The sequence below is a fragment of the Schistocerca piceifrons genome, chromosome 1, assembly GCF_021461385.2.
Source record: "Schistocerca piceifrons isolate TAMUIC-IGC-003096 chromosome 1, iqSchPice1.1, whole genome shotgun sequence".
Classification (NCBI taxonomy): Eukaryota; Metazoa; Arthropoda; class Insecta; order Orthoptera; family Acrididae; genus Schistocerca; species Schistocerca piceifrons.
The window spans coordinates 334168591-334285701 of record NC_060138.1 but is presented as its reverse complement, the minus strand read 5'-3'; the positions used below and the strand labels follow the sequence as shown (position 1 = coordinate 334285701).

The following is a 117111-nucleotide window of genomic DNA, read 5'->3' as shown; positions in this document are numbered from 1 at the left end:
CAGATCATGATGATGGTTGTTGTTGCAAATTGAATATTTTCAGTATTGTTGGAGCTGATATTTTTTAGAACTATTTTTTGTGATAGTTGAAATTTCCATCTTATGTGGCAGCCATCAGATTTGTCTAATTGTATTTTGTGCATTTGTACCAGCAAATGAATTTTATTAAATCTTTTAGAAAAGAAATTGAGACTATGTTCAGTATTTGCAGCAATGAGCATGTACATAAATTTAATAAGGCAACAGTGCAGATTTTTTGCATTCTGCACAATTGGTTTTTAGGTCAATGTACAATAATGGTAAGTGATACATGTATTTAGAGACAACTGAAGACTGAGGTATACATTCAGTAGTGCATGTAAAATGAACATCTTCCATGATTGTGCAGGTTCATGCACACGTGGACTACATACACCCCCCCCCCCCCCCACACACACACACACACACACACACACACACACACACACACACACTCACTCACTCTGCCAGAGTGCCCCCTCTACCACTGTACTTTTGTAGGATCACTTCTTTTGAGGAAAGATGGGAGCAACAGTGTGTCCTGTTGACCTTGTGTCACTGGAATAATTTATGTTCAAAATGATGTTGAATAAACATCTTAATGCATTTTGCACCCAAGTTTCAAAATAATAATGCGTAGAATGATAACCGGTATTTCAGAACTCCTTTGAATTGCTGCATCAAACAGTACATTGAAGAGAAGTATGGAGTATGAGTAGTTGGACATCTATCCCTCTCACCTATTCCTCTTACTCCCATGTGTTGTGGTCTTCACTCTGAAGGCAGGTTTGACATAGCTCTGTATCCCATAGAAGCCGCTCCATCTCTGCACGACTTCTGTTACGCCGGACGAAAAAACACTCGTTCGTGCTGTGGTGCGTTCTTAGATTTACTTCTAGAGGAGGCTGAGTGGATACAACATGCACAAAATATTAGAGCACTTTATTATAACTGTAACAAGATAAAATACTTAACTTTGTAATAATCCATGTCCTCAGAACAGTATGTGTGTATTTGTTACTGTCATTGTACACTAACATATCCCTTGCCACAATACGGAATAATAGTCTCTTCTCTCTATTTATAACTGACTGTAAACTCTGCTATATTGTTCTGTCCAAGATCTTAGTAAGTGATAACTAGGAAGAAAATGTCCATGGCCCAAAATAAGTTTAGATTCTCAACACGAAAATCTTATGAATTCTTTTGCTTCAGCCGATGCTTCGGAGAAGATCACTTTGATTTTCAATTAAGTGGGACACAGTGTTTTTGTGATATAAGACTATAAGGTGTTGAACAGGTATAATATGAAGCAAAATTTACAACTGCTTCTTGATAAATTAGTCATCAGTTTGATAATTGAAGAAAGGAAATCCAAACTTACTAAGATAAGACAAGAGAGAGAAAGAAGCAAATATTCATGTAGTTACGTAAGCCATTTCTTGAAATCATTACTATTCTTGATAATGCATAATGTGGTTTTGTCTTCCTCTTTAAGAAAGAAATACGTGTAGTGCATAATGGTGCTGCAATGAAACTGTGCTATCACACAGCACTCAAAATAACAGTAGTAGTGTGTCCTTTCAATAATGGAGCATTTTTGAAGTAATGATTTGTGACTGCCACAGCAGTCTTATGTCCAGTGGAAATTTCTCTTTTTGAAATAATTCCACTTTCAATTAGAGCAGTTTGGATACATACTGAATAAATAGTGAATGGTGGCTGCCGTGAGGTATGACGGAAATGCGAAATGCTTTGTTGACAACTGATTTTAAGTGATCGATGACTGAACTGCTATGATTTTTGTAGCCCTGAAATTAATCTCATGCCCTAATGTAATCACAACCTTGTGATGTACAGTGTACCCGAGAAACAAGCAGCCTCAACCTATGCCAGAACTATTAATCACACACACTTTGTTCACAGTAATTCAAACCAACCTCTACAGGCAAACTCAAGACAGAAAAATTTCCGTTTCAACACTAAGAGCAATCTATAACGTCCAGCTTTCACGTTCTTCACATTCACTGTCCGATCTGACACGTTACAGCTGAAAGAGCAGTCCTGATTGACACATGGTTACAGGTTATAGCAACACAGACAAGGTGTGTAGAAATAAAGCTTACTGTTTAAAAGTAACAAAACTGTTTTTTTTGTGTGTGTGTGTGTGTGTGTGTGTGTGTGTGTGTGTGTGTGTGTGTACATAATTGCACCAACTGCTAGCTAATTGCACCAACTGCTAGCTGCAGGCAGTTGCATTTTCCTAAAGTGGGGATATCACACATTTGAGTTGCTGGAACTTCCCAAAGTGATTGAGCAACTGGAAGCAATAAGCTCCATAACACTATCTTAAAAAGACCTTCATTATTCCAAGTTTCATCAGTCACTCACTTCATATTGATCACAACAGTCCTCCAGTCCATTTATGTGATATTTTCCAGGCCCTAAATAGTTCCTTTCTCAATTTCACTCACAGTAAACTTTACTTCCACAAGCATCATGTCCTTCCATTTGAGCCCAAATAAGTTCAGAATGCTAAAGTGGCAGTGATAAGGTAGTAGTCTTATGACTGTTCTTATTTATAAGCTACCTTGTCAATCATGTATGTCAGGAATTGTGGCTTATAAAATGAAGAAAATTTTAATATTTCTACTTTTTTCAGTGTATTATCCGAAGTAATTTCATGTTGTCAAAACCAATGAGTAATGTCTTCCTTCAGAGACAGCATGGTTGGAGCCTTATCCTTTACAAATGGATGGTATGTTGAGAATAATTACTGAAGAAATTTCTGAACTTCGTAAAGTATTTTTGGACCAACTTACAAAGTTTTTGTTCTACGTTTCTTCATGGTATTTTCTACTTTTCTTAAATTTGAAAAGTAGTTGAGTCAGGAAAAAGCTATGGTAGGTACCAGCATGCAAAAGAATAATTCTACCTCCTTTACCATTGGAAATGCCATACCTTCTCCTTTGTCATCAGTCAAATGTTTTGTAACAGTTTGAAGAGCGTTCACCCATGTTTTGTTGATCCATCTGGTGTCTTTGAAATTAATGACTTCTACTTCACACAAAAATCTGCATCACAAAGCAGTTACATCTGTTTGTTCCATCAACATTTTATGGCCTGAAATATTTCTGTATTTAAAATCAAGGCTCTGCAGAACCAATCAAAATCATGATTTGCTGCCTTCAAAAAGTTTGGCCTTGCACAATGTCATATGAAGCTTACCTGATGTAGGCTGATCTCTGTGATAATTGAATATGTGATGCTGAATTGCGTCTTGCACAAAAGGAAATTGTCTTGGACAAAATAATTAAGATTTCTTAAGTGTTTCTGAATACTTCTCTTCTTGCCCAGCATATAAAGGCAAGATGGTCCTGCTTCACTTTCACCATTCCTGTATTTCTATGTCCCAACGTGAAGTATGGTCAGTTCACTAACCTTACCAGTGGCTGCAGTATGCACAAGTAGATAGAAAACCATCAAGAAAGATCCCCCTTTTCTTGCCTCCCTCTCAAAATATTCCTGCATGTTGCACTTGACTTGTGGTGATAGTCCTTCAAACACAATTCCTTGTATGGCTTTCATTCTTGATGTTGTGGATCACAAATGCTACATCTACTCCCTTTCTCATTTCATGAGACACGATAACCATACCAAAAAACAACAAGTACAATGATGGTGATGAAAGCCGCACTTTCACACAAAGTACTAATCAAACAATGGAAGTGAACTGACCATTTGTTGTGGCAAGTTTGCAATGGCAAATAGTTAGGTGTGACGTTGAGCACTCTCATCAGAGGAAACAAGCTCCAACAAATGAAGTGTTGGCGAGCAAGTAATTTTAATAATGTTTAAGATTGTATGGGTTGAGGAATCAGCAGTTTACATCTTTTCTTGAAGAATGTGACTGGGAATTTCGATGTGCTTCTTTCTTTGAAGTACGCTGGTTAAGTAGAGTTGTTGTTTTCGAAAGGATTTTCAACATGCATAAAGACATTAAGGAAAGTCAATAAGGATTTGAGGACTCTGCTGAGTTTTAGATATTGCATTTGTAACTGCACTGACCAAGCGCATACAACAGTAATTTTCTCTGAAAACAAAGCAGTGTCAAATATTTCAATAATTAATAGAAATTTACAGTGCAAATATTTACTAATGACAAAGCAACTTTCAGAAAATTTTTGTGTACTTTCCAGACATTCGACTAATTATAAGTAGCAAAAATCTGGAAATGAAGGCACTGAACATTTTGACACAATTGTTCCTGTGCTACAGGCTCTGACAGAGAAGTTCGACAATGAATTTAATGACTTGTATTACTTTGCATTTGTTGTTAACATTTTTGCAACTGATTTTTCAGTGGACACAGGATTGGTGTCTCCCGAAATTCTGTTGGAGCTCAATGACTTCCTAATTGTGCTTAGATGGAGGCATACAACACGAGAAAATTTGGGAATCTTCTACGAGAATATTCTTTGTGAACAGTTCCCGCACTTGTTTAAAATGGCTGCTTAAGTCTTCTGTTGTAGTTCAGAAGCTTTTTCTGTGATAATAGTCAAAGTGCACACATTCACTGCGATGGACCTGCCCATGAACTGCCAAGCGGACAGCCCTTGTGCCTAGCCCCATTATAGATCATCTCTCTTTTTATTACTTGTGCAGTTGCAGTTATCTCTTAAGACTTTAGAAAAACCAATATATTGGAAAACATTTGCCTTACAGCTTCACATCGGGAAGACAGGCAGAATTGTGTAGTTTTGGTTAAGAAGTATTGTAAATTTCTTTTTATTCAACAATTCAGAGTTTAAGTGACTGAAAGACAAATTTATCCTAAGAACATTTATCACTAAAACTTGGAGATTGATGATGCAATACTCCTAGAACAATTTGGCAAAGCCTTGAAAGACCTTAGCTACAACATATAACATGGGACAGATAATGACCGTGCAGAATTATTAAAATCTGTGAAAGAACCAGCCATGACAACTTTTGCAGCTTGAAGGCAACATATGAAACTTTTTAAATAATCTCAATCTTTTGGTCAGGTGATTACAGGGTTATAAATACAAAATCAAATAGGGGTAATGCAGGAGTAGGTTTAATAATGAATAGGAATGCAGGTAAGCTACTACAAACAGCATAGTGAATGCATTATTGTGGCCAAGATAGATACGAAGCCCACACCTACTACAGTAGTACAAGTTTATATGCCAACTAGCTCTGCAGATGATGAAGAAATTGAAGAAATGTATGATGAAATAAAAGAAATTATTCAGATTGTGAAGGGAGACGAAAATTTAATAGTCATGGGTGACTGGAATTCGAGTGTAGGAAAAGGGAGAGAAGGAAACTTAGTAGGTGAATATGGATTGGGGCTAAGAAATGAAAGAGGAAGCCGCCTGGTAGAATTTTGCACAGAGCACAACATAATCATAGCTAACACTTGGTTTAAGAATCATGAAAGAAGGTTGTATACATGGAAGAACCCTGGAGATATTAAAAGGTATCAGATAGATTATATAATGGTACGACAGAGCTTTAGGAACCAGGTTTTAAATTGTAAGACATTTCCAGGGGCAGATGTGGACTCTGACCACAATCTATTGGTTATGACCTGTAGATTAAAACTGAAGAAACTGCAAAAAAGTGGGAATTTAAGGAGATGGGACCTGGATAAACTGAAAGAACCAGAGGTTGTACAGAGTTTCAGGGAGAGCATAAGGGAACAATTGACAGGGTGGGGGAAAGAAATACGGTAGAAGAAGAATGGGTAGCTCTGAGGGATGAAGTAGTGAAGGCAGCAGACGATCAAGTAGGTAAAAAGACGAGGGCTAATAGAAATCCTTGGGTAACAGAAGAAATATTGAATTTAATTGATGAAAGGAGAAAATATAAAAATGCAGTAAATGAAGCAGGCAAAAAGGAATACAAACGTCTCAGAAATGAGATCGACAGGAAGTGCAAAATGGCTAAGCAGGGATGGCTAGAGGACAAATGTAAGGATGTAGAGGCTTGTCTCACTAGGGGCAAGATAGACACTGCCTACAGGAAAATTAAAGAGACCTTTGGAGAGAAGAGAACCACTTGTATGAATATCAAGAGCTCAGATGGCAACCCAGTTCTAAGAAAAGAAGGGAAGGCAGAAAGGTGGAAGGAGTATATAGAGGGTTTATACAATGGTGATGTACTCGAGGACAATATTATGGAAATGGAAGAGGATGTAGATGAAGATGAAATAGGAGATAAGATACTGCGTGAAGAGTTTGACAGAGCACTGAAAGACCTGAGTCGAAACAAGGCCCCGGGAGTAGACAACATTCCATTAGAACTACTGATGGCCTTGGGAGAGCCAGTCATGACAAAACTCTACCATCTGGTGAGCAAGATGTATGAGACAGGCGAAATACCCACAGACTTCAAGAAGAATATAATAATTCCAATCCCAAAGAAAGCAGGTGTTGACAGATGTGAAAATTACCAAACTATCAGTTTAATAAGTCACAGCTGCAAAATACTAACGCGAATTCTTTACAGACGAATGGAAAAACTGGTAGAAGCGGACCTCGGGGAAGATCAGTTTGGATTCCGTAGAAATGTTGGAACACGTGAGGCAATACTAACCTTACAACTTATCTTAGAAGAAAGATTAAGAAAAGGCAAACCTACGTTCCTAGCATTTGTAGACTTAGAGAAAGCTTTTGACAATGTTAACTGGAATACTCTCTTTCAAATTCTGAAGGTGGCAGGGGTAAAATACAGGGAGCGAAAGGCTATTTACAATTTGTACAGAAACCAGATGGCAGTTATAAGAGTCGAGGGGCATGAAAGGGAAGCAGTGGTTGGGAAAGTAGTGAGACACAGGGTTGTAGCCTCTCCCCGATGTTACTCAATCTGTATATTGAGCAAGCAGTAAAGGAAACAAAAGAAAAATTCGGAGTAGGTATTAAAATTCATGGAGAAGAAGTAAAAACTTTGAGGTTCGCCGATGACATTGTAATTCTGTCAGAGACAGCAAAGGACTTGGAAGAGCAGTTGAACGGAATGGACAGTGTCTTGAAAGGAGGATATAAAATGAACATCAACAAAAGCAAAACGAGGATAATGGAATGTAGTCAAATTAAATCGGGTGATGCTGAGGGGATTAGATTAGGAAATGAGACACTTAAAGTGGTAAAGGAGTTTTGCTATTTAGGGAGAAAATAACTGATGATGGTCGAAGTAGAGAGGATATAAAATGTAGACTGGCAATGGCAAGGAAATCGTTTCTGAAGAAGAGAAATTTGTTAACATCGAGTATAGATTTAAGTGTCAGGAAGTCGATTCTGAAAGTATTTGTTTGGAGTGTAGCCATGTATGGAAGTGAAACATGGACGATAACCAGATTGGACAAGAAGAGAATAGAAGCTTTCGAAATGTGGTGCTACAGAAGAATGCTGAAGATAAGGTGGGTAGATCATGTAACTAATGAGGAGGTATTGAATAGGATTGGGGAGAAGAGAAGTTTGTGGCACAACTTGACTAGAAGAAGGGATCGGTTGGTAGGACATGCTTTGAGGCATCAAGGGATCACAAATTTAGCATTGGAGGGCAGCATGGAGGGTAAAAATCGTAGAGGGAGACCAAGAGATCAATACACTAAGCAGTTTCAGAAGGATGTAGGTTGCAGTAGGTACTGGGAGATGAAGAAGCGTGCACAGGATAGAGTAGCATGGAGAACTGCATCAAACCACTCTCAGGACTGAAGACCACAACAACAACAACAACAGATTTAGATAGAGCTTATGACAATATTGACTAGAATACAGACAATATTAGAAAAGAATAAGTTGCTACTCACCATATAGTGATGTTGAGTTGCAACAGGCACAACACAAGACTACTAAACACACAAGCTTTTGCCCAGAAGGCCTTGTTTTGTAATAAACAACATACTCTCACACATTCACGCAAACACAACTCACACAAACATGACTACGGTCTGTAGCTGTCGAGGCCAGATTGCGAGCATCTGCAGCGCAAGATGGGAGATGCAATCTGAGTAGTGGGGGTGAGGAGGAATCTAGGTGGGGGAAGAACAACAGGCTAGGGGTGGTAAAGTGCTGCTTGTGGGAGCATACAGTAATGAAGTGGAGAGAGGGTAGGGCAGCTAGGTGTAGTTTGCAAGGTTAGACGGAGAGTGGAGAATGGTCGGAGAAAGGGAGAAGTGGAATAGAAGTCGGTGTAGTGCTGCAGTGGGAACAAGGAGGGGATGGATGGAGGACAATGACTAATGAAGACTGAGGCCAGGAAGTTTATAATAACATAAGATATATTGCAGGGAGAGCTCCCACCTGCACAATTCAGAGAAGCTTGTGGTGGTAGGAAGGATCTGATGGCACAGGCTGTGAAGCAGTCACTAAAATAAAGTACATGGTGTTGAGCAGCATGCTCAGCAACTGGGAGGTTGAGCTGTTTCTTGGCTACAGTTTGTTGGCAGCTGTTCATGTGGACAACAGCTTGTTAGTTGTCATCCCCATATAGAATGAAGCACAGTGATTTGAGTTCAGCTTGTAGACCACATGAATGTTTTCACAGGTAGCCACCCCTTTGATGGGATAGGTGATGCTTGCGACCAGACTGGAGTAAGTGGTTGTGGGAGGATGTATGAGATAGGTCTTGCATCAATGTCCATTACAGGGATATGGATCACGAGGGATTGGGACCAGGTGTTGTGCGGGGATGGATGAGGATGTTGTGTAGGTCTAGTGGACAGCGGAATACTACTGCGGGAGGGGTGAGGAGGATAATGGGTAGGACATTTCTGATTCCTGAGCGTGACAGGAGGTATTCTAAACACTGGTGGGGAATGTGATTCAGTTGCTCTTGTCCTGGATGGTACTTCATGTGGGAATGATGCTCTGTGGCTGGACTGTGGGACTTTGTGAGATGGTGAGTGACTGGAGAGATAAGGAATGGAATCTGTCGGGCATTGGAAAAGTTAGTGTCAAGTAGCAGCTAGGCCATGGGCATTAGGGATGATGTTGTAAAGGGAGCTGGCATCAGTAGTGAAGAGCAGGGTTGTGTGCAAAAGGAACAGGAACTGTGGAGAGTTAGTGGAGTAAGTGGTTGGTATCTTTTATTTAGGAGGGTAGGTTGCACCTGTAGTGACAAGAAGTCCCTCTCGAAACAAACCAGGGATCTCACTGAGGCCTTCACAGATAGCAATTACTCTCCCAACCTTGTACAGAAACAGATCACCCTTGGCTTTTCTCTCCAGTCACCCACCAGCTCCTGAAGTCCCCCTGTCTGGCCACAGAGGAGTGTTCCCTTCACAACTTGGTATCACATAGGACCAGAGCAACTGAATCATATTCTCTGCCACGGTTTTGACTGCCTCTCGTAGTGCCTGGAAATGAGGAATGCCCTATCCACTACCCTCCTCATCCCTCTCACAACAGTATTCTATAGCCCACCAAATTACACAATACCCTTGTCCATCCCTACACAACCTCTACTCCCAACCCCTTGCCTCGTGACTCATATCCCTGCAATAGACATAGATGCGAAGTCTATCCCATACTGCACTCCAGTCCTGTCACAGGCATCTCTTATCCGATACGATCAGAGACAGGGCTACCTGTAAAACAAGACATGTTACCTGCAAGCTAAGCTCCAACAACTGTGCTACATGGGCATGACAACCAACCAACTGTTCACATGAATGGCCACCAACAAACTGCACCCAAGAAACAGCCGAAGCACCCAGTTGCTGAGCACACTGCCCACACCATGTTCAGTTTAATGACTTCTTCTCAGTCTGTGTCATCAGATCCTTCCTACCAACATAAGCATTTCTGAACTGTGTAGGTGGGAACTCTCCCTGCAATGTATTGTACATTCCCATAATTCTCCTGGCCTCAGTCTGTCATCATCCTTTGCCTACCTACACCCTTCTCTGTTCCCTCTCCAGCACTACACAGCCTTCTATTCCATTTCTCCCCATCCCTCGCCCTCCGTCTAACCTCACAACTGCACCTATCTGCCCTACTCTCCACCTCATTGCTGAGTGCTCTCACACACAGCACTTTACCATCTACCATTCCTACCCAACTACCCCTGCCCAGCTTCCTCCTCAGCCCCACCATCCAGATTGCTTTCCCATCATGGGCTGTTGCTCACATTGTGGCCTTGGCCGCCACTGACTGTAGTAATATTTGTGAGAGCTACCTTTTTGTGAATATGTGTATATTCTGGCCAAAAGCTTAAATGTTTAGTAGTCTTTTTTTTTACCTGTCTGTGACTCATCTCCTTTCTGGTAAGTAGCAATCCATCCTTGTCTGGTATTGTCCATATTCCATCCTGTATTTCCCATTGTTTGCCTAAAATATATTCTGAAGAAAGTAATGCAGTGAGTAAAAGAACCCAAAGAGAAATTTGGAAAAGCTATTAGTTCAGGGAGAATAAATAAAAGCTGTAAGTTTTGAAAATGACGTTATAATTGTGCCAGAGGCAACATAGGAAGATTGCTTGAGCAGAATGTATAGCATCTTCAAAAGAAGTTACAAGATTAACATCAATAGAACAGGGCTAATGGAGCACAGGTGAATTGGGTCTGGCCATTTGAGCAGTAAAATGACAACAGCAGAAGTAAAGATGGTATTAAATGGAAACGGAGAATAGGAAGAAAACCTTCCCATTAAAAGATAAATATTTTAACATCAAATATGATTTTAGGTGTGAGGAAGTCGAGAATGTGCAAATGGCTGTAGGCTGCAGTAATTAAGCTTTTACAAAAGTACTTACCCAAGTTAGGCTGGTGGAAAGAGCTGCATGAAACCAGTCTATTAGCTCCTGTCTGAAACTACTACCTTAAAACTTGATGGCATTGGTCATTGACATTGTTACTTGCAGTACTGTAATGCTCCTTGTGAATTTTTTAGAAATACCACTAATTATTAGAAAGCAAAAACAGTAATGAATACAGTGTTACAGCATCAATGTTCCACATTTACCATCAGCTGAAAAACTAAGAGCTTTTATATTCTAAACAGTGAATTGTGAAGGGCACCAAAAGGTATGTACACATCAGACAGTCCTTTCAAAACCACACTAAAATTTTTTGCCCTACGTAAGAATCACATGATGTTAGTTGCAGTTCACTGTTTTCCTTACATTTGGGAAGGATTGTTAAGTGTAGAAGCTGCAGAAACGGTTGTGTACATCCATAAATTGTGTAATGTCAGTCCCAATTGTGGAAGCAGGTGATAGGATGAGGGGGCAAGCATTAATGAAGTGACCAATTCTAAGAATTGTCACTTATGTTCAGTGGCATAGACAACCACAGTATCAAATACTTCAGGACCATGTAAATTGTTTCTGAATATTCTTTCAGTCTTACACAAGTTCATATTTAAATTTGTTATATTTACCTTAAAATCAGATGATATCTAGCAAGTGTTTGTTACCTTTTTGTTCAGCTTATTGTTACGTTGTGAAATTACATTTAATTTTACACTTGTCAGAATTGTGGATGGTATGTTTCTTCGTAGCTTTTTACAATCATTTGAACACACATTAAAGATCCGTTGTTCCTTCATTTGCATAAAATGCAGTAGTCCTCTCTACAAGAGGAAAATTTGCTCAGTTTTCTTAGTAACTTGTGACTTGCTACTGGAAATATACTTAGGCTGATTCAATTACAATGGCTTTTCCACTGACATATTTACTACATTGTGATGAAACTTCAACGGACACTATTTGTAAAATCATGTAATTCTATTAACATTGTCCATTAAGTTGGTAACCACCTCTTTTTATAAAAAATGGATTTGCTAACCATAGCATAGGAATTATTACTTCGCATTGTTACTGAAACTCAAAAGTGCATGAGCCAGGGCTATGTAGCAAAAGATTACAAATACTTATAACAGTGTAGGAAAAGATTGATTGTTACTTACCATAATGAAGACCGTTAAGTCGCAGATAGGCACAACTGAGGCACTTAACAAAGCTTTGAGCTCTGGCAGCTTGGATCAGAATTCCAGCATTGGGTAGTTTTTAGTGTGTGTGTGTGTGTGTGTGTGTGTGTGTGTGTGTGTGTGTGTGTTTATTTTGTTGCTGAAGGCTGTGACCGAAAGTGTTGCATAATTGCCTTTTAATTGTGCCCGTGTACAACTTAGCATGTCTTCTTTACAGTAAGCAGCAGTCTGCCTTTTCCTACGTTGTTGATGTTCTTACCTGGAGTTTCCATTACTTGTTATTACGAATACTTTGAATTCACAATTTTTGTACAAGGTAGGAGCAGTATGTATGTCCATACAATAACCAGCAAGATATGCAACCAACTAGACAATGTTGCCAACAGTAGAATCTGCACTCTACAAACTTTTCGTAAGGTACTATGATACATTCTGTTTATAACTTCACACAAATACAGAGCAACAGTTGGGAGCTACAATGGTTTACAGAAAAAATACTACTATTACAAATAAATTCCTTTGTTGTTCAGTGTAGTAGCTCTTATCTGCAATCACATTTCAAGTGCTTAGAAAGTTTTAGGAGTGATATCAACATGAATTTATTGCTATTCACTGTTGAATTTAAATTCAAACCCTACGCATTATTCAGAGACTTGCCAGCTAACAATGTGTATCAACATCATGTGGAATGCTCTCATAACTGAAGTTGCAGTGGGAGTAAATATAAAACGTACATTCGTATGAAAGATCATGTCCGACACTTGGAATTTCGTGAGTAGTTCACTCAGTAGTATGTAATCTAGGGCGAAGTGCATTAATTGTCTAAAATGCAGACGCAGAGTGCAGAACAGTTTTGAGGTCTATTGCATTCAGATTGCATGATAACCTTAGCAATCCAGTGGTTGCTGTTTATATGGTTACAGATCTGATTGCTGTTGACTACATTTTTGGTGCTTGAGAAATTTTGGAAATGTGTCCCTGCAGACCTTGGAGACCAAGTAGATACTGAAGCAAGTAATCAGTAACATTGGCATGCAAACCACCAAAGTGACATCAAATAAAAAGATTTGCGGCTGGTTGTGACCCATAAAACAGTTATTCAAATTATATAATAGCATTGAAAGAATCATGGAATTTTGTGTGTATGATTAGTTCAGTAGAATTATGAAATGTTAAATGTACTAGTCCTGCAAATAATTACATGGAAAATTGAATAAATAGTATGTACAGAAACTAGCTGATACATTTAACACTTTCACTGCCACAAGACTTGGCAGGATCTCACACCACACACCATGTGCCTGCTGGCAGCCACAAGCTCCACTCTTTTTAAGACAATATATTTTTTGGATAGAATGTTTGTAATAAAAGCACTCTCATGGGGCTTGTTAAGAAAACTCATAATGTGCATGAATGTGACCTGTAGATGCAATCTTGGGTGGATGGAGATATTATTAGTTTAGCTGCAGTTGCAGATACAGTTCTTGTTGAAGATTTCTTGCTGTTCTGTGCACTAATTATTCTTTTTTGATTGAGCTGATGCTTATGTACAGGAAATAAGGTGCACTAGTTTGTTCAACTTTTTACCAACCAAGTTTTTGTTACTAATTATTTCAAAATTTTTATGCTCCACATTGATTTAAAAATGGACTGCAAATTCAAGTTTGTTTATGAACAGTGAGATTTGCTTTATCTACTATATGAGCATTAATGCTTTAACTCTAATGGAGTCAGTATTTTCAACAAGGGGACATCACAAGATTGGAAATGTCAAAACACAACTGTTTTTGCTGTAAATTACTATTTTGGAAAAATCAGATTTTTATTTAAATGATCCAGGATTATTGTAGGTGCCTTTGAGGACACAACTGATGGCAACAGCAGTGGTGATAAGGATTGAGTAGGTAATTGTAATAAGGTGAGTGTGGTCCTTGCACTTCAGCTATCACGGTGGAACGTACATCAGTGGTATCCATTTGAAATAGATTGTATTTACAGATCAAGAAAAGTAACGAAATATTGTTTTAACCTATTGATAAGAATACTTTGAAAATAAAGTTTTCAACATATTTTTTGATGAAGTAATCAATTTGAATGTGATGGAGACCATTAGGTTGCTGCACTGTTTTTAGATGACATGTGTAAATGTGCGAGGATGAAGTGTAGGAAAGAAACAAGGCATGAGGAAATTCTTAGGTTTCCTGATACCATTATATGCATGTGGCTGACAATGTATCCAACAGCAGGAGATTATCTGACAAATGGCCTGCTCAAGAGTAAGAACTTGCTTAAATAATGACTAGAAGTTGCTTTCGCTTACTCTTCCGTATCATTCAATTCATAGCAAATAAATCAGCTAAAGAAGGTGATCAAGCCAGGAAAATATATTTCTCAAAGAAAAAATTATACAGAATACATATGAGGGGAAACTTTTCCTATAGATAAAACTGTGGTACCATCAAGAGGATGGCTCTTGTTTTTATGGTGTATTACAGGTGAAAGGCATAAATATGGCCTTAAGATTTTCAAATTATATAACAGTATTGGATAGACTGTAAACACAGTGCCTTAAAACAGTATACATGAACATTATTTCTAAAAACTTGGCAGAGACTTATTATGTTGGAGCTTAGGAATAATTTGTTTAATACTGAACAGATGTTACATATAACTATTACACATCCATTCCTCTTGTAAAACAGTTCTTTGGAAAGAAGACAAATCTGGTGGAGACACTGAAAAAAAAAACACGGGAAAATAATGTAAAAAAAAAGGTGAAGTGGTAAGTAGTGTGTCATCTTATGGCACTGTGATTTAAAATTTGAGGGACAAAAGGGAAGCGTTCTTTCAGTCAATAAAACACATTTGACTATGGTTCCACCAAGCAAAGACGTACCTAGAAATGAAAAACAAAGCATAGACATTTCATATTAGTTTTTTCTCACCCTTTCAAAAACATTCATTGACACCACAAAGTTGACTCTGAATTCATCTTGAACACTTATTTTGTAAATGCATCAATCTTATGTCGGAAACTAAATGGAACACTGTCTGGAAGCATCGTTAATTTTTTTTTATTGATTGTTGACCTATGAGGGACGTGTATTAAACAAGAATGGAATAAAATAACTTTATTTGGTGATTTCATTTCGCAATCTGAATTAGTGTGGCCTGTAGTGAATACCATTTGTTGTCTGTCAGTAGCAAAAGTGTGATAGTTGACACAAAATCTATTTCTGTGACATGAGTGTGTTCTGCATCACAAGGTGTTAAAATTAGATATTTAAATAAAGCCATTTGTTTCACTAAAAATCTTCCAGGAAGCAATGTAGAGTAGTTACTATGCAAAGCAGTAGCAGTTGTATGCGTAATTTCATGAAATGTTTCTTCCAAGCAGAGAGCAATTTTTTTTGTAAATTTGCATCAGACTACTTCCCCATACCTTTCTGAGGCTGAACTACAGGGACATTATCAACCTCACTTGATGCATCAGTCAAAAGCAGTTCAGAAATTGAGTCAAATTTCTGACTGCAAATCCAGCAAAATAGTGTTATTAACTGCTGTAAGCCAGTAAAAAGTTCAAAATCAACATAACATTCAGCTACACTTAATCATGTACTGAATTTTATGGTATGGGGCAAGAGGACAGAATGGCTTCTGGAGCTATGTAATAAAGTTCAATTCCATATAGTGGTTCAACAAGAAAAGTTGAGAAATAGTCGACAGTTTATAACTGCAAAGGTGGAAAATTCTCCTCTGTCAATGAACGAATAACAATACGTCAATTTTTCCAGCCATTAGAGCCTTACATCTCATCCAATCTCTCCCATAATTTCTTTGAAATATTGCAGTGGATAGTTTCCGCAGTGTTCATTCCATAACGATGCTATGTCATGTTCATTTCCAGAGAAAAAGCATGATTTTTTAGCTTAGTGAAAGGCATGTTACAATCCAATATGTTCCAGATATTAATAAATCCATGCTTTACTATGTTACAATTGATGTGCTATGGATTCAAGGCCTGCATGTTAAAAGAGAAACTACTGAATTACATAGTCTGTAATGTGTGTGGCTAAAGGCCGAACCATAATTTATGTTTCGTATGTGGTACAAGAAGGGAGAGTGTGATGAACTAAAATCCTGAAATCTGAAATGTAATTTCATGTGTCTGTGACAGCAATAAGTGATAATTTTATGTTTTATGAATTGCAAAACATTGTGAGGAAAAAACTATTCAGAATCCCCATTCAAAACTAAAATAACAATTGTCGTTTTCAGTGTTAAGCCATGAATTCATCATGGGAAGGAATAACAGTCACCATGTTAATGATTTAATTTCCATGGACTACATTAAAGCTTCAGTTAATATGATAATAGGAGAGAATTTGCAAAAAGTAACAGGAAAAAAAGAATGTTTTGAGATGTAATCAGACAAGAGACTGTGGTGACAGGAAGGGCATCCAGCCATCTTCCACCATTAACATTGCTGAACAATCATGTTCAATAATTATCCTGAGTGGATTGCTTGTTCCCACCTCTCACCATGTGATGGTGAGTCCAACATTGTTAAACGTGATCTTGTGGTGGTCCAGGTGTTATGGCATGACAAGGTGTAATGTTACATGGTTACACACTACCTCCAAATCTGTAAGCAGTGAATTGGCCAATGTCACTGCGGCACTGTACTCCTTCAAGTGTGTCTTCTCGTGGATGCATTCAGCTGTGATGTCATTTTTATGGATGACAATGCATGACCACATCAAATAGTGCAGGTGGAGCAACTCTTCGTAAGTGAGTGAGAGTATTAAGCAAATGGACTGGCCTGCCCACTCTCCCAACTTAAAAATTCCATCGAGTACAAGTTGTATGTGGTGGGGATACATTCTGCAGCACATCTACATGCACCAACCACTATCCAATAGTAGTTAACTGTGGTTGTGGAGGAATGGAATGCCTTACCACAAGAACTCGTTACCAACGTTGTGGGCAGTGTGGAAGCACATTGCAGAGCATGCATTGCCATCTGTGGTGGTCACACAAACCATTAAGAACCATGTCCAGTGTTTTGTAATGTCTGGAGGGAGGAGGCATCATAAATCAAGGTGACTACAGTGTAATTATGGTTTTTAAATCAATGTGTCATTTCTATTCATCTCACAGTGCATTTGTTTCCATTACCTTCTGTTCTGTACTGTACCAGTTCTTTCTATGCGTGATTTAAGTTTCATTGAGCTATGTTACTGGGTAGTAACATCATGAGAAAGTTACTTCTATCGTTAAGTTTTGGTCATCAGTATGAGCTGTGATTTTCCTTGACCATTATTAACAAGCAAGGAATTTTGGAGCCCCTTGTGGGCTCAGAACTGGCAGAAACTTGAAATTGGCAGGAGTGAATTTTTTTGGTAAGTCTAAGTGTGTGCTGAAAGGTAGGCTGATGAAGAATCTTAAATCCACTGAGGGATGTGTTGAAGCTGCATGCTAGATTCTTATAACTGAATACTTCTGTCGACCATCTGACTCTCCTCCAGATGCAGCTGAATGCTTAATAGCAAACCTCAGCTCACTACTACATACGTTCCCCACTCATCCTGTCATCATTGGAGGAGACTAATCCCCTGACAGTTAGGACAGAGACAATTTTGCAAGTGGTGGACTTGACAAGACATCCTGCAAAACAATAGTAAATGCCTTTTCTGAAAACCATCTACAATGCGTAGTTCGGTAGCTGGCTCTGCTGTGGCCGCTGGTGCCCTTCTGGCAGTCTGTATGTTAAAATCAGCTCTGTGATTGCTGGAGATTTCTCAGCAAGGAATATAATGAAACCTTATGATTACTTCAATAAGAGCATAAGGAAAATGAAAAAATGCATGATGAATTATTGTACATGAGTTTTCTTTGTACTGATCAATATTTGTGAATGCAAAAGGGAGAACAATTACAGTTGGAATACAGTGACTACTACTGTTGTGCGCATCATAGTGCTATGCAGTGTTTACGTCCAGATTTAATGCCAGATGTTGGTACATGTTTGTGGAGAAAAATCAATAAATATCAGGTGAAACCAATAATACCTGCTGAATGAGCTCTGTGTGTCTTTCTTTAGTACTTTATAGAGGCCACAGAAAGAGATTACCTTTTACTAATAAACTGTGGTGATTTGCAAGACAAGCATCCTATGTAAAGGAACACACAAATGCAAGCTTGTCAAACTAATTAGATCAACATCATGAACGAAACAGCCAACATAAGCAACAGTGAAGGGAAATATGAGAATGAATCGGAATGAACCTGTGCAGAGTAATAAGTGAGACAAATTGAATTTGTATTGTAGGTGACTTCAAGGAAAAACTCCCACCTTAATAGCCGGGGTTGCCTACTTGCCTGTGATACTGTTCGACTTAGAGGTACACAGTTGAAATCTTCGTGGTGGAAGAAATTTTCAGTGCCAGTACCTGGCCAGCACATGAAAGACAGATGGTGGTGAAAAGTTCCTGTTCAGTAGATTAAGATAGTGTGCCTGGCTCAAATTTCAAACCTTTCCTCAGTGTCTCATTAAAATAGGGCATGTGAATCTGAACTGGATCTGATTGTAATCAATATAAAAGAACAGCCCAGCACATTTGCAAGTAGTGCTTGCACAGAGACCATTTCATGTATTATTGTGGCAAATCGGGCACTGGCTAATAACCTTATATTCTGGGAGATTAAACTACACATGACTACTGGCGATCAGTGTCATAATCTTCGGTATCAGAATAGTAAATTAAAACACTAGGAATAATTAATGTTGAGTACTGAACAGAGCAAATTGTAATGCACTTATTGTCAAAATAGCTTCAATATCTAAAGATATAATCATGCACGTGCTCTTACCAAGCTCCTTCAGTGGTTGCAGGCAGATGATATCAAGGATTCGGGGCTATTCCTAATACAGCCTGGAATAGAGAAGTGACAGAGTTGCGCAAAAAGTCTGTAATGCAAGGAGGAGTGACCAGTGCTCACTAGGGTGGGACAAAATAGATAGCAAACTAAAAACATTGGTGTCCAAAACTTAAGGGCAAAATTAACTTTCACATGATGCGTCAGTTCCAAGTAACATAAGTCGATCAAACGTGGACCATACATGAGAAGAACTGCTGCAGTATAGTACAGAAGGTGAGATGACAAAATATGAAACTTTTATTCAAAGATAATAATTACATTTGAGTCACCGTGATTCATAATGGTCCTCAGGATATTACAAAATGTATACTATGGTTCTTAATAGCGTATATGATCACAGACAACAATGCATGCAACATGTTTCCATGTTGGCCACAACTTTGGTAAGGAGTTGTTGTGGTAGGGCGTTCCATTCTTCCACTAGTGTGGTTGTCATCTGCTGGACATGTTGCAATATGTCTCCCCAGTGCATCTCATATGTGATTGTTATGAAATGGAGAGGCCAGTCCATTAGGCGAATATCTTCTCATTCCAAGACCTCCATCATCTGCACTGTTTGATGAGGTCGTGCATTGTCATCCATAAAAATTAAGCCAGGACCGAATGCACCCCTGAGGAGATGCACATGGGGAAGGAGCACAGTATCACAATAACGCTGACCGGCAAGTGTACCATGTTCAAAGATTTGTAGGTCAAGTATGTCCATGCAACAGCATGCCTCTCCACACCAGAACACCTGCACCACCAAAATGATCATGTTCAGCAAGACTCTGGAAGTACTCTTATATGCGACAGGTGGGAAGATGTAATGAATGCAGGAACATTTTTGAACACAATCGTTTTAGTATGAGGAGACATAATGTTGCATGGGTGTACTGACCTCTAAGTCTGAACACATTATACTCACAGTTCAGAGGTGAATCCAGTCCTGACTTTAATTTTATGGATGACGAAGTGTGACCGCATTGGACAGTGCAAGTGGAAGAGCTCTTGGAACGAGATGATGTTCCACGAATGTGTTGGCCTGCCTGTTCACCAGCTTAAATGTCATCAAGCACGTGTGAGATGCTTTGGGGAGATGTACTATAGCATTTCCACATGCACCAGCTACCATCCACAGTTAGCAACCGCACTGGTGGAGGAATGGATTGCCCTAATACAAGAACTGCTTACCAACATTGTGGCCAACATTGGGGCACATTGCAGAGCTTGGCATCCATTGTGATCGCACATCCTATTAAGAACCATTTCCTGCCTTTTGTCAAGTGGACCATCATGAATCGCAGTGACGTCAGTGTATTTATTGTCTTTGAATAAAAGTGTCTCATTGAGGATTTTTTCAGTTACCTTCTGTGCTATGCTATAGCAGTTCTTTCTATGTATAGTCCAAGTTTGATCGAGCCATGTTCCTTGGTAGTAACATGATGTGAAAGTTACTTTCGTCCTCAAGTTTTGCACACCAACATACGTATCGACATCTTAAACAAATGTATATAGACAAAATCCGGGACACTAAGGAATACTAGGAGCGCTTTCTGAATGAAACTAGACTTGTGGAGTCACCCAGGTAAGCTTCTTACTGACAAAATTAAGGCTCCGACCATCCTGTCCAAGCACCGAGCGAGGTGGCGCAGAGGTTAGACACTGGACTCGCATTCGGGAGGACGACGGTTCAATCCAGCGTCCGGCCATCCTGATTTAGGTTTTCCGTGATTTCCCCAAATCGCTCCAGGCAAATGCCGGGATGGTTCCTTTCAAAGGGCACGGCCGACTTCCTTTCCCGTCCTTCCCTAATCCGATGAGACCGATGACCTCGCTGTCTGGTCTCCTTCCCCGACACAACCAACCATCCTGTCCACCTTCTGCAAGATCGATGGAACATTAACAAATGGCTGGAGGAACAATGCTGAATACTTACTAAACATTCTTTTGCCAGATAACCCCGCAAGTGAAGAATAACTGTCAGTCGGTACTCTGTGACTAGGTGAGTTTGGAGTATATTAACAACTATGTCCTACTCCTGCTAAATGAGGCATTGAGACAGAGACTCGGAAATCTGCATGTGCAGTGCGTAAAGAAAGGCCTTGATAAAGCTCCTGCAAAGCCGAAGAGCTGTAGAACTATGTGTTTAATAAAGACGAGGGTCATTCAAAAATTAAAGAGACAAATTGGTCTGGGGAAAAAACTGTTAGTAGGGCAAGTTTGGCACTTTTATGGCTTTATGTTGGCATCACTTGGATGAGCCCTGATCAGCTGATGCATCAACATTGTTATATATATATATATATATATATATATATATATATATATATATATATATATATATATATATATATATATATAACCGCGAAAATACATTTCAAGATGGCGAGTCCACGTGAAACGTCCACATTAGTTGAACAACGTTCTGTTATTCGTTTTTTACTTGCTGAAGGTGAGAAACCAGTGCATATATACTGTATAATGTCTAAAGTTTATAGTGAAGGTTGTATGAATCATGCAAATTTTTACAAGTTGGTAGAGCAGTTCAAAAATGGTCGCGACTCAGTAACTGATGAACATCGTCCTGGCCAACCAGTTGCAGTTTCAACTCTCTCACTTGAAAGTTGAATTGATGAGATTATTCGTGCCGACCACCATGTGATGATAGTTGGTAAGGTTCAAGTTAGTTCTGGTACAGTTCATAACATTATCTGTAACAAGCTGAAGTACCACAAAACATGTGCAAGATGGGTCCCAAAAGAGCTAAAGGAACGTTATGAAAGAGAAGGTGAGCACTTCCTCAACAAAATTTTAACTTGCGATGAAACTTGGATAAACTATTATGAGCTGTAATCAAAAAGACAAAGCATGGAGTGGAAGCACAACAGCTGTCAAGAGAAGATTCAGAACCCAAACATCAGCAGGAAAAGTTATGTTGACGGTGTTTTGGGATGCTGAAGGTACAATTTTTTGTGATTATCTCGAAGAGCAGCGTACAATAAATTTGCTTTTAAACAAGGGAAGCCAGCCATGAGAGAGAGACGTCGTGGATCTCAGAGGAGAGGTGAAATTCTCAAGTAAGACAACACACATTTCCCTATTGCTCAACTTAACCCGTGACACCATCGGCAAAATGGACTGGGAAGTACTGCTTCATTCCTGTTACAGTCCTCATTTAGCACCTAGTGATTTCCATTTGTTTGGTGCACTGAAGGAGGCATTACATGGGAAGAGATTGCAGGACAACGTGGATGTGAAAAAGCTTGTGGAAAATTGGTTCAAACATCAAGATAAAGAGTTCTTTGCAGACGAAATAAAAAAAGTTTGTAGCCCGTCGGAACAAGTGCATAAACGTTCAAGGGGATTATGTTGAAAAGTAGAAACAGTATTGTTTTGTAAAAATAAACGCTTTTTTCTCCAGACCAATTTGTCTCTTTAATTATTGAATGACCCTCGTACATTAGCAGAAGTTCAGGAGCAGCTACTGTCTTCAAAACCACAGAGTGATCCAGCGTTTCAGCACATCTCAGGCTTCCTCAAAGGTAAATGGATAGATGATGCCATTAGCCAGGCACTCCATATTATAGACAGAGCAGACTATAAATATTGTGCTGCAGTTATAATCGACATTGCAGGCACATTCAATTCTATGGTGTCTTGCAGTGTTGAATAGCCTAAGAAGTCTTTGGTTTCCCAAATGCCTTTATTAAAGTTTTGAGGGCTGCTGTAAGAGTCGCACAGTCGAGTGGCTTGCTGAATAGCACAAATTAATAAAAAAGATTACTAGGCATTGTCCTGCTGCAATTTCCCAAATCCGGCGGAATGCACAATGAATATGAATAGATGCAGGTGATCAGACAGGATGCTTACATACGTGTCACCTGTCAGAGTCATACGTAGATGTATCAACTGTACACGCCCCATATCATTACAGAGCCTCCACCAGCTTGAACAATCTCCTGCTGACATGCAGGGTCCATGGATTCGTGTGGTTGTCTCCATACCCGTACACGTCCATCTGCTAGAGACAATTTGAAACAATACTCATCCGATCAGCAACTTGTTTCCAGTCATCAACAGTCCAATGTCGGTATTGAAGGGCCCAGGCGCGGTGTAAAGCTTTTTGCTGTGCAGCCATCAAGGGTACACGAGTGGGCCTTCGGCTCCAAAAGCCCATATCGATGATGTTTCATTGAATGTTTCACACGCTGACATTTGTTGATGGCGCAGCACTGAAATTTGCAGCAATTTGCGGAAGGGTTGCACTTCTGTCGCGATGAACGGCTCTCTTCAGTCGCTGTTGGTCCCGTTCTTGCAGGATATTTTCCCGGCCGCAGCGATGTCGCAGATTTGATGTTTCACCGGATTCCTGATATTCATGGTACACTCTTGAAATGGTCGTACGGGAAAATTCCCACTTCATCGCTACCTCGGAGATGCTGTGTCTCGTTGCTCGTGCACCAACTATAACACTACGTTCAAACTCACTTGATAACCTATCATTGTAGCAGCAGTAACCCATCCAACAACTGCGCCAGACGCTTGTTGTCTTATATAGGCGTTGCGACCGCAACGCCGTATTCTGCCTGTTTACATGCCTATACTAGTTTCTATGGCGCTTCGGTGTATGTACTTATCACAATTTTACATTGTGTAAATTAGTATCTTAATACTGAATCAACAGAGATAAGGGAAAATGTATAATATTATTTAGAGGATTTTCAATATACCTAATGTATTGTACGATCTGTTCTAGATACACATTAAGAAATAATAAAAGTAAATGGTACACCTGATGGCGACCTGTCTGTCCATCGAGTGGGGACGCTATGCTCGGCGGCCCAGTTAAGTGTTATCCGGGAGGAGTAAGCTGTATGTCGGCACGTTAAACAAGACTGTGACACAAGGCACAAAGGAAAATCGGAATTCGAGCGCAGGTCTCTTGCTTACTAGGCAGATGCGTTTACCAGTATGCCATTCAGACACAGTGGTCACCACAACCGCACAGACCATCCCAGCATGCATCCATATTCTCAACTTGTACCACACACTGCTGCTGATATAAATTAATACCCACAGACAGCTAATGTCTTTAATTTCTGTGTGTCTTGATTCATTGTGGAAGATCAGACACCATATATATGGATGGCTCTAAGCACTATGGGACTCTACATCTGGAGTCATCAGTCCCCTAGACTTAGAACTACTTAAACCTAACTAACCTAAGGACATCACATACTTCTATGCCCAAGGCAGGATTCGAACCAGCGACCATAGCAGCAGTGCGGCTCCGTACTGAAGCGCCTAGAACCGCTCGGCCACAGCGGCCGGCCTATGTTGGAAATACAAATCATACATAAAATTAACTGTCTTACTGAAAATTATCTACACTATAGGGAAACAGATGAGAAATGAAGCACTGTAGGTGGACATTTTGGATACGTCTTTCAAAATAGCGAAGCTTGCTGTAGTTGGAGTCACAAATGAAGGCGGTCGAGTTTAGTCGTGTTCTGCGCATCTACGTCACGCATTCTCTGACAGCCAATGAGAGTTCATGAGTGTTCTTAGTACCCTGCTCTGAATGCCGTAGCCAATGTGAGCATTAAACGTGATCGTAGCGAATTGTTTAGTGAATTTTTATTCCATTTGTTGTGAGTTATCATCGGTGATGGTGTTGGTGATACATTCCGCATAAACAAGGGAGAGACAAAATTTGCAAGATATACGCATTCTTCAAGCGGAAAGCAAGCGCATGCGCGTACCGCAGCCTTCGCTTGGAATCGTCAACCATGCAATCCTCGTCTGTACCTCGACATGCGCGAACTGCCATCGTTCGTTGATCCTTACTATAGTGGCAGTGTTGCCCTCTCAATTTCTACCATGCGCCTACACAACATTTGAAATGTAGCTACATCAGATTGAAAGCCCCTACAGAAGCGGAAGACTTAATAATAAAGAAGTAAAAATAAATGCTAGCATTGATGGCCTAACAGTTGTTACAGAGCAAACTCAAATACCTACAACAGTATCGCTCGGAAAAACACTTTGTAATAAATAAATAAATAAATAAAGAATAAGTGAAATGTACACTACCGTCATACCATAGTCTTTTGAATATTCACATCGTTATGATGCGTCCATTACACTTGGATCTGTCATTAATACCATTTACAGTGCTCTTCTTCTTGCCACACTCCTCGAAGTTATTTATTTAGTTTTCTTTCTCTGTAACTTCTTTTAAGTTTCCCCTCATTACCTTTTCTTCCTTGCTGTTGAAGCCATAGCCAATAGACATGAAGATCATATAGAAAAACCTATCAAACCTTGTTGTGGAGCTGAAGCGTCTAAACTGCCCTATACTAACTGTTTATGCAATTTCATCGTATTTCATACTGTTTGGGTTGCAACAACTTCGTTCAGAATTTAGCTGCTACTTTCAGTTACGCTAAATGAGACTGCTTTAGGAACTGCTTGTTTTGACCCATTAATCGTGGTCGTCTTCACGATGCCCGACCATAGTTATTTTTCCTTTATCCGCTACAGAGACACTAAAGCGGCAATGGCGATTTATAATTTTTTTCGACATATAAAGCACTTATGTGTGAGAGACCCGCTGTCCCATGACCTTTCACATTGTACAGCAGAAAAGCCGACGATACCGCCGACAGTACAGTTCTCACCTGTGCTGGTTGCTGCAGGCCGCGGACCTTACGCTCCCCTTTGCTTTGGGGCAAGAGAAAGTGACCAGATTTTACTTATATACTGTACGAGTGACATATCTTAATTTTGATTGACAAAATTAATTTTGGAGTTGTAACTTTTAATGTATTACGCTATAGATGTTTCACTTCTCTCTCACTGATCAGTAAATGTGATTTGTTAAAATAAGATATCATGGATGAATGACTTTGTGAGGAAGGTTGACTGTGTCTGAAAATACAGAGGGTGGGACGGGGGGAGGGGGAGGCGTTTAAAATATTCGCCCGGGGCGGCAAAATCCCTGGAGCCGGCCTTGCACCTGGTTTCATCCTCTCTTTTCTCTCAGTATCATAAAACACAAACATGGCATCAAGCATAAACATTACAGTCACGTAGACTCAACAGATACACTTAAAATACAGCTGTCAGACATAGCGATGAAAGGGGACATTGGACACGGGAGAAATAAAACCCTTTCCGATTAGACAGCTGAACGTATCTCTTGTGGTCTCCGGGGTCGGGGATTTTCCCTGCCTCGAGATGACTGGGTGTTTGTGTTGTCCTCATCATTTCATCATCATTCATGAAAGTCGCGAGACTGGACTGAGCAAAGGTTGAGACTTTGTTCGGGCGCTAATAACCGTGCAGTTGAGCGCCCCACAAACCAAACGTCATCATCATCATCATCTTGTGGTCTCCACGTCAATAGTGCTTTCTTTATAGTGCATCTGGTACACGTGTTCAGTTGTTTCATGAGATCCGCAAGATTTCATAAAAAAGGACGTTTTCCGCACAGAAACAGGTCGTGAACTACTTGCCATTACAAGCAGTTTTCTCAAAGCAACGTACACTACACATAAAAAAATTCGTTAAATTCTAGTAAGAGACAGCATTTCTTATCATCAGTGCCGGCATTTACATTTTATTCGGATTCATCTTGCACTCGCCCACTTGAGGGACAACGTGCCAATTTCCACCTGCAAAATGGAACTTGAGTAAATGAAAGTTGTCCTGCAGGTCTCGTTTATTATAAAACTAATTAGTTTTCCGTCTCGTGAAACAGCATTCTATTGCGCTCCCCATTCGCCAGTGTTCTGTACTCTTGGCTGCGCTGAGATGCGATAATTTTAACTCCTACCTCTCTGACAATTGTAGAAGATGAAGTGCCTTAATAACGGCGTCGCTTCTTAGACTAAATTTCATTTTATATAAAATTACTGGCATACTTCCTGACATTTGCTGAAAAAGTGAGTTCACAGTTTATGTCTTCAGATCTTCGCTTACATCTTATTTGTTGCAACGTCGATTAGTACTAGGCCTATGTTATTTATTATCAGCGTAACAGGCTAATTTTAATCCATTTGTGGCAGTTTTCGGAATTTTAATTCCGAGAAGCTAAATAACAAAATTTTCCGGTACCGACGAATATAAAAAAGAACTCTTATCACCAAATGTTGAAAGTAATTTTGATCATGAACGTGTTACGATTGTCACAAGCGCACTACCTTGAGCGGAAAATTGAACCGGCGCTTTTATTTTGTGCAGTAAGGGGGTTTCGCAGTTGTATAGAAATATTTCAGTTGCAGTATTTGTTCTAATGGCAGACAATGCTGTACTTATCATCTTTAACCTAAGGTGGCTGCTAAATTAATCTCTGGTATCGATAGCTACTAATTTTTGGCGACTGCCAGTTTCCAGTACATATTAAAACAACTGACTGACACAAGACGCTATGGCGCGATCAAACGTCATAGCCCGCTGTAGGTAACCATTTCAAACAAATTTCTGGTCAAAATTTTAAGTTGATGTGAATATCAAGACTATGCGGTTTCTTCGGCTCTTCGGTGACGCCCGCCATGCGGGTGCTTCTCTTACAAAGTAAGTTGTGTGTAGAAGTATATTTATGATACTAAAGCAGTCAACGGAATTTCCAGAGCCCGCTTTAAGCGCCATATGAAACTTTTACTCTATATGGGCCTCATTACAAAAACGAAGTGCTTTGTAATGCTGTAATATAGCGTGGCACAGTGAACTGCAACCAGCTGCTTCTTCAGTGCTTATCTGATTCATCTTAAGCGGTTCGATCTAGATTCCATTACAGTTACATGTACCAACTGTAAAGTCACAGAGTGTTCAGAGGGGTCCGTCACACCATTGTATGGACTGGGAAGGACTTATAAAATTCTCCTCCTGCAACTTCCCTTGCGTTCAAAAATTGTAGTAGTGAAGCTATAAGTGTTAACTCAGATCGCTTGGTGATAACTGAGCTTCTTATATTTCTAGAATAAAATTTCATTGTGTTCTTTCTTCTCGTCCATGTGTGTCCCCAAGTAGTCAGCTTTATGACTCACTGGTGCATGGCCGGCCGGGGTGGCCGAGCGGTTCTCGGCGCTTCAGTCTGGAACCGAGCGACCGCTACGGTCGCAGGTTCGAATCCTACCTCGGGCATGGATGTGTGTGATGTCTTTAGGTTAGTTAGGTTTAAGTAGTTCTAAGTTCTAGGGGACTGATGACCTCCGAAGTTAAGTCCCATAGTGCTCAGAGCCATTTTTTTTCACTGGTGCATTAATTTTGCATTGATACAGCCTTCTTCTCTTTGCTCTGAGCACATGTATTGTTCATCCTGGGTGTTAATGATGCATTCTGTGGTTCCAAAATATGTTTCTGTAATTAATTTCACTGCGTGTATTCTTATTTTTCCTTCCTTTTTAATACAAATTGTCCTTTTTCAATACAGGCAACTCGTTACAACCATTCTTTTATAGAATTTCCCAATTTTGTTCCGAGGTTCCCACTTGAAAAATTGAAATTTTCAGCCTGCAGTCAATATCCCGTAGCTTAAATTTTTTAATTGATGAACTTTTTCAACAGCATTTATTACTACAGTTTCCTTGCATAGTATCTCAGAATCTTATGATTAACATGGCTTTGGTTTTTAGATAGCCTTTAGAAATTTAGAATTTATGTGTTAGAATAAAGTTATGCAACTCTTAACACCCTCGTTGTAAAATTACTTCCTTGTATGAGGTAGCAAACTGATCATCGGTAAACATAAAAACCCCCACCAAGTGAACAATAATTCAAGTTAATGTGTCAGGTCCATGAGACCGGAGACATACCCTCAGACATTCGGGAGATTCTCATACTATTCCTAAGTTAGAAAGAGAATATAACTACAACCAGCTTGACAGGTCATGTATTCAAGTTACTGATCGGAATTATACAGGGTGGAGAAAAATAAGCTGATAGTAAGATTAGAGCAGTGTAGCCTGCATTTAACCGAGCAAATTTTTCCGCAGAACTATAAGTCTCAAATAGAACCTTATGGAACTGTCAGACAAACAGCGATGAGCACATGGAAGTGTGTACATTTAAGCTAACTTTCCCCAAATAACATTTGCTATAGTAAAGAACACTTTTCAAATTAAAGTATCTGAAGACAAATGGTTTAGCTGAACAGTCTAAGCCAGGCAAACATTAAATCCTCTCCATAGCTGATTGTGTTGGATGCTAGTTCCCTGTGATGATTACTAGGTAAAACTTTACTGTTAAATCAGCTGTGGTACAATTACCATAATGCCATTAATTAATTAAGCTGCAGCCGTACTGCAGAAACACCTCTGTAACAAGATAGTCGACACGTGGTACTGTAAGGTGCAAAATCTTGTATCTGTCTCTCTGTCTGTCTCTATCTTATTCTGTCTATACATAATACATTAAAGTCTCGTATTACACTTTCTTTCTTTATGTTCGGGCTAATTTCAGGAACTACTGTAGGGATTTCGATCCGGTTTTGACTGACAGATCGACTGATTCACATGGAAGGTTTGTGCGTACAGTTTATAAAGATTTCGTGCAAATTGGCTGAACTATGATGAATTAAGTCCTCCACTGCTGTGAAAACTATGCCATTGCCACCTACCGATACGCTGCTGCAACTCCAGGGAGCAGAGAAGCTTGACCGGATATTCATCTCGGGTCTGGAGGTCTATCGGTAAAGTGTGTGCCTGGAAGCCGAAATGTCTTGGGATGGAAATCCAAGCTAACCACGGATTTTTCAATAATCTTTTTACCTAGCATTCACCACTCAGTGACGTGGATGTTTGCCAGAAACGAAACGTGGTTCAGATTCCACGTTAAACTGTACGTCTCTTTTGTCCACTTGGATAGCTGATTAGGGGTACACAAGTTGCCGACGTGGCGTCCAATACAAATACTTGCTCCAGGTCATGTAGTCACACGAAATTATCATTATCACAATCTATACATATATTCTCCTTCCATACAAGTTATAATTGAATGTCTCCCATCGCCTTTTCGTGCCTGTCTGTTAAGGCTAATCTCAGGAGCTACTGTAGGTACTTTGATTTCATGTTGGACTGGAAAGCTCTCAGGAGGCAAAATGTCAGTTGTTCTCTGCTTAACTGGCTTTGGAGCAACATATGGCGCCAATGACGGAGCTGCGAGCTACCGCACGTCCTAACTGTGACTGGCATCTAATGGCCGCCGCTCACAGACTTACACGTATGCCCCGAAAAAATGACTTTTATCACAAAGTGGTAAACCAGGTGCCTCACTCTTCATCCAGCCTTCTTCACCAAACATAATCGCGCTTATTTCACACATCGTTTTCCAAATCCTTTTACCTCGTCTCTGTTTATAATTAAACCTTCATACTCAGCACCGTCCTCTCACTGCCACTGTCTATTATGTCTCTCTCTCACTGTCTGCTTTTTCTGCAATTGATTTACAGTATATGCAATGGCCACTGCCTCCTCTCTCACTAACACTGTCGCCATTTGCCGTTCTTTCTCACTGCCACTGTCTCACCATGGCAGCTAAAAAATGCACGTTTCCCTATACCTACGTGTTAAAGTTCGCCGGTCTGGATCCAGACCCCCCCTCCCCCACCTCCACCAAGCTTATGTATGGTCTCCTCTCATCTCTCTTTTTCGTTTCCATTGTCTCCTCTCTCTTTTCTCCCACTGCTTCTATATCCATCCATTACTCTTTCTCTTTTACTGCCACTGTCTCTCACTGAGCATCAATATCTCCTCTATTTGGCTCTGCATACCACTGTCTTTATCCATCTCTTTCTCTTGCGATGTCACTTTTTCTCTCCCACCGTTTCCTCTCTCTTTCTCTCGCACTCTGTGCGGCTGGTCCCGGCGGAGGTTCGAGTCCTCCCTAGGGCATGGGTGTCTGTGTTCGTCCTTAGGATAATTTAGGTTAAGTAGTGTGTAAGCTTAGGGACTGATGACCTTAGCAGTTAAGTCCCATAAGATTTCACATACATTTGAACCTTTTTTTTTTTTTCTCTTGCGCTGGCGCCCTCTCTCTTCCACCAAAAAGCGCGAATACGTTCGCATTCCAAAAATTTTGGTGAGGAAGGAGGAATGAGGACTGAGACAGATGGTTCCCCATCTATCTGTCAGAGTCTTTAATGTGGAACGACAGGGTGACGGACGAAAAAAATTGCTCAAATTCAGGATTTTTTTCCCCGTACTGGAAAATAGTGGACAAATGGGGTTTGCTGCAATGAATAAAACATACAATGAAGTTTTTATTGGCATTTGTTATTGAAAAATATTAATATCTTCACTGTGTAATTGGGATTTTCCCGAGGCAGCTCTGAAAGGAGGTAGACCTACGTCTGTCACTGGAACTCCGGTTGTGGTTATCTGAAACATGAAATTATAGTTCATCGTAGGGATTTGCAAAAAAAAAGTTTTTGGTGAAATTATAAATATTTGAAAAATGGTCGTTTTTGGACCCCTCTTTTTGGCCGAAAAAGTACTAAGTATGAAATAAAAATATCGGCTACGATGAACTGAAGAGAATTCAGTTTGCTTTAAGGGAGACCAGAAATCATTAAAATGGGATGAAAATCGTAGCGTGGGCGACGACAACCATGCCGGAAAACAGGGTTTTGAGAAAAACGCGTTTAATGTTTGACGAGTATTTATCGTATAAATTAAAGGGACAAAGCTTGAAACTTGCGGGATAACATGGATGCCTGGTCCGTAATAACTATCTCCCCGCTAGTGGATGGCAGCTTTCTCCTACTTTGATCTGATGAACCCTCATTTTCGTCCTCAAAGCTCTTTTCGTCGCTGGGCGCATAGCCGCTGGCGTCTCTGTCTTCACGGAATCGGCGCATTTCATCGCCGATTTCGATTTCAAATGTATTTGCCACGTGCGTTAATACATTGTGGCCTACACTGCATTAACGCATACACATATGGCCAAATTTGAAGCAATGTTGATAATTTAGCTTCGACTGGTTGTTATTTTTGGAGCGTATTTCCAAATGAGACTATTGAAATTTACGTTGACGTTTTGAGTAAAACCGCCCAAACAGCGTCCAGCAGATCAGGTTTACTCAAATCGGTATAAATTGGAATGATAGCATCGATAACGATTTGCGTCAATGGCGTTTTGTGTTTATGACTTTCCAATTCACCGTTTGCTTCAGCGCGCTGCTAAGTGCACCAGGGTTGCTCACCAGCAGGACAGAAGTGATGCCGAAGATTATCATCCGATGAACTTTTCTTAAATAATGTGGCCCAAACGGTATTATACATATTCTCAGCAGAGTCGATGTTATCACAAATAGCTTTGTCATAATACATTGACTGAGCGTCTACCAGCGGTCCAACATGAGAAAAGTGAAAGTCTGGTGTGTGTTCGAGACATTGGTAAACATTTGCACCATTAGGACCAGCCCTTAACAGCTCACGGACGCAATAAAGGGAGCGTGAGTGCGGAACAAATACTCTAACGGCGAGGCGTGCTCTGCACGCTCGGCTTCAATCTCTCACTGAAACGTTACTTTTAGGAGATCTCGCGTAATATTTTGGGGAATAATTCTTCAATGTATATACATTCGAATTACGTAATAAAAAAAATTTCGCGTTTTTTCGACCGTCACCCTGTTATTCCCCCTTAAGGAGGACGTACAGTAGAGTGTGCTGCTTCTATAAAACGAATTCTATAGGTCAGTAAAGTTTTGGCAGTTTATTTATATACTTCGACAGATTTATATACTTTGACTCACGTAAACAACAAATAAGTACGCTTATTTCAAGGTTAACACAGTATCGTTTGCTTTACATTTTTCTGGATACTTTGCTCATCGATAGCAATTCAACGAAAACGCGCGGATTGTGACTTTTATCTTAAAAGAGTAAAAATGTTATTAGAAGTGTTTTACTGCAGTGCAGTCTTTCCAGTTTTATGTAAGTTTTGGCAGTCATTTTAAGTTTTTTTAATCGTGTTAAGACCTTTTGAGCCCATTTTTTTTGTGACTGCAGTATCGTTTTGGACATATTTGTATAGACGTGAAGTGTCCATTACACAGAGACAGTGCATCATAAAGTTTTATTGGTGAAAAAATGTTGACTAAAAACATCGTTTGGTGACTTCAAAATCCTTGCTACGACCGTAGATCTCTCGCCATGTGTTCACTACACCAGTTAAAACTACACACATCAGGCCGGACATTACATGTATATCCTACGTGAACAAGTACGGTAACTTTGAACCTGTGGATCTCGGCAACGGATAATAATATCGAAAATAGTTTCGAAGTTCTCCGAGAACATTATCTTAAGAACATAAGGTAAAAATTTCGACGATCTGCCATGAGTAGAAATTATAGAAGTGGTCATCCCTACAACTCATACTTTTCATAACCAAAAATCGAAGTTTTTCGGGATTTTATAAGGAACTGCCCATGAACAAATGGTGCTTTTGTAAGCCGCCTAAGGTCCACACTTAATGCAAAAGAACTAACCGATTTGCTCAATTTACCTGGGCTGGAGAATGTGTGTATTGTTTAAATTTTGGCCCTGTACTGTAGGACGGCTACGGTAGGCTCGTTCTTCCGATAGGTATACAAATGGTCACCAGGCTAAGGGCTATCAAAAACACTTGACCCCGCATCTCTGTGATGAATAGAAGACGAGGTATGACCCCGTGGAGAGTCACATTTGCGCGCGCGGCTTTTTGGAACATACTCGTAACTTGCAGTGTCGTGCCAAAACGACAGATGGCAGTGCCTTTGATGCCCGGCTCGCTTTTTTAGGTGGGTAAGTCGTATGGAAATGGTGATATTCCGTTATCTAAGGTTTCTTCTCTGAATTTTAATCATAACTACGCAGTGGGCCGTAAACGAAATTACCGCTACGCCAGACGAATTGTCCGGCCATAGATAAGTATAGATCCGTGCGAAGCCAGAGCGGATGGCTAGTTATTAATAATGAAAGCGGAACGCCACATATTGTAATTGTTGCTAACGTCCTGAGAGCATGAGTGAGATTGGCGCGCCCTCTTGAAAATTCCTGGCATTTTGTGGATGAGTGTCACGGTCAGCGATACTAATCCCAACTACGGTTATTTGGAACATTTTACTCAATTCTATCTCCTTTACTCTACTCTATCATTACTATGAGAAAAAGAGATTTTATTTTGTTTATCGTACGATGAAAAAAAAATACATTTGTACAACATTTGAGGGCAAATGTGTACAATCACAAGCACGTAAAATCTTACATCTCCAGATCTAGTTCCCTGTGCATTTGATCACTTCATCCGACGCGTGGCGAACATTCATTATCGTTCCTGTGTACGCTTAAAGAGGACAGTCAGTAACTACGTGGTGGACTGACTGTAAGGAAGCACCACAGTTACAATTTGCAGAACTAGCCTATTCCCACTTGTGCATTAGGTAACATCTGCATTGTCCGGTTCGAATCCGGTTCATGATCCTCCAGTGACGTCTGCTGATATTCAACTCCGCATCGTTGACTACAGATGACTGCTCGCACTGGATCTTCTATGAACGACTGTCGCCGAAAGAGGACCCACCAAGAATGTTTGCTGTGCGCCACGACGGTTTTCGTGCTTCTGCTTGTGCAGTATCTCGGTGAATAGGTTGCTGAAGATTCTTATGTATGTTTTTCCTGACCTGCAGGGGAGCTTCAGATTTTCTTAGAGCTGGAAGTGGGATATTGCTGACAACGGGAAGCCACTGGGGTTTTGTACTCCGAATTCCACGTCTGTCTTCTTAGTGCTACCGCTATTGGTCCAGGTCGAATAGCAGTATTCAGCAACAGAGTATATTAGGGCTAAGGCTATGATTGTTCTTAAAACATGAGCATTAGCTGCCCATGAGGAACCAGAGAGAGAGAGAGAGAGAGAGAGAGAGAGAGAGAGAGAGAGAAGGCCTTCAAATGAAGTTACAGCATGGCTAAACAAGAAAAAGTATTCTGTTCGTATATTCGTATATGCCACTCGTACAAAGTGTTTGATTAACCAGACTCAAGGAATGAAAATTAATGTGAGCTGTATAGCAAATGTGGCCGAGCGGTTCTAGGCGCGCTTCAGTCTGGAACCGCGTGACCGCTACGACCGAAGGTTCGAATCCTGCCTCGGGCATGGATGTGTGTGATGTCCTTAGATTAGTTAGGTTTAGGCAGTTTAAGTCTAGGGGACTAATGACCTCAGATGTTAAGTCCCATAGTGCTCAGAGCCATTTAAACCATTTGTATAGCAAATAACAATGTTCTTTGTAAAGCAACATGATAAGTGTTAGTCTCTTGTAAAAGAAGCCTCTGTTGTTAGAGATCGAGTAACTACTTTATTTGAAAGCTACCACTGTATTCTTGTTAATATTTTGTTACTAGTAGGAAATAAACGCTATCATTTCATATAACTGACGGAGCAGCAGTTTTTTTCCCGGTAATTTACAGAGTACATTTAGCTGGCGTTAAGTACAGTAACAGTTTATTGTTAATACGGTATACAGCTTCGCTTTTGACTCGTTCTTCATCTGTAGAAGTCGTTCTTGATGCGATCCACTGAACATAATGAATGATTGAATGACGGGCAGGAAAATAAAATCACTGTTCTTTTCAATGAGCCATCTGCAGTTAAAACGACATCAAGACCATTAATCAGAAGTACATTCCTCTATCGGCTTAATTCGAAAGACTTCTAGTAAACATTGTATTGCGTCGGAAGACGTTGTGTAGTCATCGCACTGCGTCACAAACAACCTGCCGTTGCAGTCGGCCATTTCAGTACATTAGGAACCACAGCGCCGTTCATAATCGTTACTATTATTAATTTCGTATTTTTATGGAATCTGGTGACGCTGTATAATGAAGGTGGAGTTGCACCGCTCATTCCCCGCTACAATGTGTATGCTGCATGAGCTTCCTTTTTCTGCTTTCCACAGCCTCCGTAGAATCAACCAAAAAGACTTGGCTGAATTAAATGACGAAAGCGATATCGTAGTGACGTTACTGCAACTCAAAGTACATCGTCAGTTCCCGTGGTTTCAAAAAAGGCTTGATAGATGTGTCTATTGTCAATGTGAAATAGAGTCGTTCTGAATCGGATTATCAGCAGTTGAAGACATACGATTAGTGTCGAATTTTCAGCACACACGAATCCATATGGCCGACTGATCGTGCAACTCCTCAGCTCGATCATGCAGCAACTACAGTATCTCAGAAATAGATACAATAACGGAGTAAAACTTTAAAAGAGCAAGGTGTCTGCTAATACTAAATACACGTGATCACACCTTCATCCTGCCACCGTTCTGGAACACTTTACGGAAAGAAAATCACCACACCCGTCTGCTGCATCAACAGACAGAGAAATACCGCTTCTCGTGGGGCCCTCAATACGTACATGTCCTGGTCTCCACAAGAACTGCTCTTGACCGTTTAAAGATTTCCTTTCTAGAGGTCGTCTGCAGCGTTTGGCCTTGACGTCCCGGCACGCGACAGACTTATACATGAACGCCGCGAATGGAAGGACAACTGCTTGCGCTCTCGGGTGAACTGCGCTGCAATCTCGGAGCGTGTGGTCACAGCAGTGACGGTGCCGTAAGGGAAACCACAAGAATCGCGACCGATGTGTGAACACCATACATCGCAGTAGCTACGCATTACAATCTGCTCCAGGGTCTCTTGTGATGAGTGAGCACTGTGGCTCCACTTCATGCCATTCCTGAGTGGCACTCTCAACGCAGTTACACGGCATAAAAATGTACGTGTCCACGTAGGTCGTCACAACAAAGAGTATCTACCAGATGTGAATACTACACTGCCATTAAAAGTTCTCGAACTGGTCACCGACTGCATTCATTTGGGACTTACTGAATAGACGTTTGCTCCTCTGTCGCACTTCGATCATTGCGCCGTGCTGCCTGTCTCTTATCTTGCCTCTGAAAGTAGAAAGCGGCCGTTACACTTTTGGATTCTCACATCTTTAAATGCGAAAATTTTAGGTAAGACTTTACCGTGACTGTTATTGGCATCGAATGAAACAACACGTTTACTGTGACGAGTCACTGTTTATTTATCTCAGCAACGCGTTTCGAAGATTTAAACCTGCACCATCAAGTAAATTGACGTTTATTGCTATGACATATGTGTGCATTGTGCTACGATGTTTGGAGGAACTTGCATCATCAGGTAAATTGACATTTATTGCTATGACATATGTGTACATTGTGCTACGATGTTTGGAGGAACCTGCACTTCAAAAATGGTTCAAATGGCTCTGGGCACTATGAGACTTAACTTCTGAGGTGATCAGTCCCCTAGAATATAGAACTACTTAAACCTAAATAACCTAAGGACATCACGCACATCCATGCTCGAGGCAGGATTCGAACCTGCGACCGTAGCCACACTGGCCGGCGAACTTGCACTGTCTAGTGGAGAAAAAAACACTATTTCAGAACATGGTTTCTTTTTTACTAAAAGCTAAACGTATAAATGTATATCTGACGGTAAAAATAAAGCAAGTAAAATAGAATACCTCCTGTGGTCACACGTTCCTTTCACAATGTTGTGATGTGTTACGACAGTGAAAGGCACTGTGACGACTGGAGGTATTCTGTTTTACTTACTTTAATTTCACCTTTAGATACACGTTTAGTTTTTAGTCAAAAGGCCCAAAACCATGTTCTGAAATAGTGTTTTGTTTCTCCACTAGACAGTGCCACAAGTTCTTCCAAAAATCATAACGCAACACACATATGTCATACTAACAAATGTAAATCCATCTGATGACGGAGGTTTAAACCTTAGAGCGTCGCGGATGTAAATATACAGTGACTGGTAACAGTACCTGTAAATTTGTTGTCTGATTCTATTCTCACATATTCCAATGTGATAATGTTAATGCGATATCCCTCCCGCTTCTCCGTCGCTGTGATGTGTGGTACTGTCCTATATCTGCATCTGTACTCCCTGAGCCACCATGTGGAGTATGGCAGAGGGTACTTACTGTACCAGTGTTATTCCCGCCTCCCTTTTCCTAATGCACTTGCTGGTGGTACGGGGGAAGAAAGCTGTCGGCACACCTCTGAAGAGACCGAATTTATTTAACTTTAGCGTCGAGATCATTATGTGAGACGTATGTTGGAATTAATAGTAAGTTTCTTAACTCGTTTTGAAACTTGGGCTCTAGAAATATTGTGTCTTCGCAATGCGCAACGCCACTCTTCTACCGTTCCCCCGTGTAGTTTGTTGTGTGTATCTGTGTTACTCTCATGCCGATTAAACAAACGAGTAACAACTCGTGGAGCTCTTCTCCGTATCTTTTATATTTCTTCAGTTAAATCAGCTTGGCAAGTGTCTCATAATGACAAAAAGTGCACAAGAATAGGTTGAATGACTGTTTAATAAGCGATCCCTTCCGTGCATGACTCCAACATCTGTTTCCCCACGGCTAATTTATGTGGCCTACATCTGTATCAGTACTCCGCAAGTCAACTGACGGTCTGTGGCGGAGGGTACTTTTTGTAACACTAATTGATCCCCCCTTCTCTGTTGCATTCGCGAATGGCGCTTGAGTAGAATGGTTTCGGTAACCCTTTGTAGTAGCTCTAATTTCTCGAATTTCTCCGTTTGATCATTCCGCGAGGCGTATTTTGAAGGAAGTAATATATTGTCCCACTCTTTCTGGAGAGTACTCTCTCAAGACTTCGGTAATAATCCTCTTTCTGATGCACACCGCTTCTCTTGTTAGACTCTGCTGCTGGAGTTTGTTGAGCTTCTCTGCAACTCTCTCGCGACAACTAAACGATCCCGTGAAGAAAGGCGCCGCTCTTCGTTGGATCCTCTCTGTCTCTTCCATAAGTATTACCTGGTAAGAGTCCCATATTGATGAAAATGTTCAAGTATCGGTCGAACAAGCGCCCTGTAAACCACTTCTTTAGTGGTTCTTCCCGTATATCTCAGTCTGGCATCTGCTTCTCCTGCTATTTATTTTATGCGGTCACTCCGCTTAAGGTCGCTCCGGATGCATACTCCTAGATATTTTAAGGTAGTTACCGTTTTCAGCAATTTATCATTAATAGTGTAATTGTACAATAGTGGATTTCTTTGCTATGTTTGCGCAGTAGGTCAGCCGCTGGACCATTCTTCAATCATCTGTAGGTCCTGCAAACTGTTACTATCTTCCGGTGTTACCATCTTCCTATAGGCAACCGCATGATCTGCGAACAGCTTTAAAGAGCTTCCGAGACATTCTTATAGATCTTTTATAAACAGTGTAAACAGTAAAGGTCCTGTCACACTTTCTTGGGGTTCTTCCGAAATTACATTTACATTTGTCGATTTTGTTCCGTAAGAGCGACGTGTTGAGTTCTATGTGTAAGCTAATCTTGAATCCAGTGGCAGATCTGGTCCGATACCCGGTAGCTCGTATGTTTTCCGCCAAACTACAGTGCGAGACAGTGTCAAATGCCTGCTAAAGTCGAGGAACACGGCATCAACCTGAACACCGATATCTACAGCTCTTTGGGTCTCATGGACGAACACAGCGAGCTGAGTTTCGCAACTTCTTTCCAACGTACATCGCTCCCTGATTGATAAGTGGGTATACGAATGTGCCTGTCAACCACTGTATATCGTTTATACTTTGGAAATGTGCCACGACAACAGTTATGAACAAGTAGGATTCATCTCAGTTCCCATAAATTAGTAGTAATTAGGGAAAATTTTAAACAGTTGGCATGTAAATGCCGTCGCTACAATAAAACTGTCCTCATGAGTCATCATTCCACAGCAGACACAGCGGGGCGGCAGCTTCTGTGGGAGTGAAAGAAAACTGCCGTGATACAAAACTTTGTCTAATGTCTTCAAAGCATTATTTACTGCACCAACAATGTTGGAGAGTCGTTGGCCATTTGACCCATTTCAAACTCGGGTAAAATATGCCAACAGGATAAAAGTTCTTCCTTCTAATGATCGTAAATGATAACAAAAAATTCTAATCCCTATGACGAATACCAGTGACCAATATTTGCTGTGATACACTCCAAGAAATAGATGATGATTTTGGTGCCGTGGGGCGCTCAACGGCGTGGTTATCAGCGCCCGTCAGATTCCCAATCTTTCCACTGTCTAGTCTCGCCATTTCCCCGAATGACGACGCAATGGTGAGACAACACAAACACTCAGTCTCCGGTCGGGATGAATCCCGGCTAGGAATCGAACCAGGGACCCTGTGGTCTAGAGGCAGCAACGCTAGACTACGAGCTGGAAAGAGTGATGCCATTGAGAACTATGTGCAGAAGTCTCTGCTGTGGCGATCTGCACTCGGCGCAACAAAATATTTGCTTAAATGTCACCGCGGTCTGCACATGAGTGTGCGTTCATACTGGGAACGTCCACATGTTCATGACGTAGGAAACAAAAGGATAGTGGGTCTCCTAGCTTTGACTCTGATGGGTATTGGAATCTAATCGATCTTGATGCCACCATAACACATTTCGCGTTTCTATCTTCTTTAGTTAACTCTTGAACGGTATTTGCGAAGGACACTCCCCCAAACTCATGGCGGTCAATATGAAAGTCGAGTAGAGCAAACAAAAATTTCATTGGACTGTGTTCAGTTATTAACAGAGGTTTTGGTGGTAACGTAATTTCTCGTGTGTGTGTGTTTCAATGGCACCAAGAGAGTTTTGAAGAACAAAAGGAGGCCGAAGACTGCAACCAGCCCTGTCTACTTCCGATGGTAGAAAAAATACACACACAAACAAAAAATATCTGGAAAAACATATGCGTTGACGTTAAACGGTACTATTACTAAAAGAACCACATATGCTGCAAAGTACCGCGAAACGTAAGTATTTTAGTGTGACCTAGAATACTGCCCTGGGAGAACCCACATCGACACAAATTAAAAGAAATAATGAGTAAGTCCCATTTTCCGAAATCAAAGTTGTAACGCTGATAAAATGCGTGCCTCAGAATCAAATGATTAATCAGGAAACAGAAAGAATATTATGGCTTAAGTCCCATCGACGACGCGTTTATTAGAGGCTGTGCACAATTCGGGATTAGGGAAGGAAGGGAAAGGAAATAGGCCATATCCTTTGCAAGGAATTGTTCCTGCATTTGCCGTAAGAGATTTACTTAAACGACAGAAATCTGAATCTGGATGATTGGACGGGTATTTGAATCACTGTCCTCTCAAGTGCAAGTCCAATGTCTTAACCACAGCACCATCTTGTTTGACGGTTAATCAGAAGTACTACATTGTCATTCTAATAAATTTAAGAAAACAAGAAAGAGAAGATAAACACCGAATTTGTGGTCGAAGAAATAAAGAAACATAGATGAGGACAATGCTCTTCTTTTTTGTGGGTAAGTGCATTGCAGCACTCAAGCATCGTCCTTATCCACCAAATGTCGGACCATGCGACTTAAGCCTTTCCAGAAAGTTTGGCACAGAGTCGAAGCTGCATGGAACAGCATACCCGTACCCATCACCCAAGCTCAGTTCGACTCGATGTCCAGTTGGACTGAGTCATTGTTGCTGACAGAGGTCTCAGCACTGTGTATTAACTTTTACAACCTGTAAACATCATATGACCTATAAATTTAGTAGAGTAACTAAAATTTCGGTACTTGCTACTCCTCCTGGAGGTGCAATTTTAATGGCCTGCGGTTTAGATAACCCAATCGCTATTTCCCGTAGATATTGTCATCCTCCAAACTGCATTGGACTGTGCGAAAATAGGTGTGGCATGTTCGTTACATTTGTTTAGATGATATACCTTGGTGTTTAGCTATGGGGTTTCAGTCCATAACAAGTTTTTATAGCTGTCACACTTGATGCCTCTGACAGTCCACCTGATAGTCTTACTGTTGCTCGGATCTCTGTGCGAAGGTGGTGACGGAATGGTTAAGCCATCGGACTTGCAAGTAAGGACGACCGGGGTTCATATTGCAGTCCGACCTACCAGATTTATGTTTTACATGGTTTTCTTAAATCGTTTAAGGCAACTGCCAGTGGTGGTAAGTAGTAGTAAGTTCCTATGGGACCAAACTGCTGAGGTCATAGACCCCTAAGACCTCACGGTTACCCCGCGCGGCTTAAAGGCAACTGCCGTGGAGGTTCCTGCCAAAAGGACTCTACCGATTTCCTTCGCTATTCTTGACTAACAGAAGCATAGTTTCCATCTTTCAAGACATCCTCATTAATTAATCTTCCTTCCTTTTTACGGATCATCGTACATTATTATTGCCTCGCCTATAACAGTGTTAACTGAGAAACACACATTAGCGCTTTCTCTCAAGCTTAAACGTTGTTTTGCTGATTTCTAAGATCCCTTAACATAGAGATGTGACAGTATATTTGATTTCTTTTTGTGGGATCAAGGAAACTTACGTCGTCGACGTTTTATGTTTGTTTACGTAATGTCATAAACTGCTCAAAACAAGTTTTTGCACCACTACACATGCACGAACGTTTGTGGGCTTCGATCAGGCGTGAAATGGAACGGAGGAATAAGCCTTAAGGAAAAAAAAACAAAAAAAACTAACTTTACTGCAAAATAAAAGCAAGACAGTGACCAGAATGAAATCAGCCTGATAGAAAGTGTACATCTTTCCGCACCTGTGAAATCGGAAAGTATTGCTGCCTAACATTTAATACCGTGTTACTCCAGTCCGTGCAGTATAATATGTTCCCATCCTCTTCGCCTGACCTATTCTTCGAAAGCGAGCTCGCAGAACTCATTCACTGTGTGAGCTAAGTTTCTAAAACGACGCCCTGCAAGTCTAAACTGGTCCCAAGCATGCTCAGTCCAGTTCATACGAGCAGATACTACTGCCTTTTGAAAGAAGGGCTCGTCACCGAAATGTTGCTGTAAGGCTGAAAAATAGATTGGACAATCCTGTACAAGTGTTACACAGTGCACAAACTAGCCTCGATAACGATGAGAGGTGTGATACATTGATATGTAACACCAGCCCGAAATATGACAGTCACCTTCCAGCTGAAGGCGTGGGACTTCGTCCCTAAGACATGCAGTGATATCTGACTGCCTCCACATTCTTCTACCACAATTATCGAGCGTCAGACTAATTGTACACTTGACAGTGACGAGGACCAAAACGCCATTGATCCACTTTCCCCTCCTGCCATTGCCTTGTCCACCTTCTTCAGACGCAACGGTGCTGTAATAGTGTCGTCGTTCCTAGCGAAAGCATAGAGGTCAAATCAGTCGCGTGGAGACGGTTGTGTACTGTCCGCGTCGGCACAGCACTTCCAGTTGCCTGCAAACAGGCAAAGCGCTGTTGTTTACATTCTCGTCGTGGTACCTGCGAACAGGCGCGGACCCAGAGTTCAGTTCTATGGCAGGCCACAATGTTTTCCCGATTTAGGGTGATTTTGTAAATACACTGGTGTCCAAAATTAAAGAAACAAACGGAAATTTTGTAAGGTTGCATTTATTTTGCCACAAAACGGTGTAAACAGTAATAGTAAACTCGAAACACTGTGAAGAATACACAATGTAAACAACTGCGATATACATAAAAATGTTCTTCGTTTTTTTCCAACTTAAAGGATTTGCACACACATTCTGACAACTGGTTAATTTGCTCAGTATGGAGTGGACCACCTCTGGCAGCAATACAGGCCTGACAACGACGGGGCATGCGATGAATGATGTAATCAATTTCCAATTTCTTGTTGAGGCAATAAAGCCAATTCTTCCTAGAGGTGCGCTCGCAAGTCTTGGAGAGTGATTGGTGGATGTCGAAGTGATGCAACCCGTCTTCCTAGTGCACCTTAGACAACCCTTCCGTTTCCAAGAAAACATCAACCGCTCTTGTCATGTGAGGTCGATCATTGTCGTCCACCTCGCAATAACCGCACATGAGATCCCAAGATCTCGTCACGATAGCTGACTGCAGTAAACCTTGTCGATTCACCCATATAATTTCATGAAGTAGTGTTCATGTGGTCAACATAATCCCTGCCCATAGCATTGGGGTCCTCCTCGATATCGGTCTCTTTCCATAATGTTTGGATCGCGAAATCATGTTCCGCGTTCCCTCCAGGTGTGAATGCGTCGAGAATCACAGTCGGGACTCATCTGTGAAGAGAACATTGTCCCACTGTTCGACTACCCAAGTGGCATGTTGACGACTCTATTCTAGACGTTCCCTTCTGTGAAGATGCATCAGAGTTACACATATAGCAGGTCTCCGACAATAAAGGAAACTCTGCCGAAGCCCTCTGGACAAAGTTTGTTTCGATACAACACGTCAGATGCCAGATGGCGTGCAGTGCTAAGACGGTACCATCGTTCCCTTACATCCAAATAACGGTCCTCTCTTTCTGATATCACATGTGTTCGGCCCTGCCCTGGTCTTTGGGGTACTGTTTCGGTCTCTATAAATTGTTGCGACATCCGAGAAACAACAGAACGATTCACATCAAGTCATCGAGAGTCATCAGTTTGCGACTTCCTGCTTCCACTCTTCTTAAGACCCTCCACTGCGGGAAGTCTGGTAGACGTCTTCTTTGTGCCATACTGCACCGTCGGCGACTGTATACACAGTGATTGTGGATGTGGAACTACCCGGCAAACAGTATCCCATTCGGTAGGTGGCCCAACGTCATCGTTGACGTGGTTGTCCGCTGACCTGAATACCATTTTGCGTGCAGAAGACGACCGTACGAACATCTGTTAACAGTCTGTATGATTACACGGTGAATTAGACACAAGACGGGGAAACAGTGGTTCGTTGCTTTAATTTTGGACATCAGTGTACGTTTCATCTTCGGCATCTCTGTTGCAGCGAGGAGGAGGAAGGAGTATGTGAAAGTCGCCTATAACCCCTCCAGAGTTTCCTTTGTTATTCAGTATATAAGCTACTTCCACTGCTGATTATTTGTGTCTCCAGTGATTGTCCCTCCTACCCCCTCAAAAATATTGAAATTCCTCACTTACCTAAGATTTTAATAAAAACAACAATAAATATACAGGGTGTTACAAAAAGGTACGGCCAAGCTTTCAGGAAACATTCCTCATACACAAAGAAAGAAAACGCTTACTTTCCATGTTACAGCTCATTTTATTACTTCTCTTCAAATCACATTAATCATGGAATGGAAACACACAGCAAAGGACGTACCAGCGTGACGTCAAACACTTTGTTACAGGAAATGTTCAAAATGTCCTCCGTTAGCGAGGATACATGCATCCACCCTCAGTCGCATAGAATCCCTGATGCTCTGATGCAGCCCTGGAGCCACAATACGAGCACGAAGAGTCTCTACATTTGGTACCGGGGTTGCGTAGACAAGAGCTTTCAAATGCCCCCATAAATGAAAGTCAAGACGGTTGAGGTCAGGAGAGCGTGGAGGCCATGGAATTGGTCCGCCTCTACCAATCCATCGGTCACCGAATCTGTTGTTGAGAAGCGTACAAACACTTCGACTGAAATGTACCGATCAGTTGCTTCGAACGTCTTCCTGTCGGGACACCTTCGTTCTAGAAATCTGTACCGATGCAAACGTACCGCGCCACGGCTGTTGCCCCGTGCTAATCCATACATCAAACGGGCATCTGCCAAATCCGCATTTGTAAACATTGCATTGACTGCAAAACCACGTTCGTGATGAACACTAACCTGTTGATGCTGCGTACTGATGTACTGTAGAGCAATGAGTCGCATGTCAACACAAGCACCGAAGTCAACATTACCTTCCTTCAATTGGGCTAACTGGCGGTGAATCGAGGAAGTACAGTACATACTGACGAAACTAAAATGAGCTCTAACATGGAAATTAAGCGTTTCCGGACACATGTCCAATTAACATCTTTTCTTTATTTGTGTGTGAGGAATGTTTCCTGAAAGTTTGGCCGTACCTTTTTTGTAACACCCTGTATAAATATCATAATGTAACAATAATAATAAAAAATTAATAATGTGTTTACACCAGTGCGTAGTCCATCGCTGTGGCATGACTTCAAAGACATCTTAGTTCAGAGAAATACTCTCTAAGGCAGAAAAAAAACCATGCTCAACGAAGGAATTATCTGAATGCGACGAAAATCACGTGTATAGACAAACAAATCATTACGACTGAGTAACTGACAAACAAATGATTGCAACTGGGTGATTTATTCAAGAGGATGAGCTTCAGAGATTGAGCAAGTCACCAACCCTTTGGTCCATCTCTGACGCTTATGCAAGCAGTTATTGGGCTTGGCATAGATTCAAAATGGTTCAAATGGCTCTGAGCACTATGGGACTCAACATCTGTAGTCATAAGTCCCCTAGAACTTAGAACTACTTAAACCTAACTAACCTAAGGACATCACACACATCCATGCCCGAGGCAGGATTCGAACCTGCGACCGTAGCGGTCACGCGCTTCCAGACTGAAGCGCCTTTAACCGCACGGGCACACCGGCCGGCGCTTGGCATTGATTTTCAGAGTTGTTGCATGTCCTCGTGATGGGCTTCTGTTAAATTCTGTCGAGTTGGCGTGTTAGATCTTGAAACCTCGAACTGATTTGAGGGCCCTGCCCATAATGCTCCAGTTGAAGAGAGATACGGCGACCTTGCTAGCCGAGGTAGAGTTCAGTAAGCACGGAGACCAGCAGAAGAAATTCTCGCCGTGTGAGGGCGGGCATTATCTTGCAGGATGGCTTACCCTGAAGGGCAACAAAATGGAGCGTAGAGTATCGTACAGCTGTGCTGTAAGGGTGTAGCGAATAACAACCAAAGGTGTCCTGCTATGAAATGAGGATAACAAGACCATCATTCCTAACTGTTGTGCCGTATGGAGGGCGACAGTCAGGTCGGTATCCCACCACTGTGCGGGGCGTCTCCAGATACGACTTCGCTGGTCATCGGGACTCATTTCGTAGCTGTCCGCCCCGATAGCTGAATGGTCAGCGTTACGGACTGCCGTCCTAAGGGGCCCGGGTTCGATTCCCGGCTGGGTCGGGGATTTTCTCCGCTCAGGGACTGGGTGTTGTGTTGCCTTCATCATCATTTCATCCCCATCCGGCGCGCAGATCGCCCAATGTGGCGTCGAATGTAATAAGACCTGCACCAGGGCTGCGGGACCTGCCCCGTAAGGCCAATGACGCCAAACGCTCATTTCCATTTCGAAGCTTGAATTCTACTTCAGTCAATAAGATTCCAACCCTAGGACGTGTCTGGAGAGGCCATTGATAACGGTGGGATACCAACCTGAGCGTCGCCTACCATGCAGCCCATCGACCAGGAGTGATGCTCTGGATACCATTTCTTTTCATAGCAGGACTCCTTTGGTTGTCATCCGCGGCACCCTTCCAGCACGGCGTTACGTCGACGATATTCTACGCCTCATTTTGTTGGCCTTCGTGGCAAGCCGTCCTGGGTGTACATTTCGGCAAGATATGCCTGCCCGCACTTGATGAGAGTTTTCATGGCTGGCAAATTCTACCTTGGCCAGCCACGTCGCCGACTCTCTCCTAAATTGAGAACGTTTGGATCATTATGGCAGGGCCCTCCAACCATATGGGGATTTTAACGATCTGATGGGCCATTTGGACATAATTTGGCACAATATTCCTCAGGAGGACATCCATCACGCTATCGATGAATGGCAAGCCAACTACCTGTTTAAATTAGTGCCAGAGGTGGACCAATGCGTTATTGATTTGTTAAATTTGTGATACTCTTTCTCCTGACATCTTCTGATTTCCGTCCCACTCGTACAATTCCTTCGTTGTGCATGGTTTTTTGTCTTTTGAAAATTTGAAAAATATTTCTGGCATGCAGTGATTTAAGAACCTTAACAGCAACAAAATTTCACAACTTTGTTGATGTAATAATTTACACAGTATGAGCACCCAGTGTGCACTGAACGGTGTTAATATTTCTCTTACGATCATGAATTTGACAGTTATGCTGGCTACAGGTGTTTAAGCGTTTAATTTTGGGAATGCTGTTTGTTTCTGTCGTTTTGGCCTACCTATGTTGAATCTGTCTGATTTTTTCTCATTGAAATTTCTCCCCTTTTCTGTTCTGCTTTACTCGACTTGCTTGAACTAGTAACATGTCAGATTTGTCGCTGGCAGCAAGTATAATGTTAACTTGCTGCTCAAAGCCCGTCCACAGGGGCTAGCTCTCATGCTAGTAAGCAAGAAGTACAATTACTTCCATTTTAAAGATCTTTAAGTTTCACGCTAAAGGGTCATTCCATGTGAAGGTCTAGGGCTCCCTGCTCGACCATCTTTAATTTTTCTGAAATTTAGTATGTACAGTACCACATGTCTCAAACGAACTTTGGTTAAGTTTTAGATTCTCAAGTGGAATTCTTGTTGAGATACAGCCGTTTGTTGGACCACATACCTGACCACGTTCAGTACAGTATCTCTCTTGCTATTTTTTTTAACATGAAACTTAGCTAGCTTGCACAACTTTTTGCACTCTGTTAAGTGATAATAATAATTACTATTTCTGTAAGCATCATAAATAGATAAACTGTATCACAGTTGGCCTAAAAATTGCTCAAAATCGGCAAGTTTTCCGCTATTGAGACATTAGTTTCTAGTGTTTCGCGGTCAGCGTGAATCCACTGTTTGAATTCAATTAATTCCTCTACATCCCAGTCCTGGAATATTTCTCCTAATTAAATTTTAACTGCATCTGCTTTGACGGCGATGCCGTACAGAGTCTTTGGCACTCAGATCACACACTGCCTTTCCTGTTAGCATTTTGTACTCATCCTTAACATTAGCACTTTGCAGCATGAACTTAACATTCTGAAGTATTGTTCACACACAGACAGAATGCTTGCCTGAAGCACCAACAGTTACGCACCATTTTAGCCTGAGAGCGCAGGATTTCGAGAAACTAACTCCATCACTATATTTATTGTGACAAGCCAGTAAAGTTCTGTAAGATTAAACAGCAGGAACTGCTTCTGTTTTTGTAGTTTAATATCACCAAGCCGAACTGAAACACAGCCTTTGTTGCCAGGACCTGCTGTATTCATTGTCTTCTTAGGAATTGTTGAACTTGTCAGTGACTTCCTTTGACAATCGTTTGCCAATCTTTGCACAGGGAAATGCACCAAAATACCTTTTTCTGCCGTAACTTTCCAGGCTCATTTGACCCTTCGTTCAGAAGTGCCAAACTTTTGCCTTCATTGACTAACTTTTTGGGGCTATAGTCAGTAACTGAACTTCCGTTAATCTATTGGATATTTCAGTTTTTGCTTTCATTTCTTTCAAAATGTCAATGTAATCATTACTCAGACTGCATTTAGCAGAGTGATTAGATTGTACAATGTCTTCTGTCATTCCAGAGACAGACTTTATTTCTTCTGCTATTTTATTTTGCACGCATTCAATGTTTTGTCTCAATTAGCCAGCTTTGTCTCTGCTGCTTATTCTTCGAATTTTCGATGGAGAAGTGCCAAAAACCGTCAAGCTTTCATTCAAAGTGTCTGAGGCATTGGGGTCAAAATCGTCATGAAGCTGATGTGGCCTCAGCCATTGAAATGTTTTTGCTTTGCAGCTGATGCAAATGTTCTGACGTGGCTTTAAATTGCTACTGGTCACTTTATTCATTTCCTCGGACATGACTAAAGTGACTTTTAACAAACCACATTTGACAATGGAATTCTGCTTTTTAAACGGATTGCAACATGACTTTTGGCTGATTTCGTATTTGTGGAGGTACTTTCCTTGGTGACGCAAGCAGATCTGGTCTGGTCATGTTCTGATCGTCAAATAATAAGAATTTTTTCATTTTCTGATAAGCTGCTAACGGAATTGAGCCCTATTTTGTTCGAATAAAATATGCCGTGGTGACAATTTGACGACAATTTGCGCCCAACAGTGCATTTGGCTATAGGATAATCATTATCAATTGATTCACTGACGTACAGTTCGAATCAAGTTAATTAGCAAAATAATAGTAATGCGAATCTGAAGACATGTATACTAGGTTGCACTCGACTATGTTCCCAAAACGATGTAGACCACCACCTCAAAATGCAACAGATACAACAACAGACTTTATGGAACACTCGAGATCAAAATAACAGGTATCTGTAAACAAACATGGCGGCACGGCGCCAAGAAATCTGATACTGCGCGTGCGCGACTTCTGCAAATTGTCCAGCTGTAGCCCTCTTTTTTTTGCACTGTTGCCAGCGTTAGTCAATCTAATCAAATTTTCTAGGATGTTCAAAACATGCTCTTTCTAATGAGAGTGGTTTTAAAAAGTTTCTAAAAGGTACTTTTGAGCGAAATGGGATTGAAAATACCCTATTTTTTAGCGTTTTTGGAAAAATCGTCAACTTTACACTAAATTTGTAAAGTAACAGAAAGAGCTAGCAACATAAAATTATAAATTTTAAAAGAATAACATGTAGACATACTATACATCAAATTTAACATCTGTTACTTAATTATTTAAGGAGCTATGTAACTTTTAATTTTTTTAGAGTGCCAGTTTTTTAAGCCGACTTTGACACACCTTATCTGCAGAAGTAGTATTTATTAGGGGCCTATCACCATTAAATATAGTGTAAAAGTTGTACAAGCAAGCTAAGATTCATGTTTTAAAAATAAATACCAAGAGAGATTTTAGATGTCAAAGTTGGTGAAATCTCAGTTCCGTACTGTACATGGTCATTGTATGAGAGGCGAACAACCGGCTGTATCTAAAATGGCTGTATTCTCCACTGGAGAATCTAAAACTTAAAGTTCGTTTGAGGCTTGTGGTACTCTACATATAAAATTTAAAATTTCAGCAAAATCCAAGGTGGTCGAGGGAGGGGGGGGGGGGGGAGGAGGGGGAGCGCACTTCCAAAAAATTGGACCACTTGACGTGGAATGTCCCTTAAGCATTCTCTTGAAGTCGACTAAAACGTCTGGGAATTGAGAAATGTAAAAATTTAAATGGTTTTGTTTATAACTGAAGTTGTTGCCACAGTTGTACAAAATTTTTGTTGTTGAAGTCTTAACAACTAAGTTTCGGGGTCTCAGCCCCGTCTTCAGGTGCAACTAAAATCATTACAAAGTGTGCTTGTCCTAGTCAAGTTAAAAGGCAGCACATCTGCTGTACATAGCTGCCATATATCTGCTGCCTTTCAACTTAACCATGACATGTACTCTTTGTACTGATTTTAGTTGCATCTGAAGATGGAGATGAGACCCCGATACGTCGGTAATAACATTATGTAGCTGTAGTGGAAGTTTCAGTTATGAGCAAAGGACTTAACAGCTGTGGATGTCCCACTACCAGAAATTTATGAATGGTTTTGGTAAATTGTCTGTGGAGGGGATCATGACCTCCGTGAGCCTCCGTTGGATCCGCGCCTGCCTACGAGCCATAATTTTCAGGTAGCAGTCATTTGGTGGTATCGTTGATAGTGGGCGAACGCTACAAGGTAGACCTTCAATGTCGCTGTCATGTCGTCCAATTCGATGGCTAATTTTCCGTTTTGCCAGCCCTACTTGCCGCAAAGTGATAATGTGTTCACAATCTAAACTTGAAGTGATCCTTCATGGCTTGCTGGCAGACTGAACAGTGTACACTAGCCGCACGTACCGCTCACGATTGGAGACACAGGGCAGTTAGTCACTTGTCAGTTGCACTGAGAACGCAGGCTTACTTTAACCTCCACTACACAGCAGTGCGTAGCCGGCCGTTGTGACCGAGCGGTTCTAGGCGCTTCAGTCCGGAACCGCGCTGCTGCTACGGTCACAGGTTCAAATCCTGCCTCGGGCATGGATGTGTGATGTCTTTAGGTTAGTTAGGTTTAAGTAGTTCTAAGTCTAGGGGACTGACCACCTCAGATGTTAAGTCCCATAGTGCTTAGAGCAATTTTTGAACAGCTGTGCGTAATCGCTTTCTACGCTCAGAAGAGTACTAAGAGAGAGTTTTCGATAAACACACACACACACACACACACACACACAGTCAAACACACAAGCTCTGTCAGTCATGAGTGTGGTGAAAAAGTTTTTCTTGGGCAGTTTCTGTTTATCTACATCTACATGATTAATCTGCAATTCACATTTAAGTGCTTGGCAGAGGGTTTAAAAATGGTTCAAATGGCTCTGAGCACTATGCGACTTAACTTCTGAGGTCATTAGTCGCCTAGAACTTAGAACTAACTAAACCTAACCAACCTAAGGACATCACACACATCCATGCCCGAGGCAGGATTCGAACCTGCGACCGGAGCGGTCGCTCGGCTCCAGACTGTAGCGCCTAGAACCGCACGGCCACTCCAGGTGGCTGCAGAGGGTTCATCGAACCACAATCATACTATCTCTCTACCATTCCACTCCCGAACAGCGCGCGGGAAAAACGAACACCTAAACCTTTCTGTTCGAGCTCTGCTTTCTCTTATTTTATTTTGATGATCATTCCTACCTATGTAGGTTGGGCTCAACAAAATATTTTCGCATTCGGAAGAGAAAGTTGGTGACTGAAATTTCGTAAATAGATCTCGCCGCGACGAAAAAGTCTTTGCTTTAATGACTTCCATCCCAACTTGCGTATCATATCTGCCACACTTTCTCCCCTATTACGTGATAATACAAAACGAGCTGCCCTTTCGATGTCCTCCGTCAATCCCATTTGGTAAGGATCCCACACCGCGCAGCAATATTCTAACAGAGGACGAACGAGTGTAGTGTAAGCTGTCTCTTTAGTGGACTTGTTGCATGTTCTAAGTGTCCTGCCAATGAAACGCAACCTTTGGCTCGCCTTCCCCGCAATATTATCTATGTGGTCTTTCCAACTGAAGTTGTTGGTAATTTTAACACCCAGGTACTTAGTTGAGTTGACAGCCTTGAGAATTGTACTATTTATCGAGTAATCGAATTCCAACGGATTTGTTTTGGAACTCATGTGTGTCACCTCACACTTTTCGTTATTTAGCGTCACCTGCCACCTGCCACACCATACAGCAATCATTTCTAAATTGCTTTGCAACTGATACTGGTCTTCGGATGACCTTACTACATAATTTTTAGTGTTATCATTATTTGCATGATTGACGGGTATCAGTGTGGGTTGTCAGCGAATGTAAAAAACGTGACTAGTTGTAAGGAAAGCGAGGAGTATGAGGTACGAAGAATGACGGGAGCGGTGGGGCAGCCGGCAGCAGCGGCGCCTCGCGTCCGAGACGAGTGAGGAGGACGACGAAGGGAGCAATCGCGGCAGGAGCGCCGGCTCCATCCGGGATGCGGGCGGCCGCATCGCCGAGGTTGGCGCCGCCCGCGAGAACGTCTACTTCCGCAAGATGGTCAGTATCCGCACACGCCTACGTTACGAGACGGACGGTAATCTGCATCACATTTTCTTATTTAAGATTTTATATCACAGTTATAAGCTTACCGGAATAAATATTAGTCACTCCCTGGAAACGGCATACTGGCCGAATTGGAATGCTGTAGATGGTGTAGGCCTCGTACCAGGTGGTCACATTACCCTGCACTGCGGACGGAAGTCCTGGCACTGAAGTTGTTCGTACCGGGCGGTTATAAGTGCAGCAACTTACGGAGGTCCAGCGTGCGCAGTAATTATCACGTGGCAGCGAAACTTGGTAGGTACGCTAACGCGTTAATGCGGAACAGGTTTAAGCTGGAAAAAAGCTACTTCCAGTTGCAAATCTGGCGATATACAGTATCTCGTTGACGTCTCTGACACTCATACTGAACCAATGGTGTAAGCGGTGATTAATAATAAAATCAACATTATCCCTTTCCCGCTTGTTTGATCTTTTCTGCTCATGTCTCGTAACTGTCAATTACATGTGGAATCATTTCAACATGTCTTTCTTGCATTCACCGGCCTCGGTGGCCGAGTGGTTTTAGTCGCTTTAGTCCGGAACCGCGCGACTGCTACGGTCGCTGGTTCGAATCCTGCTTCGGGCATGGATGTGTGTGATGTCCTTAGGTTAGTTAGGTTTAAGTAGTTCTAAGTCTAGGGGACTGATGGTCTCGGATGTTAAGTCCCATAGTGCTCAGAGCCATTTGAAACAGTTTTTCTTGCATTCACAGCGCCAAAATGAGCAGAAAAGATCAAACAAGCGGGAAAGGTCATCAGTCCCCTAGAACTTAGAACTACTTAAACCTAACTAACCTAAGGACATCATACACATCCTTGCCCGAAGCAGGCTTCGAATCTGCGACCGTAGCAGTCGCGCGGTTCCGGACTGAAGCGCCTAGAACCGCTCGGCCACTTTGGCCGGCGCCAAATTAGCACCTGGTGGCCAAAACTGGAACTATTTTTTTTCAGCATTAGTCGGTTCAACATCAAGACGTTCGAATACTTACGAAGTTTCGATGCCTGACGATAATTATAACCCACACTGGACCTCTGTGATACTGCACTTCAATTATAAACATCGAATATGTGCCATTCTGTTTTACAGAATCAGCACAATAAGATGGGTCAATGTGGAGTCGCAAAATAATGGCTAAAAGGAGTTATCATGTTTGGACATACCCACAACCACACCATGAGGGAAGTTGCCCATTTATTGGTATTTCATCGCTGTCTAACTTATCTACAAATAATAGTGCACCACTCGTTGCATTTAACATGGCGCCAGAAAAGTGGTTGTAAAAAGGTCCTAACTGATACGGACTGCATAGGTCACACCTCTCGACAAACAAAATCCAGACACAAAGGAATTAAAGACATTAGCTGCCAGTGGGCATTGATTTAAATCATTGGAGGAAGTTGACAATTTGTGCTCGACTGAGGTTCAAACCCGGATCTTCTGATTACTAGGCAGATATGCTGACCACTGTGCCATCTGGACAAAGTGGTCATCGCAGCTCCACGGACTATCCTAACACGCCTCCCGTCAGATCCAAATACTCAACTTATCCGCACACCACTGATGTAGTAATCCCTTGCACATCATGCGCATTACTCGTGGCTTTTTGCCGATTCCTTTAGGTATCTGCACTGAAGAAATCATTGGCCGTCGTTGCCTTAATTACGTACGTGGTGTCTTGTTCTTTTGGACATGTCGGAAAGGACTTACATCAATTTTGGTCCTGCAGCCACTATGAATCAAGACATACAGAGATTAAAGCATTAGTTGCAAGTGGGCTTTGATTTATATCAATGGGGAAAGTTTGAAATTTGTGCTGGACTGGGATTTGAACCCAGGCCTCCTGCTGACTAGGTAAATATGCTAACCACTACACCATCTGGACAGAGGGGTTATCACAACTTCAAGGACTACTACCCCAGGCAAATTAGTAAGAAAATCAGCAAATGGGGGAAAATGTACAAGGTTTTGAAACTTCGGGAAAATACTCATATGGAATGTAGTAATAAGAAACAGAATAGTTCCCTTTCGTAGGGTGGGCGCGTCCCCATTTTATCTCCCCCGGAAATCATTTCGTACCATATTTTAAATTTATACGCAAAAGGCTCATTTTTCGAACACAGCTCTTATTAGTTAATATATTCCTCGCAAAATTGTACACGAAAAAGATCTTGTGCATCTTTTTATTGATACGGGTAGTATTTGAGGTATAAGAATTGGAATAGGACTCTGTTAACGTAATGGTTTGTAGTCTTTATTACTTAGCAAAGTATATAAATGAAAAGCGTAATTAGGTGTATGGAAATAATGAATAGCCTCTATATTCTACTTGATGGTATTTCTTTTTCGATCAGTATTGTTGAAAACAGGAGTAAGTGCCAACAATGAAAACGTCAAGTTCCTCTTCCCATTCCCTCAGCGCTCCCCTATCTCTATTGTCGCTGCCGTTTCTTCCTATCCAGGAGTCCAGTTCAGCTGAGTTAACGTTGTGAACTGTCAAAGTAGCGCCAGAGAGTTCTGTTTTTGTGATACTAGTCATCACTTTGTGGTGATATTAAGTGCTTCTTGGTCTCATTTTTTTGCCCCAACTGAGAAAACAATGATGCTGGATTGTACTACCGGTTTTACCTGTGGTAAGTCTGTTTCGGAAGGAGAGAGATCAATAGGGCTTGGAAACTCTGATATGCGTCAACAAGGAACGGAAGGATGGGGCTCATAATCTTTTACAGAACGCTGGACTGGTTTAAGTATGTCTATGTGAAGGAACGTAATAGAAGGAAACTAACTAATCAGAATGTTGCACAAGTAGATGATACAAATTTGAGATCCTCTCCCTCTTATCCATTCAATTTCAAAAAATAGTGTTTCATATGTGCAAAAGATTTGACATAAAGGTGGAAACAAAAACACCATGCCACAAACGCCGTGGAATGTTTGGAAGTTCGCTCTTTAATTTAACTGTGAAGCATACGCTGCTTGAGAAAGCAGAGAAAGCTTAATTAGTGTCGAGCTCCTCCTCTGTTCGAAAACGAGACCGCCCTCAAAATGTCAATTTTGATGCCGCTTTTCAAGAATTACGCAAATTTATAGATAGTTCAGAGGAGTGTCTATTTTCACTGCTCGATTTGCTGCAGAAACTTAATGAATGTCTTCCAGGAAAGGAGACAATGACTATAAAAACTCTAATAACAAACTGACTGTTGCTGAAGGAGCGTTCGAACAATACTCACTCTCTCGCCAAAATTTGGTTCTCTGAAGCTTAAGCGAACCATCATGGTTAGGACAATGTGCATGTCACCTGTTAGGCTTGAAAAAAATATAACTGAAGTAGATACAACGCATTTCTTTCAGTGAATGCTGCGCACGTTTCATTGACCTGATGATTTAAAGGATTGCTTCATGTACAAATTATCGAGGTTACCAATATCTCAGTTTGACAGCAGTGGATTGATGAGGAAGACAAAAAAGTCGTCGCTGTAGCTTCTTTTCAATCAAATACCTAAATGAATATTGACAATAATGAATCGAAGTTCTTTGTTCTAGAGGGAGTGTTTCTTATCCACCACGTCGTGTGGCTTGAGAATGGAACTTTTGGTGACATTTATAAAACCTTAATAGCCTATATTCAGAGACATTATAAAGATGACGTTGCCGTTGTATTTTACGATTATTCAGAAAGTTCTCTAAACATAAAAACTATTGAACGCCAAAGGCGAGGGATGAGGCGGACCTCACGAGAAATTTTCTTTAATGAAGGGACGTTATGTGTTGAATCACAGTCCGCCTTTCTTAGTAACGTCAGCAATAAGGAAATGTTTATTTCACAGCTTGTGCAAAAACTAGGCAGTTTTGGTATTGAAACCAGGATTGAGAATGACGATGCACATGAAATTGTTGCAAAAGCAATTAATGCCTCAAGATTTTACGAGCAAGTGATTATAATGGGTCAAAATGTAGATCTTCTTGTGCTACTTATCGCTCTTGCTCCAGACGACACAGACATAAACCTGACGAAGGAAGGTAACGGTAGCGTCATGAATACAAGAATTCAATACTGTTTCTTCATGCAGTAAGTGGTTGCGACAGCACTTCAGCCTTGTTTGGGAAAGGAAACCTGCAAGCTTTCCAAATATTCAACCAGTATCCCCACCTTCATAATATTCCACGGATATTCAACGATCCTGCTTCCTCTCCTGATATTACTGCAAAAGCAGAAGAGGAATTTATACTTTCTCTACACAAAAACATTAGAGAGTCCTGATGACGACAACTGAAATCCCATTCGATTTAAACGTTTTAATGTTCTTGTGGGTCAGGCAAACAATGCTCTCATACTCTCTCGTTTGCCTCCCACTACTGGTGCAGGACGCCTCCACTCTTACCGAGTTTACGTAGAAGTCCAGCTATGACTGGGGAACAACTTTCATCCCAGAAACTGGGGCTGGAGGGAATCAAACTCATCCCTCTGCCCGATTCACATGAAACGACTGCTCCAGAGAAAATAATGCTACTGATTTCATGCGGCTTCACTCAAGGCCGCGGAAGAATGCGCGGATGTGTGAAGGCTGACCTACATTGCACAACAATGTGCAAAACTGTCGTGGCCAAAGCTGCACTTATGTGCCTAGCAGTGATGTGGCAGAAGACATGGCTCATGATTTTATGTAAAAAAAATATTTACAAGAATATATTTGTTTGATAGATATTGTGATATTTTCAATGTCTACAAAAAAAGAAATGGCTCTGAGCACTATAGGACTTAACATCTGAGGTCATCAGTCCCCTAGACTTACGAGGGCAGTTAAATAAGTAATGCAACACATTTTTTTTCTGAAACAGGAGTTGTTTTATTCAGCATTGAAATACACCAGGTTATTCCCCAATCTTTTAGCTACACAATACTGTTTTTCAACGTAATCTCCATTCAATGCTACGGCCTTACGCCACCTTGAAATGAGGGCCTGTATGCCTGCACGGTACCATTCCACTGGTCGATGTCGGAGCCAACGTCGTACTGCATCAATAACTTCTTCATCATCCGCGTAGTGCGTCCCACGGATTGCGTCCTTCATTGGGCCAAACATATGGAAATCCGACGGTGCGAGATCGGGGCTGTAGGGTGCATGAGGAAGAACAGTCCACTGAAGTTTTGTGAGCTCCTCTCGGGTGCGAAGACTTGTGTGAGGTCTTGCGTTGTCATGAAGAAGGAGAAGTTCGTTCTGATTTTTGTGCCTACGAACACGCTGAAGTCGTTTCTTCAATTTCTGAAGAGTAGCACAATACACTTCAGAGTTGATCGTTTGACCATGGGGAAGGACATCGAACAGAATAACCCCTTCGCTCCGCCATTGCAGGAGTCACAGCTGTGCACGGCCGGCCCGCACGCGGGAGATCAGACAGTCTTGCTTGACCTTGCGGCGATGATGACACACGCTTTGCCCAACGACTCACCGTGCTTTTGTCCACTGCCAGATCACCGTAGACATTCTGCAAGCGCCTATGAATATCTGAGATGCCCTGGTTTTCCGCCAAAAGAAACTCGATCACTGCCCATTGTTTGCAACGCACATCCGTTACAGACGCCATTTTAACAGCTCCGTACAGCGCTGCCACCTGTCGGAAGTCAATGAAACTATACGAGACGAAGCGGGAATGTTTGAAAATATTCCACAAGAAATTTCCGGTTTTTTCAACCAAAATTGGCCGAGAAAAAAAATGTGTTGCATTACTTATTGAACTGCCCTCGTAGAACTACTTAAACCTAATCAACCTAAGGACATCACACACATCTATGCCCGAGGCAGGATTCGAACCTGCGACCGTAGCGGTCGCGCGGTTCCAGACTGAAGCACCTAGAGCCGCTCGGCCACACCGGCCGGCCATTGTCTACATGCTGTACATGTATTGTAGATATATTACAACAAAAGTAATTGTCGATTAGCTTTACAGTAATTCTTAATTTTCATGAAATTTGATTTTCATTCCAATAATTTAAGTTGCATAAATCGAAAGTAAAAGACTAAAAAGCAAAATTGTCCCATATATAAAACTCTTTTTTAAAAGAAATTTCACTTTTTTACCTTCAAATTTTAGCACTCATAAACTAATTACCTTGCTTAAACATGCATTTGACCTTGTCTGAGTAGAATTATACCAGAAGTATTTTCTGTCAGACAGATAACTTCGTTAAATGAAACGTTTTTCGTAAAGTTTGAAAAAAGGAAAATTAATTACATTAAGGGGTGGGGGAGGGAGAAGCTCTCCCTATAGGCAAGGGAACTTTTCTGTTTTATACTTCTATATTGCCTATGAGTGAGTACTATCCAAAAATTTCAAAACTTTATAAATTTTTTCCCCCATTTTTCCTAATTCACCTGGACTTTACCTTAGCACGCCTCCCATCGGACCAAAATTCTCAATTTGTCCACACACTACTAGTGTAGAGCCTTTTCGCCATTATCTTCATTATTTGCGGCATTTTGCCGATTCCCGTAAGAGTTCGAACTTGGTGTGCAGCTGCAGTGAAGGGATCATTGGCTGTCCTATCCTTAATTATACATGTGGTGTCTGTTCTTTTAGACATGTCTGACCTGCATGCTAGGTTCGGAGTCTCTGTGCGAGCCGGGGGAACGATTGGGACGAAGAAGTGTATCTCCGTTTACCTGGCAGTTGACCTGAAGGGGAGATTCATATCGCACCAAGGATTTCCGGCCAGAAGTCAACATCTGTGGCCGGTCCCTGCATTAGGAGGAGGCGAGAGAACGTCAACAGTGGCGTGCCTCGTTGGTACAGGAATTTGTGCCGTTGGATAAGGGGCTCTTTCAAGCAAAAGGAACAAGGACAATGATTGCGTTTCGGCTGGGCCAAATAATGTTTTCAGAGGACACTGCTGGGCTAGATAATGTTTCTCGAGGACACCCTCCAGACGCAGAAAACAGGAAAGCAGCTTCCATCAAAAGTATACAGTCTTGGAGCACTAGCTGGAAAACGATTTTATACAGATAACATATTTCTATATACAGGAAATGTATTCGCACTTGCGAATATGGACAACCATCGGATGTATAATGGGATGATGACAACGAAAATTTGTGTCTGACTGGGACTCGAATCCAGATTTCCCGCTTATCGCGGTCAGTCGCCTTATCATTAAGCTATACGAGACCCAAACCTCCATAAATCGTCGACAACTTGCCTAGAGCCTGTACTCCTACATTCATTAGTACACTACTGGCCATTAAAATTGCTACACCAAGAAGAAATGCAGATGATAAACGGGTATTCATTGGACAAATATATTATACTAGAACTGACATGAGATTACATTTTCACACAATTTGGGTGCATAGATCCTGAGAACAACCACCTCTTGCCGTAATAACGGCCTTGATACGCCTGGGAATCGGGTCAAACAGAGCTTGGATGGCGTGTACAGGTACAGCTGCCCATGCAGCTTCAACACGATACTACAGTTCATCAAGAGTAGTGACTGGCGTATTGTGACGAGCCAGTTTCTCGGCCACCATTGACTAGTCGTTTTCAGTTGCTGAGAGATCTGGAGAATGTGCTGGGCAGGGTAGCAGTCGAACATTTTCTGCATCCAGAAAGGCCCGTATAGGAGCTGCAACATACGGTCATGCATTATCCTGCTGAAATGTAGGGTTTCGCAGGGATCGAATGAAGGGTAGAGCCATGGGCTGTAACACATCTGAAATGTAACGTCCACTGTTCAAAGTGCCATCAATGCGAACAAGAGGTGACCGAGACGTGTAACCAATGGCACACCTTACCATCACGCCTGGAGATACGCCAGTATGGCGATGACGAATACACGCTTCCAATGTGCGTTCACCGCGGTGACGCCAAACACGGATGCGACCATCATGATGCTGCAAACAGAACCTAGATTCATCCGAAAAAATGACGTTTTGCCATTCGTGCACCCAGGTTCGTCGTTGAGTACACCATCGCAGGCACTCCTGTCTGTGATGCAGCATCAAGGGTAACCGCAATCATGGTCTCCGATCTAATAGTCCATGCTACTGCAAACGTCGTCGAACTGTTCGTGCAGATGGTTGTTGTCTTGCAAACGTCCCCATCTGTTGACTCAGGGATCGAGACGTGGCTGCACGATCCGTTACAGCCATGCGGATAAGGTGCCTGTCATCTCGACTGCTAGGGATACGAGGCCGTTGGGATCCAGCACGGCGTTCCGTATTACCCTCCTGAACCCACCGATTCGATATTCTGCTAACAGCCATTGGATCTCAACCAACGCGAGCAGCAATGTCGCGATACGATAAACCGCAATCGCGATAGGCTACAATCCGACCTTTATCAAAGTCGGAAACGTGATGGTACGCATTTCTGCTCCTTACACGAGGCATCACAACAACGTTTCACCAGGCAACGCCGGTCAACTGCTGTTTTGTGTATGAGAAATCGGTTGGAAACTTTCCTCATATCAGCACGTTGTAGGTGTCGCCACCGGCGCCAACCTTGCGTTTCGGCTGGGCCAAATAATGTTTTCAGAGGACACTGCTGAGAGATCTGGAGAATGTGCTGGGCAGGGTAGCAGTCGAACATTTTCTGCATCCAGAAAGGCCCGTATAGGAGCTGCAACATACGATCATGCATTATCCTGCTGAAATGTAGGGTTTCGCAGGGATCGAATGAGGGGTAGAGCCATGGGCTGTAACACATCTGAAATGTAACGTCTACTGTTCAAAGTGCCATCAATGCGAACAAGAGGTGACCCAGACGTGTAACCAATGGCACACCTTACCATCACGCCTGGAGATACGCCAGTATGGCGATGACGAATACACGCTTCCAACGTGCGTTCACCGCGGTGACGCCAAACACGGATGCGACCATCATGATGCTGCAAACAGAACCTAGATTCATCCGAAAAAATGACGTTTTGCCATTCGTGCACCCAGGTTCGTCGTTGAGTACACCATCGCAGGCACTCCTGTCTGTGATGCAGCGTCAAGGGTAACCGCAATCATGGTCTCCGAGCTAATAGTCCATGGTGCTGCAAACGTCGTCGAACTGTTCGTGCAGATGGTTGTTGTCCTGCAAACGTCCCCATCTGTTGACTCAGGGATCGAGACGTGGCTGCACGATCCGTTACAGCCATGCAGATAAGGTGTCTGTCATCTCGACTGCTAGGGATACGAGGCCGTTGGGATCCAGCACGGCGTTCCGTGTTACCCTCCTGAACCCACCGATTCAATATTCTGCTAACAGCCATTGGATCTTCCTGTCGGTTAAGTTTCGTGCCTGTAGCACGTCATCTTCGTGGTGTAGCAATTTTAATGGCCAGTAGTGTATATCGCCATACAGGGGAGACGTTTTAATTGAAAGTCGCTTGCCCGGTGTCGGTGGATAAATGCACACAGCAAAAAAGTTGCCTGGGATAGATTGAAAAGGGCTGTTTATAGACGACGTGAGCTCCAACCGCTCTTAGGGATCTACACCAAATCGCCGTTGAGGAATGGGATAATCTGGACCAACGTGCCTCGATGAACTTGTGGATAGTATGCCACGATGAATACAGGCATGCATCAATGCAAGAGGATGTGCTACTCGGTATTAGAGGTACCGCTGTGTACAGCCGTCCGGACCACCACCTCTGAAGGTTTCGCTGTATGGTGGCACAACATGCAATGTGTGGTTTTCATGAGCAATAAAAAGGGCGGAAATGATGTTTATGTTGATCTCTATTCCAATTTCTGTACAGTTTCTGGAACTCTCGGAACCGAGGTGATGCAAAACTTTTTTTGATATGTGTAGGAGTATAAAGGCGGGCGAGACCCGAAATAGTGTGCCTAGGGCACACACTTTTAGGAAATTTCTTCTGTTCCCTAAGCTGAAAATGTACTTAATCATCAGTTTGGACTTCCTCAGTGACTACAATACACTATTAGACTTGGGATGCGCCGAAGTCATTTGGCAAAAAAGAAATAATGGTAAGCTTCGTTTTTAGGTACAAGCCATTCGTGTACACATACTGGCGAGCTGTTTGAAACTGTGTATGAACAGAGGAGACTGGAAAAGAAGGAATGCAGACTGGGAAAGCTAAGATGAAGAGGATTCAGTATACGAAGAAGAATCGATAAAAAGGGAAACTGATTACACTATCAACGAATGGCTAGAATAGATTACGGACATCAGCAGAGAAGGTTGAGAAGAGTTGAGGGAAATACTAGCCGATAATCAAGAGGTATTTTTACCAAAGACTGGGACAATCAACAGTTTTCAGTACACTTTCGGCGTGAAGGACCGCAACAAGTTCTTTGTACCTCCCTACGCATTCCCACCCGCATACAGAACGAATTTGAACCAAGAAATAGAACATATGTTGCAAGATGGTGTCATCGAACATTCGGTATCAATTTATAACAGCCCTCTGCGAGTCGCTGAAAAGAAGGAGGGTCTATTAAATTCAAGGCAGATTGGTACTATCATCACGTGGGAGACAGATAGAAGAACTACAAAGATTTCACAGGGTGAAAGTCTTCTCATAGATCATGTGAGATTAAGTTTTTGTCAGATAGCACTGCACCCTTCTTACTGCTGATACGCTGTGTTTATAGTTTTCGGTTTATGCTATCAGTTTTAACGACTACGTTTCGGTCTAAATATATCTTAGACTCGAGTTATTCGCAGGCTAAACGAATTTCTTGACGAACCAGTGAAGCAAGACATTACATGTTATATCGACGACTTTTTGAATGCCAAAGAAACAGGGAGTGATCACAACAGAGCCCTAAAGGTGTCGTTCACTTCTCTAAGGAACCGTTGTGTAACCGTCTGTTTAGAGAAATCCCGTTTAGCACACAGAGGCAGTGTTTTTACGACATATTGTGTCAGCGGAAGGAGTAACACCGAACCCGGAAAAGGTAGAGCTATCGTATAGTTTCCGACGCCTTACACCGGAAAGAATTCAAGAAGATACCTCAAGGTCATAATTTTTTAAAAAAAAAAATTTATCGGAATGGAGACGCTAACAACTCCAAGGCTCTGTGGATTAACGTGGTAGAAGACACAGTGTGTGTGGGTTGCAAATGCAGAGAGCGAATTTCAGGCACTGTAAAATTCACTGGTACTCATACTTCCCAAATTATCTGCTGATTTCTGCATGACAACTGACCGCTCGAAGACAGGGATTGGAGTCATGATATTCCAGCAGTTGAGGAAGATGGAGAGACCATGAAGAAGATAATAGCATCTGCTAGTCATGTGCTTTCAAAACGCATAATAATTTAGTGAGTGACTGAACTCGAGGCTTTAGTTATTGTTTGGGGTTTTAAGAAGTTGTGCGACTTCCTCTTCAGACACAAAACGAGAGTGTATGGTAACCACCGAGCGCTAGCGTGTCTGCTGACAACCAAGTTAACCCACAATAGAATGATATCGTGGGTTCTTTATCCGCAAGAATTCGACTTCACAATCACATACGTGCCTGGCAACAAACATAATAGCCAGTGCACTGTCTCGTTCACCGGTGGGTCTGAAGAAAGAGATAGCCAAGAATATTCAATGTCTTCAGCTCATTGTCTTCAATTTGAAGGCAGTCACTTCAGTTAATCTGAGAAATGTGGCCTTCGAGAATTACATTATCATGTCATTAAAGGAGATAATAAAGAACATGACAAGGGTCCAGCACTTAAATGGCTAAAGGAGAAGTCATAATCAAACTATTTTATTTCGTTAGAAAGGGGGACCTATTCCACCATAGGGTGTTCTTGGCTCACTGTGGGCCCTTTGCATTCCGGAAGAACCAATAAACAAAGTGATATTGTATACCTACCTCAGCTACGAGCATTTTCGGATGAAGAAGTGTTTTCAGAAATGGAAAACCTTACGCAATTTCAGTAACATGGAGCAGAGGATAAATAAATTCCTTTCCGTTTGCAAGGCATGCCAAAAGGCGAAACCAAGTACTCAGACGAAGCAGAGACTGCGCTATCTAACTGTGCCCAATAAACTGCGATACTTAGCAGAAGCAGTCTTAATGGGAGCACTGTCCGCAATACAGCATGGCTTTTGGCGCATATTAGTTGTCGTGGAGCTCACGTTCAAATTTGTGACTCTCACTCCATTACATAGAGTTACTTACTTACTGTATCGAATGCACTCTGCAAGAACTTTTTAGTACAAGTAGAACGAATTGATAGAATTATCTCAGAAAATGGAGCACAGTTTAAATCAGAATGATACACAGACATCCTATGAAGACACAGGATGCAGAATTCTAATGTCACAGCATACCACCCGATTTCGAACCTTAGGTGGAACAGAAGGTCCTTGTCAGATCATTTCGACTGCAAAACAAACAGAAGGGATTGTGTCAGAAGTTTTCCTTGTATACAAAAGCCCACTAAGGATTAGACGTATTGCACATGCAAAAATGTACAAGTTAGAAATCACAAAGTCAAAGCAGTCAGCCGGTGTGCACTACATCTGCCACATAAAGCCTTTCACAGACAGACGAAAATGATAAAAATACAAGAATCAGCAAGACAGAAAAGACAAGGAAAGATGCCAGAAAAGGATTACTGTCATACTGTGTATGGCCGTACAGATAACAAAGTCAATGCATGTTGTACAAACATGACAGGAGCATGTACAGAGGAACACCATACAACGAGAAAGAGAGAGAACTGATATCAATCTTTGTCGTAGCCCGATGTGGTAGTACAAAAAAGATTGTGATATGGTCTATTCGAAATAAATTTGTAAGTGGTAAGGTGCACAGTCAATTCACTGAGTTCATGCGGACAGACGGTATATGTTTTACAGAGGAGAGGTGTGTAGCTGGAAGAGATACGTTATATATCAAGTGTTTGCCTCATGTCGGATGGCTGTTGCGAGGAATGAGATATCGGTACTGGTCGTCAATTGTCGTTTCGTATTTTTTAGTTGTTATAGCTGTCTAGCCATCAGTTGATTGTTTGGGGTTATGCGCTCTTTTATTTTGTCGGCGCCAACCAGCGTTATAGACGATGATTTTAAGTGTATTGATGTCTTTGCTAGTGATGCGAGTGGATGCGAATGTGTTTAGTTCTGTGAATTTGTTGTCGTTTGACGTCAGAGAACGTCCATAAGAGTTATGTGTTCTTTGTAAACATTTTTTGTGGTTTTTATAGCAGCATGAGTGTTACGTGTTTGGCTGCAACAAGATTGATTGTTGTGTGAAGGATGACATGGGCGAGTGATGACTGTGGGAATAAGAGTTGCCGCGCGGGATTAGCCGAGCGGTCTCAGGCACTGCAGTCATGGAATGTGCGGCTGATCCCGGCGGAGGTTCGAGTCCTCCCTCGGGCATGGGTGTGTGTGTTTGTCCTTAGGATAATTTAGGTTAAGTAGTGTGTAATCTTAGGGACTGATGACCTTATCAGTTAAGTCCCATAAGATTTCACACACACATTTGAACATTTTTTTGAATAAAGAGTCTTGCTGCAGAATTCTGAGATGCTCACCAGTCTTCAACAATCCAGTGTCCAATAATAGCATGTAATGAGATACGGGATATAATGGTTACTAAATGCTTTTTGTTAGTGTATGCAGGAGAGATAAAACACGATGAATAAGGGAAGGTCGAAGGTACTGAGATCGATGAAGGTATTATAACAATGAAGGAATTGTAAGGGATATCAAACCTACATAGGTGTGTAATTAATGTGAAACTGAAAATAACATCATGAGAATCTCAGCTCGGCGTTGCACACAGTAATTTAATGAGAGATAAAAATTAGATATATAAAAAATTGCTGTAGGATCTAGTTAGTGTTGTGAGATTTTGTCCTGAGGAGTACAGAGCAGATACTAAAGACAACGAAACAGATGGTTGGAATGGAAGGTAATCAAAAACGAAATATGTTAGGGTGGTGTCATCCGACAGTAGGGACCACAATCTAATCCAGAATATTGGTAATTTACTCAAAATGGTTCAAATGGCTCTAAGCACTAAGAGACTTAACATCTGAGGTCATCAGTCCCCTAGACTTAGAACTACTTAAACCTAACCAACCTAAGGACATCACACACATCCATGCCCGAGGCAGGATTCGAACCTGCGACTGTAGCAGCAGCGCGGTTCCGGACTGAAGCGCCTAGAACTGCTCGGCCACATCGGCCGGCTGGTAGTTTATTAATCATGATGTTTTATAGTTAACTAGGTTTACTATGCATGCAAATTAACTCATCATATTATACTTCAGTTATGACATGATGGAAATGGGAACATACTAACACATTCAATACTTGGGCTGTTAACCCATTCTTCTCTCATGATAGCTTCATAAGACGAAAGACATAGGTCATCTGCTATAATTAGCCACTCACAATAAATGAGAATAAATATATAAAACAATGATTAAACTGTATAGTACATCAGCCATAATTAAATGTCATCAGATTTGTTTGCATTTTCATTCACACTTGAGGACACTTGACATTTATAGTCATTATATTTTTGTGTACTATTAGTGTCACTCCATATTTATGAGAGTATGTATTTTAGATTGTAGAAAGTCGTGTACTGAGTCTGGTCTTTAAGTACAGCGCAGAACCACACAAATTCGAGGAGTAGTGTCACAAGAGCAACCTGTGTGTGCTGCCAGCCTGACATAACGGGAGCACCGAGTGCCAGGGGCACTGTCACAGCGGGTGAATGCTAGCCACTGAGAGAGATATTGTCACAGCCAGCTTGACTGTCACCCCCACTATAGACTGTTCCAAAGAAGACAAAGAGGAGGTGCACCAGCTGCCCACTGCATTGATTACATCTGGCAGATGCGACACGCATGCTATGAGTGACGACCAGATAGCTGCATCAAACTAATCCGTGTGCCAGCCATCTGTTCATTGTGCCTCAGTGAACCTCCACTACACTGATGCGACAGAAGTGAATTCCAGTGCTCGTGTGACGTTCCAGACGAGAGTAAAACTCAAAGATGAGGTTCATTTCATGTAAATCTTTATATTGATGTCAGTTTCTTGTTGAGTATTTATTATCACACATTTTTGTTATGTTATGTTATTTGATCTAGCACATATTGTCAGTGCATTTTATGATTAAGAATTAGCAATCACACAGAATATTTATTTCTGTGTCTGTCATTGCCACACTTATCTAAAACTCACACCATGTTTCCACAGATGTAATAATTTAGTACGTACGAACACTTGATCATCTTAGATTCTGCATTTCACTCAACATTCAGTTAGCTGCTTAAGTGATCTGAAAGCATGGCTTTATGAAGAATCAGTTTTCCATTGTGTCGATCACATCTTACAGTGATGATATTTATAACACATAATCAGTATTCTCATGTTCTGCTTGATAGTCTGAAAGTACTCTTAAATATTATAAACACTGTTAGGTATAGCGTGTGAGTGGATCTTCAGTCGCAATTATATTCAGCGTGTAATACTAAAAATCAGGCACAATAAAAGATTCAAAGTGTATAACATAATATTGACCCTCACCTGAGAGGAAAGTTTGTTCTTTATATTGTTCAGCTGGTATTCTAGTCCTCATTTGCCATTGTATATTCCATAGTTTCTAAGAATCTGTATTCAGCATCGAGTCCTGTAATAAAGTAAGCTTAGGTTAGTTCCTTGGGGGTGTTTGAAATTGTGTGTGTGTGTGTGTGTGTGTGTGTGTGTGTGTGTGTGTGTGTGTGTGCTTGGCACAATATTGATGGTTAGTTGGTTTGGTGGAAGAGACCATTAGGGAAGGAAGTCGGCCGTGCCCTTTCAAAGGAACCATCCTGGCATTTACTTGAAGCGATTTCGGGAAATCACGGAAAACCTAAATCAAGATGGCCGGACGCGGGTTTGAACCGTCGTCCTCCCGAATGTTAGTCTAATGACAATACTGATGGTCAATAATAAGGCTTGTCATTTGAGCATTTATCCAGTTTCAGATAGTAAGTGGATTGTAAAATTTTTATTGTTGCTACCCCTCAGCATAACTTAAGAGGGTCACTTACTGTACAAAATTTTCATAGACAGAAGGATGTTATGAAATGTGGCAAGCAATTTGGCATTCCTTTTCCATTCAGTTCGAGGTTGATTGGGTAATTAACGGGAGATAATGGTGCAGATGCCATGAACAATGTATTTGTTTAAAGTGTATTGAATGACAATGACTGGACATGTTGTAATCTTTCTGTATTCATTTCCATTCATTTAACATGGTGCTGGGATGACTGGTTTTCTGCATGATTTTTGTGTGTGGGGAAAATCACAGCCTCTTGGGTTTGAGACACGTTGCACAGAAACTGCTTCGAAAGAGCCGATCCTTTGCCATCAGGGGAATGTGGAGCCTCGTCTGTCTGCAGCGAAGTCAAGACACCATGAACGAGCCAGTAGTTTGCTGGCGATTATTTATTTACAAGCTAGACCACGCCCAGTGGTGGAAATGTGTTGGTAAATCAGTCAGTGACACCATGGAGATGGAGCTGTGGAGGCCGTTTTTTAGAAGTGAGAAGGCGTTTTGTTGTGTTATTTGCATTGTACCATGACGCATTGCCTTGGGGGGATTTTGTGTGCTGGAAGGATCCATGCTATTGGGGCGTAACGTATACATTTCTCGCTACTGGTGGGCACGCAGCGTTGATGGGAAGTGATAGCAGGGCATGGAATTAGTGAAAATTAGTGGAGTAAGTGATTACATGCACAGGAGAACAGACTGGAAGAGACATGGAGCTGTGCACATCTTGTGCATATTAGCTGTGTACATTGGAGATGGAGATCAATGCGCGTCCTGGGAGATGAGCAGGATCCGGAGTTGCCACTGCCGCGCGGGATTAGCCGAGCGGTCTCATGGCGCTGCAGTCATGGACTGTGCGGCTGGTCCCGGCGGAGGTTCGAGTCCTCCCTCGGGCATGGGTGTGTGTGTTTGTCCTTAGGATAATTTAGGTTAAGTAGTGTGTAAGCTTAGGGACTGATGACCTAAGCAGTTAAGTCCCATAAGATTTCACACATATTTGAACATTTTTTTGAGTTGCGGCAGCAGCAACGCGCCCTCTGCTGCTCTACGGCAGAGTCATACGTACAGCAGTTGGATTAACCATGGTCGTCGGTGATTAATAATGATGAGCATAAGTAGCAGCATCAGTATGATAGGGCATCTCTTGGTCCGAACTTACAGACGTCTGTATAATCGCCGGCCGAAGTGTCCGTGCAGTTCTAGGCGCTGCAGTCTGGAACCGCGAGACCGCTACGGTCGCAGGTTCGAATCCTGCCTCGGGCATGGATGTGTGTGATGTCCTTAGGTTAGTTAGGTTTAACTAGTTCTAAGTCCTAGGGGACTAATAACCTCAGAAGTTGAGTCCCATAGTGCTCAGAGCCATTTTTTCTGTACAATCGCTTGTCTCAGATCCACCCTTACAGTACTGAGTGTTCGAGTTCTTGATTAACCAGCAGGTTTACAGTCACTGTTTTCATTTGGGATGAAGGAACTTTGAAATACATGTTCAGATAGAAACGTCCATTACGAGAGCTTACCCTTATCGTTCAGTCAAGTAACTTCGGAACCGATAGAAATCCACTAATTAGAATGTACATGGTAGAGTTTTAAGCCATTTCACGATATTTCACAATCTGTTTGTTATGAATATGTTTATTGGATAAACGAATGTGTTAATTGAAAAATTGTTTCTGTTAGTCAGCTTCTTTTCATATTCAGATGGTCTGGGGCCTTAAAAATCGAACTACCGATTTGTGCATATTAAAATGTATAGCTTAGACCTCAAAGACGTGAACAGCTCACAATTAGTTTTCTGGGTGTGGGTAATTTCTGGCACGCAAGTAGTTTCACAGTGTATGCTTACCGTACTGATTTGCTTACGACAAATAGTCGCCCAGCAGAACGACACGGTATTATACCAAGAGCTAGTCCATGATACGACTACCAGTATCACAGTTTGTGTAATCGGTTTCCAAGTTAGACATACATCACATAGTAGAGTATCGAGGTATGGTATTGTGCCCCCCCCCCCCCCAATTACCGAATAATTCATTAAAAGTACGGTCTTCCACAACATGTGCACTACCAACAAAAAAAATGTAAGACTTATGAATCGGAATTTTAGGAACCAGGACCAGAAATGATATGATCAACAACATCTAAGCTAGCATAGCACCCCAGTAGACAAAACTGCAGAATGCTCTCGGGACTACAATTATACGAAAACTTTACTATGTAATAGTTTAAGCCTGCTCGACACACATTACCTGCTTTATACTGCATATATCTGGCAGCAAAACAGCCAGACCCTCTAGAAATACATAGTTATTTTTCGCATTCTCATATTTACAGTCACTTAAATTTTTTCATATTATTGCCAAAGGCTAAAGAGGAATTATATCCCCTACTAGCTTGCTTACAATGAACAGACAGTCATCCAACCCAGAGATAGTGTACAGCAGAACTGTCAGCGTCACTGCTTGGTAACTCATTTAATGTATTTCCAGCTTAAACAATTAAAACTATAGACTTGTAGAACATAAATTTATAGCCACTTATCAGGCCTGATTACCTGGAGTGTATGCGCAGCCACATAACCCAACACTATTTACTTAAATACTCAGGAAGATGCCGGTTAAGACTCCACGTCAGTCTACCTTATCGTTTCTTAAAAGAGTTGACAAACATTGGAATGTGTCTTAGCATGGAAATATGACGAACCAATGATTACTATACACTAATTTCCAGGATTCTGGAAGGCATGACGTCACCATCTGCATGGTTTACCAAATTATGCAATAAACCGCAGAAAACCGTTCGAGTAGCAATTTTAATTTTGTTTATTATTTGATGACTGGTTTCGAGCCTACGCTCATTATCATTCCACTTAAACACAGCTTGCAAATTAGTGCAAGGCTGAACCTCATTCACCTACCTGTGTGTCCTGCCACCCCCCTGGAGATAAGCGAGTACGATAATTAGGCTGCTCTGTGGCTGGAATCTTGAGGATCGGCGACCTGGTGCCAGTAGAACATACGGCGGCGCCTCTGGTTTGCTCCAAAATCGTGATTCAGACACTAAGACTGCCTCGGTTTGCCTAGCGTAGGGCACGAAGAGACCGGTCAACCGGAAATAACACAATTTAAGTCTGATACTAACTTCGTAAACGAAATTGTGGTGTACGCCAAACGAGCAGCCTTTTACCCGATTTCTTGAAAACATTGTGGCATTTCTCAGCCGTCACATTAGCACTTGTATAGATTCAGCCCCTCCACCTACGATTTCGTGAGAGTTTGGGTCCTCAGCAGGTGGAAGGGGCTTAGTCGGGGAGTCAGGAATGGAGGATCGAGTGGCGCAGACGCTGACCAAGAGAGACGGAAGCTGCTGGCCATATGTGGCTGCACTCTGCTGGCTTGGAGCGCAGGCGAGTTTTCGAAATGCACGGTAACGCTATCCATAATCTGAGTATTCGCTTATCACATGTTTGAATGTGCAGTCTAAGCTGGTGACTTAACTCCAACTGGAATTTATTTTCGTTAATCTTGCATCAGCGAGTTGTGCAGATAAGGACATACTGGCGCTTTTACTTCTACACAGTCTTCCTCCCATTAGGATCCTCCCACAGTGTTCATACTGCGCAGTTTGTTAAACTAATTCGAAGGTTAATTGATTTATTTCTTTCATTGTTAAAGTTTGTTTAGTATTTACTGAATTTAAGATAGGTTCAAATTACTCTAAGCACTGTGGTACTTAAAATCTGAGGTCATGAGTCCCCTAGACTTAGAACTACTTAAACCTAATTAACCTAAAGACAACACACACACCCATGCCCGAGGCAGGATTCGAACCTGCGACCGTAACGGTCGCGCGGTTCCGGGCTGAAGCGCCTAGAACCTCTCGGCCACATCGGTCGGTCCCTTTGCTTTCTTCCACGTGACATTCCATTAGACACTTTTCAGTTCGCTATTTCCTATCATACTCGGTGGCTTTTTTCATTCTTAACTGTTCATATACTTTAGTACAGGGTCGTCATATTGCAGTCCGCATGCAGCACCAATCAAGTATTCATACGGCCTGCGGTTCTCAGCATATTTTATAGTAATATGCATTTAGCAACCAAGAGCTGGATACTTGCAGAGACAGTAACATTTTAAGAGGTGTTTAATTTTAATTGACGTTGGTGAATTCGGCCGCGAGGTTACTTAAGGTTGGCCGCTGACCCCGTGGCAGAGGAATAACGCGGCCACCGCGGGGTTAGAGGACGTGAGAACGGGGGATGTGTCATTGTTTGTCTTCAAGCACTGACAACTCACGAGCATGCACAACTCGTACGGATCAGCTGCCACGGTATAAATTTTAACACGGAAATAACAGGTTTCGTGAATTTACAGAGACGGTTATCTTTATACGCGGTACTTATTTGTAGCAAGGAATATGAAATTAAATTAAGGCTGTTGTAATAGAATGTAATGAGTAGAACCAAACTGACATTCAAAGCATGTGATGAACATTTGTGATCGTGGTTCATATTCAAGGACGTGGCCGAAGGGGGGCGGGGGAGGGGGTCCAAGGGATCCGGACTCTCCCTATCACTTAAATGAAATTACACAGGACCCAGGGACCCAGTTGTCGTCTAACGAAACTGGAAGATAAATGGGGCGATCAGGAAGTTACCCTGTTAAGGCGTTGCTGCACCGTATATGCAAAGTAACGCGACTCCGATGCGGTGGTATAAGCACCGACATGTAGGCAAGGGATTAGTCTGGTATTCGTGTCTTGCCGACGTGCGTGCGGTATATGCGGGAACGTGAACTATAGCGACGTTACTGCCAAATGCGCCTAACCAGGACCAGCGAGCTGTTGTTCTTTTCTTGGCTGCTGAAGAACAGAGACCGGTAGACAACCATCGGAGAATGAAAAATATGTGTAGGGCAGCATGTCTGTCAAAAAACACCGTTGTGGAATAGTGCGATAAGGGGTGCTACTGCTTCGTAACAACGCAAGTTTCCATATTGCAAATATAACAGAAAAGTTACGCGAACTCAAGTGGGGGATACTTGAGCACCCGTCCGTAAGTCCTCATCTCTCCCCATGCGATTATCACACCTTCGGTCCTTTAAAAAAGCCTTGAAGTGTCGATGATTCCTGTCAGACGAGGATTTCCTGCAGGCAGTCGTAGACTTCTTCACGTAGCAGGACGCGGTATTTTACCAAATGTGTATCTCCAGCCTGGTGCGTCGGTACAATGATTGCCTCAATGCCCACGGCGATTATACTTGAGTGGCATACCGATTCTGGACTGTACGTCCGTAGAACGGAAACTTCTTGTTCACGCCTTATATTCTGATTTTCAATCCTACGACGAAAAAGGGATACGCACTATCGATAGGCAACGTTACTATCGATAGTTTTAAACTATTGATATGTCGATAGCACTATCGGCTTTCGCCTGTCCCTACTTTAGTCAAGACCAACTATTTTACGTTGTTGCCCTTACTTAAGTTAAGCTTTTGTTTTGTTAAGCGGTTCAGTTCTCACTTGCAGTTTAGTGTGATGTCAGTGTTGCAGTTTATCATTTTTGTGCGGTGTCTTGTTCTCACAGTTTCTAATAACGGGTAAGTTTGTAACAAGAAAGAAGAAAACTGATTTTGATTCGTCCACTAGCGTCATGAAAGTTAAAAATAAAGGGCGTACCGAAAATCCCGTTAGAAACTTCTAGGACTTGGTTCAAATGGTTCAAGTGGCTCTGAGCACTATGGGACTTAACTTCTGAGGTCATCAATCCCCTAGAACTTAGAACTACTTAAACCTAACTAACCTAAGGTTCAAATGGCTCTGAGCACTATGCGACTTAACTTCTGAGGTCATCAGTCGCCTAGACCTTAGAACCAATTAAACCTAACTAACCTAAGGACATGACACACAGCCATGCCGGAGGCAGGATTCGAACCTGCGACCGGAGCGGTCGCTCGGTTCCAGACTGTAGCGCCTAGAACCGCACGGCCACTCCGGCTGGCCTAACTAACCTAAGGACATCACACACATCTATGCCCGAGGCAGGATTCGAACCTGCGACCGTAGCGGTCGCGCGGTTCCACATTGTAGCGCCTAGAACCGCTCAGCCACCTCGGCCGGCTCTAGGACTTGTAGAGAAGATTGAATAAATAATTTTTGAATAGGAAACCAAGTCCGTTCTGCGACGGTTTCATTTCAGATGTGAAACGCGTCCGCGTCTGCTACACTAGAAATTGAAGACACCAGGTGGGATTTACCAGAACAAGCCACGCTTCTTAGCTACAATGTGTGTAACAACGTTGGTGGTTGCCACATCGAGTCGCTGTTGTTGTGCGCCAGTACTGTTCTGTACGTACAGTTTGATGGACTCTTTTTTGTTCTGGACTAATGTAAACAAGTAATACTAAGCTATTAATAGAAACGCAATGTTCTCAAGTGATAAATGGATGTTTCGTTATGTTTCCTCCCGAACTGTTACCTAATAATTGTACTGCGTCACACCTAATTCATTTCCTCAAGCAGAAGTGTATGAGTTAAACATTTGAACTGAAACAGTCGAAGAACGGAAAACTACGTTCCCAGGCATGATCTTCTCTCAGATATTATGTACTCACTCCCCCCTACAAGTCCTAGAAGTTGGTAACGGGAATTTCCGAAAACTCTGTATGTACACACTGCTAAAATACCATAATTACCCATCTTTAGCAGTTTAACGTTAGCATTGTAGTCGTTATTTGGAGACTGGTAAAACTTAGGGGTTGAAATATTTCACATGGCAGCGAAGGGTAAACATCATTGCAAATAACATTAAAGTAAAATGAGTGCATAAAAATACGCTTGGATTTGACTATGAAGTCCACAAATCGCGCAGACCATAAAAAATATCGCCCAAACGATGCTGGTTGCATTTCTTTGACAAATTTGCTAAAATTCTATCATTATTAGACCAAATCTGGTCATCCGGTTTTTTCTCATTTATGAAAACCGGTTCCCATACGCAACGATGGGGAGAAATTATGGAGAGCAGAAGGAGTATGTGATGAGAGCACATTTTTTAGTTCGCCCGTTTCTAAAACAGTTCTTCAACAGGCTACTTGAATTCGTCCGAGTCGAATGCGTCCTACAACTCCCCTCCCACCCTTTCGTCCAAAAACTATTTACGCTATTGCCATACTATAATAACTAAACCCATAAATTCCCTGGACAATTAAACAGAGTTCCATCTTTTGTTGTGATGCATTTTGTTTTATTCGAAAACAGTGAACAACATCCCTGTTTTTCACATTCTCCACCGAACGGGGTAGCCGTGCGGCTTGAGGTGCTGAGCTATCAATCTCTGGATTTGGGAGGCGATGTTGTTCGAATCCATCCGCCGGCAACTGTGGATATGGTTTTCCGTGGTTTCCTATTTTCAGTTTAGTCAGATGCCGGGGTTGGTCCCTTACTATATGTCACAGCCAATCCCTTCCGAATTGCTTTCTTTCCTGGTAGATCCCAGTTGCCTTAAAGATGCAGCCTCTCTGCTTAAATTAAGAGTGTTGCATCGAAGACGAGCCGAACATCTGTTCGGAGATTCGTGGCCATATTTACATTGGAAGGCGACTAGCGATAGTCATTTGGTACAACATATCTTTGCATACAGATGGCTCACTTGTGGAACAGCGATATATCTTGCTTTCAAGTTTTACTACAAGAATATGTTGTGTTGTGAAATGCATAGATATAAAAAAAAAGAATGGAGATGTCATTACAACATAAACTTGAAGCCGACGTCCGCCATGTTAAGAAGCCCAAAGGATTAGGTTCGCCGCAGTGACATTTCTTCGTGACGTCACTCTGACGCGTCCGTGCCCCGTTTGGACCGTGTAGGGTGCTTTGATTTTGTGGAAAGTAGTCGTTTCGTCAAGAATCCCAGCTTGCGTTGTTTTCGGGTGTGCTAACCGATCCTATCGTAATCTAAAGTTTAAAGGAATGAGATTCATTCGTTTAAACGGCAGTATTTTCTTTCGTATAGATAAATTTTGAGTGCGCTGTTCACTTCTTTATTGTAGACGTTTTATTTTTGTCATTTGACTTTAGCTTGCCTTTATATTCGTTCTCTTCTTCCCTGCGTTTCTCGTTGCCTTTCAAATCGCAAACACTTCGACATCCGAGCCACGCTGTATCAACGGTCTCGTCCCCGCACAACACACGGCTACTTTACGCGCTGATTGTTTGGGCAGCGTCTCATGCCCTAAATTCCCCCCGCAGATAATCATCATTGTTCACATTTCCTCCCCCTGTAAAAAAGATTCTGACTTCAACATCCGGAGACAGTGGTCATGTGTATGTGTGTGTGTGTTTAGTGTGCGTAATTTTATGAATGTGTACGTGTGCTTTGCTTCCTTTCTGAAGAAGGCTTTGGCTGAAAACTTACGTGAACGCTCTTCTCATCGTGGTGTTTGCTGTTCTGTGGGTGAGTGGCAATCTATCCATTTCATAGTGTAGTTATTCCCTCGTGAAGTTTGTTTTAAATAAACTGCATTTCATCAGGAACAATGATGTACATAATTACAGTACCAGAAGAAAAAAAATGACATTCATTACACTACATTAAGGTTGTCTGTGGCACAAACAGGGTTTGAGAGATGGCATGAGCCCCCTCTCATATTTCTATCTTACGATTTTCCTCTCTAATTGCATGCGGTGAAAAGTTGCTATTCCTTCACACGCGGACTTCCCACGCAGCGTCTTTCGTCACCCAGGTGGTCCGGTGACAGACGGGCTCCGCTGATCTCGAGAGGGTTAAGCCGACGGGTGTGAGGGAGTCGAGTGAATGCTTTCCAGACGCCGACATTGTCAAGAGACACGCCCGCAGGGGCCTGAAGTAGCGGCTGGTCTAGAGGTTCCGTTACTTCGCAGAAACTGAGCGAAAACACTTTCTGGCGGGCTACCAGCGAGGCGTGGGAATGACTTGTGTACCCAGGCAGTTGTGGCGGGAAAATTCCCGCGCTTTCTGCAAAATAGTAACTGTGATTGGCTTGCTCAGGGCATAGCTCCGTGACGTAGCAAAATCAGCGCAGAAATTGGCGCCAAGAATCTCCATTGGTAGAATGGTAGTGCTCCGGCAATAGAGTGGAATTTTCCGCCGGTTTTCGAGTTGCTGATTGGAACGTTTAACCACGGCCACTGTCGTGGGGGCGGGAATGTTCTGTGTTCGACCTGTACGGGTGCTCTGGGTAGTCGGCTCTCGCCTTTCGGTCGGAGTAGGTTACAAGACTGAGCCCTCGCCGCTCTGGACAGCCGGCCTTCCGTTGGCTGTCTAATATACTTTTATTTAATTGTAACTGTTTGACGAAGTTGCTGAAGTTTCGACTTCAACGTAACTTTCCGAGTACAGTTGGCAATTGAGCATTCTGCGTACAAGCGGCCTATGTTGTCTGTCTTGAGCAGTTTTGGCTAAAGTTGACTGTATCGGAGTTACAGTGTGACTTCGCTTGTTAAAATCAATCACTGTACCATCAGTGATTGTGTGGCGAGCCTTCTTCGTCTCCGTCAGAGGCGCATTTGTATTGCTAGGAAGTCTTTAGTCTGGAACAACCAAACCAGGATAATTCGTTTCGGGCTATACTCGCGATATTATCATCACCACGACAGGACGTCGAAGCAACCAGCCATCGCCTCCGGTACGCCAGATCGTGTTCTGGCAGTTAAGAAGACAGTTTGGTAATGTATGTCCGCAGCACCGGCAGATAGGGATTTTCCCAGGTGATAATCAGAGCTCAGCAGAGCGTGCCTGTTCGTCTTTTTCTAACTTTGTTCTGTCTTGGGTAGCAGCAATTAATGTTGGGTTAGCTGTGTGTCTCTCTTAAGATTTGAGTGGCAAGGAATTGGCTCCACATACGGCTTCGTCAAATACCCCACAATCTAGTTTAGGGACAACTTCACCTTCACAGCGTTTGTTTGAGTATCCAATTTGAGCCAATTTGATGTATTATAAATGTTTCATGTGTTTTTGTTTATTATTTTGTGTTTAGTCTTAATAAATCATATTGTTGTTTTGGACAGAACTTTCATTCTGTTAATCGGTAGAGCAACTCTATCATTTCTCACTACGCTAATGAAACCTTCCTTTATTTAACTTATTTATCAAATTAAATTATTGCAGGTGCCAAACTCTTTTCTACTCCACTTGCAGGGTTGATTACAGTCAGTTTGCGTATATTTTTTAATCCATGTGCAACACCAAAAGTCGGAGTTAGAATAAGGGGAGGCTTAGAGCATCATTTACATATGTAGATTCTAGAAGAATTTAGTGTTAAATACACTGCTAGCCCCGGCACCTCGCAGGTTCACAATGCTGCAACCAAATGTTTTGATCATTACCCATTGATACAGAATCCTCGATAGAAAGCAAAGTAAAACTTGAAACTAAACTGAAAACGTCTCTCTTTGACAATTCCTCCTATTCCGCAGAAGATTATCTATTATTGTAATGTGTAAATGACTTCCATTGTACTAGAGGGAGCTGTAGAGGGCAAAAACTGTAGAGGAAGACAGAGATTGGAATACGTCAGGCAAATAACTGAGGACGTAGGTTGCAAGTGCTACTCCGAGATGAAGAGGTTAGCGCAGGAAAGGAATTCGTGGCGGGCCGCATCAAACCAGTCAGTAGAAAAAAAAAAAAGTGTGAATGGTGATGGGTAGGAATTACTAACATGTGTCTGTCTTAAATTAAAAAACGAAAAAACTAATAAATGATCAGCATGGAGGCATCTTTAGAAAAAAATGGTGTCGATATATAATGACTCGTTCCACATGATTACGATCTGTCGTGCAAATGAGACATGGAGCATGAAACTAACTAAATAACTAACTGGCTATTGGTATATCACAAAGCCTTAATCACATTTATAGCATTCTACAATGCTGGAAGATGTTTAAAAAATTGTATCGTTGTTTTACCGTGAAAATTGGCCACACATTGAATGACGCATAATATGCAAGACTGCAAAGTGAGAAGATGTGTAAACTACAGTGAGACTAATCCACGGACAATCTAACAAAGCAAGGACTCTATTCCGCATGGAAGTATGCTTCTGCGCAGTTCTGTTTCTTTGACATTTCAGTAATTATTCACTTACTTGGCATGCACGAGATACGACAGCCTGCATTGCTTCCTTCCTCACAGCGCACATTTATGGGATAACAAAGGACACCCAGGTAAGTTTTTTACAAACTTGAACATTAAACATGTTGTGCATACGAGTTGAAAGCTGAAAATACGACGAACAAGAAGCAGTTCCAATAAGCAAACAAGCATTGGTTTCGGAATTCCAGCTTATTTGCTATCGATCGAATATGTTAAAAGTGGAATAAAATGCATTACCAATGCATCCTTTTCACATCACATCCTTCTCTTCTTGGTTATTCGAAATACGCCAACAAAAACAAGTAACATTAACGAGGCCAAATGCGTTGCATTACAACAACAAATACGCATTAAAGAACAGAAAAACGTTTGAAAGTGGCTTCCTTACTCTATGTCATACATGTAAGCACTGTAATTTTTAGTATTAAAAACATCTGTTCCGTGCACACGACAGAAATAATGAACAAGAAGGAATCGCAAACAGTAGTTTGCTAATGTTTTGGGCTATTTAAGATCGCAGCAAGCCACGCCCACTCTGGTTTCAAAACAACGTACAGCGTACATTCATAGCGCCAAATCGCTTCTCTTTTTACCTCCATGGTGAAATGTCTTATTCGTAATGTCCTTGGAACAGTGAGCCCAACCGTCACACCTCTAACGTAGTTGTAAATAAACGTCATGTGAGCGACAAGGTATGTTGTACATCGTAAAGACGTTTGCATTAGAAGTCGAGTTGAACTTGATGCGTGAATCAATGTTAAGATCCCAAAACTGTAGTTCACAATACCTGTGAATTCCGTTTTGTTTAGTAACTAAATTTGGTTGTTACAGTTTCAGGTTGACTGTTGAAATAATAATCTCAAATAGTTTCTAATAACTTAAGAAAATTGAAGAATTTTAATGAAATGAAAGATGTTTTAATAAAATTTGAGACTGGATTGAGGAACGTGGAATGCTTTGATATACTAAAGAAATTCTGACTTGGTTCCACATAAGTCGTAAATTTAAATACAAAACTGTAGAAGACAGATGGCTATTGCCAAAAAAGATATGAATCCATTTAAGTTTATCCGTTATTCTACCCAACATTAACATTCTTCTTCTCTGTGATACTGAATCTTATATTAGAAGACTGCGCAATGTTTTGTAGCAAAGAGGCAATACATTACATTCGAATTTCTATTCGTTTGGCAATAGAGTGGAGTTATCATATTGCCAAATAAATGTTTTACTTAATTTTATCCATAGTTGTCAGTGTTTGTTCCATGATTGTATTACTTTCGTAAAATAAGGAAAACCACCTTGAGTCACAATCGTGATTTTATTTCAGTACACGATGCATTTCGAGCCCTGGGGACCTATCTTTAGGTCCTTTAACAGACTTCATCAGTTTTCTTTTTCAGACGTAGGTTAATTCTGATCCTGATAAGATTACGACGGTGTATTAGAATATGGCACATTGCGAATATAAGTTTACAAAACTGAGACAAATCGAAAAACACCTCACTGTTTCTGGTAGTGGATACAGGGTTTCAAAGTACAATATCAGCAAATATGTTTATGTGCATATACACACATTGTACGTAAGTATATAAATGCACATAAATATGGTTACTCACACTGTGCTTCAAAACCATACATCCACTACTTTCCATTTGTGTTAGTTTTGTAAACTTATATTTACAAAGTGCCACTTTGTAATGTACTATTGTAACCTTACCAGGACTAGAATTAACCTAAATCGGAGAAAAAAAACTCAGAATACGCTCAAGAATTCTGCATAACAGTCGCGGAATTGCGACATACGATTTGTAACAGTTACCATAAAGTTAAACATGGAACTAGGAATACAGACACCTGGAGTCTATAGCATCAGCTGCGAGTGTAGCAAACAGTACATCGGCCAGATGCAGCGATGCATATCGCAGCACTGCTCAGAACACGTAAGTAGCGTTCACCAATGCCAGAAGGAGAAATCTGCAGTGGCGGAACAGAGTCTCAAGGTAAACCATATATTTGATTGTGCAGGGCGAACAGGTTATGAGATTCCATCTTCTAACTGACTGTGAAGATACTAGTCCATGATAACCTTGTCAACCGCGATAACGGTTTCCAGCTTAGAACCGCACAGGATACAGCGATATGAAAAATACGACGACACTCCGATGCGAAACCACCGAAGGCAGCGGACGGAATTGACAAGCCCCACCAGGACGCGACGCCCGCACAGGCCAGCACGCAGGAGCGCCCACCACCGGGGCGCGCGATTGGTACTCCAACGCAGAGGAGCCTGCGGTACAGCGGCTATTAACAACCAGACAGGACCTGAACCTTTGCCGCAGAACAAAGCCTTGACTCGAGTAACAACCCAAGACTTCAGCATGAATTTTTGTTCGTGATACGAATTTGTATCCGTTGTTAACCAAACAAAGCTACGTGTCTGATGAGGACTCGATTAGGCAGAAAGAGACGTAAATTATCAGTTTCTGTCTCCGGTTCTTCGGCCGACGTTCATCTAATGATTTCTCTGACGTTTCGCCAGCACGAGTGGCTGGCATTGTCAAAGCTTCACCCTCCCTTGCCCTCCATTGCCGGCAATGGAGGGTGAAGCTTTGACAATGCCAGCCACTCGTGCTGGCGAAACGTCAGAAAAATCATTAGAGGAACGTCGGGTGAAGAACCCGAGACAGAAGCCAATAGGCAGTTTGTCAACAAGTGGCCACGAAAGCCTTAACAATTTTTAAATGTTCACCAGAATAAATTTACAAGGCCGAATGTCCGAACTTGGAAATATATGACTGTTTAGCACTGTTCCGGAAGCCCATGAAGCTTATATTACCCCTGAGAAGTAAACCACGAAACGAAACGAAACAATCAATGCACAAGTGTAAAACGCCATGAAGAAAAGTTACGGTGATGCACGAGGAGTAGAACCCAGTAGCTGTATGAATTGTTAACTGAGCACAATCAGATGTCAGATATTAAACATGTCCACCAATAGCTTGATACTGGAACCTGAAAAGACGATACGAATGATTTTTGCCAGGGATTCGAACCTGGCAACTTTCGCTATTGTCTTGTAGCTACGAACAGACACGAAATATTTATTGTTTCTTCACCAGTAGCGAGATGTGCACTTGTTCAGTTAGGGGTAACTCAACGAATAGTTCCATGCTGCGTGGGACTCCAACCCCGCACATATCGTCATTCTTGATCCCACACGAAGAGGTGTTAACTATCGGATTCTCTTTCACCAGTAGTTAGGGTCGCGCCGTTCGTAGAGAACTGGAGGGTTTTGCCATCGTGAGGAAAAAACAAAATGATGGGACAGTATCATCTCGAAAGGTTGAAATTCAGAGAAAAATTGGAATTGGAGCTCGAATCCCAGTCCAGTGCCAATATTTTCAAAGTCTCAAAATCACTTAGAATAAGAAATGAAGGTCGTGTGACCTTACATAACGATTGGTTCGTGAACTAAAATAACATTACCAGCGTATGGAAGCTCAGTAGGGAAAGAGTTTCTGCAAGCAGCGACTTCCGCCTCTGACAGCCAAAACTAATCCAACTCTGTTACGCTCAGTAGCGAATGGACATGTTTAATGTTGATTTGGAACCACGGCACAGTCCTACATTCTTTACTTTGTGTTACTGGAGGTGAAGAGGGTATGTTTGTGGCTGTTAAAAACTGGTATCCCCAGCGGGAATCGAACACACACCTTACCCATTACAAGCTAGCCTCAGTCCAACCGGTCACCGAATTTCAAATCTGTTAGCATCATGTTTTTATCATGATGGGGTACGCAGCGTATGGCACGAGAAATTTCGACTTCCACTTCAGCTGTTGTTGTGAAAAACCTATTCGTGGTCTAGTAGTCAATGTCATATCGTGTGAACGCAGACTGTGATGTGAAACCCAGCCTTTTCCTTTCTTTTTTAGGCCATATTCCATCTGTCTGCTAGGAGCATCAGGCTGACAGAAAGTCGGAAACAGTTTCTTTCATTTTATAACCAGCTAGTAAAAACAAGTCTTGCGGAAACACATTTGTGAAAGGGTTCATGAGCATCTGTCATGGTAAGACCAATTTCAGCTACATCAGCGACCGCTTTGTACTGACTGGCGTTCGCTCAAGTGAACGTGACGCATCTGGCATAGAGCCTATAATCTCCAGAGGACTTTTCTGCACCCAAATTAGCAAGTATAACATTATGTAATGTTGTGTATGTTATAATACTATGTTTCAGCGTGCTCTGTGGCGGTTTGTAGTGTAGATCGTGGCATGACAAGTTGAATGTTTCTCGTTTTCGACGTTTGAGGGCGGTCGTTTATCCATTAGAAAACGGAGTCTAAAACGGAGTAAAGTCTAGCATTTGTGACATTGTGTTCTGTTTATGTTTAATAAAAGGGTGAAAGCAATGTATGCAATTCGAAACACCTGTGCCCTGTATGGAGTGAGTGCTATCGAAAAAGTCAAATTTTATCGTTTAAAATACGTTCGTTTTGAGATAAATTAATCACCGCATTCAGGAACAGAAACATACATTGAAGAAGGGGGTTTCTGCAATTTACTACTATGGTAAAAGGCAGTGGATCCGATAATTGGCAAGCGTGACAACCAATTAACCTTCGTGCGACACTTGCCCCCAGTAGTCATTTTGAGGTCAAAAGAAAGGAAGGGGTATTACGGTACAACACATTGTCGAAAAGGAGATTAGATAGGAAGCAAAATCTCGAACTGGGGAGAATGGGGAAGGAAGTCATCTGTGCCCTTTCAAAGGATTGATCCTGTCATTTGGCGTAATAGGTTTAAGTAGGTTACTAGAAACCTAAATCAGTGTAGCCTGATAGACGTTTGAAGTACCGTATGGTAACTTGATAAGGAGAAAATAGTGAGTAACCTATAACAAACATTATCTCAGACGATGGTCTGTATATGTCCACAAAATGTATTGTTATTGACATGCATCTGGAGGGACAGAGAAGGTGTTTTGTCTTACGAACTGCTTCACAGGGACTTGTCCTTCGCAGTTGACGTTTGTTATCAACAAATGAGATGCCTTGCAGTCGCAGAGTAGCAAATGCGACCTAGAAGACAGCACCAAGGAACTTGGTTGGCAAACGCCTACTGCACATCTTATAATCTGGCATCCGCTTAACTTTCTTGCCCCTTACGAATCAACCACAAACAACGTTGGTTTTTGTTTTCTTTAGTTTGTTTTGCTTTGGCGATTGATCTTTAGACGTGGTTTAACTCAGAATCCGCAAATCGCTACATGTGTGGAACCATAAACCTACTTCGCATCATCAGACGGATATAGACAACCAGGTGGAGTATGTTGTTGACAATTTCTTTGATATTTGTGTCTGTTTTGTTCAATAACTTAACGGGAAACGCTGTCAGTATGCAGTACACTAATACAACTGGTGTCTCATCGTGAAACCATATGACAAATGGCTGTCTTAATTAAGCGTGAAGTCTCTTGTCATACTAAAGTAGCTATACCGGACCACAACGTAAATATGACAATATGACTGTCAGAGAACTTGCTAATAAAACGCATTTAACAGACTATTCAGAGATATGATTTTATTAAAGGATTTGTGTATTTTCAGTAGCAGTCCTAAAGTATTTCATGTTTCTTACCTCTGGATCTTTTTATGTTTTTTACCTCTGGATCTATTGAGCAAGCAATAAAGGTAACAAAAGAAAAAATCGGAATAGGAATTAAAATCCATGGAGAAGAAATAAAAACTTCGAGGTTTGCCGATGACATTGTAATTCTGTCAGAGCAGTTGAACGGAATGGACAATGTCTTGAAAGGAGGATATAAGATGAACATCAACAAAAGCAAAACGACGATAATGGAATGTAGTCGAATTAAATCGGGTGATGCTGCGGGAATTAGATTAGGAAATGAGAGTCTTAAAGTAGTAAATGAGTTTTGCTATTTGGGTTCAAAAATGGTTCAAATGGCTCTGAGCACGATGGGACTCAACTGCTGTGGTCATCAGTCCCCTAGAACTTACAACTAATTAAACCTAACTAACCTAAGGACATCACACACACCCATGCCCGAGGCAGGATTCGAACCTGCGACCGTAGCAGCAACGCGGTTCCGGACTGGAGCGCCTAGAACCGCACGGCCACCGCGGCCGGCTGCTATTTGGGGAGCAAAGTAACTCATGATGGTCGAAGTAGAGAGGATATAAAATGTAGACTGTCAATGGCAAGGAAAGCGTTTCTGAAGAAGGGAAATTTGTTTACATCGAGTATAGATAAAGTGTCAGGAAGTCGTTTCTGAAAGTCTTTGTATGGAGTGTAGCCATGTATGGAAGTGAAACGTGGACGATAAATAGTTTAGACAAGAAGAGAATAAAAGCTTTCGAAATGTGGTGCTACAGAATAATATTGAAGATCAGAAGGGTAGATCACATACCTAATGAGGAGGTATCGACTAAAATTGGGAAGAAGAGAAATTTGTGGCACAACTTGACTAGAAGAAGGGATCGGTTGGTAGGACATATTCTGAGGCGTCAAGGGATCACGAATTTAGTATTGGAGGACAGCGTGGAGGGTAAAAATCGTAGAGGGAGACCAAGAGGTGAATACAGTAAATAGATTCAGAAGGATGTAGGTTGCAGTAGGTCCTGGGAGACGAAGAAGCTTGAACAGGATAGAGTAGCATGGAGAGCTGCATCAAACCACAACGAAAACAACCACTGGATCTACTGATTTTTGAATATAGTGAGACATCTTATGATGACAAAATTTCTGAAGACGTTCTTCTGAGTTCGATATAGCCGTTTGTAGCTCTGATACGGAGGTAAAATATTACTCTCATGTCAGCTTGGAACTGGAAGCTACTGCCTCTTACTCATTACAGTGCATCGACGTTTTCATGGAGCAACCGATCAACCGGAGCCTTCATCTCCCCATTGCCTTTGTGATGGTTGATACAGATAATTTGCAATGTAGACAAGAGATTAGTTGCAGTTGCTGCGTGAAAGTAATCTTCCCTCTCTGTAAATATTGGTTTGATAAGTCGGTGACTCACCAAGTGGAATTCATTCAGAATCTTTGATTGGTATGTCAAAAATTATCAAGTGATTCTTGCAAGATAATTCTCTGTCATTCCTGGAAGTAACAAAACTATCACAGCGTCACCAGACATGTTGCAGTATATTGTCATGACTCTATCATGTCGTAGCAGGACGTATATGTTTCTACAGGCAAAATCTTTCTTGAGCGAGCTGACAATTTAGGAGTGCATCTCGTGCATCAACAGTGCAGCGGCTTAATTACTTTTCCTATGACTTCATGAGGAGTATTCTGTTATTTATTGTGAGGGAGAAGAATGGAAACTTGCACAGACCAAGCAAAGACTGCGATTTACTGGCAGAACACTTTAGAAAATGCAACATATCTACTAAAGAGACTGCTTACACTATGCCTGTCCGCTCTCTTTTGAAGTGTTGCTGTGCAGCACGGGATCCACATCAGTTAGGATTGACGGAGGGCCGCCCGGAGTGGCCGAGCGGTTCTAGGCGCTTCAGTCTGGAACCGCGCGACCGCTACGGTCGCAGGTTCGAATCCTGCCTCGGGCATGGATGTGTGTGATGTCCTTAGGTTAGTTAGGTTTAAGTAATCCTAAGTTCTAGGGGACTGATGACCTCAGATGTTAAGTCCCATAGTGCTCAGAGCCATTTGAACCATTGACGGAGGACGCCGAGAAAGACCAAAGAACGAAAGAAGGCCAGTTCGTTTTGTATCATCGCGAAATAGGGAAGAGAGTGCCACGAATACGACATGCGAATTGGGGTGGCAATCATTAAAACAAGACGTTTCTCATTGCGACAAGATCTACTCATGAAATCTCAATTATCAGCTTTCTCCTCAGATTGCGAACACATTTTGTTCGTGCCCATCTACAGAGAAAGAAAAGATAATTATAACAAAATAAAACAAACCAGAGCTTGCACTTTTGAATTGCGAAGCAATCATGTAGATGTAGATACATCGGTTGACAGTTCGTGCAGACCGCAGTAAAGTGGCTTTTTGTATTTCGATTTTCAGGCCCTCGTGTCTGGTAACTTTTCCCAGGTTTTTGTCGTCGATTGTGCTATCACCTGACATGCCAATGTCAGTGATCCACCCTGTCTCTTTCTCCACAGTTGTCTTGTCTAGTGCATTGTGTTCCAGCATTCGATCTGTCTGACGTCGAAGTCCCGCAGAAATTTGGCACCTTTGTTTTCGACCATTTTTATAGCTTTTGGTCCCACCAATTCCTGCCAGCTGCAGATGATAGTTTTGGCATTAATTCTAGCGGATTATCTCTGCCGCAGCATTTCGGCTCTGCATGTAACCAGTCACGGCGATCTCTTGCAACAGCTCAAGATGTGGACGATTGTTTCCTCAGATTCTTTGCAGAGTGTGAACTTTGGGTCTTCTGCTGATTTCTAGATTCTAGCCTTGATGACGTTAGTTCTGAGGGTTTGTCCCTCTGCAGAAAAAATGAGTGCTTCAATTTCCATCTTTAGACTTCCGCTGGTCAGGTTTTCTTTCCTCGTCTATTTTGTTTGACATATTCTCCAAAACCTGCCCATGTATTGCTGAATTACTCAAGCTGTCAGTCTACTACTGGAGCGCACTATTTCGGTGTTGTTTCTTGGTTTACTGTACTTTGAGAAGCATTTTATTGTTGACTTCAGTAATAGACGATTCTTAGCTATTTTTCACATAGTCCACCAATGCATGTAACTCTTTGAACAGTTCTCGGGTATCCGACCGGGTAGGGTCGTAATTTCTCCCGGTCGGACACCCGAGAACTGTTCAAATTGGATACCCGCGAACTGTCCAAATTGCAAATACGCCGGGAAAACTTCAGATCGCATGTAACTCTTGTTCCGTTGTCCGCCTAACTTGCTAGAGTCCTCCACTGCCAGTTTTTCTGGGCAAGCACAGCCTGTTGACATAACTTTGAGGGTGAAGTGCATGCCGGACTGTGATGAGTTTTCTTGTCCACATTATCCAGTTCTACTTGGGTCCAGCTATTACTATTATTATTATTATTATTATTATTATTTTCGGTCACAAGCCTCTCAAATACCAACTTGAAGCTATGCTCACTAAAATTACATAGAATCAGACAACAATGACAATACAAATGTAGTAGTATGCTTTGCTTGAAAATTTATCTTCCGTACAGGAAATTGAGCATGGCGTTCAACTGGACCTTGTGCCCCCATAGCTTGGTTTTCCCGCTTGCTTCTTGTTCTGAAACTACCTACTCCTGATCTGAGTCTTTCTCACAGCAAGGTATTAGGCATTGGGCAACTATAATGCGCAAAACGATGTTGGCAAGATTTGCGTCTAATTATCACAGTCTTGCATTTTCAGCTGTTATAATTGTTACTGTGTTTCCCTGTATTACAGACATGGTCACTTGTATAAGTAATTCTTAACGTAACTTCGTCTGCTATAGGAGGCATCCAAGCGGATAGGAAATGACGTGAGCCTGTCAAATGAGGAGCAATTAATAGAAATGTTCTGGGAAGTCCGTCTGCTGCACTTATTCAAATTTTGTTGCGAAATTTAGCTTCATTTTGAAGCCAATTTTCTTCTCGTTATTTGTCACGGAACACATATATTATTTTTAACAGCTGATCGCTTCGTACGGGAGCGACGTTCTTCGCACATCGATATACAAGGACTCTCACTAGGTTCCCATTCTCTGTGTTTAAAGTTTTCTTATGACGCGTCGTTTGGTTGTCTGAAAATAGTTTTGCATCTGAAAATAACTTTGTAAGTCTCTAGTGTACCTTTTGATGGCCTCAGATGCTACAAACACGTGTTTCGATGCTATACTGGTAGTGGCACTCAGTACTAAGATTGACGCTACTGGGAAAAAAGTCATATTACGTGTATATTGCTGATATTTTTATGAAACAACAGTGGCGCTTTTCGCAAGCGATTGTAAGCTGTTTAGTTCACTGTAGTTATTTTCCTGTATACAGCAGAAAGGTGTGTAGTCAGACAGTACAGGTACTGTTCGTACCACAAACGATACTGTAAACGCCGAACGGTGTATAAAACTGCCTAAAACAGTACGTATCGGAGCCAAGATGAGTCGATATGGAACCGTTATCCATGAAACGAAGAATATCTTCAATTTATTTCAGAGCTGATCAGTAGCCAAATACCGTGAAAATTAATATTGCATATAGTGAATACTTCACTAATAAATACCTTTGTAATAGTCACACGGTGCTATTTTAGTTTCATACACTTTTGGCTCGAATTGGAATGTGTACTATTTGGTCCTTTGGTTAACTGTGTTTCGAATACCTTAGCAACATAGCTCACAGCTTTTTAGTTTTATATTGTTTAAATTTTTATTCCTAAAAGTTTGTTCTTTCTGTGAAACGATTTGAAAATATTATTCTTTATCTATCATGCCACTGCCATAAATTGGATCCTTTTGTCGTGCGAAATGTCATGGTCTGGCCTAACAGTATGCCTTGGCATTAAATTCTGTATGCACGCTTTATGATTATTTTGCTATGTTGCAGGATAGCGAACTTATCAACAAATTGAAAGAGAGGAGGCTCAAAGAAATTCAGGAACGTAAGGATGAAATAAAACAACATGAGAAGGCTATAGCTGACGCAAAACGTGAACTTGAAGAACTCGAGAAGAATTTAGAAGCTGACGAGTAATGTTGCACATACTTTAAAATACGTTTGTAGCAAGAAAAGATTTGGAAAATTCAATGTTGCAGGAAATTAGTTAAAATACACGCTACTTACAAGTGCTCTTTCAGTTTTAAGCTTCAGTGGAAAGCTAAATTATTTTTTCAGCTACGCCTTACTAATACGCAGCCCGGAGTGGGTTTTAAATTCCCTCCTCTTGCGCGAGCGTCCGTAAGTTGAAGCGTCTGCCACCAGATCGCGCTAGTGACGCCGGTGTTGGAGACTGCAATACTTGAAACAAATTGTCTGTATCACACAAACCCCCAAGTAGGTTCACAGACCTTTGTGTAAGCGGTGTATAAAACATCGTGAATCGTTCAGTTTGACGATACGAATAATAAGTGAACATCTTTTCGTATTGTTTTGTCGGCGGCACGTTTGGCGCATGAATACACTTTGGAAGTAGATCCACAGTGAATTCATTGATCAGTATAGTGTGGTGTGAGTGGGGTCGGTGTGGTAAAAATTGGTAAATTTGTGTATCGGAACATCGTAAAGTCGAAGCGATTCGACTTTCAGTCGTGTGGTTATGCATCTAAGGATATATTTTTGGTTATTCGCCGCGATCCTGCTTGGATACACCAGCGCAGAAGACGTAAGTAAACAACTGTGGCTGTCGTAGAGAAGATAATACCTAGTCTCTGTGTGTAGTTCGTTTTGTCATACCTCAGAAATATAAATACTACAGAGTTTTATGACCCCCATGGCTCAGTTTAATGCGTGTAGGAGCAGTGCACGTAATAATTTTATTGACGGTGCAGCACATTTGTGCTACTTTTATATTTGAAGACACAGGTGTTTACTGTGCGTGCCGCACCGGAAGCGGACCATGTGATTATCAGGTGGCCGAGTCCTGTCATTTACTTGCATTACTCTCCTAGTAAAAGTGAAACAAGACTTTGTAGCGGTTATATGTGAAATATGGTACTTAGAGCCTTAAGTAATTTTAATTTTTGTTACTTAAAAACTGTAGTATATAACTGGCGAACTTATGTTCATGAAATCGAAAATACTGTTTGTAGAACAGGTGGCAACGGCTCGAAAATACGGGCATAAGTTGCAGTTTCTTACATTATGCAAGGATGGCAATATGGTGTTAAAAATATATCAAATGCCTGATACATGAAGAAGTCTTCCCATATCATGTAGCGACACTCGTGCTTCAAACGTCTGTTTGTTTACTCGGCATAAACATTCGCAACTTTTTAAGTTTTGGTGCAGGTTACTCTGTTCGTGCCCCTACGTCGTACTGTTTTAAAGCGATTGAACGGATACGTTAGACTTAGGCTAATGGTTATGATGAAATAATACATTCCTGTTTTTTAGGTGCATGTACATCTAATCGTTAAAATATTTTGATAACAGTCAATAACTGTAAAAGGAAGTTTGATTCCTACATTTTTATAGCTAATGGATTGCGAATGCATTATTGTTCGGAAATTATCAGAAGCTAGTGTCAGTAGAACTGCTAGTTGAGGTAAGGGCAGGATAACACCACAACCAAGATTGTTTTTCCCTATCTATGAATGTCATTTCTGAGCTCCAGAAGTGTTTTAGTTGCTTTCAGCAGAGGAAACATGCCGAGAAATGGTCTACCGTAGTATCAAATATTTTCAGTTTATTGTAAGAACACAAAATAGAATTTAAATAAGTCATACAAAGCAGTTAAATAAAATATTACTTCGGTCACATAAATTGACACTTTGAACCTTGTACCTTATAAGCAGCTTACGTCCTTTACTCACGAAACCCTCGTAAAAATTTATTTTTTTCGTTACATTATCATACATTATACAGGGCGCCCAGGAGAAGTGTACAGTATTCAGGGATATGACAGAAGCTACAGTTGGAAGCAAAGTAGTCGAGTAAATATGGGCACTAAAATACGTACCTTAAGAGCTACTGAGCACACTTATGATGTGCATTTTATATTCTATGTTTAGTAGAAAACTTTTTCATGTTTGGTCCATACTTCCATCTTCCAAAATATGGAAAGTAAAAGAGCATGCAGCAGAAGATATTTGAGAGTATCGAAGAAAAAACAGTAGCGCTCATAGTTCTGAAGGTATGCATTTTAGATCTCGTGTTCCTAGACCTTTTTGCTTTGGATGATATTTCCTGTCGAGTCCCTGAATGCTGGCCGTTCCGTCGGGGACACCAAGTAATTGTGTGTATTCAAATTCAGGGAGTTCAGATTTCATTTAGTTGCTTTCTAATTATCGTGCCCTTTTTACTAGATTCTTTATTTGTGCATTGTTATTGAGCGTTTGATAGGCATCAAAAAGAAAGGAAAAATAAGTATTCCACCCTATAATAAATTTAAAGAAGTTAGAAGTTGCGTCAGTTGCCCCAAAATGAAAATATTCCCGATATTGTATTTCCTGTATAATTCTGTGTTCAGTTGCATGCTTCAAATGAAACTTGTAGTTCTAAGTATCATCTGACGCTCAATGGAAGTTAGATATCATAAAGAGAAAATATTTTACTCCCTGGAGAAGGGAGTTTGATTAGGTTACAACAATAACTAAAATTTCGACCGCTTTTCTTCAAATGCCAGAGCTGAAGCAATGTTAAATCACTTAGTGCAACAGCAAACCATTCATCACAAAGAGTAGCTAAGAAAAGAATGTCTCATGGAATTATTGAGTGAAATATAGCATTATAAATAAGCCATAATTTGCGGAGTGATACACGTTCCCCCCCCCCCCCTCCCCCCTCGCTCTTAATCTATTTTTCTTTCGTTCCTTCCAAAACCAACCAACTAAGCGCAATATATTCTTACTTTAAAAGAAGCTTCTACATCCGAAGACTGGTGAACCTGAAATTTAAAAAAATGAGTTCTCAAGTTCTGCTAAGTTATCCCAAATACTACTCCCTATATGAAATTTATGTAAGTGACAGGAATGTGATACAATTTAGGTAGACAGATGTGCTATTCCAAAACTGAAAGACGAATTGTAAAGATTTTGTAACTTTTTTATAGTACCGCAATACATCAATTAAGTGGTTTGTGTGAGAAACATTTTCAGATATAAAATACAAGAAAACAACGATAGCGTTCTGGAGCAAATGTATTTTGCGAATCAAACGCGCTTTTAATAAATAGTATCAGTAGCCCTTTCACGCGCTCTGTATTAATCGGCTCCTGTAGCAATAAAAAATAGCAAGTGTGTCGTATTTTCTGTGATTAAATAAGAACCGTAGCGAACACTAGATGCACGGTTTTGTTAGTCAAGTAATAAGAGGATTGTCTGACAGATGTAGTTGAATGTCAGCGTAGGAGCAGATTAAGCAACAGCTTGATAACATAACGCCCTTCTTGAACAATACTCTTTACGGATTAACCTCATTTTTATTAGTCAAGATACGTCTTAAGAGCATAGTTCCCAGTTTGGAACAGATCTATTTAGTTCTGAATTAATATGCTGTTAACGGGTAAACAATGAATACTAAAAACAGAGTCGAATCTATTACGTTCCAGAATGCAGTTACTTTTCCATATGAAATATTGCTGTCGATCTTACCTACACATTAGTGTGAGATACCGAATGCTAACACTCAGTCTTGCAATGAACGGCCATTACAAAGAGCAAAGTATATTATTTAATATAGAGTGAACCCGAATTCAACAGACAAGTTTTCGGAGATTGCTCAGGGACATTTTGGGAGTATTTCGGTGTAAAGGACGCGTGGTCTCCTTTGCATCGTTAGAGTAATAGTTTTTGTCGTAGTACCTGTACTGCACTGAAAATATCAGTAAAACACCGCAAATGTCGTCGGTATGCTCCGTTTTCCCTGTTGGAAACAACTCACTGTACTTGATGCTATGACAATAACACCAACACTGATCTTCGCCCACAAGCTTACATACAGTATTGTTTGATTTTGGGTGGTATTTTTTTGTCTCGAAAGTGTTGGTTGTGCGTTAACAGTGATACACATCAGTACGACAAGGTTTGCTGATGATGCGGCAGATATCCACCTCGCGTATTTGTTCACTGCACGCAGCGGGACCGAGCGAAGAGGCGCAGTGATCAGCACACTGGACAGGGATTCGGGAGGATAACGGTTTAAACCCGCGTCCGGCCATCCATTTTAGGTTTTTCGTGATCCCTCAAATCACTCAAGGCAAATGCCGGGATGGTTCCTTTGTAAGGGTACGGCCGATTTTCTTCCCCATCCTTGACTCAATCCGAGCTTGTGCTTCTTCGCTAATGACCTCGATGTCGACGGGATGTTAAACCCAATCTTTCTTCCTTCCTCTCTGCTTTGAATGTAGTAGATCAGCACGACTACGCGTTGTAGAGCTGCTCCCGCAACAACGGCAACCACATCACAGTACTCGTACATTTGCGTATAAGAACTGTTTCATTACACGTGAGGTGGGCAGAAGCTCAGTGGGAAGCGCCGTGTGCCATACACCTCACATTATGAATGTATTTGCAGAATAATAAGTTTTACGTTGTTTGTTTTGATGATACCTTATTACAGGCTTACCGTTGAAGGTACTTCACTGAAGCAGAGATAATTGGCTTAACAGCATAATTCATAATTACATTATTACTCTGTAGTGATGCACCGAAGACCACGGGTCCCTGTATCTAAATACAGTAGTCAGACAATGTCCTTGAACATCAGTTTTAATTTTATCTTACTGTTACTTCTGAAGTAATTCGGTAGCTTATAAAACATAGTGCGGTTGTTAGCTTGTTTACATAATAGAAACGGAATAAAATATTGTAGAACTGGTCATAGGCTTCTACTGTACATTGATAGTGCATATAAAAATAAGGCATGGTGTGGGAAGCACACAAAAAGATTTCCAGATATTTCGTAAAATATTTTTTAGCGATTGGGTAGTAGTTTCTTTAATGTCTAGTCATTACTGGACAGGCTGGCTGCATATGAAGATAAAGACGTTAACACGGCGTACGATGATTATTTATCCAGCCCCCTCACCTCTCTCTCCTTGTGCTCTTCATTGCCCTTGTACAATTCTCCTGGGCCTGTACGCAAAAATTGCATTCAACTAGTATTTTCTGATGTTACCGCTGCTGGTTTTACTCATTAACGGACTAATAAGCGACACGGTCTTTGAGAATTGCTACTTAGCAAGGTCTCCATCTGCGTCCTGAACAACCCACTTGAATGCCTGTGGTAATCGATCTGACACCAACATAGTGATAAGTTGTAATGCGCCCATAATAGCTTGTGAGAGGAATCCTGTTAGTAGTTTGTGATGGATGTGGTTAGGAATAGCAGATGATGTGCGTCGAGCACCCCTCCAAGAAGTTTCACAACGTGGGAGAGGGACCTTCGAGATAGGCTGATGGAAAATGAAGTCCACCGAAAACGCGCAAGACGAAGGAACTTGCAAGCACTTCTGCAGCGGCGAAGTTGGCACGCGTAGGGTACCATTGATATAAAGACACAGTTCAGTACTAAGGTAATGAGTGCCGGGAAAACAGTACGGCTACCCTTTGTTGGTTTCATGGACAATAACCTGCTATAAACCAAATAACTGTGAATTTACTCCACGGCCTCAACGTGGCCAAAACAAAAAAATAACAGAACTCAGGAACCTGAAATTACAGTGGAAATTTCAACTAGTTTGTGGTGTGAACTCGTAGCATTGAATGCAAAAAGATTCTTTTTTCCCATCCGGAACACATTATTAGGGATCTACCGATCGCTTCGTCGCAATAATGGGGAATTTCATCCATAAAATATTAAATGACAGTGTGACAGATGTTAAATTTTTAATTTGCTGACGGTAGATGATGCATCTATTTACAATGACTATTTTCTTAGTGAATTTCAGAACCAGTTTTTAGCGAGAAACCTAGAAATATCACGAGTCTCGTAAGAAACGTTCATGCAGAAGCATGAAAATACCGCATACTAGGAAACTGGTTTGTTCTTAGAATTCGTACACTTGTCAAGTGTATTCAGCTACTGGTCAGCACCTTTAAAGCAGGTCCCGTTTGAGTCAGCATGCACCTACGTCCACTCCATGACTACTTAACAAAACTTGCATTTAATTTGCCATGAGGCTGCACAGGACGAGCAGCTACTTTTGGCCACCCGACGGAAAGTAAGAACACGCCACAGACAAACTGCTCGCCTACTACCATTGTGTTGATTGAATTTGTGCAAAATTCTACATCTTAAAGACAGTTAAAGATAAAAATATAATCGCACCCTGTTAACTTACACCAAATAGTTCCTTAGTAATGTAACCAATCTTTTTGAAAGATGAAAGAAAGCACCCTCTGCTGAGCATCTTACTGCGATTGTTACATTTGAGATTCAACTGATACTTTTAGAATCGGAGAGCAAGCGGATCCATTTACTAGTATAGCACGAATACCATTTTTTTAGTGTTATGTAAGGGTGTAAGTTCAGTTTTGTTCAGATAATGAGTGTTCAACTGTCCAGAAAGCAATGCCACTTACTGAAATCAGTAAGAGACTTAACCTTATCACAGAAGCTTAAACGAAGCATAGTCCACGCTTTCATTTTCGATACGCCTGACTAGATCCGTTCACGCTTTACCTGTGTTGTTTTCCCAACTAGTTAGTTCAATTGTTAAAGCGTCTGGACTTTAATTCGTATTATGACGGTGTGGATAATATGTTGATGTATAATGCTTATCTCCTTCCTCCACCTGTGTCATTTACATGGAAGTTTACGTACTGGCTTGCATTTCAGAGTAGCTGCTTTCACACTTGATTTTAGTCTTTCGTGCATGAATCAGGTCAGCTGATTACACGAGCAAGTCATCTATTCAGAACTTCACGTTGGTATTTCAGTACCGTCAGTTGCTTGTTGGTTTAGTTTTCTGTAACAGGAAGTGAAAAAGTACAGTCGTACGAGCGTTACAACTTGGGACTGCTCATCTGCAGAAAAAGAAAAAGTACAGACTGATGAGGGCATGTAAGCCAAGAAATTGGCTCCGAAATGAATTAATTCTGCAGAACGTCAACAAATTGTTTTTCGTAGATAAATATGAAACTATTCTATTACACAACGATGGAACAATCCATTACCATTAGGAAAAGTGCGTTTGTTTTCCTTAAGCGTAAGCTTGCCGTTAGTGCTTCAATATACAAATATGTATTTAAATGCACGTTTCCTACCGCATGATAACTTCCCCCCCCCCCCCCCCCCCCCAATCATTACCTACATTGTCTCCATTCCGTACGGTGACAAGTAAGTTGGAGTATTCTTTTTGCGACAAGCTCTGTGCTTAAAACGTGTTTCTAGAAGTATTAAACGGAATTTCGATACTCAACGTCTTGCCTAATATCGTGTAGGGGCCCCGCGAGCACGCAAAGTGCCTCTACACGACGTGGCGTGGAATGTAGTAATGTCTGAAGTAGTTCAGGAGGTCATTAATACAATGTATCCTTCAGGGCTGTAAATAAATCCGTAAAGATACGAGGGATGGAGATGTCTTCTTAACAGCATGTTGCAAGGCATCCCAGATATGCTCAATAATGTTCATATCTGGGAAGTATGGTGGCCAGCGGAAGTGTTCAAACTCAGATGAATGTTCCTGGAGCCACTCTGTAGCAATTCTGGACGTGTGGGGTGTCACGTTGTCCTGCTGGAATTGTCAAAGTCCGTCGGAATGCACAATACACATGCATGGATGCAGGTGGTCACACACGATGCTTACGTATGTGTCATGTGTCAGTTGTGTCTAAACGTACCAGGGGTCCCATATCCCTCCTAATGCACACTCCTCACACTATTTGGGGTTTCACCAGGTTGAACAGTCCACCGCTGACATACAGGGTCCATGTATTCATGAGGTTGCCTCCATACTCGTACATGTCCATCCGCTCGATAGAATTTGAAATGAGACTCGTCCGACCAGGCAACATGTTTCCAGTCGTGAACAGTCCAGTGTCGGTGTTGACGGGCCCAGGCGAGGCGTAAAGCTTTGTGTTCTGCAGTTATCAAGGGTAACAAAGAGAGGGCCTTCGGCTTAGAAAGCCCATATCGATTATGTTTCGCTGAATTGTTCGCACGGTGGGTGATGGTCCTGCATTGAAATCTGCAGCAGTTTGCGGAAGGGTTGCACTTCTGTAATGGAGAACGGTTCTCTTCAATCGTCGTTGGTTCCGTTCTTGCAGGCTCTTTTCCTGGCCGCAGCGAAGCTGGTGATTTGATGTTTTAGCGGATTCCTCATATTCACGGCACACTCCTGAAATTGCCGTACGGGAAAATCCCCACTTCATCGCTACCTCGGAGATACTGTGTCCCATCACTCTTGCGCTGACTATAACACCAGGTTCAAACTCACTCTGCCATTGAGCAGCAGTAACCGATCTAACAACTACACCAGACCCTTGTCTTACAAAGGCGTTGCCGACCGCAGCGCCGTATTATGCCTGTTAACATATCTCTGTATATGAATACGCATGCCTATACCAATTCCTTTGGCGCTTCAGTGTAATAATTTTAACGTTACAGCAACTATTTCCGTACTGCTGGTTTTGCGTTCCGTTTTAATGAACTTCAGGCTAAACCGCGTGTGTGTATCCGGAAGAGACTGAAGGCGCTATTTCCTGGCTGTAACGCCGAGTCGAGAGAGGTCTCCCAGCACGCTCCGATATTAGTGGTGGGTCGTCATAACGCCATTAATAACTTTTTTGTTCACTTCACTCGTCATATTCTACGACATTCGCTGTTCTGTGTAGCAACTTTACAGTGTATTTGTTGTGAGTCCAAACACTGTTACTCATATTAGATCTGCGTGAAACCATTGACTCCCTGTTCTTGGTTTTCAGTGCCTGGTTTTGTAAATAAACATCATACAACGTTTTTCAGCCTTTCCTGTTTAAAATACTGACACTGTAATTTAACGCTAACAAGGGATACGTTTTGTAAGCTACTAGATTGATTATATTATTAATGACACAAATTTTTTTCCCATATAAACATTAAAAAAATGTGACAGTTACATCACGATTGGCGATCACCCTGGTGTTTCTAACTATTGGTGACAGGTACAGAAGTTAAGGTGCACAGTCATCAATAAGCCTTTAGGTGCAAGAAGTTTTCAGTGCTTCGGTTGGACTGAAGGATTTAAAGTAAGTCTGAAATAAAAATAAAATTTTTAATTTTTCGTTCTCCAGCACACATCACTGTTTGCACTACCGATTCGTGCTTTAGGCACGTCTCGAGACTTTATTAAACTCGTGGCATCAGATGTAGATCCTGTGGATGAAGAGCCACTTACGCTTTTGTTGTTCCTATGCAACTTTTTTGCCTCGTATTTGGCATGAATTTTTAGATGTCTGAATGTTTTGTTTTTCATCAATTGCGGTTCTGAGATCTTCATCGGCAGCTAGCCAGGTTTCCTTTCCAGACTGCAATCTTTGTGTATATAATTTTCGACGTGCCACAGCTCTGTCCGTAGGTGCATAGCATTTATGGAAGTCATTCTTCTCCCGTTTCACCACTTCTCAATTGCTGTACACAAATATCATAATGGCTGGCTATATATGCGAGCGCAAATTTTCAAACAAAATAGGAACAATATTGTTTTCGCTCAGACACGCGACTGCTGTGTTGTCGTTGAGATAAGTTTATAGACGCGGACAGAGGTAGACACGGCCCTGCAGTAACGAAATATTGTCCACCCGTGGTGGACAACATCATCAGCCGCTCGGCACTACCGGAAGTACCGGCCAGCTGTACCACAAAATTGCTGTGTATTGCAGCCCCCCCCCCTCTCTCTCTCTCTCTCTCTCTCTCTCTCTCTCTCTCTCACACACACACACACACACACACACACACACACACACACACACACACACACACACTTTCACTCACTCTGATTGGGATTTTACGTGCTCATTCAAAAGAACCCTCCCATACTAGTCTAGTGCTATACTCCTATGTCGATATGTATTAACAGGGGCGGTAAAACACGAAAAATAAACAGCAATCCAGCTCAGTAGCGTTACATGCTTGGCGGTAGCAGTCGGCGCGGGCCATGAAAGTGCTGTCGATGCTGGAGTATGATTGTTCTTCGTTTTTTACTGTACCTGTTAGTACATATCGGTTAAACGAATTTCGCACTAGACTGATCTGAGACATCTGTCAAATGGACACACAGAATTCCGCTTTTAAAGTCATTTTGTTTCCGCTGGGATCAAACCGACACTTTCCGTCGATACTAGGCATTGTACGAAAAACGTGATGAGCACTGTTTCTTTGGGCTGGCTGCAACTACACAACGAAAGAAAGAAGTTACAAATATCTGCTGAAACACCAGTGAAATTGCGCTTAACGGCTTTCAGGAGAGACACTATATATGAATTGGACGTGAGAGACGACCTCTACTTGTTCGTGCAGATGACTCGCAACTGGCACTCCTAACTCGGTCCTCTCGCAGCCAGCTGAGACTCCCTTCTCTCGCTGGCATTGGTAGGCGGGCGCTGGCGTCCGTCTGGCTGGGGTCCGACTCAGAGCGGCACTTTGTTTGACGCCGCCTGACAAAAAACACAGCATCCGGCTCTGCGTCGGTGGGGTGGGGAGGAAGAAGCCCCGCGGATAATCCTGCCTCACCCTCCCCTCACCCCTCTCCACCCCTCCAGCATCTTCCCCTGCGCAGCTCCCTCGGGATTCTGGCTGGCCAGGGCCGCTACTGGGCGTCTTGTATCGACGAACCGCCAGCCGCGAAATACTCGGCGGGATTTGACGGCGTGCAGTTTATTGCCCGGAAGAGAAGCTACGTGCGTCCGAAATGATATAAGGAAGAGTGAAGTCGGAGGCGCCAGTGGCGGAAAGATTGCAGAAAAGATTGAGGAAAGCTGGAGTCGAAAACCGTGAAATGAATTGAAAAAGGCTTGCTAGGCACGAAGGAAGCAGTTGAGATCAGCAGAAAGTCGGCAAATAGCGGTGTACGAAATGAATAGTAAATGTATCCATACTATGTGGTGTATCACTGTACAGTGGAAAGCCTAGTTTGATGCAGTTTTCCACGCTAGTCTACCCTGTGCCAATCTCGTTATAACTGCGTAACTACCACAATCTATATGCATTTCAAACAGTTTACTGCGATCCAGCCTTGGTCTTCCTCCGTAACGCCCCCCCCCCCTCCTTCCCCCCATTTGCCTAATTGGCAAATTTCTTGGTGCCTTATGATATGACCTATCAATGGAACCCTTCTGGTCAGATTGTGCCAAAAATTCGATTCAGTTTATCCTCACTCGTCATTCAGTGTATCCCCCTGAACATCAGCAACACTTAAATTAATATCCTATGACAGTAAATTTCTCTTTCACAAACGAGTTTCTTACTGTTGCCGGTCTACATTTTATATCGTTTCACCTGTGGCCATCTTCAGTTATTTTTCAACTTCTTTACGAAGTCATTTGCGTCACTGATATTTACGATGTCATTAGAAAACCTCGAAGTTTTGATTTATTCCTCCTGAACTTCAAGTCCTACTCAAAGTTTCTCCTTGGCCTTTTTTTGCCAGTTGCACAGTGCAGAGATTGCGTGACATCCGAGATGGACAACAGCCCTGTCTCCCTTCTCAGCCAACCGTAAGTTCCTTGACTCTTCAAACTAGAGTTTGGTTCCTGAATGAATTTTTCACTTTGCAGCAGAGTGTGCACAGATCTGAAATTTGCTGGCATATTAAAACCGTACGTCTAGGTTCGAGTCCTGGTCTAATGCAGTTTTAATCTTTCAGGATGCTAAACACAGTCTAATATCTGTACAAACTGGAGATAACATTTCGCTCCCTGTAGTCTAGTGACGCTACCTTCAGAATGTTAATTGCTCTCCCGTGGATATCAGTAGTTCCGACGGAATGTCGTTAACTCCAAGGGCCTTCTTTCTTCTTAGGTCTTTCAACGCTCCGTCAGGTTTTTCTCGCAGTGCCATACCTCGCACATCACGTACTTCCTTTTCCCTTAATATAATATGGTCTTAAAATTCATTTCCCTTATGTAGTCTTTCTGTATACCAGTAAGTCTTCCTTCAGTTTTCTCGTAACTGTAACTTTGAGGAATGTGAAATTTTCACTAATGATACGCCATCTTTAATCATAATATTAAATTTTTTTTATTATTTTCATACGGAGCTACAGCTCCATTTCTGAAGACAACATTGATGATTTCGGGTGTTTCATCTTCAGTTTATCACCTATCTATGGCCATAAATTGTTAATACACTCCTGGAAATTGAAATAAGAACACCGTGAATTCATTGTCCCAGGAAGGGGAAACTTTATTGACACATTCCTGGGGTCAGATACATCACATGATCACACTGACAGAACCACAGGCACATAGACACAGGCAACAGAGCATGCACAATGTCGGCACTAGTACAGTGTATATCCACCTTTCGCAGCAATGCAGGCTGCTATTCTCCCATGGAAACGATCGTAGAGATGCTAGATGTAGTCCTGTGGAACGGCTTGCCATGCCATTTCCATCTGGCGCCTCAGTTGGACCAGCGTTCGTGCTGGACGTGCAGACCGCGTGAGACGACGCTTCATCCAGTCCCAAACATGCTCAATGGGGGACAGATCCGGAGATCTTGCTGGCCAGGGTAGTTGAATTACACCTTCTAGAGCACGTTGGGTGGCACGGGATACATGCGGACGTGCATTGTCCTGTTGGAACAGCAAGTTCCCTTGCCGGTCTAGGAATGGTAGAACGATGGGTTCGATGACGGTTTGGATGTACCGTGCACTATTCAGTGTCCCCTCGACGATCACCAGTGGTGTACGGCCAGTGTAGGAGATCGCTCCCCACACCATGATGCCAGGTGTTGGCCCTGTGTGCCTCGGACGTATGCAGTCCTGATTGTGGCGCTCACCTGCACGGCGCCAAACACGCATACGACCATCATTGGCACCAAGGCAGAAGCGACTCTCATCGCTGAAGACGACACGTCTCCATTCGTCCCTCCATTCACGCCTGTCGCGACACCACTGGAGACGGGCTGCACGACGTTGGGGCGTGAGCGGAAGACGGCCTAACGGTGTGCGGGACCGTAGCCCAGCTTCATGGAGACGGTTGCGAATGGTCCTCGCCGATACCCCAGGAGCAACAGTGTCCCTAATTTGCTGGGAAGTGGCGGTGCGGTCCCCTACGGCACTGCGTAGGATCCTACGGTCTTGGCGTCCATCCGTGCGTCGCTGCGGTCCGGTCCCAGGGCGACGGGCACGTGCACCTTCCGCCGACCACTGGCGACAACATCGATGTACTGTGGAGACCTCACGCCCCACGTGTTGAGCAATTCGGCGGTACGTCCACCCGGCCTCCCGCATGCCCACTATACGCCCTCGCTCAAAGTCCGTCAACTGCACATACGGTTCACGTCCACGCTGTCGCGGCATGCTACCAGTGTTAAAGACTGCGATGGAGCTCCGTATGCCACGGCAAACTGGCTGACACTGACGGCGGCGGTGCACAAATGCTGCGCAGCTAGCGCCATTCGACGGCCAACAGCGCGGTTCCTGGTGTGTCCGCTGTGCCGTGCGTGTGATCATTGCTTGTACAGCCCTCTCGCAGTGTCTGGAGCAAGTATGGTGGGTCTGACACACCGGTGTCAATGTGTTCTTTTTTCCATTTCCAGGAGTGTATTTTGTATTAGTGAAACCTCTTGCACTTCTTACCATTTAATCGTACAGTAATTACTTTGTTTCTTCTCTCGTGTAGTAGATATGTAGTCTAGCTTCTCCATTTCTGTTCAGTCATATTGCGAGCCGCCTCCTAAGTTCCAGTTAGTCCACGATAGTTTATTTTCGTTATTACCTCTTCCGAAGAAGAAGACGCCATTTTGTTAGTCAACATCTTCAATGTGTGACAATGTTCGCCATGTACCTGAAATGTAATACTGTTTTGCGATATATTGTAACTATAGGGTAAGTAAACAAAAAGGCATTTCTACTCCGTAAGAAACAGTGATGAATAGAGGTTTGTAAGACTCTGCAGTTAGTCTGCATGGCATTTTTGAAAGTGTTGATGAAAACATGTCTACCGCACGGGCATGGTGCCAACTTCAAGGTAGCACCAGGAGTGCGGATATGATACAAAGAAGACTGCGAGAGGTAGCACTTGTAACGGCTATCAGAATAAGGATTCACAAGTAATTAAGTTTTGAACGCAAGGTACAGATGGGTGCAAGTTAGGTTCCTCCCACTCATACTTCAGCTTCAAAGAGTGTACAAATATCCCGGTGCAGACCTCCTGATTTGGCTTTTTCTGCAGTTTCCCTAACTCCAAATAAATGTGGAAATGGTTCGTTCACAAACAATGGTCGGTTACTTCCTCTGTCCTACTCCGGGGGGACTTCTTCTTGTACTAATGCCCTACCTTTCAAACATTGCGCAACAGTTCTGCTATCTGACTGGGCAGTCGTTCAGAGTCGCTGGTATCTTTTATAACGGTTGGAGGCTGCAGAGTGCTTTCTGGTGGCCATCTTTACTTTCATTGGTCAATGTTGCCAGGTAGAATAATCGATGCACAATGATAATACTGCACGAATTGTGTCCCACTGTTCATGTAATTCTGTGAACATATAAGCTTCCATATTCTTGTTATTCAGTCCCGGACTTAACATTGTTTAAATAGTAAGGAAAAGAGAGACGTGCGAGAAATAAAAGGCACGAGGCAAAACCACCTATGACATATCAAATTTGTATCATACAATTACTCGTAAGTAATCACTACATAACAACGCCAATGAATCTGTGTTCCCTCTTCACGTGAGATGGAAGGTAGATGGTACACGCTGGACGTACAGCATTTTTAGTGTGTGAAAGCTGTAAGGTGTACTGAACAGCAAAACCTGTCGGCAGAAGTTTCCTAAAGTTGTCACAACACACACGATTCGCACAGATGAGTGTTTTGCTAGTCCAAGTACTCACCGTTAAATTAGTTGTTTCACTTAATCATTTAACCCTTCGTGCATATCTGTAAGAAATTTTCCCGTCTTTAGTCTGTTTCATTTCTCATTATAATTCTTTTATTGTCCCACGTAAGCGGATGAAGTAACAGCTTTAATTTTATGTTTTCGCTGATAACCTCGGCGTTGAGCGCCCGTAAGCACATTTTGGCAAAGGTAGAGCAGTGCACCCTTTGAGTGAGTTCTATTATGCCAGTCACAAACAAGTCTGAACCTTAATAAAAAGTGCCACTTGCAGCAAAAGCAAAGACGTTACTAACAGCGCAACATGAACTAAATATATGCCCATCATCCATCAGCTGGACTCTGTTACTTAATACAACTTAGCAAGATCTACAGCTCTATCAACATCATACCGAGGAAACCCCAAGTGGAATCCGATAAACAGAAATGGAAACGTTTGAAGATTGTCAGGGGATGCAAACACTGGATTCTAAAAGCCTATAGGCCAAAAGAAATTCGGTACTTCTGAGGGCTCTGTCAAAATTTCTTCACGCCATTATTCTGCCAAATGTGCATTGCATTGCAAGAGAAGTACACAAGCGAAATGTTGCAAGCCAGCAGTGAGATCGATCGAGGTTTGCTCATTAAGACATAATCGTCTCCTTTCTTCTGAAACCGCAGACGTCGGCACCTCGTGATTCGATCCCTTAGTTAACATCACTGTATTGCGGAAAGTGTCGCGGGCTTGAATTAAATAGGTCTCTAGCAGAACTCTGGCAGCTACATACGAGGTCTGTTCGAAAAATTCCGGAACTTTCGTAATTTCGCGCCAGTGGTGTGTTGGAGCGAAATGCGGTTGACATATCTGCACATGCCTGTGTTCAATGTGTAACTGTCGGAACTTCATTGTTGTTTGTCTGTAGCTGTTCAGAGCTGTATTGAGTAGAATGTTGTGTTGCACAGTTTGCGAACTTCGAGATGGCAGAGCTAGAGGAACAAAGCGATTGCATTAAATTTATGGTGAAACAAGAAAATCATTGAGACACACCAAATGACGCAGAAAGCCTACGGTGATGAGCTCTTAAGCCGTAACCGGTGTTGCGAGTGGTTCACTCGTTTTAAAAATAGCCGGACGGAAGAGAAAGATGACTATCACTAAGGACGTCCTTCGACATCTACCGACGACGCTCATGTCAGGAGCGTCAGTGAAATTGTGCGTGCCAATCGAAGACAGACTGTCAGAGAGATTGCAGAAGAATGTAACGTTTCAGTGGAACATGTTATGAAATCCTGTCACAGCATCTTGAAATGCACCATGTTGCCGCCAAGTCCATACCACGGCTCATGCGTCTAGACCAGAGACATCTTCGCCTCGCAGTATGTGAAGAGTTTTTGGATCGTGCGAAAGAGAACGAGAAGCTTCTTAGCAGAATCATAACAGGTGATGAGACGTTGGTCTACGGTTATGATGTTGAGACCAAGGTCTTCACAATGTGTCGGGAAAGGCACCCTAAGACAAAAAGAAAAAAGCTCGTCAGGTCAAATGTCAAAGCCGTGCAAACAGTTTTCTTTGACGTTGAAGGATTAGTTCGTCATGAATTCGTGGAATGGTACTATCGGGACGCGTTGCGTTGTCTGCGGGAAAACATGAGAAGGAAACGGCCTGGAATGCGGCGAGACAATCCACTTTCATTCCTGTTGGTGCGTGACTTGGGGGAAAAAAAACTGTGCTGCCTCATCCTCTGTTCTCTCCAGGCTTGACTTTTGCGGACTTCTTTTATTTCCAAAGTTGAAAGCCCCGTTGAAAGGACGATTTGCAACGATAGACGGTCCGGCAAGAGGCGTACGAAGAGTGCTTCCGGAAGTGGAAACGGCATTGGGAGCTATATATCAATTGTGGAGGAGAGTATTTCGAACGAGACAATCCACAATAAGTAAAAGATAAGCGTAGGAAAATTTGTGGACAAGGTTCTGGAATTTTTTGAACAGCTCTCGTAGTCCGGAAAGCGCTCTGGCCTTCTTTGTGCATTCTTTTGTATTCGGAATGGAAATTACTTAATGTATATAAAACAAGCCCACTGTTAACGATCCTTCGAATTCCATGTGAAACGTCTGGTTTCTCTGTAATAGGGTGAGTTGATTCTCAGGCAGAAGAATTGTAAAGATAAACTCAAGTAGGGCCTCGCTAAATACAGCACTGTCGCGTGCAATCCAACCTGAAGCTTGATGGCTGCTGTACTTTTTGAGCTTCCATGCCTCCTGTGCTGGCTGCATTATCTTATTCAATGGTCGGTGAGAGACAAAGATACACTCCTGGAAATGGAAAAAAGAACACATTGACACCGGTGTGTCAGACCCACCATACTTGCTCCAGACACTGCGAGAGGGCTGTACAAGCAATGATCACACGCACGGCACAGCGGACACACCAGGAACCGCGGTGTTGGACGTCGAATGGCGCTAGCTGCGCAGCATTTGTGCACCGCCGCCGTCAGTGTCAGCCAGTTTGCCGTGGCATACGGAGCTCCATCGCAGTCTTTAACACTGGTAGCATGCCGCGACAGCGTGGACGTGAACCGTATGTGCAGTTGACGGACTTTGAGCGAGGGCGTGTAGTGGGCATGCGGGAGGCCGGGTGGACGTACCGCCGAATTGCTCAACACGTGGGGCGTGAGGTCTCCACAGTACATCGATGTTGTCGCCAGTGGTCGGCGGAAGGTGCACGTGCCCGTCGACCTGGGACCGGACCGCAGCGACGCACGGATGCACGCCAAGACCGTAGGATCCTACGCAGTGCCGTAGGGGACCGCACCGCCACCTTCCATCAAATTAGGGACACTGTTGCTCCTGGGGTATCGGCGAGGACCATTCGCAACCGTCTACATGAAGCTGGGCTACGGTCCCGCTCACCGTTAGGCCGTCTTCCGCTCACGCCCCAACATCGTGCAGCCCGCCTCCAGTGGTGTCGCGACAGGCGTGAATGGAGGGACGAATGGAGACGTGTCGTTTTCAGCGATGAGAGTCGCTTCTGCCTTGGTGCCAATGATGGTCGTATGCGTGTTTGGCGCCGTGCAGGTGAGCGCCACAATCAGGACTGCATACGACCGAGGCACACAGGGCCAACACCCGGCATCATGGTGTGGGGAGCGATCTCCTACACTGGCCGTACACCACTGGTGATCGTCGAGGGGACACTGAATAGTGCACGGTACATCCAAACCGTCATTGAACCCATCGTTCTACCATTCCTAGACCGGCAAGGGAACTTGCTGTTCCAACAGGACAATGCACGTCCGCATGTATCCCGTGCCACCCAACGTGCTCTAGAAGGTGTAAGTCAACTACCCTGGCCGGCAAGATCTCCGGATCTGTCCCCCATTGAGCATGTTTGGGACTGGATGAAGCGTCGTCTCACGCGGTCTGCACGTCCAGCACGAACGCTGGTCCAACTGAGGCGCCAGGTGGAAATGGCATGGCAAGCCGTTCCACAGGACTACATCCAGCATCTCTACGATCGTCTCCATGGGAGAATAGCAGCCTGCATTGCTGCGAAAGGTGGATATACACTGTACTAGTGCCGACATTGTGCATGCTCTGTTGCCTGTGTCTATGTGCCTGTGGTTCTGTCAGTGTGATCGTGTGATGTATCTGACCCCAGGAATGTGTCCATAAAATTTCCCCTTCCTGGGACAATGAATTCACGGTGTTCTTATTTCAATTTCCAGGAGTGTAATAGCTGATAATTGTCAGTACACGCATGTCTAAACGGTCAGTGTAATAAATAGTGTAAATGACTTGTGTATTTCATAAGGCTCTGCGATGCTCAATGGACACTTACGCAGACTATTCCATCCCTCAACCCTCAAAAATCAGAGCTGGACACTGGGAATCGAACCCGTTACGTGGGAGTCAGTAGCTAGATGCGCAACACAAGAAAAATGCCACATCTGTTTAAGGATCTTCTTACACGCATAAATTCGCAATGAACCACGTTCTGACATAGTTTCTTAACGTTCGGTGATCCTTTAACGACTGGCCGCTCCCGTGTCATGAAATACATGAATGTGGACTGAAATAACTTGCCCTCTCTCAGGCTCAATGCTGACTTTTACCGTGGGCTCAGTTGCGTACTATGTTGTGCATTTTGTTGCTCGAAATCCATAATGACATGACAGTGTTTTCTGCGTGTCCGAAACCATCAAGGATTAAAATTGACTGTAGATAATGTTAAACTGTGCATTTTGAGATGAGAAACAGATGGTCGCTATGAATATTTAATTTTTAAAAATTTAAACAACATACACGTTACAATATAGTGACATTTTCAGTGACGATAGCCGTAGGCGTCCTTACAACAGTTTGTCGGATGCGGGGGGAGGGGCAGGGTGCGAGACGTGGGGTATGGAGTATTCTTAATATTTTGTAAGAAGAATGGCGATTTGGAAGTACTGATAAAAATGTGGGACTGGAACACTTGCACGGAGCCCGGGGGTCTTGCCGGGCTGACGGGCTTTTCACAGGTACACGCACACTAAGCAGTGTAGCACACTGAGCTGTCTAGCAGTTCAGCACAGCTACTCGTGGGAGCTGGCTCGCCTGACACCATAGCAGTGAGCAACTGCGTATCGATTCAGGATGGCTCATTAACGCATTTCGTAGCAAATTTACTTGTAAGACTGTTGTATTAATGAGAACTTGCAATGAAATTCAACGTCTCATTTAATATTTTGATGATACAAAGAAAAGGGGGGCTGCTAAGTAAGAAAAGTGATACTTCTTAAGACTATTGCCGTTTCAGGACGAAATTTAAATTGACGAACTTACATTTCATTGCCATTTTATTTAAATGTTAAACATAAAAACGTACATAATTGTAATAGACTTTTAAAGTCGTGAAAATTTATATTGAAGAGGCAGAAATCGACGAGACTAATTTTGCTATGATAAAATCACCCAGACGTTATGGTAATTTGATCTACTGCAGATTCATTCGTCGAATGTTTCTCCGAAGAAGAAAAAACAAAATGAATTTTCGTAGTCAAAATGTTGAGAAAACTATTGAGATCTTTCTCTCCTCCTGTATATGAATACTTCCTTCATATCACTTAAAATCGTTTGTTTTTTTTTCCCTCATCAGCTTCTGGTTGTTCGCCAGACTAGGCAGCCTGCACTGATACATTGATGTTGATGTGTCTGACTGCTTGGAAGTTCCTAACGTGACCGCTATGCTACTTTTCATCCCTTCAAAAGTAGCTACTTTCTGTTTTAAGCGGGGACTCCACCCTATAACTTAATTTTTTTTTTCGAAAGAAATTCACTTCTTGCTTGTTTGTATAGTCCACTATATACGATGTCCTTTGTAAGTTAGTAAAGGCTTCCGTTTGGTGGTCTCGTTGAACTCCACTATCTCAGCACTAAAACACGGAACACCACTTGCCGGACAGAAGTCAACAGCAGCACTGAATTCGGGGAGAAAACCACACACGCTACAAACTGTTGCGGGGACAGGGAACTTTGCACGGGAAATGGGCTTTGGCCTTTACCAGAAAACGTCGCAGGTAGCGGCTGACAGGATGGTGTATCCGACTTCTGGAACACCCTGTTCACTATCCACTGTGTCCTCGGCTCCGTGCAAATGTCAACACATTCCCTCTTCGTACAAGTCTCTCTTCGTGCAAGAGTCACAAACTGTAGAACAGTTCCAGTTCAGACCACGTTGAAAAACCTGCATGATACCGACTTTTAAATCACTTTCTTGAATGAAGAACAGCTGACTACGCTATAATCTATTCTTTCCCTGAAAACTGCAATGGAGTGTCAGGGAATCGTGACCCTTCTTTCCACCGGGTGTGGACGCCTTTGACGGCAGCCAATCACAATGCTAGCAATCTGTCAAGCATTACTAGAGTCTGTTGTACAGTGAGACAGACAACAAGCAACCCTGTCTCAACCAATGTTGATGTCTTCGGTTTTCGAAGTGTCAGTTTCATGAGCAGGTTGACCGGTGCTTCATATTGAATCTTGTGGAAGAAAATTATCATCTCCGCCGATTCTACTGTATGAACCACATTCTGCACATGAACCATGGGCAGTCTTCAACTACCTTGATTCTTAAGTTTTTATCAACAACGATAAATTTCTTTCAGTTAATAATGTCTGCTGGGAAACATCTTTATGCAGTACGATGGAATGGCGATCTTCCGGAGCAGCCATTAAGTAACTAGTATTATTCGATATTTTTCAAAACAGTGTTTTTCGTAATACAGGAAGAAGACAAATACTAGTTACTTAAGTGTACTCCATGATGGACATGAAATAAGATTTGTGTTGTTTTGCATACACACACACACACACACACACACACACACACACACACACACACACACACACCTCACACCTCACAAGCGTTTTTCATCCAATAGCTCCTACCGTCCCAGATTTGGTTTCCAATCGCTGAGCCCTGATATCAAAATGCTGGGCTGAGGACCATCTAAATCTATAAAATTTTGGCACCAAAGGTTTGGGCCGTCGTGTGTAAAATGATTCGATGCTCTGGTTACTCACTAGTTACTTGAGCGATGGCTGTATAATAGCCATACGAATCAAGACGAGCAATGCGATCTGTACTACTAAACGCCTAACTCCGTGCAACGTTTATTGTTCCACTTGCAGGGTGCCTTGTCAAATTTTTCAGTATTTCCTATAATTACTGACCGTACTTGTTTAAAATGGTATCTTCATACACTCATTAAGAGGTATAACCGTCCGTTAAAAATTCAACAACAACACAAATCTTACAGTTAAAAAAAATTGTATACTGCCCAGAATAGTCGTAAAACTACCGTAGACTGCTGTAGACTTCCATAAGTAAGCAAAGTCTATGGTAGTTTCCCTAGTAGCTTCGATCAAGTAAGATCATAGCCATTTTACCTATACATTAGGTGTGTTGCTTACCTATCGGGCGTTACCTCAGAACGATCTTTCTTTACATATGCGATCGGTGTCTTATTAGATTCCCCGTGAGACCAGAAGCGGGGAACGGCCTAGAAAATGTGTGTGGATACATAAAAAGGGCTGCCAACCTATGGAATATTTTCGTTCTATGTATCTCCCTGTCTATTACTTGAAAATAAACAGTATTTATAATAAAATTAAATTTGTCAGTGTATAATTCACGTTTTATTCGAAAATTAGTTTGTAACATGAAACAGAGGACTGTCGTTGAGTACAAAATAACAACAATTATTATATATGTATATATTTATTTCTGCATGTAAACTGTACTTCCGTCAAAGGTAATTGATTTGGTTGCAGAAAAGCGCAGAACATAAGCGATCAACTAATGGTTATTATTTATAAAATGCAATTGATATTCTGTAAGGATGTAAAATACGCAGTGGACTAACACTGATGTCTGAATTATGTGCAAAACACACAGCCAAATCAACTAAAAAACAAAGGGAAATCTTTGACTCCCAGTTTCTCTTATACATTTGTCCTTTCCTTCTAGTAGTGCTATCAATTCTACCAGTAAACCTACCATTTACGACGCCGTTTTTGTAATGTACCAAAATTACCGATCCGTAGTTTCGGTAGACCGCTACTCTAGTCTAGAGGCAACGTTAACTCAGGGCGTGCCAATACCTAGACTACAACCGTCCAGTATTTGTGAATGAGAACAGGTTCCAACAAACTTCACACTTAATTTCAAGCCTTCACGAAACTCTTCTCGCTGACACTCCCCACAAAATGATTAAAGAAAAAATTCATCGCTTACTACAATTTCGCTGTTCTTGAAATGAAATGTAGCGGCAGCGTCCGGCATGATATTTTAATTTGTATCTTCTTCAGTAATAATACTGTTAGCGATGCATTTTGCAGGCAGTGTCCACATAGACCTCGGAATGTCCCTACAAAATTATATCACAGTAAAACAGGAGAGATGTCATAAACATTAAGTTTTAGCGCTATGCGTCTTCAACCATAATGGTTTTACATGCTTAACGTCAGATACTTAACACGTTAAGTAATCGGACGTCTGAAGGCGTTTTACACATGGGAATTCGGATTGTCTAAAGCAGGGGTGTCAAACCCGCGGCCCGCGGGCAAGTATAAATGCAGCCCAAGAACTGAGCAGTCACACGATCTGAATCAAGAGTTTGGAAATTTTTCAGGATTTTCGATAAAATGATTTTTTGTCTTTATGGGACATCTTTTTACAAACGGCACAGATACGATGCCAGAAGACTATCAAATGGAATGCATAGTGTGTTACATCCAACTAAATGAAAAATGTGATCATGTATTTTTGTTGGACCTTGACAGATCATACCAGGTCGTAGACAAATATCCCTTGCTGCACAGTCATGCGTTGTATATAACGTCATCTTTGTTTGGAAGCACGCATATTTGTGAACAGTGGTTTTCAAGAGTATGGTACACAGATAGTAAAAATAGAACAGAATCTCATATGAATGACCTGAGAACACCGTGAAAGTTGCAACCACTTTGGTCAAAACTGATATTAGTATACTAGTTTTCACACTCTGAGTCAAATGTCACATTAATTCTATGATTTGTAATTACCTATACAATAAATTATTAATGAAATCTTAGATATAAAATGTCAAATTCATTCCATCTTGCTTTTTTAGAACAAAGAATCAAATTCTAATTTTTCTTAAATGTGTTAACTACGTACATGCAATCGCCCTTTCTTGTGCAGTTATTACTAATGTTATGTATGTTCAATTGCCCTTTTTTGTGCGGTTATTACTAATGTTATGTATATTATGCGCGGCTCAAAAGTACAAGTACTCTTCTAATGTTGCCCAGGTGAGATAAAACGTTGGTCGTGTCCGATCTAAAGAACCGGTGGTCTACTGATTGGCCCCCAGATGCAATGTTCAGGTAGAGAACTACTTCAGGTCGTAAGCAAGGCGATTTGGTTGTTTATGAAGTATCGACAAATCTCTAAAGGATAAAAGATCATTGCGATCACCGTTGGTATAAAGTACAGGCATTTACTTCCGCTCTCTCTGTTTTCAGTGAGATCATCTTTAAGGGCTCCTCCGATCTTCTTGTAAGCCGCATAAGAGTGTACGGCACCGAAGTTGTTTGGGCGGCATTAGTTATTAACAGAACATTTACTCTGCAGAACAAGAAGTAAATGACGCACGCACCCCTCCGAAAGTGAAGTGGACAAGAGGACTGCCCCTGAGGAGGCAGAATGGGCGCCTCGAACAGAGGTGGCAGGTCTGGCTACTAGCTATCTGCCATCCGAGCCGAGCCCGCTTGAAGAGAAAATCCTACCCGGTACGTCCCACCCCCACCCCCTCCCACCTGCTGGCCGGCGGTGTCTTCTCTTGTGTCCTTTTTCCCCAGGGAGGCCGAATGGAGGCCGACAAAGAAAATCCTGTCGATGGCCCCCGGAGCACGTGTTTGGGAGGAGCAAACAGGCGGCGTTGCGGACGCATTGTGCGCAGTTTGCGACGGCGGCACAAAGGAGCCGGCCGCCGGCCGCGCCCCGGGGCACCACTTGCACGTCCGCTGCCACAAAGGACGGCTCCCAGTTCGAGTATTCCGTCGCGAGTGGATGACGGAGCGCAGGCTAGCGGCGGCAAATCACCACGCCGCGGCCCACACGTCTACAGGGTGTACGAGGAGGGATGTCGATATTTAGGGATATGACAGGAACGATCATTCGAAGCAAAATTATATAGAAAATATGGGCTAACTGAGGAGCTATGAACACTTCTTCGTCTTCCATGTTGTTGTGGTCTTCAGTCCTGAGACTGGTTTGATGCAGCTCTCCATGCTACTCTATCCTGTGCAAGCTTCATCTCCCAGTACTTACTGCAACCTACATACTTCTGAATCTGCGTAGTGTATTCATCTCTTGGTCTTCCTCTACGATTTTCACCCTCCACGCTGCCCTCCAATGCTAAATTTGTGATCCCTTGATGCCTCAGAACATGTCCAACCAACCGATCCCTTCTTCTAGTCAAGTTGTGCCTTAAATTATTCTTCTCCCCAATTTTAGTCAATACGTCCTCATTAGGTATGTGATCTACCCATCTAATCTTCAGCATTCTTCTGTATCACCACATTTTGAAAGCTTCTATTCTCTTCTTGTCCAAACTATTTATCGTCCATGTTTCACTTCCATACATGGCTACACTTCATACAAATACTTTCAGAAACGACTTCCTGACACTTAAATCTATACTCGATGTTACCAAATTTCTCTTCCTCAAAAACGCTTTTCTTGCCATTGCCAGTCTCCATTTTATATTCTCTCTACTTCGACCATCATCAGTTATTTTGCTCCCCAAATAGCAAAACTCATTTACTACTTTAAGCGTCTCATTTCCTAATCTAATTCCCTCAGCGTCACCCGACTTAATTCGACTACATTCCATTATCCTCGTTTTGCTTTTGTTGATGTTCATCTTATACCCTCCTTTCAAGACACTGTCCATTCCGTTCAACTGCTCTTCCAAGTCCTTTGCTGTCTCTGACATACTCTTCTACTGCAGACACTTCGCTTCCCACGTTTTGAGAGGTGGTAGTAGGGACTAAAACAAGTAGTAGTCCTCCAATAAACATTGGGTCTAAAGAGCATACCTTAGGAGCTATGACCACTTACTTATCTTCACTATTGTAAAACACATCGTCCTACTCAACACGCTCTCATCGCTCTTCAGCTATATATTTTAAAACCGGTGTGTACTACACTCTGTTGCTTCGAATGATAGTTCCTGTCGTACCAGTGGCTAATGACCCTGCCGTTTACTACCTTTGCTCTCCAAACAAACCAACCTGTCGTACCCTCAATGTTGAACATTCCTCCTGGGGTACCCTGTATACTAATAACCTGCAGGACACTATACGTTGTGTAGCGGAGTGTCCTTTCCGTACCACGTAATTCCATCCCTTACCCCGTCACTTGCAGGCGGGCATCCATGGTTTTGTTATGGAGGAAGGGGGTAAGAGTTTCTTACTTTGTATTCTACTCCCCTCACCCAACTGTAATTTGCTATTACCACCACGGATGATAACAAAATATTTAAAATGTTTTAGTACACTCAGGTGC

At 42.2% G+C, this 117111-nt stretch overlaps 1 protein-coding gene across 1 annotated transcript; it reads left to right on the top strand.

Annotated features, from left to right (window-relative positions):
* The first annotated feature begins 29506 nt into the window (after positions 1-29506).
* On the top strand, positions 29507-91094 carry LOC124719192 (ATPase inhibitor mai-1, mitochondrial-like). Its single transcript, XM_047244825.1, has 3 exons — positions 29507-29595; positions 53057-53204; positions 90948-91094. The coding sequence occupies exons 1-3, from the start codon at positions 29507-29509 to the stop codon at positions 91092-91094; spliced, it is 384 nt and encodes a 127-aa protein (XP_047100781.1).
* The last annotated feature ends 26017 nt before the right edge of the window (positions 91095-117111 follow it).

What these genes read in the sequence shown, in the direction of transcription:
- LOC124719192 (XM_047244825.1), top strand. Translation starts at nt 29,507, where the DNA reads ATGCCATTGCCACCTACCGATACGCTGCTGCAACTCCAGGGAGCAGAG. An exon ending in TCGGGTCTGGAGGTCTATCG is followed by an intron (nt 29,596 to 53,056) that starts GTAAAGTGTGTG and finishes GCGGTGGGGCAG; the next exon opens with CCGGCAGCAGCGGCGCCTCG. An exon ending in ACGTCTACTTCCGCAAGATG is followed by an intron (nt 53,205 to 90,947) that starts GTCAGTATCCGC and finishes GCTATGTTGCAG; the next exon opens with GATAGCGAACTTATCAACAA.